Source organism: Trachypithecus francoisi, unplaced genomic scaffold (genome assembly GCF_009764315.1).
Source record: "Trachypithecus francoisi isolate TF-2019V2 unplaced genomic scaffold, Tfra_2.0 Lachesis_group12, whole genome shotgun sequence".
In the NCBI taxonomy this organism is placed as follows: domain Eukaryota; kingdom Metazoa; phylum Chordata; class Mammalia; order Primates; family Cercopithecidae; genus Trachypithecus; species Trachypithecus francoisi.
In genome coordinates, this window is record NW_022681457.1 from 85,570,619 (window position 1) to 85,710,656 (window position 140,038).

The window sequence follows — 140,038 nt, forward strand, 5'->3', positions numbered from 1 at the left end:
TCCTGCCTCAGCCTCCCGAGTAGCTGGGACTACAGGCGCCCGCCACCTCGCCCGGCTAGTTTTTTGTATTTTTTTAGTAGAGACGGGGTTTCACCATGTTAGCCAGGATGGTCTCGATCTCCTGATCTCGTGATTTGCCGGCCTCGGCCTCCCAAAGTGCTGGGATTACAGGCTTGAGCCACCGCGCCTGGCTCACCTGTTTCTTTTTCCTCCCAAAGCAGGACTCAATCTTCCCTGCAATTTTTTTTTTTTTTTTAGACAGGGTCTCACTGTGTCGCTCAGGCTGGATGATGGTCACGGGTCACTGCAGCCTCAATCTCCCTGGCTCAAATGATCCTCCCACCTCAGCCTCCTGAGTGGCTGGGACCACAGGTATGTGCCACTACCCCTGGCTTATTTTTTGATTCTCTGTAGAGACAAGGTCTCACTATGTTGCTTATGCTGGAGTGTAGTGGTACAATCATAGCTCACTGCAGCAGTGACCTCCAGGGCTCAAGGGATCCTCCCATCTCAGTCTCCCGATTAGCTAGGACTACAGGCATACACCACCACACCTGACTAATTTTTGTGTGTGTGTGGAGATGGTGGTCTCACTATGTTGCCCAGGCTGGTCTTGAACTTTTGGCGTCAAGTGATCCTCCTTCCTCGGCCTCCCAAAGAGCTGGGATTATATGTGTGAGCCACCACTCTCAGGCTTCCCCGACAATTTTTTTTTTTTTCTGAGACAGAGTCTCACTCTGTTGCCAGACTGGAGTGCAGTGGTGTGATCTCAGCTCACTGCAACCTCCTGCTCCTGGGTTCAAGTGATTCTCCTGCCTCAGCCTCCTGAGTAGCTGGGACTACAGGTGCACACCACCAAGCCCAGCTAATTTTTTTGTATTTTTGGTAGAGACAAGGTTTCACCATGTTGGCCAGGTTGGTCTCGATCTCTTGACCTCGTGATCCGCCCACCTCAGCCTCCCAAAGTGCTGGGATTACAGTCATGATCCGTGGCGCCCGGCCGCCTTCCCCCACATTTCTGACTGTAATCATGAGGCCCCTATTTCAGGAGTCTTGCCCCATATCCTGGGGGAAGGAATGCTGCACAGAAAATCCAAGAAAAATCTGAACAGCCAGGCTTTGCTGGGTTTCCACACTGTTAGTGTTAGACCATACCCTTTTTGCCCAATCACATTTCTACATGGTTGTCAATCATGCCTACCCAAGGAAGTCTCCATGAAAGGCCTAAGATTTAGGGAGCTTCCAGGATAACTGAACTCGTGAAGATTCGTGAAGGGTGGCATACAAGGGAAGGCATGGAAGCTCCACATTCCTTCTTCCATACCTTGCCCTCGCCCTCTGCATATCTTCACCTGTATCCTCTGTGTGTTTTCTGGTTTCTGTTTTGTTTGTTTTGAGATCCAGTCTCACTCTGTAGCCCAGGCTAGAGTACAGTGCACAATCTCAGCTCACTGCAGCCTCGACCTCCCAGCCTCAAGCAATCCTCCCACCTCAGCATCCTGAGTAGTTGGTACTACAGGTGCACACCACCATGCCTGGCTAATTTCTTTCTTTCCTTCTCTCTCTTTTTTTTTTTTTTTTTTTGAGACAAAATTTCACTCTTCTTACCCAGGCTGAAGTGCAATGGCGCAATCTCAGTTCACCACAACCTCCACTTCCCGGGTTCAAGCGATTCTCCTGCCTGGCTAACTTCGTTTTATTTTTTGTATAGACAGGGTCTCACTGTATTACCCAGGCTGGTCTCGAACTCCTGGCTTCAAGCGATCCTCCCACCTTGGCCTCTCAAAATGCTGAGATTACAGGTATGAGTCACTGCACCCAGCCAGCACCCCATTTATAGCCAGTCAGTCAGAAGCACAGGTAAAAACAATTTGGGTCTTGTGATTGGCATTAGAAGTGGAGTGGGGTGGGCTAGGCACAGTGGCTCATGCCTGTAATCCCAGCACTTTGGGAGGCCGAGGCAGGTGGATCGCCTGAGGTCAGGAGTTTGAGACCAGCCTGGCCAACATGGTGAAACCCTGCCTCCACCACAAATACAAAAATTAGCTGGGCGTGGTGGCACACACCTGTAATCCCAGCTACTCAGGAGGCTGAGACAGGAGAACCCAGGAGGCAGAGGTTGCAGTGAGCCAAGATCACACTACTGCACTCCAGCCTGGGCAAAAGAGCAAGACTCTGTCTCAAAAAAAAAGAAAAGAAAAGAAAGAATCCCTCAGCCGGGCGCAGTGGCTCACACCTGTAATCCCAGCACTTTGGGCGGCCAAGGTGGGTGGATCACAAGGTCAAGAGATTAAGACCATCCTGGCCAACAAGGTGAAACCCCATCTCTACTAAAAATACAAAAATTAGCCAGGTGTGGTGGTGCGTGCCTGTAGTCCCAGCTACTCAGGAGGCTGAGGCAGGAGAATCACTTGAACCCGGGAGGCAGAGGTTGCAATGAGCTGAGATCACGCCACTGCACTCCAGCTTGGTGACAGAGCGAGACTCTGTCTCAAAAAAAAAAAAAAAAAATAGCCAGGCATGGTGGCACGCACATGTAATTCCAGCTACGTGGAAGGCTGAGGTAGGAGAATCGCTTGAACCCAGGAGGCGGAGGTTGCAGTGAGCAGAGATTGCGCCATTGCACTCCAGCCTGGGCAACAAGAGCAAGACACCGTCTCCCCCCCCCAAAAAAGTAGTGGAGTGGGGGAATGTCTTGGAGACTGAACCCTCAAACTGTGAACTCTGATGCTATTTCCAGATAGACAGTGTCATAATTAAACTGGGGACACCCCGCTGGTGTCCACTGCAGAACTATTGTTTAACCTGCTGGCGGGGAGAAATCCCCACATATATTGGGGTCACAGAAGTCTTCTGTGTTGATTGTTGAGTAAGAGAATAGAAAAACAGGAACTGGGCCGGGCGTGGTGGCTCAAGCCTGTAATCCCAGCACTTTGGGAGGCCGAGACGGGTGGATCACGAGGTCAGGAGATCGAGACCATCCTGGCTAACATGATGAAACCCCATCTCTACTAAAAAATACAAAAAACTAGCCGGGCTAGGCAGCGGGCGCCTGTAGTCCCAGCTACTCGGGAGGCTGAGGCAGGAGAATGGCGTGAACCTGGGAGGCGGAACTTGCAGTGAGCTGAGATCCGGCCACTGCACTCCAGCCTGGGCGACAGAGCGAGACTCCGTCTCCAAAAAAAAAAAACAGGAACTGGCCGGGCGCGGTGGCTCACCCTGTAATCCCAGCACTTTGGGAGGCCCAGGTGGGCAGATCACGAGGTCAGGAGTATAAGACCAGCCTGGCCAAGATGGTGAAACCCCGTCTCTACTAAAAAATACAAAATAATTAGCCGGTCGTGGTGTCGGGTGCCTGTAATCCCAGTTACTTGGGGAGCTGAGGCAGAGAATCACTTGAACCCGGGAGGCGGAGGTTGCAGTGAGCTGAGATGGTGCCACAGCACTCCAGCCTGGACAACAGAGTGAGACTCCGTCTTAAAAAAAAGAAAAGAAAGAAAAAGAAACAACAGGAGCTGTGTTTTTTCCACTGACAGGAGCGTATGAATGAAATAAAATTGGCCATGAATTGATCATTCTCGTTTCTGGGTGATGGGAGTTCATTGTACTAGTCTCACTACTTTAGCATGTTTGAAGTATCCTGAAAAGTGCCAGGGCTTTGGAGTTAGGCAGACCCCAAACTCAGCACTTGAATAACTCCAAAGGGCATATTGTACATGCTGAGGGCCAGGGGGCGCCATGCACATTAAGTAATGCTAAATCCCAGCTCCATTATTTGGTCAATGTATAACCTCAGAAAAGTTCCTTAACATTTCTGTTGAGAATAGTAACTACTTCCCAGGGTTCTATGAGGATTAAATGATGTATGTAAAATGCCGGGCACACATCTAGGACTCTACACAGTGACTTTACCAGCTATTATTCACCGGAGGATTCCAGCTGGCACCAGCTCTCAGGCGCTCCTAAACTGAGTCCGGAGACTCCCCAAACCACCCTCTAGATTCTTTAATTCCTAATTCTCACCAGCTCTTCTCTCTTCATTTCCCTTCTTTCCTTCCTACTAAAGCCAAAGAAAGGAGAGCAAGAAAATAGATGCAAACCACCGGGAAGTGCCCTGTCTCTTCAGGTTGTCCTGGCTAATTCGTATTTATTTTCCCAGCTCCAGAAGAAATGCTATCATTGCTCTAAGCCAGGGAGGGGCAGGAGTAGAAGTCCCTTCCCTTCCAGAACTTCCTCAGAACTCTTTGGACTTGCACCGTAGCTCAGCTCATGCCGCATTCTAACTGTCTTCATAGGCAGGAGCTGGGCTCTGAAGTGCAGTCTGAGCCTAGAACAAAGTAGCCCTAGGGATATTTGTTAAATAAGCAAGTGTGTAATCAGTGAATAAGCAAGGGGATAAATCAGCACATTCATGAATCTATGAACAAATGTATGAGTGAATTAATGATACTAATGAAAAGAGCCAATATGTATCAAGGGCAGCCAGGTACAGTGGCTGTAATCCGAGCACTTTGGGAGGCCAAGCCGGGCGGATCACGAGGTCAAGACATCAAGACCATCCTGGCCAACATGGTGAAACCCATCTCTACTAAAAATACAAAAATTATCTGGGCGTGGTGGTGCGCACCTGTAGTCCCAGCTACTCCAGAGGCTAAGGCAGGAGAATCGCTTGAACTTGGGAGGTGGAGGCTTCAGTGAGCCAAGATCGCGCCACTGCACTCCAGTCTGGCGACAAAGCGAGACTCTGTCTCAAAAAAAAAGTATTAAGGGCTGATTATATAGCAGGTACTGGGCCAAGCGTCCTACTCCCAGCTACCTCATTTAATCTACTGTGCGAGTCTCTGAGGTAGTGCTCTTGCTCCCCCATTTTAACAGTAAGAAACTAAGGCTCAATGTGGTTACTAACATCCCAGGGTCACCCAGTTAGTAAGTGAGCAATGGCAAGTGGGACTCCAGCTGACTCCCAAAGCCAGTCCTTTGTGTGAACGAATGGAAGAGTGAGCACATGAGGAAATGTGTGAATAAGCCGGGGAGGGCATCCCTGGAGACACGCACTGAGGCCCCAGGCAGAATCCTCCCCTGACCACAAGGCAAAGCCTGGTATCTTCTGGGGTAGGGGTGAGGTACAGCTTAGGACAGAAGCTTCAGCCCATAATCATCACCCTTCAAGTTATAGGGACTTCAGACCTTCCCTGCAGCAGCATCCCAGATCCAGGCAGAGATTCCAGCAAGGAGCACCCATTCTGCTCCTACAGGAAAGCCAAGACAGAAGAAGAGGCTGGCAGGCTTCTAACTGACAGGTGGCAACAGGCAGTGGCAGGGCCAAATCATGGCAGGCCCTAGCCACAGCAACCAGAAAGAGGAGGCCAGCCAGCATCCATATAACATTTTAGTGATGATGGATCTGTTCACAGACCTTTCCTCAAGGGCAGTACTGCTGAAATAAAGAACAAGTGCAGTCCTAGATCTTGCTGCAGTGTCAGCTACTCTGGTGGCATCTAACCCATGAGCCCATGAGACTGAGAAATGATGGCCTTCCACAGTCCCCAAAGTAACCAGTCCTTCCTCTGCATTCCTACCTTCAGCATAGGCTTCTCCCATAACAAACAGAAAGGCATGAGCCAAACTGCCATTCCATACCTTTCTCTATGTCACCTAGGAAGCCACTAGAAAAGCACGATGGCGTTAAGACGACATTACACCTTGCAATCCAGAAACCACCTTCCCTCACCATCTGGGGTCCCACAGGGGCCCTGCATCTCAGAGAAAGGACAGATTGGCTGTCTTTTCTGCTGCCTGCACAGAATTCTGCCCACGTGGTCATGTTCCAGCCCACAGCTAATGTGACCCAGATTTACTTTCAAAGAGCTGGAGCTGAGCTGGTGGTGTGTAGCTACAATTCATTCTGCCCCACTTTCAGGGCACTCTCCTCTGCTCATCTCTCCTGCTACTGAAACCAAGCTCCAGGACAGGGCCAGAGACTCTGAGGACACCGCCAGGAGGAAGAAGAGAAGCTAGGAAGGAGGAGGAGCCTTCCTGGATACAAAACTCGAAGAACCTCAGGGCAAGGAAGGTTGCCAGCTCAGGAGTAAGGATTCCCAATTAGATTGTCTTTAGGGTTCCATTTCCCATCCCTGCATTCCCTTCTTCCCACTCACAGCTTGGCCAGAATAAGCCACTTCCATCTGCTCCCTGACAAAGACCTAAAGAACAAAAGAAGGGGACAGAAATAAGAGGCTTGGGCCCCTTCTTTGCTGGCCTGGGCAACTGCTGGCCTCCTGAGTCTCCACTGCCTCATCTGGCTGCCAGGGAGGTTACAAGGAATGACACTGCTAAGTGCAGTAACAGGCCATGTGAACCTGTGTTTTTCCAGCACATTCTGATTCTCATTCATCTCCCTTTTACACCCTTTATCACCATCTCCCTTTTACAGATACGGAAACTGAGGATTCAAGAAGCAAAGTCATTTGCTTAAGTCTTGTGACTCCAGATTCAGTTGTCTCCACAGTGCCTGGCACGTGGCAGGAGCTTACTCCATTTTTTTATTGAATGAATGAATGAGCAGAGAGGTGCCTGTGAGATGTCTTCTCAGAGCTCCCAACCTGGAGGAGAGACACATGGGCCCAGAGGAGTAAGCTCCAGCTTTTGACCAGGTAGTGCTCTCATGACTCTCTGTCCCGGGGCAAAAAGGGTAAGATGGGACTTCTGACTACAGAGAGCTCCAGAGCTGGTGAGAGAAATGAACTTGGGAACAATGAACGTGAATATAAAGCCAACTGAAACAAGGGCTGTGAGAGAAACAATTGCCATCTGACTAGAAGGCCACAATGGAGCAGATGTTGGGAATGATCATTTCAGCAGCATTTGCTGATACTCCCAGGAATGAATCCCATAGATGCTTTCTACTGGCACATAGCTTAATCCCTTTTTTTTTAAATTTATTTTATTTTTTTATTTTTATTTTTATTTATTTTTTTTTTTTTTTGAGGCAGAGTCTCGCTCTGTCGCCCAGACTGGAGTGCAGTGGCGCAATCTCGGCTCACTGCAAGCTCTGCCTCCCGGGTTCACGCCATTCTCCTGCCTCAGCCTCCCGAGTAGCTGGGACTATAGGCGCCCGCCACCTCACCCGGCTAGTTTTTTGTATTTTTTAGTAGAGACGGGGTTTCACCATGTTAGCCAGGATGGTCTCGATCTCCTGACCTCGTGATCCACCCGTCTCGGCCTCCCAAAGTGCTGGGATTACAGGAGCTTAATCCCTTTTTTAGTTGAATGAATGAATAAATGAACAACCAGAGAGGGGTCCAATCCTTAGCTCTGAGTCACTGCACTCCCCTTTTTCACCACACATATGGGGATATAATTATTTTTTCCCTTCTAACTACTCAAAAAAAAAAAAAAAAAAAATAGAGACAGGGTCCCCTAGGCTGGTCTTGAACTCCTTAGCTCTAGCGATTCTCCTGCCTTGGCCTCCCAAAATGCTGGGATTACAGTTGTGAGACACTACACCCGGCCTTTTTCCCTTCTATCCTCTCCACTAGACTGAGTTCCATGCAGAAGGGACCACATCTTCAGTCATCTTTGAATATCAATGCCAAGGACAGGGAGGGTCCTGATTATGTGATGTTAGACAAATGAATACCTCACTGATGGGTAGATGGTGGAACCTTCCTGCACCCTACTGTGCCCTAGCCCAAACATGAGCCCTTCTTCAAGATGTGTTACTGCCATCTGCAGGAAACTTGTAATAATAAATGTACACATCTGCAATGACAACAAATGTGATGTGAATCACACCCCCAAGGTTGTGCAGTGTACAGCCACGTGACACCCTGTCTTGTACCCTGTTCTCAACATACTCCTCACAGGTCCCAAGGGATACATCATTTCTTCCTCTCTTTGTTTCTACCCTTTGGGGTTGTACTCCTTGCTAGACTAAGCTCCCTAGCGCCCCACTTTCTTGTTGCTCCCCACCATTAAGTAAGAATATTTCTACTGCTCTTCACTAAAGACAGAAAGCCAGAGGGGAAGAGGCAAATTTTCCAAGATCTTTGTCTCTCCCCTTTCCTGTTTCTATAGACCAGGATCCTGAGACCTTTCCCGGAAGTGACCAAGTCTCTCAGATGAGTGTGGAGATTTAGACTGTCAACTACAGAAGATTCAGACTGGCCTGGTTGCCAGGTATTGCCTAAGGAAATAGAATAACAGTGTACAGGGACGTGTGCAGTGGCTCACTCCTGTAATCCCAGCACTTTGGGAGGCTGAGGCAAGCAGATCACCTGAGGTCAGGAGTTCAAGACTAGCCTGACCAACATGGTGAACCCCCATCTCTACTAAAAATACGAAAATTAGCTGGGCATGGTGGCACACGCCTGAAATCCCTGCTACTTGGGAGGCTGAGGCAGGAGAATTGCTTGAACCCGGGAGATAAAGGTTGCGGTGAGTTGAGATCGCGCCACTGCACTCCAGCCTGGGTGGCAGAGTGAGACTCTGTCTCAATAAAAAGAAAGAGCAATGTACTTGGAGTTAGAAGATCTGTGTTTACCAGTCCTGTGTAACTATAGGCAAGTCCCTTAAACCCTCTGAGCCTCGGATGCTAACATATGTCCTGCCTAACAGAGTTATTTTGAAATCTCTGTGTAAACCATAAAGCTGATAAACAGAAACAAGACACTTTCATTAGTGACTCTTGTTACATTTGAATGTGGCTGGGCTTAGGGAGTGGAGAATATGGCTGGCAAAGAAGAAGGAGAAACAAATGGAGGGAAAGAATGAGAATAGGAAGATGGGAGGAAGAACAAGGTTCAGCACCCTAAAACCTGTTTGAAATCAGCAGGTTTCTCAGCCCCAACATCCCTCTCTATTCTGACACGTGTGACCACCAGGCTTGCCCCAACGGGCCTCTCAAGCAAGGGCGAGGCCCTAAGACCAGCTCAGGACACGGAGTGGGCCAGGGAAAGGGAAGCTGTCTATTTGGTAAGAGTGATTCAGACACCCCCACTTGGCTTCATAAGCAAGATCCAGGGGGAGGAGAAAATTGCACAGGCCACAGCTGGCTTCCAGTGTAAGACTGATTTCATTTCCTCCCACAATTAAAGTTCTGCTTCAGAGAGCTTCAGAGCATCCGGGGTCTCCCAGACATGCCCCTCCTGCACCTCCTGTGAAGGAGTTCCTGCAGAGCTAAGGCTGCCTTTTCCATTACTCTGGTGGAGCCCCCACAGCATTCTAAAATCACATGAAGATTTCAGCAAGACCCTAAAGTCGCAGTCCCGCCTCGTCTCTGCTGCTTCTCTCCTCTCCTGCTAAAGAAACATGCCCAACTGCAGTGCACAAGTTATTTTTAACCATGGCAGTCTCCCCATTTTCAGCCTCACTGGCCCAGCCCCCTCCTCAAAAGAGGCATTCAGCAGTGTCAGGATGCAAAGGAGATCAGCATCTACGCCAGAAACACAGCACAGCACAGCACCTGCCATCCCTTTGCTCAGTTGACCCAGCAGGGTCCTTAGGAGCCTTGCCTGTGTAAAATTAAGCCTCCTTGAGTCCACTCCACTTCTATTCTGGACTCCAAATCTGAAGCAGCAGGCAAATCATCCCGTGGGCCTCCTCAGAGAAGACTGGAAGTGGAAATCATCACAAAGCGATCTAAGTATGCATGAGTGATGAGTGATGGAGGCAGAGCGTATAAAGAAGGAAGAATGAGACAGCCCACTCTGTCTTCAGGAGAAAGAGGTTTACGAGTCTTCAGGGCCCTGAGTTATGGCCCTTCAAGACTGGGGACAAGTAAAGCCCTTCCTGCACCCTAGGGACAGCTCTAAAATTCTGTTACTGGCTGATGCTGCAGGCCCAAAGGTTTTGAGAAGGACTTCCTCCAAGGACTCCTCGTTGCCCACTAGAAAGAGCTCAAACTGGCCGGGCGCGGTGGCTCAAGCCTGTAATCCTAGCACTTTGGGAGGCCGAGACGGGCGGATTGCGAGGTCAGGAGATCGAGACCATCCTGGCTAACACGGTGAAACCCCGTCTCTACTAAAAACTACAAAAAACTAGCCGGGCAAGGTGGCGGCGCCTGTAGTCCCAGCTACCTGGGAGGCTGAGGCAGGAGAATGGCGTGAACCCGGGAGGCGGAGCTTGCAGTGAGCTGAGATCCGGCCACTGCACTCCAGCCTGGGTGACAGAGCGAGACTCCGTCTCAAAAAAAAAAAAAAAAAAAAAAAAGAAAGAGCTCAAACTCTCCCTCCTGCGTTCCAGGCCCCACTGCTGTCTCCTCACTTGGAGCTCACTCCCTCTAAAGTCCTTTCCTGATTACCTGAGCCCACATAAGCCTTTCTCTAACTTTCTGTTACAGCTCAGTGCCTATTTCTGGATCATAATCTGTCACATCACATAATATCCTCAAAACACTCATTCAGCATTCATTCAGTCATTCAATACCAGTCGATCTCTAGCATGCACAAGGCCCTGTGCAGCCCTCAGGGACTCAAAACATAAGACACGTCCCAAATTGCTCACTGTTCTAAGGGAGTGATGGGCACCCTGTGGGTTAACTGCTACATTGAACAAGGGAACATGGAGGAGAGAAAAGTATGACTGTTAGAGCGGAGGAGGAGGCTTTGGATACCACTAGGGGCATTAAGGACAGAGGAGGCGGCACTTAAAAGAGGAGGAGGGTTTACCAGCATCTTGCAGAGAAGAAAATTAAAGCTTGGTGGTTTCATCCTGCAAGATGCATCCCTTTGGGGGGCAAGTTACAGTGTACTGTGGCAGGGAAATTGGGGGTAGAGGTGGTGGCAGGTGAAGCTGAAGAGGTAAGTAATTTTGATTGGTCTTTATGCTGAAGCCTTTATTCCGCAGGAAATTAGGAGCCAAAGGTGGTTTTTAAGCAGCTGAGTAATAGAATTAGGTTTGTATTTTATTTTATTTTTTATTGTATTTTTAATGAAGTGTTGTACAGGCAAAACTTCATTTCATAAAATAGAATATGTGTTATTGAGGTTTGTATTTTAGAAAAATAATACTCTTATTAGTCATGTGGAGGATAGTGGCAAGACTAAGAGAGGAAGAGCTATTAAATGCTCATTGGAAGGTCCAGGTGAGAGATGACACAGTGGAGGGGTGGCTGTATGATTTGAGGGACACAAAGAAGGTAGCAGTACAGGCCTTGGTGATGGCTTGAAAGCGGGTGATGTCACTGAATTAACTGCAGGCACTGCTCTATCTTCCTATCTGTACTGTAGCACCAACACCCTGCTGAGATGCTGAGCACACTTCAGGGAGGCAGCTGTGGATGCCTTCAGTGGAAGCATCTCCTTTATTGAGCCAAAAACTGTGCTAAGGGCTTTCCACACATTGTCTCATCTCACCTTCAAGGCATCCCTGCACAGTGGGCATTCTTAAGACAAGGAAAGTGACACTGAGATAGAATAAGGGACTTGCCCAGAGTCACACAGTTGGTCAGTGGCAGGGCCACAATCCAGCACCCTACCCTCTCTGATTCCAAAGCTTACTCTCATAACTACTGCACTGCACTGCTGCTTGGCAAACAGCTGGGCACATCCCACCACAGGAGGTAGCCCCAGCCTTCACACTGTGTTAAAGGTCAGCATGTACACCACTTTTGAAAGGCAATACAAGTAAAACTGTGGTCTCCAAGGATTTCATTATAAGGAAATAACAAAAGTCAAATCATTCTTAACCATGTTCTCAGCAGCATCGTCTAATATAGTCAAAAAGTGAAAAAAGAGTAGGATTTAGAAAATCATGAAATAGTAGACAGTTTTTAGAAATGGTGACTATAAAGTCTAAAGTGCAATATGGAAAATCTTTTTAATATAAGAGTAACTGAAAAGAGTCAGATGCAGAATGGTACCTAAGCCATGAAGGCAACTGCATAGAAAATATAATTGAATGGAGACAAAGACAGGGAAGAAGGTGCAGAAATGAAAACAGGTCTCATGTGAGCACAGAGGTGGCAGATTTTCCTCTTTGGAGTTTCTCGTTAATGTTATTTCAACATCTTTCCAAGAATAATAATAACAAATCAGATTATGGCTGCTTTGTCAGAAACCCTGGTGAGGACCCCTCGGCTCCCCACACGGCTGCTGCACCCTGGCCCATTCCTCCCTCACACCCACAGCATCCAGCCTGCTGGGGGACCTCTCTTACCAGCGACTCTAACCACAGCACGCTCTGCAGGGTCCAGCACCGAATCCTGGCTTTTCCGCTTTTTCTGCTCATGCAGTGGCAGGTTCCAGGGCAAGGTGTCCCCTGGGGGACAGGGAGACAGGCTCCCTGACCGCTCGCTCCTGTAAGATCGCTCACTCCGACAAGACCGCTCACTCCGACATGACCGCTCACTGAGCGTCTCTTCATCTGAGGAAGACATGGCCCAGGTGGGGGCTGCCGCAGGAGGGCCTGGGAGCCCAGGGAGAAGTGATCTGAAGGAGAAAGGGTTGAATGTGAGCAGACAAAAGGGATCCCATAAGGAACACTGGGACTTGGGAAGCAGAGGTTCTAGTCCTGCCTATCTGTACCTCAGTTTCTTCACCTGGAAAATGGGATGAAGATAATACATCCCAAAACTAATTCACGAGGTTTGGGGGATATTATATGTGATGATGTCTATAAATCTTAAAACATCATGTAAAAGTTAGCTCCTATTCCTAGGAACTATTATTATTGCTATTTGGCACATTTGGAGGATTACGCTCACAGATCCCATGACAGAACGCTGTGGGTTTAAATTCTACTCCATTTACTAGCTGTGTGACCCTGGAGAAGCCATTTAATCTCTCTGAGCCTCAGCACCCTCATCTACAAAATGGGGATGATGATAGTTAGAACCTAGCCCTACAGGGTTGGGTTCTGCATGTAAAGTGCTTAATCCTGCATGTAAAGTGCTTAATAGTGCCTACTGCCCAGTAAGCACTCAATACACAGTACCTATTATTATATTCCTGTTCTACTTACCTCCCAGGAATGCTATAAGGATAAAGTGGGGCAACAGATGGGAAGTATTTTCAAAAAGCTAAAGCATGATCTCAATAGCAGGCATGAAGCAAACCATGGGCTAGAATAGGCAGAAATTCCCTGGTTTCTCCCACTCTGTTTCCAGCAGATATATTAGAAAATGTACTAGACTGGAAGTAAGACAGACCTGGGTATAAATTCTGGTTTGGCCACTTACAATTGCCGTGATCTTGGGCAAGTCACTTCACCTCTCTGAGACTCAGTTTCTTCATCTGCAAAATGGGGGTAATATTCCACCTCAGAGGATGTTTAAAGAACATTGTCAAATGCAAATGTAGCACTGGTTGATGCCATGCATGGCACCCAGCAGGCATTAGATTAAATGTTCATTTGCTTATTCCAAGGGCTGTTGTGGGAATAAGTGGCACAATATGAGGATGGGGTGGGGGGATAGGACAGAAAGTCCATTTTTTCTGGTCAGTTTAGCTAGTGGAGAGAGTTGAGTGAAAATACAATTGCTCTAAGGCCAGCTGGGCTCCACCAGCCAGACTGGGCAGCCTTCCCTCAGCCAGGTCAAGCTCGCTTCCCAGAACCATCTGCTACACACAGCCCACCATCCCAAGGGCTCCATCACAGCGCGAATGGTATGTGCCTTCAGCTACCAGCCTTCCTACAGGTCCCAAAGCCAACCCGGGTACCCAGCTCTGACTTTGGCTGTAGGGTCCAGGGAGGGCAGGAGCTGTTGATTTTCCCTTATAGGGAATACCTGCACACAGGACTATGTAGAGACAGCAAGGTAGCCTACATGGCTAGACACAATGGGTCTGTGGCCACAGCTCCTCCGGGATTCTCGATTCTCAGCCTAGAGGTAGCAAGGGGCAGAGACAGCCTCCTGGGTCATTGGCAGATCCCCACCATAAGCACAGAATTCAAAGAGATAACAAAAGAAACATAAAAACGGTGTAGGAGGCCTGTAGGCAGCCTCGGGCAGCAGAGCCTCCCTGCCAGGGCACCCCTTGTGCCAGCAGCATGTGGGCCCTCTTCCCAAGGAACATCTAGAAGGGATCTAGCCACAGGAAGCAGAAAGGAAAGGACCCAGGGTCCTGGCACAGCTTTGCCCTTTATCCTAGCACTTACCCCTCCTCCCATTACCTTCTGGTGCCAGGGCAGGTGCTGAAGTGACAGCCTCAACCTCTGGGAAACTCAGGCCAAGCTTCCATCCCTACCCTCAGCCCGGGGGCAGAAAAAATGCCCCTCCTCTCGGACCACCTGCTTCATCCCAGAACCGCCCATTCCTCTCCAAGACACCCATTTCACTACAAAGGCCAGCTCTCCCAAGGCCTCCTCCCGGAGAAAGCGTCCCTTTTAGGCTCTACTCCGTCAATCTCCGACGGCTCACAAACACTTGTTTGACCTCCGGGCTCCCGCCCGACCCTCGGTCACCTGGGTCATTCCATCAATCCCCAAGATTCACAGGAGCGCCCGCCCATGCCCCAGCCCACCCGCTAGGCCGCAGGCCGGTCGGCGACACGCACCTCACCAGGTGCTCTCACCCGCTGCGACCCTCCCCACCTAGCCCCCACTCGCCTCCCCACGGTGGAGGAGGGGCGCGCCCGCGAGCCTGGAGCGGCGCGGGTGGGTCCGCGTGCCCGCCAAGCGTGGCTGACAAAGAGCGGGGACGCGCGACCGAGAACCAACAGGGCGCTGGGGCCAGCGGCCGAGCACTGGGGCCGGGAAGCCACCTTCCCCGCCCAGCCCTGCCCGCTTCCGAAGGTCCGGCGCCCGGCCCCGGCAGGGCTCCGTGTCCCATTTTACCGGAGAACACGCCTCCCTTCCACCCTGGCAGCGCCTGCACAAGGGAAACCCCAGCTCCGCGTCTTCACTGCTCCCCGGATCCGGCCGCGGGGGCTGCAGGTGCGAGGCCCGCACGGCCGCTGTGCCCGCGCCTGTCAAGCCGCCTGTCCGCGGCCGCCGGCTGCCGGGGGCTGGGGCGCGGTCGCCTGGGGCGATCAATCACTGCACCCCGCGCACCGGGTAGGGCGCCTGCATCCAACCCTGCGCCCCGTGCCTTACCCTGGGAGCCGAAGGAGGAAGAAAACGGGCCCGCGGCGGCAGCGAGCTGGAGCTCAGTCGAGGGGAGCGTGGCGGAGCCGAGGGGAGCGGCTCCCACAATGGCCGAGCTCGCGGCGCCGAGCCCCCCGCCCCCCGCGCCCTAGCGGCAGCGGCTGAAGCAGAGCCGGCGCAGCCGCCCAACCCGCTCCCCCACTCCCAGCGCCGACGCCGCCCCCCGCCCCCCGATGCGCGCTCCCCCCGCCCTGCACCCCACCCCTGCGCTTCCGCTCGCCCCGTGCGCCCCGGCCAGTCAGTCGCCCCGCGCCCCCTCCGCACTGACCCCGCGTCCTCTTGCCGCCTCCAGGCGGTCCCTCCCCTCTGCAGCTCCTCCCCGGTGGCCTCCGGTGTCCCCCCCAGGCCAACCACACCCCCAAATTCCCCGCCTTCTGCTCTGCGACCTCTCCACCCCGGCGCCGCGGCCGCTCGCTGACCCTGGGCCAGCTCAGCGGCCCGCCCCCTTGGAGTTCCTCACCGTCCCCCAGTCGCTCTCCCAGGCTGCCAGGCTGTCCTTCTGCCCAGACCCCGATTCTCAAACAACCCTTTTCCATGCCCACCCCGCTTTCGCCGGTTTCCCTTAAACCCACATTCCGTCCCCACCCTTGGCGCTCCTGCTCCAGCTGCCGGAGAGCGTCCTGCAGATCCTGCGGGAACTGCGGGATAGGCCCACCTATCCTCTGGGCTTCTGGAACGGAACGAAGGAGGGACCCAAAGAAGGCCTCATCTTCCCCGCAGGGTAAAGAGCAGAAAAGAACCAGGCCCCAACGAGGGAACTCGGTCTCTTTAGACAGCGCTAGCCCCAAGTGGAGCCTTGGAAGAAGCTTTATCCACTGAGGAAGTATTTATTGAGCTCCTTCTGCACGCACGACCTAATGATGCACAAAACAAGAGGCAGGAGTCCCTTCTATCCTCTCCTAGGACGGATACGTGAATGTTTCCAGAGAGAGGGAATGTGTCTAAAGTCATTCCACTTAGTAACCTGCATAGCAACAGCTACCATATGGGCGTGTCTCCTGGTGACTGTGTCAGGCGCTTTACCTGGACCATGCCAAATCCAGTCCTCACAACCCTGTTCATTCATTCATTCATTCAACAAATATGTGCTGAACATCTATCCGGTGTCAGACCCCATGCAGGATACTGAAGATAGAGTGTGAGTAAGATGCATTTCATCCCTGCCTGTTGACCACGGGCTCACAGTCCAGCAGGAAAGAGGGATGCATCCCATGAGGCAGTATTATCTCTAATGTATAGATGTAGAACTGAGATGATTTCCTCAAAGTCAGGGAGAAAGTGGATGGTCCCAGGACTGGAGCCCTGTCTTCAGATTTCACATTCTGTTCTTTTTCACCATAATGATTGGGAGAAAAAAAAATGTGTTGGAGCAATTTACAAAGGCCCTTGAGCTAAGAAATTTGGCCTAAACTGGCTGGGTGTGGTGGCTCACGCCTGTAATCCCAGCACTTTGGGAGGCCGAGGCTGGCGGATTACCTGAGGTCGGGAGTTCGAGATCAGCCTGAGAAACATGGAGAAACCCTGTCTCTACTACAAATACAAAAAAATTAGCCGGGCATTGTGGCGCGTGCCTGTAATCCCAGCTACTCGGGAGGCTGAGGCAGGAGACTCACTTGAACCCGGGAGGTGGATGTTGTGGTGAGCCGAGATCGTGCCATTGCACTCCAGCCTGGGCAACAAGAGTGAAAATTCTGTCAAGAAAGAAAGCAAGAAAGCAAGAAAGAAATTTGGCCTAAATTTAATGATTATAAGCAGCCAAGAAAGGTGTCAAAGTAACAGTGAAAGTAACCCAGAGGCAGGTGCCAGATGGGTGTGGATGGTTATGCTGGGAGACTACTATAGTAGTCCCAGCCAAAGGTAATGAGGCTTGCACTGGAGCAGGGACAATGGAGATGGGAAAGGATGTTTTCCACCCACTGAAACTTGCTAAATTTCTGTGTTTGCAGGCACTCTTTCGTATTAAGGGAAAGCAACCACCATTTACTAAACTCAGCATTTTGCATATATTATCTCATTAAGTCTTCCCAAAAACCCTGTGCAGTAGTTACCTTTATTATTCTCATTTTACAAATAAGGAAACAGAAACTTCAAGAGGTTAAATGACTTGCTGAAGACCACAAAGCAGACTAGTGTTGGAGCTGGGGTTCTCATCCAAGCCTGTCTCCAAATCTCATGCTTTAACCACTGCTCTCTACTATCTGAAACCAAGACAAAGAATCTAGGTCCTATGACTCAGCCAAGGGTTCTTTTCCTTAGACCACAGGTACCTCTGGGGCTTCCGGAGAAAGATTAGGAGGCCACAATTGTAATCTGCCTAAGTGCAGGCCCTCTGTGGGATATTTTCTCCACAGAAGCTTGCAGAGGCCTCAGCACTGGAGAATTCTGCAGCCTGATTCTAAAGTTCCTGTGGGACAATGGAATACTATTCAGCGTTTAAAAGAAGAAAATCCTGGCTGCGTGTGATGGCTCACACCTGTAACCCCAACACTTTGGGAGGCCAAGGTGAGATAATTGCTTGAGGCCAGGCGTTTGAGACCAGCTTGGGCAACATGGGGAGACCTCAACTCTACAAAAAAATTAAAAAATAAAAATAAATTAGCTGGGCATAGTGGCTCCCACCTATAGTCCTAAGTACTCTGGAGGCTAAGACAAGAGGATCACTTGAGCCCAGGAGCTTTTGAAGCTACAGTGAATTGTGACTAAGCCACTGTACTCCAGCCTGGGCAAGAGCAAGGAAAAAGAAAGAAAAAGAAAGAAAGAAAGAAAGTGGAGGGAAGGGAGGGAGGGAGGGAAGGAGGGAAAGATAAGAAAGAAAGAAAGAAAGGAGAAAGAGAAAGAAAGGAAAGAAAGGAAAGAAAGAAAGAAAGAAAGAAAGAAAGAAGAAAGAAAGAAAGAAAGAAAAGAAAGAAAGAAAAAAGAAAGAAAGGAAGAAAGAAAGAAAGAAAGATAGATAGATAGATAGATCTTGTCATTTGTGACAACACGGATTAACCTGGAGGATACTATGTTAAGTGAAATGAGCCAGGCACAGAAAAATAAATACTGTGTAATCTCACTTACATGTGGAACCTAAAAACACTGTGCTCATAGAGGCAGAGAGTACGGGTGTAATGTCTCACACCTGTAATCCCAGCACTTTGGGAGGCAGAGATGGGCAGATCACCTGAGGTCAGGGGTTCGAGACCAGCCTGACCAACATGGTGAAACCCCATCTCTACTAAAAATACAAAAATTAGCTGGGTGTGGTGGTGCACATCTGTAATCCCAGCTACTTGGTAGGCTGAGGCAGGAGAATTGTTTGAACCCAGGAGGCAGAGGTTGCAGTGAGCCGAGATCATGCCACTACACTCCAGCCTGGGTGACAGAGCAAGACTCCATCTCAAAAAAAAAAAAAAAAAACACAAAACAATTAGCCAGGTGTGGTGGCATGTGCCTTTAATACCAGCTACTCAGGAGCCTGAGGCAGGAGAATCGCTGGAACCTGGGAGGTGGAGGTTGCAGTGAGCTGAGATAGTGCCACTGCACTCCAGCCTGGGCGACAGAGCGAGACTCCATCTCAAAATAAATAAACAAATAAATTTTCAAAATATGCCAAGCATGGTGGCTCATGCCTATGATCCCAGCACTTGGGGAGGCCAAGCTGGGCTGATCACCTGAGGTCAGGAGTTCAAGACCAGCCTGACCAACATGGAGAAACCCATCTCTACTAAAAATACAAAATTAGCCAGGCATGGTGGCGCATGCCTGTAATCCCAGCTACTCAGGAGGCTGAGGCAGGAGAATCGCTTGAACTAGGGAGGTAGAGGTTGTGGTGAGCCAAGATCACACCATTGCACTCCAGCCTGGGCAACAAGAGCAAAACTCTATGTCAAAAAAATAAAAAATAAATTTAAAAAATAGAAATAAAAAAGATCCTGTGGGGTGGGCTAAGATGCACTAAGTCTTGAAGCTGAAGAATCATTTTCAGCTTAGAAATGAGTGTCGCCGAGCGCGGTGACTTACGCCTGTAATCCCAGCAGTTTGGAAGGCTGAGGCGGGCAGATCACCTGAGGTCAGGAGTTCAAGACCAGCCTGGTTAACATGGTGAAACCCCATCTCTACTGAAAATATAAAAATTAGCTGGGCGTGGTGGCGGGTGCCTGTAATCCCAGCTACTCGGAAGGCTGAGGCAGGAGAATCGCTTGAACCCAGGAGGCAGAGGTTGCAGTGAGCCGAGATCACACCATTACACTCCAGCATGGGCAACAAGAATGAAACTCTGTCTCAATAAATAAATAAATAAATGAGTGTCAAGTCACAGTGGCTGATGCCTGTAATTCCACTACTTTGTGAGACTGAGGTGAGAGGATCTCTTGAGGCCTCCAGGAGCTTGAGACTACCTTGGGCAACACAGCGAGACCCTGTCTACAAATAAGAATAAGAAGAGGAAGAGGAAGAAAGAAGAAGGAGAAGGAGAAGAGAAGTAAGTGCCACAGTCCTTCCGTGGTGAGAGGAGAAGATGAACACCAAGGGAAGCCAAGCTGCAAGCACGGGAAGAGTGTGGGGGACCTGGGTGGGAAATTGAACCTCCATAGGACCAGGGCCTGTGGGCAGGGTCTCAGCAGGCAGGGCCAGCTGGGAGGGCTCACGGAGGCTGTGCAGTCACCTGGAAGCCAGAAAGCACGGCCGCCCTGCTGAGAGAACACCTAAGAGGCTCTCCTCTCCAACCTCAGTGCCCTTCCCAAATCTGACCACCAGTCCTGTCCTAAATTATTCATGCTGTGAGCCGTGAGTGGAGCTTCCGGAAGCTTCTGGATGTAGGACTTAGGACATTCAGCTGTGTCTTCCCAGGGCTGTTTCTCCAGCTCCAACAGTGCTACCCTGGGGCTGAGCTGCTGGGGAGATTTGCCAAGCTTTTCGCCGCTGGCAGCCGGCCAGTAACCTTGAGCTCCTGGGCTTCGGTTCATTTCAGCAATCTTTTATGGAGGAATGCTATGTCCTAGGGAGAGTTCTGGATTCTGTCGGGAACACAGAAGTGAATCCAATCAGGTCCTTGTCCTTGAGGATTCACAGGATGGTAGAGGTGCAGGCACTTAAAAATTATTTCCGTCCACAACATCCCCCAGGTCTGGTGAGTGCTCCCCACCATTCTATCTCATTTCACCAACTGCAGGCCACTACCCATTCCCTCCAGAAGCACGTGGCCTTGGAACTTCACACCCCAAATGCCTGATAAGGTCCTCTTTGGGGTCTGATGGGGCAACTTTTCACAAAAAGAACAACATCTAGCTTTGTACTGGTGATTCAAAAATGAATCAGACAGGCCGGGCTGGGAGGCTCACGCCTGTAATCCCAGAACTTTGGGACGCCAAGGCAGGAGGATCAGGAGGTCAGGAGTTTGAGAACAGCCTGAGCAACATGGTGAAACCCCGTCTCTACAAAAAATACAAAAATTAGCCGGGTGTGGTGGCTCACACCTGTAATCCCAGCACTTGGGAGGACGAAGCAGGCAGATCACAAGGTCTGATCTGCATGAGCTAACTTTATGGCTCAAACCAATAGAACAATTTGCTGAGGTCTTAGAGCACCCCCTCCACAGAATCCCTGATCTCTCAAAATTTGATCAAGATCTAAAGTTTATTTTGTTGTATAACTCCTCTTTTTTTTTTGGAGTCTTATTTGCTTCCAACACAAGGAAGGCAATTTTTCTTGCTTCCATGATGATAGAAAACAGGTAACTCCTTTATGGAGTCTGAGTTTCCTTCTAACAGGGAAGATGAGTTTTGTTTTTGTTTGTTTGTTTGTTTGTTTGTTTGTTTTTTCCTGCTTCTGGGATGGTAGAGAGCAGTCTACAGCCTGAGACCCATCACTAGGTAAGAAACTGGTTTGGGAATCTGTCTTGCAAATTCCTTTTAAACAAGTAAAGTTAGCATTTAACAACCAGCTGGTGTTAATTTCTGCTTATGCTTAGAGCACTCAGAAATTGTATAAATTGTGTGATCATTGTTAGTTTGGTAGCATTTTGTCCTAGCTGAAATACGTACTAAGAAAAAAGAGGCTAGGCATGGTGGCTCACGCCTGTAATCACAGCACTGTGAGAGGCCAAGGCAGGCAGATCACTTGAGATCAGGAGTTCGAGACCAGCCTGACCAACATGGTGAAACCCCCATCTCTACTAAAAATACAAAAATTAGCCAGGAGTGGTAGCACATGCCTGTAATCCCAACTACTTGGGAGGCTGAGACAGGAGAACTGCTTGAATTTGGGAGGCAGAGGTTGCAGTGAGCCAAGATCACGCCATTGCACTCCAGCCTGGACAACAGAGTGAGACTCTGTCTCAAGAAAAAGAAAAAAAAGAATTGTTTTTAAAGGAGCTCAGTGCTTAAAAGTCACCTTAATTAAATGGCTAACATCAAGATGCGTGTGTGTATGTGTGCAGGTGTGCATGTTTGTATTTGAAAGGCCTTCGTGTTTTTTGTTTTTTGTTTTACTCTCCTAAGACTTTGTCTTTTTTTGAGCAAAGTTTTTATTTTATTTTATTTTTTTGGAGACAGAGTTTCGCTCTTGTTGCCCAGGCTGAAGTGCAATGGCATGATCTCGGCTCACCATAACCTCTGCCTCCTGGGTTCAAGCAATTCTCTTGCCTCAGCCTCCCAAGTAGCTGGGATTACAGGCATGCACCACCATGCCTGGGTAATTTTGTATTTTTAGTAGAGACAGGATTTCTCAGGTGGCTCACTCCTGTAATCCCAGCACTTTCGGAGGCTGAAGTGGGTGGATCACCTGAGGTCAGGAGTTTGAGACCAGCCGGGCCAACATTGTGAAACTCCGTCTCTATTAAAAATACAAAACTCGGCCGGGCGCGGTGGCTCAAGCCTGTAATCCCAGCACTTTGGGAGGCCGAGACGGGCGGATCACGAGGTCAGGAGATCGAGACCATCCTGGCTAACACCGTGAAACCCCGTCTCTACTAAAAAAATGCAAAAAAAAAAAATAGCCGGGCATGGTGGTGGGCGCCTGTAATCCCAGCTGCTCGGGAGGCTGAGGCAGGAGAATGGCGTGAACCTGGGAGGCGGAGCTTGCAGTGAGCTGAGATCCGGCCATTGCACTCCAGCCTGGGCAACAGAGCAAGACTCCGTCTCAAAAAAATAAAATAAAAATAAAAATAAAAATACAAAACTTAGCTGGGCGTGGTGGCAGGAGCCTATAATCCCAGCTACTCAGGAGGCTGAAGCAGGAGAATCGCTTGAACCCGGGAGATAGAAGTTTCAGTGAGCTGAGATTATACCACTGTACTCCAGCCTGGGTGACAGAGTGAGACTCTGTCTCAAAAAAAAAAAAAAGAATCTGAAAATCCAAGATAGGGAAAAGAAAAGGGGAGGATCTTTAATGTACCTCCATCAGCATACCTAATACGTCTTTATATGTATTTATTTATGTGTTGCGTACAAAATGTTTCACGATTAAAATATTTTTAAAAGCTCTAATTAATTGGGTAAAAGAAAAATAAAAGACTTTAAATCAGATACTAAAAAACGAAAGACTATTCAGTTGCTTTTTCAAGATTATATAGCTTAAGTATAGCCTTTAATAAATAAGTTAATTTTTAAATTATTGGCAAAGTAACCTTAGAAATGTCTTAACAATTGCCAGCATACATTTTTTATTTTGTATTTATTAATCAAGCAATGTCATACTTATCCCTACCAAATACTATAAGGTGTCAAAATTTGGCATAGGGGTTACATAACTATAAACCCCGCCCAAGATAATGATTTTTGATTGTGTAATTTTTATTTTTTTAAATGTTTTACATTAAAATTTTTATTTTTATGTATTTGTTTATTTTTGAGACAGTGTCTCGCTCTGTCGTCCATACTGGAGTGCAGTGGCACAATCTTAGCTCACTGCAACCTCTGCCTCCTGGGTTTAAGTGATTCTCCTGCCTCAGCCTCCTGAGTAACTGGGACTACAGATGCACACCGCCATGCCCAGCTAATTTTTTTTTTTTTTTTTGAGATGGAGTCTCACTCTGTCGCCTATCCTGGAGTGCAGTGGTGCGATCTGGGATCACTGCAAGCTCCGCCTTCCAGGTTCAGGCCATTCTCCTGCCTCAGCCTCCCAAGTAGCGGGGACTACAGGCGTCTGCCACAATGCCCGGCTAATTTTTTGAATTTTTTTTAGTGGAGACGGGGATTCACCGTGTTAGCCAGGATGGTCTCAATCTCCTGACCTCGTGCGTGATCCGCCCGCCTTGGCCTCCCTAAGTGCTGGGATTACAGGCGTGAGCCACCATGCCCGGACTAATTTTTGTATTTTTAGTAGAGATGGGGTTTCAACATATTGGCCAGGCTGGTCTCAAACTCCTGACCTTGTGATCCACCCGCATTGGCCTCTGAAATTTCTGGGATTACAGGCGTGACCCACCGTACATGGCCCCAACCAGTAATTTTTAATAAATAAGACATTGGTATGAGTTTAATAAAAATAATTGCATCTTGAATTAGTAAGATTACCAAGATTTCTAATCCTGTCGCTTTAGGCAGTCTAGTCCACAGGCGACAAGGAGGTGTGTTTTGAGACAGGACTGTCATCATCTTTGTTTCAAAGCTAAACTATAAACTAAGTTCCTCCCAAAGTTAGTTTGGCCTATGCCCAGGAACGAACAAGGACAGTTTGGAGGTTAAGAGCAAGATGGAGGCCTGCAGAGGTGTCTTACACCTGTAATCCCAGCACGCGCCGAGGCGGGTGAATCACCTGAGGTCAAGAGTTCAAGACCAGTATGGCCAACATGGTGAAACCCCATCTCTACTAAACTACAAAAATTAGCCAGGCATGGTGGCGTGCACCTGTAATCCCCGCTACTCAGGAGGCTGAGGCAGGAGAACCGCTTGAACCCAGGAGGCAGAGGTTGCAGTGAGCCGAAAACACATCACTGCACTTCAGCCTGGGTGACAAGAGCAAAACTCCATCTCAAAAAAAAAAAAAAAAAAGAGCAAGATGGAGTCAGTTAGGTTAAATCTTATTTCACTGTCTGTTATAATTTTGCAATGGTGGTTTCATAACTTTACGTTCATGAGTATCACAGTTTTCATAAATAACGTGGGTAAACAATTAACATAATTAGGTAAATGTAAAGGGATAAATACTTGTACACAAACCAGTCATAATTTAGAATATAAAGTTATATTAAAATAAATAATATATATTTCATTACTTGAGTGTCTTGCAAAAAATTAAAAAATAAAAATGTGTCCTTTAAAAAAAAAAAGAAAAGAGGCCGGGCACGGTGGCTCACGCCTGTAATCCCAGCACTTTGGGAGGCCGAGACGGGTGGATGACGAGATCAGGAGATGGAGACCATCCTGGCTAACCCGGTGAAACCCTGCGTCTACTAAAAATACAAAAAAATTAGTGGGGCTTGGTGCCGGGCACCTGTAGACCCAGCTACTCCGGAGGCTGAGGCAGGAGAACGGCATGAACCCAGGGGGCGGGGCTTGTAGTGAGCAGAGATCGCGCCACCGCACTCCAGCCTGGGTGACATAACGAGACTCTGTCTCAAAAAAAAAAAAAAAAAAAAAAAATGGGCCAGGCGCCTTGGCTCACTCCTGTAAACCCAGCACTTTGAGAGGCTGAGGCAGGCAGATCACCTGAGGTCAGAAGTTCAAGACCAGCCTGACCAACATGGAGAAACTCCCTCTCTACTAAAACTGCAAAATTAACCGGGAGTCGGGGCGCATGCCTGTAATCCCAGCTACTTGGGAGACTGAGGTAGGAGAATCGCTTGAACCCCGGAGGCAGAGGTTGTAGTGAGCCAAGATGGAGCCATTGCACTCACTCCAGCCTGTATGACAGAACAAGACTCCATCACCAAAAAAAAAAAAAAAAAAAAAAAAAAGGCCCAGTGCGCAGTGGCTCACGCTTGTAATCCCAGCACTTTGGGAGGCTGAGACAGGTGGAGCACGAGGTCAAGAGTTCGAGACCAGCCTGGCCGATATAGTGAAACTCCATCTCTACTAAAAATACAAAAATTAGCTGGGTGTGGTGGCATGCCTGTAGTCCCAGCTACTCGGGAGGTTAAGGCAGGAGAATGGCTTAAACCCGGGAGGTGGAACTTGCAGTGAGCTGAGATGGCGCCACTGCACTCCAGCCTGGGCAACAGAGCAAGACTCCGTCTCAAAAAAAGAAGACAAAATAAGTTCAGTTTCTCTATCAATCAATCAATCATTAATGTCAAAAGGCACACTAATGCAGGACCAGCATATGGGCTCCTGCATCAGATTAACAAGGTTTTCTTGAAGCATTAACTCACTCCTTAATAGAGATTATAAAAGGATTATGGAAGCTATATCTTATGGTCAAGATTAAAATTTAATAGAAGGTTTATAAAATTTTGGAAAACAAATTTAATTGGCTTCATGCTGTCTTTATGAGGACTTATTGTTTGGAAAATTAAGTCTCCTCTCTCAAAGAATAAAGATTATTGGCTTTCTTTGAAATCCATGAGTTATCACTTTGGTTAAATGAATTACTTATTTTACAATGACCTGTGATTCTATTTTGTGATATCAAGTATTTAAAACCTTTAATATTTGACAAACTTCTCACAATCAAATGATGAATTACGTCTTTTTCTGACCTAATTAAATCCTTTAAGATATTAGGTTCCCTAAAGTCCAAAAAATAACATAATTTGGCTTATTTGGTACAAAATTTATACAGGAAGCATTGTCAGATATGAAATGGTATTGGTTTTTCTTTGGGCTGTATTTGTACAAATATGTTATTGGTATGTGTTCCAAAATTATAGGAAACTGCTATAATTCTGACATAACTTAGTGTACATTATCAGTAATAATCATAATTGTTATGTTAAAATTATTGTGTGCCACAGAGGTAACAAATTTCTTTTTTTTTTTTTTTTTTCTTTTTGAGACGGAGTCTTGCTCTGTCGCCAGGCTGGAGCTCAATGGCGCGATCTCAGCTCACTGCAACCTCCACCTCTCAGGTTCAAGCGATTCTCCTGCCTCAGCCTCCCGAGGAGCTGAGACTACAGGCCCACGCCACCAGGACAAGCTAATTGGTTTTTTTTTTCTTTTTTTGAGATGGAGTCTTGCTCTGTTGCCCAGGGTGGAGTGCAGTGGCACGCTCTAGACTCACTGCAACCTCTGCCTCCCAGGGTCACTCCATTCTCCTGCCTCAGCCCCCTGAGTAGCTGGGACTATAGGCACCCCACCACCACACGGGCTAATTTTTTTTGTATTTTTAGTAGAGGCGGGGTTTCATCGTGTTAGCCAGGATGGTCTCGATCTCCTGACCTCGTGATCTGCCCGCCCCAGTCTCCCAAAGTGCTGAGATTACAGACGTGAGCCACTGCGCCCACGCAGGCCCAGCTAATTTTTGTATTTTTAGTAGAGAAGGGGTTTCACCATGTTGGCCAGGATGGTCTCAGTCTCTTGACCTCGTAATCTGCCAGCCTTGGCCTCCCAAAGTGCTGGGATTATAGGTGTGAGACACCGCGACCAGCCTTTTTGTTTGTTTGCTTTCTTTTTTTGAGACGGAGTCTTGCTCTGTCACCTAGGCTGGAGTGTAGTGGCACGATCTCGCTACAACCTCCACCACCCGGGTTTAAGCAATTTTCCTGCCTCAGCCTCCCAAGTAGCTGGGATTATAGGCACACACGACGATGCCCAGCTAATTTTTGTATTATTATTATGATTATTATTATTTTGAGATACAGTTTTGCTCTTGTTGCCCAGGTTGGAGTGCAATGGTGTGATCTCGGCTCACCACAACCTCCACCTCCCTGGTTCAAGCAATTCTCCTGCCTCAGCCTCCTGAGTAGCTGGGATTACAGGCATGTACCACCATGCCCGATTAATTTTGTATTTTTAGTAGAGATGGGATTTCTCCATGTTTGTCGGGCTGGTCTCAAACTCCTGACCTCAGGTGATCCACCAGCCTCAGCCTTCCAAAGTACTGCGATTAGAGATGTTAGCCACTGTGCCCAGTCTACTTTTTGTTTTTTGTTTTTTTTTTGAGATGGAGTCTGACTCTGTTGCCCAGGCTGGAGTGCAGTGGCGCCATCTTGGCTCACTGCAAGCTCGGCCTTCTGGGTTCATGCCATTCTCCTGCCTCAGCCTCCTGAGTAGCTGGGACTACAGGCGCCCACCACCATGCCCAGCTAATTTTTTGTATTTTTAGTAGAGACAGGGTTTCACCGTGTTAGCCAGGATGGTCTCGATCTCCTGACCTTGTGATCTGCCTGCCTCGGCCTCCCAAAGTGCTGGGATTACAGGCGTGAGCCACCGCGCCCGGGATTTTTTGTATTTTTTTTAGTAGAGATGGGGTTTAACCATGCTGAACAGGCTGATCTCGAACTCCTGACTTTGTCATCCTCCTGCCTTGGCCTCCCAAAGCACTGAGATTACAGGTGTGAGCCACCGCACCCAGCCAATTTTTGTATTTTTAGGGTTTCACCATGTTGGCCAGGCTGGTCTTGAACCCCTGACCTCAGGTGACCCACCTGCCTCGGCCTCCCAAAGTGCTGGGATTACAGGTTTGAGTCACTCCCCCATCCCCCAAATAATTTCCTTTTCAATTGTGTTTTTGACTATGGCTGTCCTAGAACTTTTTGTTATCCACAGACAATTGTTGTCTTGTTTTGGTCCTCTTTAGAAGGTGGTTTTATAATCAAAAACTCTTAACAGGTGCTCCTGGATGCAGGCTTCTGATAACTTTGGAGATTGTGACATCAGAATAGAGAAAAAACTTTCAGGACTCATGGAAAACTAAAATGTTCATGAGTATCAAGCAGAACAGAAATTAACTGTATGGACTGAATTAATCTTTTGACTTTTGTCTTAAAATGTTGCTGATCCTTCTTTTTGTTTTTCAGAGTCTTAAAACTTTTTTTTTTTTGAGCTATTGATAGGTTTTAACAATTTAGTATACTCCCATGAACAAAATATGGAGAATATTTGTTTCTCTCTACCTGATTTCTCCAGAATTTGGAAAGTATTTGTGAGTATTCTTAACTTAAGGCAATACAGTTATTTGCATAAGTGCAATAAGAATCTGTTTTCACTTGTAACAGGACACAATTGGAGAAACGGGTCATTTTAACCAAGGCTTTTTTTTTTTTGAGGCGGAGTCTCACTCTGCCGCCCGGACTGGAGTGCAGTGGCCGGATCTCAGCTCACTGCAAGCTCCGCCTCCCGGGTTTACGCCATTCTCTTGCCTCAGCCTCCCGAGTAGCTGGGACTACAGGCGCCCGCCACCTCGCCCGGCTAGTTTTTGTATTTTTAGTAGAGACGGGGTTTCACCATGTTAGCCAGGATGGTCTCGATCTCCTGACCTCGTGATCCGCCCATCTCGGCCTCCCAAAGTGCTGGGATTACAGGCTTGAGCCACCGCGCCCGGCCTTAACCAAGGCTTTGACTGGAATGGGGTGCTTTCCTTTAAGGAATAAAACTTGACAGGCCAAGGCGGTGGCTCACGCCTGTAATCCCAGCACTTTGGGAGGCCAATGCGGGTGGATCACAAGGTCAGGAGATCAAGACCATCCTGGCTAACACATTGAAACTCCGTCTCTACTAAAAATACAAAAATTTAGCCCGGCATGGTGGCAGGTGCCTGTAGTCCCAGCTACGCGGGAGGCTGAGGCAGGAGAATGGCATGAACCCGGGAGGCGGAGCTCACAGTGAGCTGAGATGGCGCCACTGCACTCCAGCCTGGGTGACAGAGTGAGACTCCGTAAAAAAAACAAAAAAAAACAAACAAAAAAACAAAAATAAAATCTTGACTTATGGAGCCAATAAAGCCGTTGGAAAAACTGGCCTCATATTTTGTGTATACAGTTCATGTACAGGGTTTCTGACCTGTGGTAAATAAAGAATGTCACTTTCTAACAGGCATAGAAGCCCCAGGTTCATCTGGGAACCTCAAGGGGAGATAAAATTCTCCCAACTCATAGATATTTCATGGCACAAATCCATGGCCGGGATCAGCTTTAAAAAAGTCTTATCTGGGATTCCTTCTATGGAACAAAGTTCCATTAAAGCCAATTTAAAGCCTATGTAAAAAAAAATAATTATTCTTGGCCAGGCATGGTGGCTTACACCTGTAATCCCAGCACTTTGGGAGGCCGAGGAGGGCAGATTACAAGGTGAAGAGAACAAGACTATCCTGGCCAATATGGTGAAACCCCATCTCTACTATAAATACAAATCAGGGAGTCAGAGGTTGCAGTCAGCGGAGATCCGCCACTGCACTCCAGCCTGGTGACAAAGCCATACTCAGTTAAAAAAAAAAAAAAAAGCTGAGACCTGTCTCAAATTTTCAGGGGTCTCACTTCAATACTGGCTTTTCCTTCCACGATTGCCCTCCATCTCAACCTGTTCCATTGGACCCTCTGCACTCAAGACAGGTGACGGGTTGAAGTTGAAATATGAGCCTGAGACTGAAACTCTGTGCAGGTAGCACTGTCAAGCAGAAGAAATAGCACAGAATCCTCAAATTGGGAGGGACTTCGAAGATCTCCAGGCTCTGCCTAGAACATTCTTCTTCCCACCTTTTCCTAGTTGATCCCTTCCATCCATACACTGATAACATCCAGACTTGTTTTTATTTATTTATTTATTTTTTATTTTTTTAGATGGAGACTCACTCTGTCACCCAGGCTGGAGTGCAACCTCTGCCTTCCGGGTTCAAGCGATTCCCATGTCTCAGCCTCCCAAGTAGCTGGGACTACAGGTGCCCGATACCATGCCTGGCTAATTTTTTGTATTTTTAGTAGAAACAGTGTTTTACCATGTTGACCAGCCTGGTCTTAAACTCCTGACCTCAGGCGATCACCCTGCCTTGGCCTCCCAAAGTGCTGGGACTACAGGTGTGAGCCACTGCACTTGGTGACATCCAGATTTGAGTTCTATCTGTACCTACAGCTCTCATCTCTCTCCTCCCAGCTCCAGACTCATATTCATCTCCCTCCTTCCCCACCTGCTTGTCTAATAGGCATCTCAAAGTCTAAGTGTCCCACACACTTTTGATATCTGGCTTCTAACACCCAGAACATCCACAAAACTGTTCTTCTCCCAGTTTTTGCCATCTCAGAAAACGGCTTGACCACCTACCCAGTTACTCAAGTCCAAGATTTAGAAGTCATTTTTTTTCTTTTTCTTCTTTCTTTCTTTTTTTTTAAGGCAGAGTTTTGCTCTTGTTGCCCAAGCTGGAGTGTAGTGGGGAAATCTCGGCTCACTACCACCTCCACCCCCCAGGTTCAAGCGATTATCCTATCTCAGCCTCCCAAATAGCTGGGATTACAGGAGCATGCCACCACATACAGATAATTTTTGTATTTTTACTAGAGATGAGGTTTCATCATATTGGTCAGGCTGGTCTCGAACTCCTGACCTCAGGTGATCCACCTGCCTCAACCTCCCAAAGTGCTGGGATTACAGGCGTGAGCCACCACACCGAGCCAGAAGTCATTCTTGATTTTTCTTTCTCGCATTCCCCTTATCCCTATCAGCCAGTTCTGACAAAGTACCTCCATCATATGTCCTGAATTCACTCATTTCTTCTATCTTGCTGTCGCCATCTTTGTCCAAGCACTGCCATCACTCACCTGGACAACTGCAGCAGCCTTCTGAATGGCCTCCTATTTCCACTCATTCTCCTTCCCCTATTTCAATCCATACTGCAACCAGGAGTGAATTATTTAAAACATAGATTAATGGCTGGGTGCGGTGACTTATACCTGTAATCCCAGCACTTTGGGAGGCCAAGGCGGGCAGATCACCTATGGTCGGGCTGGGTGCCGTGGCTCATGCCTGTAATCCCAGCACTCTGGGAGGCTGAGGCAGGTGGATCACCTAAGGTCAGGAGTTCAAGAACAGCCTGACCAACATGGAGAAACCCCGTCTCTACTAAAAATACAAAACTAGCCGGGAGTGGCATGCCTGTAATCCCAGCTACTCGGAAGGCTGAGACAGGAGAATCACTTGAACCCAGGAGGCAGAGGTTGCGGTGAGCCAAGATCAAACCATTGCACTCCAGCCTGGGCAACAAGAGGAAACTCCGTCTCAAACAAACAAACAAATAAACAAACAAACCATAAACCATGTCACCTACACAGTTGCAATAAAGTTGCACTTAGATTAAAATATGCACTCTTTTCAATGGACCATAATGTTCAAATGATCTGACTTGTGCTCCAGGACCCCCTTGCTCACTGGATTCTAACAAATCAAACCTTTCTGCTCCTCTGATAAGTGAATTTCTGTCCCACTTTGGGATTCTGCAAAGCTGTTCTGCCTGCTTGGAATTCCCTAAAATCATTGCATGATTGGTGCCATTTCATCACCTAAAATTCATCTTAGAAGTCACCTTCCCAAAGAGGCCCTTTTTGACCACCCATCCAAAGTAGCCCCCTCCTTTAAACCTTGCTTTATTTTCTTCGTAACTTTGATCACTTTGTCATCATGTGGCTCATTTGTTTACCTGTTTATTTTCTGTCTAATGCAGTTATTAAAAAGTGTTAGGAAGAAGAATAAAATAGAAAAACATCACACTGGGAGTTACTATTTTATTTTATTTTATTTTATTTTTTGAGACAGGGTCTCACTCTGTTGCCCAGGCTGGAATACAGTGATGCAATCATGACACACCACAGCCTCAACCTCCCAGGCCCAAGCGATCCTCCCACCTCCCAGGGAGTTGGGACCACGAACATGTACCACTACACTTGGCTAATTTTTTTATTTTTGTAGAGATGGGGTCTCCCTATGTCGCCTAAACTGGTCTTGAACTCCTGGGCTCAAGCGATGCTCCTGTCTTGGCCTCTCAAAGTGCTGAGATTACAGGCATTAGCCACTGCCCCCAACCACAGCTACTATTTAATTAATTAATTTATTTATTTATTTTGACATGGAGTCTCTCTCTGCCATCCAGACTGGAGTGCAGTGGAGCAATCTTGGCTCACCACAACCTCTGCCTCCCGGATTCAAGCGATTCTCCTGCCTCAGGCTCCTGAGTAGCTGGGATTACAGACACCCGCCACCACACCGGCTAATCTTTGTATTTTCAGTAGAGACGGGGTTTTGCCATGTTGGCCACGCTGGTTTCAAATACCTGACTTCAAGTGATCTACCCGCCTCGACCTCTCAAAGTGCTAGGATTACAGGCGTGTACTGTACTATACAGGTACCACTGTACTGTGGGATGCTGACAGTAGGAAGCTTGGGCGTTTATGAGGGCAGGAAATGTATAAGAACTCTCAGCATATTCAGTCCTCACAATGACCCTATGTGTCCAACATATCCAAGATATTATCATCTGAAAATGTAACCAATATTTTAAAAATGTAAGTACTTTTGGCCAGGCACGGTGGCTCACACCTGTAATCCCAGCACTTTGGGAGGCTCAGGCAGGTGGATCACGAGGTCAGGAGATTGAGACCATCCTGGCTAACGGTGAAACCCCGTCTCTACGAAAAATACAAAAAATTAACCGGGCGTGGTGGTGAGTGCCTGTAGTCCCAGCTACTCGGGAGGCTGAGGCAGGAGTGGCATGAACCCAGGGGGCAGAGCTCACAGTGAGCTGAGATCCGGCCACTGCACTCCAGCCTGGGAGACACAGCGAGACTCCTTCTCAAAAAATAAGAAATAAAAAAATAAGTACTTTTTCATGAACAAAATTCTCAAAATCTGGTGAGCATTTTGGACAGGTGTAGTGGCTCACACCTGTAATCCCAGCACTTTGGGAGGCCGAGGAGGGCAGATTACAAGATTAGGAGTTTGAGACCAGCCTGCCCAATATGGTGAAACCCCACCTCTACCAAAAATACAAAAATTAGCCTGGCGTGGTAGCGGGCGCCTGTAATCACAGCTACTCAAGAGGATGAGGCAGGAGAAAAGCTTGAATCTGGGAGGCAGAGGTTGCAGTGAGCCAAGATCGTGCCACTGCACTCCAGCCTGGGCGACAGAGCACAAGTCTGTCTCAAAAAAAAAAATAAAAAAATTAATAAATACAAAATTAGCTGGGCTTGGTGGCACATGCCTGTAATCCCAGCCACTTGGGAGACTGAGGCACGAGAATCTCTGGAACCGGGGAGGCAGAGGTTGCAGTGAGCTGAGACCTCACCACTGCACTCCAACCTGGACGCCAGAGTGAGATCTTGTCTCAAAACAAACAAACAAACAATGCTGCAACAAATCTTCTAAATGCGGTTTTATTTTGTTTGTTTTTATGAAGACTTCTTTTTTTTCTCTCTCTCCATGCATTTGCTATTATTTCTTTAGGTTCTATTTCTAGAAATGGTCTTTGGCTACTTTAAATAGTAAATTTATTTAATGCTAAGTAGGTTGTTCTGGGGTGGGAAAGGCTCCCATTTAAGTATTTTATAATACCTACTGTCTTCAGCATGCAAAACAATCCCTTCTTAAATTTGAAAGTTCTCCTTCATGTCATAAATAGCAATGTATTCCCCTGAACATACGGCATTACAATTCGACAGTGGCAAAGATTTTTGACTGGCTGCTGGGTTCAGTGAACTGTAAGGACTGAGAGGGTTAGAACGACACACAAAAGTGCAGGCCCTCCAGCTCACAGTCTAATAGGGAAACAAGATAGGAACATAAACAATAATCCACATTATACAAAGAGAATTGCCCCTGGTCTAGACTTCTTACTCTGATGTCCTGGAGCGTTTACTCTCTAGGATGGCCAGAATATAACCTAAGATTGGCTGGTTTTACGTATTTACTCTTTGGATCACAAAATGAGGAAACGGCTCCAGGTATGTTAGCAAGAGACAGTATAAATTATTCCATTAGGCTGGAGGCCAGAGTGTATTTCCTCTCCAAAAGCCCGCTGTGTACCTTCATTTAGTAAACATTTACCTGCTTCTATTCTATGTCAGATGTTGGGAAGGTGATGAAATCCTTGCATCGAAGTGCTCAGTAGTATATCTTGATTGATAAGGTATCAGGTAGCAAAAGGTAGAATATTCTAGTGTTTGCCCTAGAAAAATTCAGCTGAAAACTAATACATTTTGTTTGCTCCTCTTGCTTTTTTTTTTTTTAACTAAATTTTTTTTTTTTTTGAGATGGAGTCTTGCGCTGTCACCCAGGCTAGAATGCAATGGCATGATCTCAGCTCACTGCAACCTCCGCCTTCCGGATTCAAGCGATTCTCCTGCCTCAGCCTACCAAGTAGCTGTGATTACAGGAGCCCGCCACCGCGCCCAGCTAATTTTTGTATAAAAATTTCTTTTACTAGGTATAATTTACATGCAAGAACATGTAACCACATTAAGGGTCTAGTTGGATGAGTTTTGAGAGTTCTATTCACCCATGAAACATAGAACATATTCATCACCCCAAAAAGTTCCTTCTTCTTTTTTTTTTTTTTTTTCTTTCAAGACAGAGTCTTGCTGTGTTCTCTAGGCTGGAGTGCAGTGGCATGATCTCGGCTCACTGTAACCTCCGCCTCCCGGGTTCAAGCAATTCTCCTGCCTCAGCCTCCCAAGTAGCTGGGATTACAGGCATGCACCACCAGCACGCACGGCTAATTTTTGTATTCTTTTTTTTTTTGATACAGAGTCTCACTCTGTCACCAGGCTGGAGTGTAGTGGCACGATCTCGGCGTACTGCAACTTCCGACCTCCTGGTTCAAGTAATTCTCCTGCCTCAGCCTCCTGACTAGCTGGGATTACAGGCACACGCCACCACGCCCAGCTAAATTTTTTTGTATTTTTGGTAGAGACGGGGTTTCACCATGTTGGCCAGGATGGTCTCGATCTCCTGACCTCATGATCCACCTACCTTGGCCTCCCAAAATGCTGGGATTACAGATGTGAGCCACCGCTCTTGGCTAATTTTTTGTATTCTTAGTAGAGACGGGGTTTCACCACGTTGGCCAGCTTAGTCTCGAACTCTTGACCTCATGATCTACGATCTGCCTGCCTCAGCCTCCCAAAGTGCTGGGATTACAGTTGTGAGCCACTGTGCCTGGCCCTTTTTTTTGCAGGGGAGGGGATGGAGTCTCACTCTGTTGCCCAAGCTGGGGTGTAGTGGTGTGATCTTGGCTCACCGCAACCTCCACCTCCCGGGTTCAAGCAATTCTCCTGCCTCAGCCTCCCAAGTAGCTGGGATTACAGGCATGCACCACCAGCACGCACGGCTAATTTTTTGTATTCTTTTTTTTTTTGATACAGAGTCTCACTCTGTCACCAGGCTGGAGTGTAGTGGCACGATCTCGGCGTACTGCAACTTCCGACCTCCTGGTTCAAGTAATTCTCCTGCCTCAGCCTCCTGACTAGCTGGGATTACAGGCACACGCCACCACGCCCAGCTAAATTTTTTTGTATTTTTGGTAGAGACGGGGTTTCACCATGTTGGCCAGGATGGTCTCGATCTCCTGACCTCATGATCCACCTACCTTGGCCTCCCAAAATGCTGGGATTACAGATGTGAGCCACCGCTCTTGGCTAATTTTTTGTATTCTTAGTAGAGACGGGGTTTCACCACGTTGGCCAGCTTAGTCTCGAACTCTTGACCTCATGATCTACGATCTGCCTGCCTCAGCCTCCCAAAGTGCTGGGATTACAGTTGTGAGCCACTGTGCCTGGCCCTTTTTTTTGCAGGGGAGGGGATGGAGTCTCACTCTGTTGCCCAAGCTGGGGTGTAGTGGTGTGATCTTGGCTCACCGCAACCTCCACCTCCCGGGTTCAAGCGATTCTCCTGCTTCAGTCTACTGAGTAGCTGGGACTACAAGCATGCCCCACCACACCCAGCTAATTTTTTGTGCTTTTTACTAGAGATGGGGTTTTGCCATATTGGCCAGGCTAGTCTCAAACTCCTGACCTCATGATCTACCCGCCTTGGCCTCCCAAAGTGCTGGAATTATGGGCGTGAGTCACCGCACCCGGTCTTTTTTTTTTTTTTTTAAATAGAAATGGGTTCTCACTTTGTTGCCCAGGCTGGTCTTGAACTCCTGGGCTCAAACAATCCTCCCACCTCAGCCTCCCAAAGTGCTGGGATTACTGGCATGAGCCACTGCACCCAGCTCCCTCATTCGAATTAACTTTTTTTTGGCTTCTTACTTTGAAATAATTATAAATGCACAGGAAGTGCAAAGATAGTACAGAAAAGTTCCATGTAGCCTTCACCCAGTTTCCTCCGATGGCTGCCTCTTCCATCATTACAATACAATATCAAAAGCAGGAAATGTACACTGGTCTGACATGAATACATAGTTCTACATCATTTTATCACATTTATATTCCTGTAACCCCCACTGCAACCAAGATAAATATATCACCACAAAGATCTCCCTTCTTTGTGCAGGGAGATATTCCTTTATAGTTACACTGTCCCCCACCATCCCTAACACCTGGCAAGCACTATTTTCCATCTTTATAATTTTTGTCTTTTTAAGAATGTTTTCTAAGTGGAACTATATACAGTATGTGACCTTTTCAGATGGCTTTTGTAACTCAGCCCTTGAGATCCAGCTAAGTTGCTGCTGCATCAAGTTTCTTCCTTTTTATTACTAAGTAGGATCCCATGGTATATTTGGTATATTTGTTTCCTAGAACTCCCATAATCAATTACAACAAACTTGGTGGCTTAAAGCAACAGACATTTATTCTTTGATAGTTCTGGAAGCTAAAAGTCTGAAACCCAGGTGTCAGCCGGGCCATGCTCCCCTTGAAGGTTCAAGGGGAGAGTGCTTCCTTGCTAGTTTCTGTTGGTTCTAGCCATTCCTTGGCTTGTAAGGGCATCGCTCCAATCACATAGGCTTCACTATGTCTGTGCCTTTTCCTATCCTGTCTCTTAAAAGGACACTTATTGGCTGGGTGACGTGGCTCACCTTTGTAATCTCAGCACTTTGGGAGGAAATGGCGAGAGGATCATTTGAGCCCAGGAGTTTGAGACCAGTCTGGGCAACAGAGTGAGACCTGTCTCTACATAAAAATTTTTAAAAATTAGCCAGGTGTTGGCTGGACATGGTGGCCCACGCCTGTAATCCCAGCACTTTGGGAGGCCGAGGGTGGCGAATCACTTGTGGCCAGGAGTTCAAGACCAGCATGGCCAACAGCAAAACCCGTCTCTACTAAAAATACAAAAAAATTAGCCGGGCATGGTGGAGAACACCTGTAATCCCAGCTACTCAGGAGGCTGAGGCATAAGAATTGCTTGAACCCAGGAGGCAGAGGTTGCGATGAGCCCAGATAGTACCACTGCACTCCAGCCTGGATACCAGAGAGACTTTGTCACTAAAAAAAAAAAAAAAAAAATCTGCCAGGTGTGGTGGCAGATGCCTGTGGTCCCAGCAACTAGGGAGGCTGACAAGAGAATTGATTGCTTGGGGAAAAAAAGACATTTGTCATCGGATTTAGGACCCACCCAAATAATCTAGGCTGATCTCATCTCAAGATCCTTAACTTAATCACAGCTGCAAAGACCCTTTTTTTTTTTTTTTTGAGATGCAGTTTTTGCTCTTGTTGCCCAGGCTGGCGTGCAATGGCGCGATCTCAGTTCACCGCAACCTCTGCCTCCCAGGTTCAAGTGATTCTCCTGCTTCAGCCTCCCGAGTAGCTAGGATTACAGGGGCATGCCACCACTCCCAGCTAATTTTGTATTTTTAGTAGAGATGGGGTTTCTCTGTGTTGGTCAGGCTGGTCTCGAACTCCTGACCTCAGGTGATGCACCCACCTTGGCCTCCCAAAGTGCTGGGATTACAGGTGTGAGCCACCACACCCGGCTTCAAAGACCCTATTTTCGAATGTCACATTCACAGATTCAGGAGTTAAGATATGTACATGTCTTTTGGGGGGCTCCCATTTAACTCACTACATGTGATATGGATATATCACCGTTTATTTAGCCATTCATCTATTTGATGGACTTTTTTATTGTTTCCAAGTTTTGGCTATTACAAATAAAGCTGTTATGAAAAATCATGTACGGGCTTTCATGTGGACATAAGTTTTCATTTATCTGGGATAAACGCCAAGTAGGAAAATTTCTGGGTCATATGGTAAGGGAATGTTTAGTGTTTAAAGCAAATAGTGGGGCCGGGCATGGTGATTCATGCCTGTAATCACAGCGTACTGGGAGGCCAAGGTAGGAGGATCATTTGAGCTCAGGAGTTCAAGACCAGCCTGGGCAACGTAATCAAGCCCTATGTTTACAAAAATTAAAAATTAAAAAATTAGCCAGACTTTGGGGTGCACACCTGTAGTCCCAGCTACTTGGGGGGCTGAGGTGGAAGGATTGCTGGAGCCCAGGAGTTGAAGGCTGCAGTAAGCTATGATGGCACCAGTGCACTCCAAGTTTTTGTCTCTTAAAAATAAATAAATAATAAAGAATACAAAATTAGCTTACAGAGTAGCTATTCCATTTTACATTCCCAACAGTGACGTATGAAAGATTCAACTGTTGGCCGGGCATGGTGCCTCATGCCTGTAATCCCAGCACTTTGGTAGGCTGAGGTGGGCAGATCACAAGGTCAGGAGTTCGAGGCCAGCCTGGTCAACATGGCGAAACCTCGTCTCTACTAAAAATACAAAAATTAGCCAAATGTGGCACCTGCCTGTAATCCCAGCTACTTGGGTGGCTGAGGCAGGATAATTGCTTCCATCCAGGAGGCAGAGGTTGCAGTGAGCCAAGATCACTCCACTGCACTCCAGCCTGGGCAACAGAGCAAGACTCTCTCTCAAAAAAGAAAAAAAAAGATTCAATTGTCCACATCCTCTAGCATGTGATATTCTCACTGGTTTTTTTTGTTGCTGTTGTTTTGGGTTTTTTTGTTTTTTTTATTAGTTTTTGAGATGGAGTCTCACTCTGTCACCTAGGCTACAGTACAGTGTCATGATCTCAGCTCACTGCAGCCTCCACCTCCTGGATTCAATTAATTCTCCTATCTCAGCCTCCCAAGTAGCTGGGATTACAGGTGTGCACCACAGCCATGCCAGGCTAATTTTTGCATTTTTAATAGAGACAAGGTTTCACCATGTTGGCCAGGCTGGTCTCCAACTCCTGGCCTCAAGCGATCCGCCTGTCTCAGCCTCCCAAAGTGCTGGGATTACAGGCATGAGCCACAACGCCTGGCCCTATTTTTTTATTTTAGCTGTTCTCACAAGTACGTAATGGTATCTCATCATGGTCTTAATTTTCCTAATGGATAGTTATGTTAACATTCTTTCATGTGTTTATTTGCCTTCTGCATATCCTCTTTGGGGAGTTTTGTTTTTTGTTGTTGTTGTTGTTTTTGTTTTTGTTTTTTTGTGAGACAGAATCTCGCCCTGTCGCCCATGCTGCAGTGCAGTGGCACAATCTCGGCTCACTACAAGCTCCGCCTCCTGGGTTCAGGCCATTCTCCTGCATCAGCCTCCCGAGTAGCTGGGACTACAGGCGCCTGCCACCAAGCGCAGCTAATTTTTTGTATTTTTAGTAGAAACGGGGTTTCACTGAGTTAGCTAGGATGGTCTCGATTTCCTGACCTCGTGATCCTCCTGCCTTGGCCTCCCAAAGTGCTGGGATTACAGGTGTGAGCCACCATGCCCGGCTTTTTTTGCCCCATTTTCTAATCAGATTATCTGGCATTTTTCTTACTGTTGAGATTTGAGTGTTCTCTTTTTTTTTTTTGAGACAGAGTCTAGTTCTGTAGCCCAGGCTGGAGTCCAGTGGTGCGATCTCGGCTCACTGCAACCTCTACCTCCTGGGTTCAGGTGATTCTCGTGCCTCAGCCTCTTGAATAGCTGGGATTACAGGCATGCACCATCATGCCCAGCTAAGTTTTGTATTTTTAGCAGAGATGGGGTTTTACCATGTTGGCCAGTCTTAAACTCCCGGCTTCAAGCGATCTGCCTGCCTCAGTCTCCCAATGTGCTGGTATTACAAGAATGAGCCCCAGTGCCTGGCCTCGAGTGTTCCCTATACGTATTCTAAATATAAGTCCTTTGTCAGATACATGGTTTGCAAATATTTTCTCTCACTTTGTAGTTTGTCTTTTCTTCCTCTCAATGGGGTCTTTCACAGAGCAAAAGTTTGTAATTTTGATGAAGTTCAATTATGTATTCTTTTTTCTCTTACGGCTCTTGCTTTCGGCGTCATGTCTGAGAACTTTTCCCTGAGCCCTAGGGAAGGACCTCTAGGTCCCGATGATTTTCTTCTATCTCGTCTTCTAAACATTTTATAATTTTACATTTAAACCTATGTTCCATTTTGAGTTAGCCGAAATCATGCCACTGCACTCCAGCCTGGGCAACAGAGTAAGACTCTGTCTCAAAAAAAAAAAACAATAAAAATAAATAAATACAAACATTAGCTGGGCGTGGTGTGGGCTCCTGTCATCCTAGCTACTTGGCAGGCTGAGGCAGGAGAATCACTTGAACTGGGGAGTCAGAGGTTGCAGTGAGCCGAGTTCATGCCACTGCACTCCAGCCTGGCAACAGAGCGAGACTCCATCTCAATAAATAAATAAACAAACAATAAAATAAAATTCCCTTATTATCCTATTGATATCTGCAGGGTCTGCAGTGATAGCTTCTGTTTTATTCCTAATATGAAGAATATATGGGGTGGACACAGTGGTTCATGCCTGTAATCCCAGCACTTTGGGAGAGCTGAGGCTGGAGGATCACTTGGGCCCAGGAGTTCAAGGCTAGCATGGGCAACATAGTAAGACTCTGTCTTTATAAATTTTTTCTTTTTATTGTTTTGAGATGAAGTCTCACTCTGCTACCCAGGCTGGAGTGCAGTGGCATGATCTCAACTCACTGTAACCTCCGCCTCCCTGGTTTGTGGGATCCTCCTGCCTTAGCCTCCCAAGTAACCAGGACTACATGTGCACTACCATGCCCCATTAATTTTTGTATTTTTTTGTAGAGGCACAGTTGGGTTTTTGATGTGTTGCCCAGGCTGGTCTTGAACTCCTGAGCTCAAGCAATCCATCTGCCTTGGCCTCCCAAAGTGCTAGGACTACAGGCGTGAGCCATCACACACAGGCTCTCTCTCTCTCTTTTTAGGTCAGCCTTGCTAAAGATTTGTCAATTTGGCCTGATGCAATGGCTCACATCTGTAGTCCGAGCACCTTGGGAGATTGAGGTGGGTAGACAGCTTGAGCCCAGGAGTTCGAGGCCAGTCTGAGCAACATGGTGAAACCCCGTCTCTAAAAAAAAATACAAAAATTAGACAGGCATATTGGCATGCAACTGTAGTCACAACTACTCAGGAAGCTGAGGCAGGAGAATTGCTTGAGCCCAGCAGGTTGAGGTTGCAATGAGCTGTGATCGCACTCTAGCCTGGGTAAGAGAGCAAGAGCCTGTCTCAATTAAAAGAAAATAAAAGATTTGTCAATTTTACTGATTTTTTTCAAAGAACAAGTTTTCTGTTTTGTTGGTATTCTCTACTGTTTTTCTGTTTTCAATTACATGGATTTCTCTTCTTTTCCTTCCTTCTGTTTGTTTAGGGTTTATTTTATTCTTTTCTTTTCTTTTTTTTTGAGATGGAGTTTTGCTCTTGTTGCCCAGGCTGGAGTGCAGTGGCACGATCTTGGCTCACCACAACCTCCACCTCCCAGGTTCAAGTGAATCTCCTGCCTCAGCCTCCCTAGTAGCTGGGATTACAGGCATGTGCCACCACACCTGGCTAATTTTGTATTTTTAGTAGAGATGGGGTTTCTCCATGTTGGTCAGGCTGGTCTCGAACTCCCGACCTCAGGTGATCCACCTGCCTCGGCCTCCCAAAGTGCTGGGATTACAGGCATGAGCCACCATGCCCGGCGTTATTTTATTCTTTTCTAATTTCCTGAGATGGAAGCTTATATTATTGATTTGAGATTTTTTTCCTCTTTTCTAATGTGAGCATTTAGTGCTATTAATTTCCTTGTTAGTTGTGATTTAACTTTATCTTACAAATTTTGATACATTGTGTTTTCATTTTCATTCAGATTAATGTATTTTTTATTTCTCTTGAGGATTGCCCTTTGCTTCATAGATTATTTAGTTTTCAAGTGTTTGAAGATCTTCCTGGAGATTGTCTTTGTGTTATCAATTCTCAGTTTGAGTCCATTTTGGTCATACACTCTGTATGATTTCAATTATTTTAAATTTGTTGAGGTTTGTCTTATAACCCAAGATATGGTTGATCTTGATATGTTTCATGGGTGCTTAAAAAGAATGTATGTTTTGTGTTGCTAATTTTGTATTTTTAGTAGAGACAGGGTTTCTCCATGTTGGTCAGGCTGGTCTCGAACTCCTGACCTCAGGTGATCCACCTGCCTCAGCCTCCCAAAGTTCTGTGATTACAAGCATGAGCCACCGTGTCCGGCCAGGTTCACTTATTTTTCAAGTCTGTTGTTTGGTACATACACATTTAAGTTTGGTGTGTATTCCTTTCTCTCTCTTTTTTTTTTTTTCCTTTTTGAGGCAAGGTCTCACTCTGTCGCCCAGGCTGGAGTGCAGTAACTTTTCACAGTGTACTGGTGTTGACATTTTACCAGTTTGAGTGAAATGTAGAAACCTTACCTCTATACCTCTGGAAAGTTCTACCAGATTAAAAACAAAGAAAGAAACCTTTTTCTGTGTACCTTTACTCTCCCCATTTATAATGTAATTGTCTTAAGTATTTCCTCTACATATATGGACAGCCATATAATTGTTTTTCTCTTTTTTGAGACAGAGTCTCGCTCTGTTGCCCAGACTGGAGTGCAGTGGCGTGATCTCTGCTCACTGAAAGCTCCGCCCCCCGGGTTCATGCCGTTCTCCTGCCTCAGCCTCCCAAGTAGCTGGGACTACAGGCACCCGCCACCACACCGGGCTAATTTTTTTGTATTTTTAGTAGAGACGGGGTTTCAGTGTTCGCCAGGATGGTCTCAATCTCCTGACCTCGTGATCCTCCCACCTTGGCCTCCCAAAGTGCTAGGATTACAGGCGTGAGCCACCACGCCCGGCCAGACAAATGTAATTTTTGCTTCAACTGTTGAACATAATTTAGAATACTCAAGAGGAAAAAGACAATCTATTGTATTGTTCTACGTGTTTGCTCTTTTTGTTCTTTTTCCCTGCCTGACCTTGATTATGGATGAAAGGCCTCAGTGGATAACTAGGCCTCTTCTAAATCACTCTGGTGGGGAGGGGAAGGAGTACTTCATTACAGCCTAGCAAGGGTGGAGATCTAGGCTTTCCACTTGGCCTTTGCTGATGGGGATGAGGGTGGGGCTGGAGTAGAGGGGCTATGGTCTAAAGGCTGTCTGTCAGCTGGGTGCGGTGTCTCATGCCTGTAATCCCAGCACTTTGGGAGGCTGAGGCAGGCGGATCATCTGAGGCGGAATGAGAGGCTGAGGCAGGCAGGAGAATTGCTTGAACCCGGGAGGCAGAGGTTGCAATGAGCCGAGATCATGCTACTGCACTCTAGCCTGGGCGACAGAGTGAGACTCTGTCTCAAAAAAAATCAAATCAAATGAAAGATAAAAATAAAAAAACAAGGCTGTTCGTCTTTCTAGGCTGTTTATTTTCTTGTCCTTTGACTACAGAAAGCAGACTTGCAGGACACCGTGGTTCATGCTTATAATTCCAGCACTTTGGGAGGCTGAGACCAGAGGATTGTTTGAGCCCAGGAATTTGAGATCAGCCTAGGAAACAGCGAGACACCCATCTCTACAAAAAAAAAAAAAAAAAAAAAAAGGCCAGGCGCGTTGGCTCACACCTGTAATCCCAGCAGTTTGGGAGGCCGAGGCAGGCAGCTCACCTGAGGTCAGGAGTTTGAGACCAGCCTGACCAACATGGTGAAACCCTGTCTCTACTACTAAAAATACAAAAAATAGCTGGGTGTGATGGTGCATGCCTGTAATCCTAGCAACTCAGGAGGTGAGGCAGGAGAACTGCTTGAGCCCGGGAGGCGGAGGTTGCAGTGAGCCGAGATGGCACCACTGCACTCCAGCCTGGGCAACAAGAGCGAAACTCTGTCTCAAAAAAAAAAAAAAAAATCAAAGCCGGGCTAGCCGCCACCTCGCCCGGCTAGTTTTTTGTAGTTTTTTTTAGTAAAGACAGGGTTTCACCGTGTTAGCCAGGATGGTCTCGATCTCCTGACCTCGTGATCCGCCCATCTCGGCCTCCCAAAGTGCTGGGATTACAGGCTTGAGCCACCGTGCCCGGCGAAAGCCTGGCTTTGATTAGTCAGGCATGGTGGCGCAGATCTGTAGTCTCAGCAGTTTGAGCCTGGCAGGTCAAGGCTTCAGTGAGCCATGATTGTACCACTGCACTCCAGCCTGGGCAATAGAGTGAGACACTCTCTCAAAAAAAAAAAAAAAAAGGAAAAGCAAAAAGAAAGGAAAAAAAACAAGCTTTTCTTGGGGCTTTTGTCTGCAGTCATTGGCAGTTTTGGGTTGCTGGCTTCTCCAGTACCCATTCTGACATATATGAGGCAAAAAGAAAACTTAGGCAGGTCACTGCTGAGTCATTCCTTGGGTCTGCAGGTCCCTAACCAATCTGCTTTCTTCTTGTTCAGTGTCTTTTTATGTTCATTTTGTATAATATAGAGTGTTTTGGGGGTTTTTAGCTGTACTTAGCAGGAGGACTGGGGAAAAGAATATCTGCTCTATCTCTCAGAAGCAGAAGTTGCTCCACATACTTTGAAAAATTAACGCCAGTGTTTAAAAATTCCTCAAAATGGCCATGCACTGTGGCTCACACCTGTAATCTCCACATTTTGGGAGGGCAAGGCAGGGATCCTAGGGGTTGGAGACCAGCCTGGACAACATGGCGAAGCCCTGTCTTTACAAAAATATCAACTGGCGTGGGGCGGGCGCGGTGGCTCACGCCTGTAATCCCAGCACTTTGGGAGGCTGAGGCGGGCGGATCACCAGGTCAGGAGATGGAGACCATCCTGGCTAACATAGGGAAACCCCGTCTCTACTAAAAAATACAAAAAATTAGCCAGGCGTGGTGGCGGGTGCCTGTAGTGCCAGATACTTGGCTGAGGAGTGAACCTGGGAGGCGGAGCTTGCAGTGAACCAAGATCACGCCACTGCACTCCAGCCTTGGCGACAGAGCGAGACTCCGTCTCAAAAGAAAAAACACACACACACACACACACACACACAAAATTATCCAGCATGGTGGCACATGCCTGCAGTCTCAGCTACTTGGGAGACTTGAGGTGGGAGAATCACGCAAGCCCTGGGAGGTTGAAGCTACACACTCCAGACGGGTCAACAGAGTGAGACCCTGTCTCAAAACAATTTTTTTTTCCTCAAAAAAATGTAGACTTCCGGTTGCTCATGAAATGCTGGAAGATGAGTCATGCTAGGCCTGCACTCCGTTTTGGTAACAGTTGGCTGTTGCTGGGTGCCCACTATTCCACAGATGGATTATATTGCACTGAATTTACCGTGGGCCCCACCTCTTCATACTCACTTACAAAAGGCCGGCATCACTCATCCTTGCATGACTGCAGGAGTCTGAACTTGCTATCTCTGTATCGAAGTTGTGTTTCATCTCCAGGAGGTGTTGGCCGCAGCAAAGATTGGATGTGACACCAGAAAAAAAGAGTCGTTGGCAGGATCCTTTAAGGATTCTGCTACATCACTGCAGAAGTGTTCGGTCTCCCAGCACAGAAACTCTGCCTTAGCACTTACTGTTCTGAGCAGTCACAGTTTAAAAAAAAATTCCCCTCCCTTATCTTAGGAAACAGCTAGCTCATTTCTCCTCTCAATTAGCCCCTAATCATGACTCAGTTACTCAGTGACGCTCCCAGCCAATTCTTGTGGGAGCCCTGCGGAGCGAGCCAGTGGGCCCATGGAAACATGTAATGTAGCAGAAGCCTTGGATTCTCAGTGGCTGCAAAGTGAAGCCCCGAGGGGTGGTGGCTTTGTATTTTGAAACAGCGGAGAATGCTGTGTTGGTAGCTCCAGCCAGATTGGTGATCCGAGTAATGTGGACGTTTCAATAGGCCCCAGCGGAGTCCTAAAAATATAGTCTGCCTGGTCAGCTCTGCCATGTCAGTTTCTAAAACTGTCAGCATCAGTAGCACAGCAGAACCATTCTCAAAGCACAGGCTTTTCAACTTTGGATTCACTGACCGCTTTCAGGGACAGAAGGCCTCATCAGCCTCCTAGCCTCTTTGATCCTGGGCACTCTGGCTTCTTTCTGAGAGGGAAGCATCAAGGGAAAGCTGCCCATCTGCTCTTGCCTGAGTCCTCACCACTCCTTGTCCACAGCTCTGTGTCCAGGAACAGCCACCAATGCTTCTGACCAGAGCTGAGAAATGATGAGCTCTTTGCTGTATTTTGATAAAATGAAGCCCAGCGTGGACAGCAGGCACGAGCTTCCTGCAGGAACCTTGGCTTCCCTGAGGTACTCAGGCCTCTAGGGGACCAAACACAAAACAATCTGATTTGTCATCAAGGACACCAGCTCAACACATTTGCAGATGCGTTTGGCCTGGAACATCATCCTTCTCCTTGGCCACAGTGCCATGTGCCTAGCCCTCCAATGTCACAGGGAAAGAGCACCGGTGTCAAACTAGGAGGTAACCCAATTCAAAGAGATCCTTCAGGAGGGCTTGGCCATAGAGAAAAGGATGAGGGGGAAGAGTAGGCAGGCAGAGGAGAAAAAAGAAGCAGCATGGTTATCTTTTGTCTAGTATCTATTGTGTATAAAGTATTTTGCGTTAAATGCTGTGTGTGTGTGTATTCACTTAATTATCAGGGAAATCCTGTGAAGTAAGAATGATCTCAGGCCAGGCACGGTGGCTCCACGTCTGTAATCCCAGCACTTTGGTAGGCTGAGGCGGGCAGATCACGAGGTCAGGAGATCGAGACCATCCTGGCTAACATAGTGAAACCCCGTCTCTACTAAAAATACAAAACATTAGCCAGGCATGGTGGCATACACCTGTAGTCCCAGCTACTCGGGAGGCTGAGGCAGGAGAATTGCTTGAACCCGGGAGGCAGAGATTGCAGTGAGCTGAGATCACACCACTGCACTCCAGCCTGGGCGACAGAGCGAGACTCTGTCTGAAAAAAACAAGCAAACAAAAAACGAAAAAGAAAGATCTCTACTTTGCAATTAAAGAAACTTCGACTCAGAGGCTGGGCGTGGTGGCTTACACTTGTAATTTCAGCATTTTGGGAGACTGAGGTGGAGTCTCACTCTGTCGCCCGGGCTGGAGTGCAGTGGCACGATCTCGGCTCACTGCAAGCTCCCCTTCCCGTGTTCACGCCATTCTCCTGCCTCAGCCTCCCAAGTACCTGGGACTACAGGTGCCCGCCACCATGCCTGGCTGTTTTGTATTTTTAGTAGAGACAGGGTTTCACTGTGTTAGCCAGGATGGTCTCGATCTCCTGACCTCGTGATTTGCCCGCCTCGGCCTCCCTAAAAAATAGTCAATTTATTAAACTCTTCAATTCATACCAAATCCAATATGCCATCTGCTTCCTGCTGGGATCCCCCCAAGGACAGCTCATGATGCTATAGATTTGATTTTCCTGCTCAATCCCACCATTTATTCAGAATCCTGACCGGGACTTTGAAAACCACTGGGCAGCATAATGACTGCTGTCCTTGTCACCAACCACTTCTAGCAGGAGCAGGGGAACGGGGCTTGGTGCTATGGAGCGGCTCCTTCTGCCTGTTGTTGTCAGATTCTCTGCTGTCTGGCTGGCAGGACAATTTGCTATGGCCTGGCTTTTGGAACTGATTCTGGGCTAGGTATAGGATCCCAGGAGAACCCATGTTCTACAAACCCCACTCTGGGGAAAACTGACCCAGACTGGGTTTTGGGATGTTTGATGTTAATAAGGCAAGTGATCTGTCTACTGAACTTACTGCTCCAAGTAGGACATTGTAACTTTGAGTTCCCCTCGTCCCTTTCATATTGGAGGAGTTGTCTGGGCAGCAGGAGCTACAGCAGGTCAGATTGCTCTAGTTTTTCTGCTCAAGTTGCTATAGTTTGCAAGTGACAGCCACCAATTCCAGGGACTTGAATGGCTACTGGAGTTGAGCAAGTCATCCAACTGACTGGGCTGGGTAGTGCAGGGAGGGAGAGGACACTATTTGGACTGACTCCAGGCAGGGACATCAGAACTAGTCTCCCTAGGTGGGCAGGGACTTTACCTCCTCTGCATTTTCACCACCACTGTCCTAGGCCAGCTGTGTGCCTCCTCACTACAAGCCAGCGATTGCTGGGCCAACATGTGCTTCCTGAAAACACAGATCCAGCCTCTCTTGTTCTTTCCACTTATCAGGTGGCTCAAAGGCCACCTGATCAATCTTCCAAAAGCTCAGATCCTAAACCTACACGGGCTTCCCAGTACTGTCAGTAATTCCTGTGCTTGCTTTCATGGCTTATCTTATCTTTTTCAATCTTTGCTCCTCCTTCTCCATTCTCCCTCCTCCCCCTTATCCTTCTCTTCCTTCCTTCCTTCCTTTCTTTTTCTTTTTCTTTCTTTTCCTTCCTTCCTTCTCCGTCTCCTTCTCCTTCTTCTTTCTCCTTCTCCTCCTCCTCTTCCTTTCTTCTCTGCCTCCCTCTCGTCATCCTCCTGCTTCTTCTTCTCCTCCTCCTTTTCTTCTCCTTTTTTTTTAAGACAAAGTCTCACTCTGTCACCCAGGCTGGAGTGCAGTAGCGCCATCTCGACTCACTGCAACCTCCTCCTCCCGGGTTAAAGCGATTCTCCTGCCTCAGACCATGCCTGGCTAATTTTTGTACTTTAGTAGAGGCAGGGTTTCACCATGTTGGCCCGGCTGGTCTCAAACTCCTTACCTTGTGATCCACCTGCCTCAGCCTCCCAAAGTGCTGGGATTACAGGCATGAGCTATTGCACCCGGCCTTTCTCCTTTTTTCTTTTTCTTCCTCCTTCTCCTTTGAACCCAGGAGGCAGAGGTGGCAGGGTACTCCACTGTGGAGTGTGCCACTGTACTCCAGCCTGGGTGACAGAGCAAGACTCCATCTCAAAAATATTGTCAAAAAATAACAATAAAAACTTCTTCTTTCTCCTCCTCCTTTCTTTCCTTTTTCTTTTTTCAAGACAGAGTCTTGCTCTTGTTGCCCAGTGGCGAGATCTCGGCTCACTGCAACCTTCACCTCGCGGGTTCAAGCAATTCTCCTGCCTCAACCTCCCAAGTAGCTGGGATTATAGGCATGTGCCAACACGCCCAGCTAATTTTTGTATTTTTGGAAGTGATGGGGTTTTACCATGTTGGCCAGGCTGGTCTCGAACTCCTGACCTTGTGATCTGCCCGCCTCAGCCTCCCAATTCTTCTTCTTTCTTCTTCCTTCCTCCTTCTTCCTTTCTTCTTTTTCTTCCTCCTCCTTCTTTTTTCTTCCTCCTCCTTCTTCCTCCCTCCTACTCCTCCTGCCTTCTCCTCCTTCTTGTCTTTCTCTTCATCCTTCCTCTTCTTCTTTCTTTTTCTTCTTGTTGGGGGCTGGGGGGTGTTGCACCAAAATCCATAATGCTGACATGTAAACCAGTTCACAATGGAGGAACTCTGATTGAAGAGGATGTCAGGGATCTGCTAATAATTCCTTCTCCACTTTTGTTTGAAAACCGCTGCTTGAACCAAATGGTTCTGATCACCATTGCTCTCAAATACCTCCATGTTGGTCAGGCACGGTGCCTCATGCCTGTAATCTCAGCACTTTGGGAGGCCGAGGCAGGATGATCACCTGAGGTCAGGAGTTTGAGACCAGACTGACCAACATGGTGAAACCCCATCTCTACTAAAAATACAAAAATTAGCCAGGCATGGTGGTGTGCACCTGTAATCCCAGCTACTTGAGAGGCTGATGCAGGAGAATTGCTTGAACCCAGGAGGTGGAGGTTACAGTGAGCCGAGATTGTGCCATTGCAATCCAGCCTGGGCAAAATGAGCAAAAAACTCCGTCTCAAAAAAAAACAAAAAACAAAAAACAAAAACCCATGCTTTTGTTCATGCTGTCTTCTCTGTATGTAATGCCTGGCATCTCTTCATGTCCAAATCTTCTTTCTTTTTCTTTTTTTTTGAGACAGGGTCTCAACCTGTTGCCCAGGCTGGAGTGCAGTGGTGCAGTCATGGCTCACTACAGCTTCTCATGTCCAAATGTTATCTGTCCTTTAGGGGACAACATGAATGCTACAAAGCCTCCAGACCATTTCTGTCTCCAGCCCTCAACATTCACTCTCATGCCCAAAAAGCCTTTTTCCCTTCTCTGGGCCTACCCAGGACTTGTGCTTCCTTCATGGAAATGAGTGAGTACTATCTACCACAGACTAATTATCTGTATCCAGATTTCATTTCTCAGCTCCGTAAGAGGCGGGCCCTTGACTCTATCCATCATCTGTCACTCTTCCACAAAGCTCAACTCAGTGTCTTGTCCTTGGTTTCATGCCAGATGCCACACCAAGAATAAAAGTAATGTTAGGTAAATGAAAATAGGTTGACCAACATTGTCTCCAGCTTTGTGGATAAGGAATTTCTATCTCCTGGGGAGGGTAGATGGAGAGATGTTGGTCCAAAGATACAGAATTTCAATTAATTAGACTGGAGGAATATGTTCAAGAGCACTGTTGTACAACATGGTGACTACAGTTAATAACAATGTATTACGTTCTTTTTTTTTTTTTTTTGAGATGGAGTCTCGCTCTGTCACCCAGGCTGGAGTGCAGTGGTGCAATCTCAGCTTACTGCAACCTCCGCCTCCCAGGTTCAAGTAATTCTCCTGCCTCAGCCTCCCGAGTAGCTGGGATTACAGGTGCGGCCACCAAGCCTGGCTAATTTTTATATTTTTAGTAGAGACAGGGTTTCACCATGTTGGCCAGGCTGGTCTCAAACTCCTGACCTCAAGCGATCCACCCCCCTCGGCCTCCCAAAGTGCTGGGATTACAGGCATGAGCCACCGCACCCGGCCAGCATATTGTATTCTTAAAAATTACTAAGATTTTGTGTTCTCACCACAAAAATGAAAGTATATGGAGTAATGCATATATTAATTTGCTTGACTTAGCCATTCTATAATATATACATATTTCAAAACAGTGTGTTGTACATGATAAATATATACGATTTTGTCAATTAAATAAGAAACTTTGGGGCCGGGTGCAGTGGCTCATGCCTGTAATATCACCACTTTGGAAGGCCGAGGCGGGCGGATCATTTGAGGTCAGGAGTTCAAGACCAGCCTGGCCAACAGGGCGAAATCTCGACTCTACTAAAAATATAAAAATTAGCTGGGCATGGTGGCGTGTGCCTGTAATCCCAGGTACTTGGGAGGCTGACGCAGGAGAATCACTTGAACCAGGAGGTGGAGGTTGCAGTGAGCCAAGATTGTGCCACCATACTCCAGCCTGGGTGACAGAGCAAGATTCCATCTCAAAAAGTAACAACAATAATTATTATTGCTATTATAACCTGCTATGAACATTCATGAACAAGTCTCTATTTAAACATACATTTTCATTTATCTTGAGAAAATATCTAGGTATGAAGATTCTTAGTCATGTGGTAAGTGTATGCTAAACTTTATAAGAAACAGGCCAACAGTTTTCCAAAGTGATTGTATCATGTTATATTCCTACTGGCAATGTAAGAGAGTTCCAGACACTCTACATCTTCAGCAACATTTGGCGATGTCAGTTTTTCAAAAATTTTGGACATTCCAATGGATGTGAGGTGGTATCGCAGCATGGTTGTAATTTGCATTTTCCAGATTACTAATGATATTATCTTTTTATGTGCTTATTGACAATTTGTATATCTTCTTTTAGGAAAATATCTGTTCAAGTATTTTGTCATTTTTAAAAAGTTGTATTGACTGGGCACAGTGGTTCACACCTGTAATTCCAGCACTTTGGGAAGCCGAGGCAGGTGGATCACCTAAGGTCGGGAGTTCAAGACCAGCCTGACCAACATGGAGAAACTCCATCTCTATTTAAAAAAATACAAAACTAGCTGGGCATGGTGGCACATGCCTGTAATCCTAGCTACTCGACGGCTGAGGCAGGAGACTCGCTTCAACCTGGGAAGCGGAAGTTGCGGTGATCTACTCCAGCACTCTAGCCTGGGCAATAAGAGCAAAACTCCTTCATATTTAAAAAAAACAAAACAAAACAAAAAAACTGTATTGTGAGCCTTTTAGTTACAGATTTGCAGATATGAGTAATATATACTGGTGTAAACACACAGACGTACTTTAGACACAAGACTTTCGTCAGATATATGTATATTGAACATTTCTGTTAATTTTGGCTTGCCTATTCATTTTCTTCATAGTGTCCTTTGATGAACAAAAGGTATGTTTTGTTTTTTTGAGACAGTTTTACTCTGTCCCCCAGGCTGGAGTGCAGTGGCACGATCTCAGCACAATGCAACCTCTGCCTTCTGAGTTCAAGTGATTCTTGCGCCTGACTCTGAGTAGCTGGGATTACAGATGTGCATCACTCTGCCTAAGTTTTTTGTATTTTTGGTAGAGATGGGGTTTCGCCGTGTTGGCCAGGCTGTTTCCAACTCCTGGCCTCAAGTGATCCACCCTGCCTTGGCTTCCCAAAGTATTGGGATTACAGGGGTGAGCCACTGTGCCCGGCCAGATGAAGAAACATTTTAATTTTGACGAAATTCAAATTATCAGTTTTTCTTAATGGTTAGTGATTTCTGTGTCCTAATATATCTTTGCATATTCTTTTGCATTTCTTTTAGAACTGTGCTATCTTCAACAAGTTCACTGATTCTTTTTTTGAGACAGAGTCTTGCTCTGTCACCAGGCTGGAGTGCAGTGGCACGATCCTAGCTCACAGCAATCTCCACCTCCTTAGTTCAAGTGATTTTCCTGCCTCAGCCTCCCAAGTAGCTGGAACTACAGGCATGCATCACCCCAGCTAATTTTTGTATTTTTAGTAGAGAAGGGGTTTCACCATGTTGACCAGGATGATCTTGAACTCTTGAGCTCATGATCTGCCCATGTCAGCCTCCCAAAGTGCTGGGATTACAGGTGTGAGCCACCGTGCCTGGCCTCGCTGATTCTTTTCTCTGTCATTTTCACTCTGCTACTGAGCCCACCCATTTTTTTTTCTTTTTTCTTTTTTTTTTTGAGACAGAGTCTCGCTCTGTCACACAGGCTGGAGTGCAGTGGCGCAATCTCAGCTCACTGCAACCTCCAGCTCCCTAGTTCAAGCAATTCCCCTGCCTCAGCCTCTCGAGTAGCTGGGATTACAGGCGTGTGCCACCACACCTGGCTAATTTTTAAAATATTTTTAGTAGAGATGGGGGTTTCACCATGTTGGCCAGATTGGTCTCGAACTCCTAACCTCAGGCAATCTGCCCACCTCAGCCTCCCAAAGTGCTGGGATTACAGGCGTGAGCCACTGCACCTGGCTGAGCCCATCCATTTTTCAAAAATAATTCTGAGGCTGGGTGTAGTGGCTCACGCCTGTAGTCCTAGCATTTTGGGAGGCCAGAGGGGTGGATCACCTTAGGTCAGGAGTTCAAGACCAGCCTGACCAATATGGTGAAACCCTGTCTCTACTAAAAATACAAAAATTAGCCAGGTGTGGTGGTGGGCACCTGTAGTCCCAGCTACTTGGGAAGCTGAGACAGGAGAATTGCTTGAACTCGGGAGGTGGAGGTTGTAGTGAGCCAAGATCATACCACTGCACTCCAGCCTGAGTGACAGAGGAGGACTTTGCCTAAAAAAAAAAAAAAAAAAAATTCTGAGTTGGGCACCGTGGCTCACACCTGTAATTCCAACACTTTGAGAGGCCAAGGCAGGTCAATCACCTGAGCTCAGGAGTTCAAGACCAGCCTGGCCAACCTGGTGAAAGCCTGTCCCTACTAAAAATATTTAAAAATTAGCTGGATGTGGTGGCAGGGGCCTGTAATCCCAGCTACTCAGGAGGCTGAGGCAGGGGAATCGCTTGAATCTGGGAGGCGAAGGTTAGAGTGAGCCAAGTTCATGCCATTGCACTCCAGCCTCAGCAACAAGAGCGAAACTCTGTCTCAAAAAAAAAAAAAAATTCTGGTTGCTATATTTTTCTTTTAAATAATTTCAGATAGACTTTCATAATAGTTTATGCATGTGTGTGTGTATATATATATATATATTTTTTATATTTATTTTAAAAAATTAGAGACATGGTCTCACTACATTGTCTAGGCTGGTCTTGAACTCCTGAGCTCAAGCCTTGGCCTCCCTAAGTGCTAGGATTACAGGTGTGAGCCATTGCACCCAACCCACTTTAAAATTTTCTACTTCTAGTTTTATATATTCTAGTCGCTGAGTTTGTTGTTGTTGTTAATTCTATTCAGTTTGATGTGTGGGTCAATCCAGGGTCTACCTAGGACTTCATAAACAGGCTTAAATAATCCCTTTCACCGGTTTCTTCTCTTCTAAAATCCTCTTTGGAGAGCCAGATGCAGTGGCTCGCGCCTGTATCCCCAACACTTTGGGAGGCCGAATCACCTGAGGTTGGGAGTTCAAGACCACCCTGACCAACATGGAGAAAACCCGTCTCTACTAAAATTACAAAATTAGCCAGGCGTGGTGGTGCATGCCTATAATCCCAGCTACACGGGAGGGTGAGGCAGGAGAATTGCTTGAACCCAGGAGGTGGAGGTTGTGGTGAGCCCAGATGGCACCATTGCCCTCCAGCCTGGGTAACAAGAGTGAAACTCTGTCTCAAAAAAAAAAAAAATAAAGAGTATTTTTCATGAGATTCCATGATTGGATATATCCATTTAATCACCACTATATTCAAGATATAGAACACTTCCATCACCCTAGAAAGTTCCTCATGTCTCTCCCATTCAATCCCTATCCCCTCCTTAGGCAATTATTGTTTTACTTTCTATCCTCAGAGATTAGTTTGCCTGTTCTTGAATTTCAATTTCATATGAATGGAATCATATGGTGTGTATGTGTAAACCTTATTGTGCATACACACTACACTGGTTCACTGGTTGTATATATATATATATTTGTTTTGGCTTCTTTCAAGCAGCCTGATTTTGAGATTTCCTGTATTGGCTTTTTTTTTTTTTTTTTTTTTGCCACCCCTCTTTGTATGCTTTGATCTACCTTCAACTTCACTGAACCTTTTGCCTCTTTTTTTGTGTGTGTGATGGAGTCTTGCTCTGTCCCAGGCTGGAGTGCCGTGGTGTGAGCTCGGCTCACTGAAACCTCCGCCTCCCAGGTTCAAGCGGTTCTCCTGCCTCAGTCTCCCAAGTAGCTGGGACTACAGGCATGTGCCACCACACCCACCTAATTTTTGTATTTTTAGTAGAGACGAGGTTTCACCATGTTAGCCAGGCTGGTCTCAAACTCCTGACCTCAGGCAGTCCACCCACCTCAGGCTCCCAAAGTGCTGCTGGAATTACAGGCGTGAGCCACTGCACCTGGCCTCCCCTCTAATTTGTTAAGCCTAGCTAGTAAATTATTTATTTTAGATATTGCAGGTGTTCTTCATAAGATTTTCATTAAGGTCTTTTGCTGTTTCTGTTTCTCTTCTAAGATTGCCTGTCTGTTCACTCATTATGACTATTAAGTCTTTGAACTTTTTTTTTTTTTTTTTGAGACAGAGTCTCGGTCTGTCACCCAGGCTGGAATGCAGTGGCTCAATCTCGGCTCACTGCAAGCTCCGCCTCCTGGGTTCACACCATTCTCCTGCCTCAGCCTCCCAAGCAGCTGGGACTACAGGTGACCGCCACCACACCCGGCTAATTTCTTTTTGTATTTTTAGTAGAGATGGGGTTTCACTATGTTAGCCAGGATGGTCTTGATCTCCTGACCTCATGATCCACCCGCCTCGGCCTCCCAAAGTGCTGGGATTACAGGCTTGAGCCACTGTGCCTGGCCAAACTTTTTTTTTTTTTTTTGAGACAGAGTTTCAGTCTGTTACCCAGGCCGGAGTGCAATGGTGGGATCTCAGCCCACTGCAACCTCCACCTCCTGGGTTCAAGTGATTCTCCTGCCTCAGCCTCCCAAGTAGCTGGGATTACAGGCGCATGCCACCACACCTAATTTTTGTGTTATTAGTGGAGACAGGGTTTCACCATGTTGGCCAGGCTGGTCTTGAACTCCTGACCTCAGGTGATCCACCCACCTTGGCCTCCCAAGTGCTGGGATTACAGGGGTGAGCCGCCACGCATGGCCCAAACATATTTTTGATAGATATTTTTAAGTCCTTCTCTGCTGATTCAACTTCTGAGTCATCTTGGGGTCTGTTTCTGTGGACTGCTTTTCTCCTTTACTATATGTCCCATTTCCCATTTACAATATACATGTCTGTTGTATACTAAACATTGTGAATGATAAAAGTTGTAGACTCTAGCTTCTGTTGTTATTTACTGAAAAGTGTTGGTTTTTGTTCTGGCAGGCAATTCTCTTTGAGTTGATGGAAAATTGATTTTATCCAATGTTAGGCTGGGTCTAGGAAAAGACCTTTCAGCTTGTATACAGTATAACTAGGAGGTCCAACTTCATTCTTTTGCATGTGGCTATTTGATTATCCCAGCACCACTTGTTGACCATTCAGTAGTCTTGGTACTCTTGTCAAAAAACAATTGACTGGTCAGGGTGCAGTGGCTCAGGCCTGTAAATCCCAACACTTTGGGAGGCTGAGGTCAGGAGATTGAGACCAACCTGACCAACATGGTGAAACCCCATCTCTACTAAAAATACAAAAATTAGCCAGGCATGGTGGCGTGTACCTGTAGTCCCAGCTACGGGGAGGCTGAGGCAGGAGAATCATCACTTGAACCTGGGAGGCAAAGGTTACAGTGAACCAAGATTGCTTGGGCAACAGAGCCTGGGCACTGTTGTGAGACTCCAGCCTGGGCAACAGAGTGAGACTCCATCTCAAAAACAAACAAACAAACAAACAAAAAACAATTGACCAAATGCTTGCCTATTGTGATTTTTTTTTAAGTAATTAAAAAAAAAATCAATTGACCATAGATGTGTTTATTTCTGAACTTTGCAATTCTATCTATATGTCTATCCTTATGCTAACACCACACTCTCTCAATTATTACTGCTTTGTAGTAAGTTCTGAAATAATTGGAAAGTGTTGAGTCCTCTAAATATGCTCATCATTTTCAATATTGTTTTTTCATATTCTAGGTTCCTTATAACCTCCTATAATTTTTTTTTCTTAGACAAGGTCTGGCTTTGTTGCCCAGGCTGGAGTGCAGTGGTGCAATCTCAGCTCACTGCAACCTCTGCCTCCTGGGCTCAAGCAATCCTACCACCTCAGCCTCCCAAGTAGCTAGGACTACAGGTTCACACCACCACACCAGACAATTTTGTAGAGACGGGGTTTGGCCACATTGCCCAGGCTGGTCTTAAACTCCTGAGCTTAAGCGATCCACCTGCTTCAGCCTCCCAAAGTGCTGAGATTACAGGCATGAACTGCCATGTACAGGCAGCTTCATACTTTCTATATCTGAGTCTTTTTTTCTTCTTGAGATGGAGTTTTGCTCTTGTTGTCCAGGCTGGAGCACAGTGGTATGATCTCGGGTTGCTGCAACCTCTGCCTTCCAGGTTCAAGCAATTCTCCTGTCTCAGCCTCCTTAGTAGCTGGGATTACAGGCACCCACTACCACACATAGCTAATTTTTGTATTTTTAGTAGAGACGGGGTTTCATCATGTTGCCTAAGCTGGTCTACAACTCCTAACCTCAAGTGATCCACCCTCCTTGGCCTCCCAAAGTGCTGGGATTATAAGCATTAGCCAGCATACCTGGTCTGTTTCTTTTAAAAACATATTTCTAGCCAGGCACGGTGGCTCACACCTGGTATCCCAGCACTTTGGGAGGCTGAGGCAGGAAGATCATTTCAGGTCACGAGTTCGAGACCAGCCTGGCCAACATCCAATATGGTGAAACCCTATCTCTATTAAAAATACAAAAACGGCCGGGCGCGGTGGCTCAAGCCTGTAATCCCAGCACTTTGGGAGGCCGAGGCGGGTGGATCACGAGGTCAGGAGATCGAGACCCTCCTGGCTAACACGGTGAAACCCCGTCTCTACTAAAAATACAAAAAAAACTAGCCGGGCGCGGTGGCGGGCGCCTGTAGTCCCAGCTACTCGGAGGCTGAGGCGGGAGAATGGCGGAAACCCGGGAGGCGGAGCTTGCAGTGAGCCGAGATCGCGCCACTGCACTCCAGCCTGGGCGACAGAGCGAGACTCCGTCTCAAAAAAAAAAAAAAAAAAAAAAAAAAATACAAAAACTAGTTGAGCGTGGTGGCGCATGCCTGTCATCCCAGCTACTCAGGAAGTGAGGCAAGAGAATCTTTTACCTGGGAGGCGGAGGTTGCAGTGAGCCGAGATGGTGCTACTGCACTCCAGCCTGGGCGACAGAGACTCTGTCTCAAAAACAAAAAACAAAAACCACAAGCTTCTAAACATGTTAACTATGGCTCATGCCTGAAATCCTAGCACTTTAGGAGGCCAAGGTGGGTGGATTGCTTGAGCACAGCAGTTTGAGACCAGCCTGGACAACATGGCAATACCCTGTCTCTACAAAAACTACAAAAGTTAGCCAGGCATAGCAGTGTACACCTGTGGTCCCAGAAACTGGGGAGGCTGAGTTGGTAGGATCGTTGGAGCCCAGGAATTCGAGGCTGCAGTGAGCCATCATCATGCCACTGCACTTAGGTCTTGGTGACACCCTGTCTCAAAAAAATAACTATTAAAGAATAAAATAGGTTGGGCATGGTGGCTCACGCCTGTTATCCCAGCACTTGGGAGGCCAAGGCAGGGCGGATCACAAGGTCAGGAGTTCGAGACCAGCCTGGTCAACATGGTGAAACCCATCTCTACTAAAAATATGAAAATTAGCTGGGCATGGTGATGCGTGACTATAGTCACAGCTACTAGGGAGGCAGAGGTGAGAGAATCACTTGAACCTGGGAGATGGAGGGTGCAGTTAGCTGAGATCGTGCCAGTGCACTCCAGCCTGGGCTACAGAGCAAAACAAGGAAAGGAGGGGGAGGGGGAGGGGAAGGGGGAGAGGATGGGAGAGGGGAGGGGAGAGGGAGAGGGGAGGGAAGAGAGGAGAGGGGAGGGGGAGGGGGAGGGGGAGGGGGGTGGGGGAGGGGGAGGGGGGTGGGGGAGGGGAAGGGGGAGGGGGAAGGGGGAGGGGAAGGGGAGGGAGGGAAGGAGAGGGGAGGGAGAGGAGGAGAAGGGGGGGTGAGGGGAGGGAACAGGAGGCGGGAGGAAAAGAAAGGCATGATCCAGGAGAAAATATTTTGAACAAATAGGATGGAGCAATCCTTTATTTTTACACACTTTGACAAGGAGGTTTTCTGTAAACAACCTTTCCAGTGGAGAACAGAGAACGGGAAAATCAGCCTCCAGACATCAGCAGCTGCTCCGCTCAGGGCCGAGGCTCCTCCTTGCCAATGTGGTGAGGTGGAGGGGTGTACTTCCCTTCCTTTATCAGCTTATCCCGCTGCTTCCTGATGGTACCCACACGTTTCATCTGTCAAAGGAAACGGCAATTAAACTGAGGGAGGAGATATGTGCCATAAAGTGAGAACTGGCAAAACCGACATCAATTTTGGTTTCATTTTTAAACTACAGAAGGCCTTTCATCTTACAGGGCCTCTGAAATGAAGTCTGCCTTCAAAGAATGAACATGAAATCACCTCCCAAGCTTTCAAACAAATTTTTAGTATACATAAACTCTCTGAAAACTAACAACTAAAATGTTCTTAATATATATAGCAATACGGATATTTGCAAAAACCTTTAAGAGGCACATTTGTGTACACTAAAATCTTTTAGAATATTAAAAGTTTAATCCCAGCACTTTGGGAGACTGAGGCGGGTGGATCACTGAGGTCAGGAGTTTGAGACCAGACTGGCCAACATTGTGAAACCCTGTGTCTACTAAAAATACAAAAATTAGCTGGGGATCACGGTGCACATCTGTAATCCCAGCTACTGGGGAGGCTGAGGCAGGAGAATCGCTTGAACTTGGGAGGCTGAGGTTGCAGTGAGCCAAGACTGCACTGCTGCACTCCAACCTGGGTGACAGAGCGAGATTTTGTCTCAATAAGTAAATAAATAAATAAACGCCGGGCTGGGCATGGTGGCTCACGCCTGTAATCCCAGCACTTTGGGAGGCCAAGGCGGGCGGATCACGAGGTCAGGAGTTCGAGACCAGCCTGGCCAATATGGTGAACTCCTGTCTCTACTAAAAATACAAAAATTAGCCAGTCGTGGGGGCACACGCCTGTGGTCCCAGCTACTTGGGAGGCTGAGGCAGGAAAATCGCTTGAACCTGGGAGGTGGAGGTTGTGGTGAGTCAAGATCACGGTACTGCACTCCAGCCTGGGCGACAGAGTGAAACTCTATCACACACAAAAAAATAAATAAATAAAATAAAATAAATAAATAAATAAAAGTTAAGACAACCTCAGCACTTACATATTCTATGTGGAAGTGGCACTGCTGCTGGTGACTATGCAGTGGGTATGAATGAAGCAGAAATAGCCACTATGAGGTCTCTTTTCTCCATATGGAAGTAAAGGCCTGATTCTTACTCAGCCACTAGTCACCGCTGAGTCCTGAATTCTGTCTCTTCTACTCAGATAGGGCATCGGTTGCTTCTCAACAAATCAAAGCTATGTTACAGCAAAGCCACAACAATGAACTGGTCCCTGGGTTCTGTGACACAGAAAATTTACTAATTCTGATCACACTATTCCTCTGCTCAAAACCCTCCAATGGCGTTCTATGTTAGTGAGACAAAAAGATGAATCCTTATCATGGCTTACAAGGCCTACCCTAGTGACTTCATCTCTTAATATTCCCCTAGCTCCCTCCAGTCGGCTCAGGGACCTTTGCACTTGCTGTTTTCTCTGCATGGAACATTCTTCCCTCATATCCATGTGGCTCGCTTTCTTTAATTCTCTGGTCTGTCTTCTTTTGCTGAGCTCTTCTCTGACTACCCTATTTAAAGTAGCATCCACCTAGCTCCTGCCCCTAGCACTTTCTACCCTTCTGCTGTTTATTCTCCTCACAGTACTTATTATTACCTGTATTTTTACTTGTTATTTTTCTGCCCTTCCTCCCACTATAGCATAAGTTCCACCGAGTCAGAGATTTGTTTGCTGTTTTGCTTACTGTATTCCTAGTGCCTAGACTAGTTCCTGACATAAGTTTTTTAACAAATGACTAACTTTGGCCGGGCGCGGTGGCTCAAGCCTGTAATCCCAGTACTTTGGGAGGCCGAGACGGGCGGATCATGAGGTCAGGAGATCGAGACCATCCTGGCTAAAACGGTGAAACCCCGTCTCTACTAAAAAATACAAAAAACTAGCTACAAAAAACTAGCTGGGCGTGGTGGCGGGCGCCTGTAGTCCCAGCTACTCGGGAGGCTGAGGCAGGAGAATGGCGTAAACCCGGGAGGCGGAGCTTGCAGTGAGCTCAGATCCGGCCACTGCACTCCAGCCTGGGCGACAGAGAGAGACTCCGTCTCAAAAAAAAAAAAAAAAAAAAACAAAAAAACATGACTAACTTTTCACAAAGATACGAAAAATTCGTATGTTCAGTTAAACATCTCACTAATCTTAAAGAAAGTGTTGATATAACTTCAGTAGAAAAAAACCCTGATATAAACATTAAACATTTTAAAAGATTACTTTCTTACCATTTATCTTAAAGTCTCCCAACACAAGACTAGTCATGATTTTGAACTATGACAATACTATATTTCAAATCTTCCTCTGAGCTAAAAGCAATAACTCTGGATAAAAGGATAGGTTTTGAAGCCAGCCTTGCCAGGATAAAATCCCAGCTCCACCATTTACTAGCTATGTAAGTTCAGGCAATGTCCTTAACTTTTCCTTGCCTTAAATTTTGTTTGTTCATCTGTTTGTTTTTTTTGAGACGGAGTTTCGCTCTTGTTGCCCAGGCGGGATGGAGTGCAGTGGCGTGATCTCAGCTCACTGCAACCTCCGCCTCTTGGGTTCAAGTGATTCTTCTGCCTCAGCCTCCTGAGTAGCTGGGATTACAGGCACCCCCTCACCATATCCAGCTAATTTTTTGCATTTTTAGTAGACAGGGGGTTTCGCCATGTTAGTCAGGCTGGTCTCGAACTCCTGACCTCAGGTAATCCATCTGCCTCAGACTCCCAAAATTAAATTTTTAACTGTATAATGGGGAAACTAATAGTAACTTATTTCATAGAATTATTGTGAGAAATAAATGCATTATAATATGCTAAGAACTTACAATAGGACTTGATTCTAATTCTCTGACTCATTAGCTTCTTCACTTACGGGGAGGTATCTATTCACTTAAGGTGACCCTGAAAATGGTAACTTACCTATTCATAAATTCACAGGATTGGGAAGTGACCTTACAGCAATTCTTTAATTGTTTCAGACAAGGAAATAAGACTAAGAAGGGAAAATGACTTGCTCAAAGTCACAAAACTAGTGGTGGTTTGCTGGACATGGCGGCTCATTTCTACAATCCCAGCAGTTTGGGAGGCCCAGGCAAGAGGATCGTTTGAGGGTAGGAGTTCAAGATCAGCATGGGAAACATAGCCAAACCTTGTCTCTACAAAAAATTTAAAAAGCTGCACATGGTGGCATGCACTTGTCCTAGCTACTTGGGAGGCTGAGGCAGGAGGATGACTTGAGCCTAGGAGCTCGAGAGTGCAGTAAGCTATGATCACGCCACTGCACTCCAGCCTGGGTGACAGAACAAGATCCTGTCTCAAAAACACCACTAACAGGATGGGTGTGGTGGCTCACACCTGTAATCTCAGCACTTTGGGAGGCCAATGTGGGATCGCTTGAGCCCAGGAGTTTAAGACCAGCCTAGGCAACACAGGGAGATCCCATTTCTATTTTATATACATAAAATCAAAATTAGGGCCAGGTGCAGTGTCTCACACCTGTAATCCCAGCACGTTGGGAGGCCAAGGCAGGGAGATCACTTGAGCTCAGAAGTTCAAGATCAGTCTGGGCAACACAGTGAAACCTTGTCTCTACTAAAACACAAAAAATTAGCTGGGCGTGGTAGTGCACTCCTGCAGTCCCAGCTACGTGGGAGGCTGAAGTGGAAGAATCACCTGAGCCCAAGTTGAGGCTGCAGTGAGCCGTGAACATGCAACCGCATTCCAGCCTGGGCGACGGGAGTGAGACGCTGTCTCAAGATACAGATTAAAATTAACCAACCAACAACAAATGAGTGGTGGCAGAACCAGCATCAGAACCTGACTCTCCTAACTCCCAATACAATGTTTTTTCTACCTTACTACAATGCCTCCTGTTGGTATCAATTCATAAAAATCTTTTTTTTTTCTTTTTTTTTTCTTGAGATGGAGTCTCGCTCTGTCGCCCAGGCTGGAGTGCAGTGGCGCGATCTCACTGCAAGCTCCACCTCTTGGGTTCACGCTATTCTCGTGCCTCAGCCTCTTGAGTAGCTGGGACTACAGGCACCAGCCACCATGCCTGGCTAATTTTTTTGTACTTTTAGTAGAGACGGTGTTTCACCATGTTGGTCAGGCTGGTCTCAAACTCCTGACCTCATGATCCGCCTGCCTCAACTTCTCAAAGTGCTGGGATTACAGGCCTGAGCTACCGTGCCCGGCCATCTTTTTTTTTTTTTTTTTTTTTGAGATGGAGTCCTGCTCTGCCGCCCAGACTGGAGTGCAGTGGAGTGATCTCAGCTCACCGCAACCTCTGCCTCTCGATTTCAGGCAATTCTCTTGCCTCACCCTCCTGAGTAGCTGAGATTACATGCGTCTGTCACCATGCCTGCGTAATTTTTGTATTTTTAGTAGAGACAAGGTTTCACCTTGTTGGCCAGGCTGGTCTTGAACTCCTGACCTCAGGTGATCTGCCCACCTCGGCCTCCCAAAGTGTTGGGATTACAGGCATGAGCCACCTTTTTTTTTTTTTTTTTTTTTTTGAGATAGTCTTGCTCTGTCTTCCAGGTTGGAGTGCAGCAGCATGACCTCGGCTCACTGCAACCTCCACCTCCCAGGTTCAAGCAATCTTCTGCCTTAGCCTCCTGAGTAGCTGGGACTACAAGGCGCCCACCACCATGCCTGAAAATACAAAAATACAAAATTTTTGTATTTTCAGTAGAGACAGGGTTTCACCATATTGACCAGGTTGGTCTCAAACTCCTGACCTCATGATTCACCAGCCTCGGCCTCCCAAAGGGATTACAGGCTTGAGCCACAGTGCCTGGCCAACTCATTCAATTTTTGAGGAGGTGAACACTAAGCTGTTAACATCCTTTTTCCACTGCATCATTGTTCAGACTCATGTACAGCAATCTCATTAACACCTCCATCTTCTTCAGAGTGGAATGAATCCAGATATTTTGAATGTAATGGATTTGCAAGGTTAAACCTCTTTTGGATTCAATGAATTTGAAATATTTTCACCCAAAGATTTTCAAGGGTCAACATTCAAAGCTAGTTGATATTCTCTGCTTCACAGCCAACTGAAAAAATGGGTATACACACACATGCAATTTCTAACCTAGTGGCTAGAGCAGGGTAAAATACTAAGGAAAATTTGGGAGAAGAGAAAGAATGCTGAGAAACAATGGGCCATCCTCATATCTGAAGGCATTTAATTTCCTCATCATGGTACCAAAGTAGGAAAGGTATTTCACCAGAAAAGCTTTGCCAATTCACATTTTGGCAAGCCACTGCCCACTAAAAACACTTGAGTAATCCCAAAGGAGGCCGGGCATGGTGGCTCACGCCTGTGATCCCAGTACTTTGGGAGGCCGAGGCGGGATGATCACCTGAGGTCAGGAATTCAAGACAAGCCTGGTCAGTATGGTGAAACCCCATCTCTACTGAAAATACAAAAATTAGCTGGGCGTGGTGGCAGGCGCCTATAATCCCAGCTACACGGGAGGCTGAGGCAAGAGAATCGCCTGAACCGGGGAGGCAGAGGCTGCAGTGAGCCGAGGTCGCACCATCGCACACCAGCCTAGGGGACAAAAGCAAGACTTCGTCTTTAAAAAAAAAAAAAAAATCCCAAAGGAACAAGAAAGTAATTCAGCTTCCATCTCCATCACTTCCTTACCGTTTTCTGCCGAAGCAAACACTCTACAAAATCATCATATTCTATCTTGCACTCTTTCTCTGCCCGGATAGCACCAATTCCATGTGCACATTCTATCCATTCTTTTTCAAAAGCATGGCATCGAGTAGCAACCTTGTAGGGCTGTTCAGCACTCTGGATTGTCCACCATCGATCTATGTTAAGGCCGAACCTTTTCTGGATGTCCAAGAAAGGCATGGCTGTAATGGAAGACTTAAAAAAATAAGTAAATAAAATCCCACAAGAAGGCAGTCAACTAAGAAATTTCTAAGAAAAAATTAGATAATCATGATAAGTAGCCCTCTAGAACACTGTTTGATATTATTCTCCTGATTTCTTCTCACCAAACCTTTTCATTAAATAGGTTCTTCCAGTTTACGGCAGATAAGCAGTTTTTGTGCTTCTTGAAAACTCAAGGAAAAGATAATTACAACTAAAGAACAATGCATAGAAATACTTTCTAGGTCGGAAGCAGTGGCTCACCCATCATGTGAGATGGAGTCTTGGTCTGTCACCCAGGCTGCAGTGCATGGCGTGATCTCGGCTCACTGCAACCTCCACCTTCTGGGTTCAAGGGATTCTCCTGCCTCAGCCTCCCAAGTAGCTGGGACTACAGGTGCACGCCACCACACTCGGCTAATTTTTGTATTTTCAGTAGAGACGAGGTTTCAGCATGTTGGCGAGACTGGTCTCAAACTCCCGACCTCAGGTGATCCGCCCGCCTTGGCCTCCCAAAGTGATGGGATCACAGGTGTGAGCCACTGCGCCAGGCCTAAAAAAATTTTTTTTAATTAGCCACTTGTGGGCCAGGCGAGGTGGCTCATGCCTATAATCCCAGCACTTTGGGAGGCCAAGGTGGGTGAATCACCTAAGGTCAGGAGTTCAAGACCAGCCTGGCCAACATGGTGAAACCCCATCTCTACTAAAAATATAAAAAAATTATCTGGGCGTGTTGTCACATGCCTGTAATCCCAACTATTCGGGAGGCTGAGACAGGAGAACTGCTTGAACCCGGGAGACGGAGCAAGCCAAGATCGTGCCATTGTACTCCAGCCCGGATGACAGAGCAAGACTCCGTCTCAAAAAAAAAAAAAAAAGGACCAGGCGTGGTGGTTCACGCCTGTGATCCCAGCACTTTGGGAAGCCAAGGCGGGTGGATCACGAGGTCAGGAGATTGAGAGCATCCTGGCTAACATGGTGAAACCCCGTCTCTACTAAAAATACAAAAAATTAGCCAGGCGTGGTGGCGGGCGCCTGTAGTCCCAGCTACTCGGGAGGCTGAGGCAGGAGAATGGCGTGAACCCAGGAGCCGGAGGTTGCAGTGAGCCGAGATCGCGCCACTGCACTCCAGCCTAGGTGACAGAGCAAGACTCCATCTCAAAAAAAAAAAAAAGAAGAAGAAGAAGAAGAAAAGAATTTGGATCCTTTGGTCAGGTTCTCTGTCTCAAAAAACAAAGAAGAAAAAAAAAGAATTTGGATCCTTTGGTCAGATTCTCTGTCTCAAAAAAAATAAATAAATAAAAAAGGCACTTGTGGTGGTATGCACCTGTAGTCCCAGCTACTCCTAAGGCTGAGGCAGGAGATTGAGGCCAGGAGTTCAAGGCTTCAGTGAGCTATGACCTGGCCACTGCACTCCATCCTGGGGGACAAAGCGAGATCCTGTCTCAAAAAAAATTAAAAAAACCCAGAGTGAAAGAAATGGGTTAAGACTTACTTTGTAGAATATAACAGATATTAGGGGAAAAAAAAGTTTATATGCAAATACACAATAATGTTAAATGTAAAAAAAACAGTATTCCCAAAAAAAAAAAAAAAGCCTCACTGCCTAAGATGACTGAAAGGAAGCACATGGGCAGACTCACAAATATCAATATAAATGTGTACTCATGGTAAATGTAAAGAATATAGCCGGGCGGCCGGGCGCGGTGGCTCAAGCCTGTAATCCCAGCACTTTGGGAGGCCGAGTCGGGTGGATCACGAGGTCAGGAGATCGAGACCATCCTGGCTAACACGGTGAAACCCCGTCTCTACTAAAAATACAAAAAACTAGCCGGGCGAGGTGGTGGGCGCCTGTAGTCCCAGCTGCTCGGGAGGCTGAGGCAGGAGAATGGCGTGAACCCGGGAGGCGGAGCTTGCAGTGAGCCGAGATCGGCCACAGCACTCCAGCCTGGGCGACAGAGCGAGACTCCGTCTCAAAAAAAAAAAAAAAAAAAAAAAAAAGAATATAGCCGGGCGCAGTGGCTCACACCTGTAATCCCAGCACTCTGGGAGGCCAAGGCAGGCGGATCACCTGAGGCTGAGAGTTCAAGACCAGCCTGACCAACATGGCGAAACCCCGTCTCTATTTAAAAAAAATACAAAATTAGCCAGGCGTGGGGGCGCATGCCTGTAATCCCAGCTACTAGGAAGGCTGAGGCAGGAGAATCGCTTGAATCCGGGAGGCGGAAGTTGCGATGAAACGAGATCGCGCCATTGCACTGCAGCCTGCATCTCAACAAAAAGGTGAATTTAACTTCTAAAGTTCCTTCCCATCCCTCAGTCATCATTTACTGAGTAGTTACGTTCCAGGCACTCAGATGCGGGGGAAAGCAGCTCCAACGTAAGCACCAGAGACACACACACTCGGAATTGGGAATACACTGCAAGGAACACGAGTGGGTAAGAGCTAGAAGGAGGAAGCACCAACTCTGCCCGGAGACTTGAAAATGCCTTTAAGATGGCTTGCGAGTTCGCCAAGTGAAGATCAATGGGCAGAGTGTTCCAGTTGGGCAATAGCCCGAGTTACAGACAGCCGGAGGCGCTGGGTATGTTTGGGGGACAATGGAGCGCAGTGTGCATGACAGAAAAAAGAATGAAATGAGCTCAGGAGGTTGACGGGGCCGAAATCACGCAGAGCCTGGAAAGCTGGGATAAGGATCGTAGACTTTAGGTTAAGAAACAGAAAACCAAAACATTAGTCCGGCAAAAACCTAAACAAATCTAGAAAGTGGAGACAGCGGCAATCTCCAGGCTTCGGTGCCATTAGCTGTGGAGGTGAAGCGGCCTGGGAGGGCAGGGAACACGCCCTGAGTTTGGGTCTGGGAGAAGGGAACACACAGCAAGCCAAGAGGAAATCTGTTAAAGAGACCTCGGAAGGAAGGTCCTTAACCTAAACTGACGCGCGGATATAAGCAGCCCCTACCGATCTGATGCTCATACCCTTGTCTCTTCTCTGGCCGCCGCTTCAGGACGACTAGCTTGCGACGCGGACGCCTGCCGTAAAGGATGACCTCAGCGCGACGTTTGCAGCGCGACGCCGGAAGCTGACCTTCCCTCAGCCGTCTCCCCCGAAAACCACAGAAACCAAGCCGGTTGGCCTGGTGTGGTGCTGACGTCTGCAATCCCAGCACCTTGGAAGGCTGAGGCAGGAAGATCGCTTCAGCCCAGGAGTTCGAGACCAGCCTGGGCAACATGGCGAAACTCCCGTCTCTACAAAAAATAAAAAATTAGCCGGGCATGGTGGTGCATGCCTGTGGTTCCAGCTACTCAGGAGGCTGAGGTGGGAGGATCGCTTGAGCCCAGGAGATCGCGGCTGTAGTGAGCCATGATCACACCATTCCATTGCATTCCAGCCCTGGCAGCACAACAAGACCTTATCTCAGGGGGAGACAGCGAGAGCGAGAGAGAGAGAGAGAGGAAGAAAAAGAGAGAGAGGAGGTAGAGAGAGAAAGAAAAGAAACCAAACCCATCAATTATAGAGACACAGGAGAGGCCTAGCCATTAGTGAGTCCTTGCCCCTTTCTTGCACTGTGCCTAGCACGCTCATGCCAACACTGACTGGTGAGAGACTTCACCAAAGTCACAGGAGAGAAAGAACACTGGCTCCCTGCCTGCCTACTAGTGGTTAAGCACATGGACTATAAACCCAAACCACCACGTGGGGTCAAATGTAGGCCCCCAGCCGGCCGCAATGGCTCAGGCCTGTAATCGCAGCACTTTGAGAGGCCGAGGTGGACCTCGAGCTCCGGAGATCGAGACCATCCTGGCCAATATGGTGAAACTCTGTCTCCACTAAAAATACAAAACTTAGCTGGGCGTGGCAGCAAGTACCTGTAATCCCAGCTGCTGGGAGGCTGAAGCAGGAGAGTCGCTTGAACCCGGGAGGCAGAGACTGCAGTGAGCCGAGATCGCGCCACTGCACTCCAGCCTGGGGACAGAGCTAGACTCCGTCTCAAAAAAAAAAGTAGACCCCCACCACCAATTTCGTGTGACCCTAGGAAAGTTTCTTAACTTCACTGTGCCTCAGTCTCCTCATCTGTTAAGATAATTATGGTACTCACAATGGAGGGCTGCTATAGAGATGAACTGATTTATGTATAAAGCACTGAGGCGGTGGCTAGCACACGGGAAACATTCCAAGGCAGTCGCAGTTCTTTGATGTCTCAGCTTTCAGTTTGTGAATCAACTGCTCCCATGCTTGTCATCTGTTCCAGAACCTCCAATGACTCCCTTTGACTACATCAGAGACTCTAAAGTGCTGTGTTATGTCTTTGGGGGGTGAACCACAGGGTGCATGGGATATTATACATTGGAGGTATGGGAGGAAAATACTAGAACATATATATATATATAATTATTATTGTTGAGACAGGGTCTCACTCCCATTGCCCTGCTGGAGTGCAGTGGTACAATCACAGTTCACTGCAGCCTCAACCTCCCCGAGCTCTGGTGATCCTCCCACTTCAGCCTCCCAAATAGCTGGGACCATATGTGCATGCCACCACGCGCCTGGCCGTCTTTATTATTATTATTATTATTTTATTTGAGATAGGGTTTCACTCCATCACCCAGGCTGGAGTGCAGTAGTGCTATCATAGCTCACTGCAGCCTCAAACTCCAGGGCTCAAGCAGTCTTCCTGCCTCAGCCTCCCAAGTAGCTGGGACTACAGATATGCCACTGTGCCCAGCTAATTCTTTTTTTTTTTTTTCGAGACAGAGTTTTGCTCTGTCACCAGGCTGGAGTGCAGTGGCGCGATCTTAGCTCACTGCAACCTCCACCTACCAGGTTCAAGTGATTCTCCTGCCTCAGCTTCCCAAATAGCTGGGACTATAGGTGTGTGCCACCATGCCCAGCTAATTTTTGTATTTTTTTTAGTGGAGACGAGGTTTCACCATATTGGCCAGGATGGTCTCAATCTCTTGACCTCATGATCTGCCCGCCTTGGCCTCCCAAAGTGCTGGGATTACAGGCGTGAGCCACTGCGCCCAGCCAAGATAATTCTTTAAAAATTTTTTTTTGTGGAGATGAGGGTCTCTCTATATTTCCCAGGCTGGTCTCCACCTCCTGGGCTCAAGTGATCATCCTGCCTGGGCCTCCCAATGTGCTGAGATTACAGGCATGAGCCACCATGCCTGGCTCTTTTATACATTTTTTTTTAACACCCTGAGAGAGAGTTGAGGGCAGGCTGCTTGTAAGGATGAGACAGCCTCTTTTATACATTGTTAACCTAAGAAAAAATGGGGTGCCCTTGAAAGAGTTTTTTAAGATTAGAAAACAAGGGCCAGGTACAGTGGCTAATGCCTGTAATCCCAGCATTTTGGGAGGTTGAGGCAGGCAGATCACCTGAGTTCAGGAGTTCAAGACAAGCCTGGCCAATATGGTGATACCCTGTCTCTACTAAAAATACAAAAAAATTAGCCAGGCATGGTGGCGGGCACCTGTAATCCAAGCTACTTAGGAGGCTGAGGCAGGAGCATCGCTTGAACCCAAAAGGCAGAGGTTGCCATGAACCGAAAGCACACCATTGCACTCCAGCCTGGGCAAGAAGAGTGAAACTCTGTCTCAAAAAAAAAAAAAAAAAAAGAAGAAGAAGAAAGAAAACACAAGGAAGTCAGAAGGAGCCAAATCAGGACTGTAAGGTGGATGCCTAATGATTTCCCATCAAAACTCTTGCAAAATTGCCCTTGTTTGCTGAGAGGAATGAGCAGGAACATTGTCATAGTGGAGAATGACTCTCTGGTGAAGCTGTCCCAGGCATTTTTCTGCTAAAACTTTTGCTAGCTTTCTCAAAACACTCTCATCATAAGCAGATGTTATTGTTCTTTGGCCCTCCAGAAAGCCAATAAACAAAATGCCTTGAACATTCAAAAAAACGAATGTTTTTTTCAAAAAACTGGTCCACTTTTGCTTTGACCAGACACTTCCACCTCTTGGTAGCCATTGCTTTGGTTGTGCATTGTCTTTAGGATTGTACTGGTAAAGCCGTGTTTCATCTCCTATTACAATTCTTCAAAGAAATGCTTCAGGATCTTCATCCCGCTTATTTAAAATTCCCATGGAAAGCTCTGCAGCTGATCTGGGCATGATGGTTTGGCACCTGCCAAGTGGAATGTTTGCTCAACTTTAGTTTTTCAGTCAGAATCATGTAAGCCAAACCAAGTGAGATGCCTATCGTGTTGGTTATTATTCTGCTGTTGTCAATCCACTTCAGTTAGGACACAAAATGTTTTTCTCATAAATTGATGTGGATGGTCTGCCACTGTGGGTTTCATCTCCAACATCATTTCATCCCTTTTTTATTTTGTTTCTTTTTTGAGATGGAATCTTGCTCTGTTGCCCAGGCTGGAGTGCAATGGCGTGGTCTTGGCTCACTGCAACCTCTGCCTCTCGGGTTCAAACAATTCTCCTGCCTCAGCCTTCCTGGGTAGCTGGGATTATAAGCGCCCACCACCATGCCCAGCTAATTTTTGTATTTTTAGTAGAGATGGGGTTTTGCCATGTTGGCCAGGCTGGTCTTGAACTCCTGACCTCAGGTGATTCACCTGCCTTAGTATCTCAAAGTGCTGAGATTACAGGCATGAGCCACCACGCCTGGCCAAGTATTCTTAAAGAAGATAATACTATGAGTCTGTAGTAGAGGGACAGTCCAGCCTCATCTCATCCCTTCTTAAAACAAATTATCTGGCCGGGTGTGGTGGCTCATACTTATAATGCCAGCACTTTGGGAGGCCGAGCAGGTGTATCACCTGAGGTCAGGAGTTCAAAATCAGCCTGTCCAACATGGCAAAACCCCGTCTCTACTAAAAATACAAAAATTAGCCAGGCATAGCTGGGTGCAGTGGCTCATGCCTGTAATCCTAGCACTTTGGGAGGCCAAGGCAGGTGGATCACCTGAGACCTCAAGTTATCTATTTGTAAACTGCTGATTTCTTTGAGGCATTGTCCCCATAAGCTTTTCATAAAGCCTCAGTGATCTCACCATTCTTCCACCCAAGCTTAACCATAAACTTGATATTCATTCTTGCTTCAATTTTAGCAGAATTCATGTTGCTCTTACAGGGGCTCTTTTCAAACGAATGTCTTATCCTTCATAGTGCCTCAGAGTAGATCCTGCTCAGACATGTTATAACAAGTTAGTACAAATTTATTTTGGTGCAAAAATTTTTTGAGATCTATGCATAGCTTTTTCATAATACACATTTTTCATAAACTTTGTGAAGACCTCTTGTATGTCCAGCTGAATACTGCAGGATTATATAACTGGTAGCTCACGGCCCTTGCTCACGAAGTGCTAGTGGCAAGTTATCACTAATTTTTCCAGTCCCCTGCCCCCTTTCTTGTTTGTTGATGGTGACATCTTCCCAGCCACTTAGGCAGCAAACCCTGGAGTTGTATTCTACCTTTTCCTTTTCTTTCATCCAGTATTTAATTACAGCACAAGTTCTGTCAAATATTCCTTCAACAAATTGCTAATTTATCTCTTCCTTCTTGTCTCCTAACTCCTCACTTCAATCTGTTCTGCATGACTGGTCATCCTAAAATACAGATTTCATCATGTCATTCCTCAGAAATACCATGCAGCGTTGGACATGATGGCTCATGCCTGTAATCTCAGCACTTTAGGAGGCCAAAGTGGATTGCTTGAGCCCAGGAGTTCAAGACCAGCCTGAGCAACATAGTGAGACCTTGTCTATACAAAAACAACAAAAAAAATTAGCTGGGCATGGTGATGTTTTGCTTGTAGTGCCAGCTACTCAGAAGGCTGAGGCAGGAAGATCACTTGAGCCCAAAAGGTTGAGGCTGCAGTGAGCTATGATTGAGTTACTGAACTCCAGTCTTGTGACAGAGCAAGACCCTGTCAAAAAGAGAGAGAGAGATGGGCGCAGTGGCTCACGCCTGTAATCCCAGCACTTTGGGAGGTCAAGGTGGGCAGATCACCTGAGGTTGGGAGTTCGAGACCAGCCTGACTAACATGGAGAAACCCTGTCTCTACTAAAAATACAAAATTAGCTGGGTGTGGTGGCTCATGCCTGTAATCCTAGCTACTTGGGAGGCTGAGGCAGGAGAATCGCTTGAACCCAGGAGGCAGAGGTTGCAGACTATGCCATCACATTCCAGCCTGGGCAACAAGCGTGAAATTCCATCTCAAAAATAAATAAATAAAAAGAAATGAAATAGGAGATATTACAACTGACATCACTGAAATATGAAAGATCATTCAAGGCTACTATGAACACCTTTACGCACATAAACTAGAAAACCTAAAAGAGACGGATAAATTCCTGGAAAAATACAACCCTCCTAACTTAAATTGGATACCCTGAACAGAACAATAACAAGCAGTGAGATTGAAATGGCAATTTAAAAATTACCAACAAAAAAAGTCCAGAACCAGATGGATTCACAGCAGAATTCTACCAGACATTCAAAGAAGAATTGGTACCAAACATTTTGACACTATTCCACAAGATAAAGAAGGAACCCTCCCTAATTCATTCTATGAAGCCAGCATCACCCTAATGCCAAAACCAGGGAAGGACATAACCAAAAAAGAAAACTACAGACCAATATCCTTGATGAACATAGATTCTAAAATCCTTAACAAAATACTAACTGACTGAATCCAATAACATATCAAAAAGATAATCCACCATGATGAAGTGGGTTTCATGCCAAAGACCCAAAGATGCAGGGATGGTTTAACATATGCAAGTCAATAAATGTGACATACCACATAAACAAGAATTAAAAACAAAAATCACATGATCATCTCAATAGATGCAGAAAAAGCATTCAATAAAATCCAGCATCACTTTATGATTAAAACTCTCAGCAAAATTGGGTCAGGCATGGTGGCTCATGCCTGTAATCCCAGCACTTTGGGAGGCTGAGGTGGGCGGATCCCGAGATCAGGAGTTCGAGACCGGCCTGACCAACATGATGAAACATCGTCTCTACTAAAAATACAAAAATTAGCCAGGCGTGGTGACACGCGCCTGTAATCCCAGCTACTCAGGAGGCTGGGGCAGGAGAATTGCTTGAACCAGGGAGGCAGAGGTTGCAGTGAGCCAAGATTGTACGACTGCACTCCAGCCCAGGTGACAGAGTGAGACTCTGTCTCAGAAAAAAAAAACAAACAAAAACCTCTCAGCAAAATTGGCATACAAGGGACATATCTCAATGTAATAAAAGCCATCTATGGGGCCGGGCGCGGTGGCTCAAGCCTGTAATCCCAGCAATTTGGGAGGCCGAGACGGGCGGATCACGAGGTCAGGAGATCGAGACCATCCTGGCTAACACGGTGAAACCTCGTCTCTACTAAAAAATACAAAAACTAGCCAGGCGAGGTGGCGGGCGCCTGTAGTCCCAGCTACTCGGGAGGCTGAGGCAGGAGAATGGAGTAAACCTGGGAGGCGGAGCTTGCAGTGAGCTGAGATGCGGCCACTGCACTCCAGCCCCGGCGACAGAGCAAGACTCCGCCTCAAAAAAAAAAAAAAAAAAAAAAAGCCATCTGTGGCAAACCCACAGCCAACGTAATACTGAATGGGGAAAAGTTGAAAGCATTCCCTCTGAGAATGGAAACAAGACAGATTGCCCACTCTCACCACTCCTTCTCAACGCGGTACTGGAAGTCCTAGCCAGAGCAATCAGGCAAGATAAAGAAATAAAGGGCACCCAGGCCGGGCGCGGTGGCTCAAGCCTGTAATCCCAGCACTTTAGGAGGCCGAGACGGGTGGATCACGAGGTCAGGAGATTGAGACCATCCTGGCTAACACGGTGAAACCCCGTCTCTACTAAAAAATACAAAAAACTAGCCGGGCGAGGTTGCGGGCACCTGTAGTCCCAGCTACTCGGAGGCTGAGGCATGAGAATGGCATAAACCCCGGAGGCGGAGCTTGCAGTGAGCTGAGAACCGGCCACTGCACTACAGCCCGGGCGACAGAGCGAGACTCCGTCTAAAAAAAAAAAAGAAATAAAGGGCACCCAAACTGGTAAAGAGGAAGTCAAACTGTCACTGTTTGCTGACGATATGATTGTTTACCTTGAAAACCCTAAAGACTCCTCCAGAAAGCTCCTCAAACTGATAAAAGAATTCAACAAAGTTTCTGGATACAAGATTAATGTACACAGATCAGTAGCTCTTCTATACACCAACAGCAACCAAGTGGAGAATCAAATCAAGAACTCAGCTCTGCTGGGCACGGTGCCTCACACCTGTAATCCCAGCACTTTAGGAAGCCAAGGCCAGTGGATCACCTAAGGTTGGGAGTTCGAGACCACCCTGGCCAACTTGGTGAAGCCCCGTCTCTGCTAAAGATATAAAAATTTGGCTGGGCGCAGCGGCTCATACCTGTAATCCCTGCACTTTGGGAGGCTGAGAAGGGCAGATCACAAGGTCAGGAGTTTGAGACCAGCCTGACCAACATGGTGAAACCCTGTCTCTACTAAAAAAAAATACACAAATCAGCTGGGCATGGTAGCAGGTGCCTGTAATCCCATCTACTCGTGAGGTTGAGGCAGGAGAATCACTTGAACCTGGGAGGCAGAAGTTGCAGTGAGCCAAGATCGCACCACTGCACTCCAGTCTGGGTAATGGAGTGGGACTCTCTCTCAAAACAAACAAACAAACAAACAAACAAACAAACAAACACAAAAAACTCAGCCCCCTTTACAATAGCTGCAAAAAATAATAATAAAATATTGAGGAATATACCTAACCAAGGAGGCAAAAGACCTCTACAAGGAAAACTACAAAACACCGCTGAAAGAAATGATAGATGACACAAACAAATGGAAACACATCCCATGTTCATGGATGGGTAGAATCAATATTGTGAAAATGACCATACTGGCCAAAAGCAATCTATAAATTCAATGCAATTCCCATCAAAATACCACTGCCATTTTTCACAGAATTAGAAAAAACAATTCTAAAAAAAAAAAATTATAAAATTTATATGGAACCAAAAAAGAGCTTGCATAGCCAAAGCAAGACTAAGCAGAAAGAACAAATCTGGAGGCATCACATTACCTGATTTTAAACTATACTGTAAGGCCATAGTCACAAAACAGCATGGTACTGGTATAAAAATAGGCACGTAGGCAGTGTGGTGGCTCACACCTGTAATCCTAGCATTTTGGGAGGCCAAGACAGGTGGATCACCTGAGGTCAGGAGTTTGACACCAGCCTGGCCAATATGGCCAAACCCCATGTCTACTAAAAATACAAAAATTAGCCCAGCGTGGTGGCACACACCTGTAATCCCAGCTACTCGGGAGGCTGAGGAAGGAGAATTGCTTGAGCCTGGAAGGTGGAGGTTGCAGCGAGCCAAGATCACACCACTGCACTCCAGCCTGCTCGACGGGAGCGAGACTCCATCTCAAAAAGAAAAATAATAATAAAAAAAAAATAAATAGGCACAGAGACCAATGGAACAGAATAGAGAACCCAGAAATAAACCCAAATATTTTTACGCAACTAATCTTTGACAAAGCAAACAAAAACATAAAGTGAGGAAAGAACACCTTTTCAACATATGGTGCCTGGACAATTGGCTAGCCACATGTAGGAGAATGAAACTGGATCCGCCTCTCTCACCTTATATAAAAATCAACTCAAGATGGATTAAGGACTTAAATCTAAGACCTGAAACTATAAAAAGTCTAGAAAATAACTTAGACATTGGCTGAGGCAAGAATTTCATGGCCAAAACCCAAAAGCAAATGCAATAAAAACAAAGACAAATAGTTGGGACTTAATTAAACTGAAGAGATTTTGCATGGCAAAAGGAACAGCCAGCAGAGTAAACAGACAACCCACAGAGTGGGAGAAAATCTTCACAATCTATATCTGACAAAGGATTAATATCCAGAATCTACAACAAACTCAAACAAATCAGTAAGAAAAAAAAAAATCCCGTCAAAAAGTGGGCTAAGGACATGAATAGACAGTTATCAAAAGAAGATACACAAATGACCAACAAACATATGAAAAAAAGCTCAACGTCACTAATGATCAGGGAAATGTAAATCAAAACCGTAATGCGATACCAACATACTCCTACAAGAATGAACGTAATAAAAAAATTCAAAAACAGGCATGGTGGCTCATGCCTGTAATCTCAGCACTTTGGGAGGCCAAGGCAGGTAGATCACCTGAGGCCAGGAGTTTGAGACCAGCCTGGCCAACATGGTGAAAGCCTGTCTCTACTAAAAGTACAAAAATTAGCTGTGCGTGGTGGCAGGCACCTGTAATCCCAGCTACTCGGGAAGCTAAAGCATGAGAATCACTTAAACCTGGGAGTCAGAGGTTGTAGTGAGCTGAGATCACACCATTGCACTCCAGCCTGGGGGAAGTACAAGACTCTTGTCTCTAAAAAATAAAATAAAATAAAATAAAATAAAATAAAATAAAACAAAACAAAAAAGCAGTAGTATTGGCATAGATGTGGTGATCACGGAACACTTCTACACTGCTGGTGGGAATGTAAACTAGTACAACCACTATGGAAAACTGTGTGGAGATTCTTTAAAGAATTAAAAGTAGAACTACCATTTGATCCAGCAATCTCACTACTGGGTATCTATCCAGAGGAAAAGAAGTCATTATATGAAAAAGATACTTGCACACACGTTTATAGCAGCACAATTCACAGTTGCAAAAATGTGGAACCAACCCAAATGCCCATCAATCAACGAGTGGATAAATAAACTGTGGGCTGGGCGCAGTGGTTCATACCTGTAATCCCAGCACTTTGGGAAGCCAAGGTGGGCAGATCCTGAGGTCAGGAGATGGAGACCATCCTGGCGAACATGGTGAAACCCCGTCTCTACTAAAAATACAAAAAATTAGCCGGGCGTGGTGGCACGTACCTGTAGTCCCAGCTACTCAGGAGGCTGAGGTAGGAGAATCACTTGAACCCAGGAGGCGGAGGTTGCAGTGAGCTCAGTTTGCACCACTGCACTCCAGCCTGGGCAACAGAGCAAGACTCCGTCTCAAAAAAAAAAAAAAAATAGAAACTGTGGTGTATATATATATACAATAGAATACTACTCAGCCATAAAAAGGAATGAATTAATGGCATTTGCAGCGACCTGGATGAGATTGGAGACTAATATTCTAAGTGAAGTAACTCAGGAATGGAAAATCCAACATTGTATGTTCTCACTGATATGTGGGAGTTAAGCTATGAGGACGCAAAGACTTAAGGATGATACAGTGGACTTTGGGGACTTGGGAAAAAGGGCGGGAGTGGGGTGAGGGATAAAAGACTACAAATAGGGTACGGTGTATACTGCTTGAGTGATGGGTGCATCAAAATCTCACAAATCACTAAAGAACTTACTCATGTAACCAAATACCACCCGTACCCTAATAACTTATGAAAACTACACTTCCATGGCCCTTGGGTTCTTGGGATGAAGAAACAGTCAAAATGTTGTAGCCAGTGATCTTCTGTTACAGAAAGATGAATGAAACACCATGGAGGGAGCCATTCATTCTGCCTCGGCTGTGTGAGGTGTCAATGCTTCAAGAAAAGGTAAAAATTCTTGGGTTTGGCATTCAAGATTATTCACCCATTTCTAAATCCTCAGATCCCATTGTTTACCGCCCCCACTCAAACTCGTGTTCTCAGCCATCCACAATTGCTTTCACGTTCCAAGCTCGTGGGAGCAGTTTCTTCGCCTGGAATGATCCCGCCCACTTGCCACCACCTTCCCACTGTCTCCCTGGTGAATACCTAATCCATCCAGATACGGTTTATCACGTCATTTTCTGGTGAAAACTTCCTGAATTCCTCAGGCATTTACTAGGCCTTTTTGAGATCCCACCAGCCCTGTAAACATCTATTATAGATATTGTTAAATGATGATGCCCCAGCCTCCTCCACTGGGCCATGCATACAGTCTTGCTGTATGCATGACAGGGGCGCAAGGATGTAGGTGTCAGTCTTCCTTGGCCGCAAAGGCTAAGAAACTACAACTCCCAGAGTACCCTCTACCAGAACTGAGCCTGTGTGTTGCCACTGGTGGCTGCCTGCATTTTGTTGCTCCCTACATCACAGGCGAGGTAATGTTGCTGTTCCCTCCCCGTTTCCCCACCTTTACCTTTTCTTTGCCTGATCTGCATATCCATTGCTTCACGGGTGTTTTTATACTGAAAAAAAAAAGAGGCCTTCATGCGTAGAGACGCAAGCCCGGGCTATTACTGTTTTCCGTTTCATGGATCCCCGCCGCCCCGACACCCAGTGGAATAGGACTAGGTATTCTTCCCAACATAGCTTTGCTCCCAGCATAGCAAAGCGGGGCTGAAGTCCTAATGCAAGGCCCTCAGTCCCATCCCTCTGAACAAGCCTCAGCTGCACAGGGTGTCTGTAAGGTTGTAGGCAGAGCTGTCTAAAGGATCCCTGGGTCTGCATTCACGGGATTCCTGTCCTTGACTTGTAAGGTTCCCTCATGTTTACACACCTCCTAGTCATAACCTGAGAAAAGCTCTCACAGTACCCTTCTACAGATAGGCCATCTATAATGTAGCACATTGGGAACTTTATTTAGGTCTGTATCCTGGTACCACTGCCACACAGATTTGAGTAAGTTGGGTAGCACATTTGGGGAAGACGGTGTTTGGAAAGTCTCCCTACTCCTAACCTGGTAATTCGGCTGTAGGACAGACACAACAGAGCAGAGAAGCAAAGTAATGTGAAAAACAAACGGGTCCTAAGGGCTGGAAAATAATGGAAACTAGAGCGATCATCTAAGTGACATCTAAGACTGTGCCATTTGGGGGTGTAGGAAATATCGTTCAACAGGTGAAATAATCAGGAATCACTGAGGCAAAATAATTGGGGAGAGACTGTGCCAGGCTCATGGTGGGAGAGGCAACTTGATTTTGGTAAATATCCCATCCCTAGAACAACTAACTCCTCTCATTTTGATTTATAGAGCTGCCTCTTAACTTTAACTAGGCTTCCCAAGTAGTATGATTACATGAAGAAAATAAACTAGTATGGCCAAAGGACCAGTCTACTTGACATATATTCTCACCATAAATTAACACACTGGAGTCTGGTTTTATAGACTAATATAGCTTTATTAGTGAGTCAGCATTCCTGAACACAGATGAGGGTAATTACACTACCTGGAGGGAACCTGCCAGAGCAGCTGAATAACCTTCCCCGGGAAACACCCTTCCCTTTCTCTGTCCAGACCCAAAGAACACTTACCAAAGTAAGGAGTCCTCTGCCCACTAGATTGTGAGCTTCTCTACCATGAGGACTGCTGAATCACTGATTTTGGCTGCAGAGAGACAGCCTACAGAAGGTTTAAATTTATTTGATCTGGGAGTTAACAGTAGAGTTTCAGGTAGAGTACTGAAAATTGTGGAAGAGGAAGAGTAGCCACATAATTCATTAAGTCACTTTTTTTTTATTCTTCAATTTAGAACTTTTAATTAAAAAGTAAACTTTAATGTCGAAAATGCAAACTTGGGGAGGGCAGAAAGATCACACACAAGGCTGTCACTTCACACTTGGAGGGTTGCACAGCAGCCAGGCAGAGGCGCTCCTCATTTCCCAGACGGGGCGGAAGCTGGGCAGAGGCGCTCCTCACTTCCCAGACTTTGCGGCAGTGGGACTCCATTGCTGGACATGTGACTTGGGTTTAAACCTCTCCCTGCCGGGCGCGGTGGCTCAAGCCTGTAATCCCAGCACTTTGGGAGGCCGAGACGGGTGGATCACGAGGTCAAGAGATCGAGACCATCCTGGCTAACACAGTGAAACCCCGTCTTTACTAAAAAAATACAAAAAACTAGCCGGGTGAGGTGGCGGGCGCCTGTATTCCCAGCTACTCGGGAGGCTGAGGCCGGAGAATGGCGTGAACCCGGGAGGCAGAGCTTGCAGTGAACTGAGATCCGGCCACTGCACTCCAGCCTGGGCGACAGATCAAGACTCCGTCTCAAAAAAAAAAAAACACCTCTCCCTTCTGGCCTCATCTGCCTGGGAGCTCCCACCTTTGGCACTGGATGGAGATCGAAGACTGGCAAGGCCCTGCCCTCAGCAGGAACTCTCCCTGGGCCCCGCTCTGTGACCCCGAGCGCAGGCCAGGATTTTTCCCTTACCTTCTCAAGCCACTTTGGGCCTGCCTGGCTCTCTCAGAGCCCTGTTAGGTAGGTGACAACCCTGTTCCCAGTGTTTCGTTTTTTGAGACGGAGTCTCGCTCTGTCGCCAGGCTGAAGTACAGTGGCGTTATCTCTGCTCACCGCAATCTCCGCCTGCTGGGTTCAAGTGGTTCTCCTGCCTCAGCCTCCTGAGTAGCTGGGACTACAGGTGCCCACCACCAAGTCTGGCTAGTTTTTGTATTTTTAGTAGAGACAGGGTTTCACCGTGTTGGCCAGGATGGTCTCAATCTCTTGACCTCGTGATCCACCCACCTCGACCTCCCAAAGTGCTGGGATTACAGGCGTGAGCCACCACGCCCAGCCCCCACTGTTTTTTTTTAAATTGAATTTTAAGTAGACACGGGGTGTCATGACATTGACCAGGCTGGTCTTGAACTCCTGACCTCAGGTGATCCACCCGCCTCGGCCTCCCAGTGCTAGGATTACAAGCATGAGTCATCATGCCCAGTCCCCGGTTCCCACCTTCTCAGTGTATATGATGTCATCACATTCCACCCCAACCAAACCTTGGGTGGGCAGCCAGCCTCTGCAGGGCACTACTCACACTGGCCCATAGTCACCGTTCCCTGCAGAGTCCTTGCAGGTGCTCCAGATGTGCCCACTGGCCCTGCCCCAGTGTCTTCTCTGCCCCTGTCCTGCTCTGCCTGATGTGCGCTGTATGCTTGGCTCTGCTGACTCTGGGGGGCCTCTGTCACACACCAATCCAGCCTCATCAGCTGTCTCGGTAGTTGGTGTTCACGGACAGGATAAGGGGATCCAGCCCTTCCTGAGGTGTACCGGGGCTGCGACTCAGAATGGATGTGCAGAACAAAGAGACTGAGCTGTGAAGTCACTATTTAAAAGACATAATAGATATTAATATTAATAACATATTAATAGATACATATACTATATATTATATATATAATATTAACATATTAATAGATATAATAGGTCAAGGCCGGGCACGGTGGCTCATGCCTGTAATCCCTGTACTTTGGGAGGCCAAGGCGGGTAGATCACTTGAGGTCAAGAGTTCCAGACCAGCTTGGCTAATACGGAGAAGCCCCGTCTCTGCTAAAAATACAAATTAGCTGGGTGTGGTGGCATAATCCCAGCTATCTGGGAGGCTGAGGCAGGAGAATCGCTTGAACCTGGGAGGCAGAAGTTGCAGTGAGCTGAGACCGTGCCACTGCCTCCAGCCTGGAGTTTTTTCTTGAAACTCCATCTCAAGGAAAAAAAAAAAAAAATTATAGGTTGAGTCAATGCTAGGGACAGAGTTTGAGACAAAAACGTTTTGTTTTGGTTTTTTAATTTTAAGAGACAGGGTCTTGCTCTGTCACCTTGGCTGGACTGCATGGTGAAATCATAGTTCACCGTAACCTTGAACTCCTGGACTCAAACAATTGAGAGGAAAATTTTAAAGTAGTGCATGTAAAAGCTAATTAATACCTTTAAATAGGTAGGTTTAAGAGAATCTATGTCACCCCACTCCCCTCCTCTGTTAAAGGAACCAGCAGCAGCTATGGAATTGGGCTGGATTAAGTAAAGTTAGGGGGAAAGACAAGCCAAAGCAAAAGAAAAATCTTTTTTCTTTGAAGGGATCTTTGAAGGCATGTCTAAGGAGACAGGAAAGATGAGACTAGAAAGATTATTCAAGAGCCACATTCCTCTCTTTTTTTTTTTTTTTGAGACAGAGTTTTACTCTTGTTGCCTAAGCTGGAGTGCAATGGCATGATCTTGGCTCACTGCAACCTCTGCCTCCCAGGTTCAAGCGATTCTCCTGCCTCAGTCTCCCAAGTAACTGGGATTACAGGCATGCACCATCATGCCCGGCTAATTTTGTATTTTTAGTAGAGATGGGGTTTCTCCATGTTGGTCAGGCTGGTCTCAAACTCCTGACCTCAGGTGATCCGCCCACCTTGACTTCCCAAAGTGCTGAGATTACAGGTATGAGCCACTGCGCCCAGCCCAAGAGCCACATTCCTCTTAGGTGAAGCTACAGCCATGGTTAATCATCCTTTGTAATAAATATATAAGCCTCATAACCTCTGACTGGACAAAAAAAAAAAAAAAAAAAAAGGCTCTTAGTGGCTGTCTTAGTCTGGTATTTGCCCTTCTGTCTTGCACCTAGCCCTGAATTCATTTTCCCAAAACCCTTCAGATTTCCACAGGATAAGGGCCAAACTCCTATTAGTCAAAGTCCTCTATTATCTAGCCCCTACTACCTAGCTCCAGACTTTTCCTGGGATCCACAACAGTTTTGTACTCTGGCTAAGAAGAATGTCCTCTCTGCATACCACCATGGTTTCCCATTACTCAGTCTTTGCTTACTTCAAGCCCCAATCCCTACTTTCACCTACCTGAGCCCATTCATTCTTTGAACCTTGTTTCAACCCTACCTCCTCCAATGAAGCTTTCCCTGATCAGAACCGCCCTCTCCTCAGTCTACTACCTGTACCAGTCACACACTTGCCAACTTTTACCTTGCCTGCTTATTATCTCTTGCTAGACTGAGTCCTTTCTCACTAGATTCAGGTGACTATTTATTTATGTTAAACTCTAAATCGGGTACCAGGGTTGTAAGACAGAAAGGCTAGGGCCATTTATAGAACTTGACAGGCTTTAGAAACTCAAATATCATTCCTCCATAAATAAAGAACACAGAAGACACCAGTAATATTTGCTGAATGATTAACACTCAAAGCCAACATAAACATGTCTTTTCCTACTTACGTTTAACTAACAAGAAGGCATGTTGGGTAGCAAAGCAAGTTAACAGCCTTCATCAACTAATCAAAGCTCTGATGAGACAAGAAATACATAGGTACTTTCACTCCTAGAAATGGAGCATTAGAAAATCTGGATCCACCTGGGGCACATGACCTCTTGAGGGCTGTGCCACGGGCGATGGTCACCCTAAATTTAAAAAAAGAAAATCTGGGAGATCACACCTGTAATCTCATCTCTTTGGGAGGCCGAGGGTGGGGGGACTGCCTGAGCTGCAGTGAGCTATGACTGCACCACTGCACTCCAACAAGGGCAACAGAACGAGACCATCTCTACAAAATAAATTGGAAAACCTACTGACAAAGCCAACTAAAAAGCAATGAAAATGGCTGGGCGCAGTGGCTCACACCTGTAATCCCAGCACTTTGGGGGGCCAAGGCAGGTGGACCACCTGAGGTCATGAGTTCGAGACCAGCCTGGCCAACATGGTGAAACCCTGTCTCTACTAAAAATACAAAAATTAGCCAGGTGTGGTGGCAGATGCCTGTAATCCCAGCTATTTGGGGAGGCTGAGGCAGGAGAATCACTTGAACTGGGGAGGCAGAGTTTGCAGTGAGCAGAGATCATGCCACTGCACTCCAGCCTGGGCGACAGCAGCAAAACTCCACCTCAAAAAATAAGCAGTTAAAAAAAAAATTTATATATATATATAGTTTTTTGAGACAGAGTCTTGCTCCGTCACCCAAGCTGGACTGCTATGGCACAATCATGGCTCACAGCAGCTTAAACCTCCTAGGCTCGTGATTCTTCCACCTCAGCCTCCAAAGAAGTTGAGACCACAGGTGTGTGCCACCATGCCTGGCTAAATTTTTTAGTTTATTTTTTGCAGAGACAGGTTCTCCTTACGTTGCCCTTGCTGGTCTCAAATGATCCTCCCATCTCAGCCTCCCGAAGTGCTGGGATTACAGGCATGAGCCACCATGCCCGACCCGTCATTCTCTTAAAAGCATCAAAAAGTTAACCAGGTAATAAGGAATAACTGAACCAAAGTCTAAGCGAGGAGAAGACAGAACTAAGCCTAGCAGTCAGACCTGCTTTTTCCTTTAAGGCATTTGCCAATCTGTAAGTTCTTGGACGCCTGAGCTGCACTTTTAGAAGTCTTTCAGCAGCCTCAAGAACTGCACAAAAGTCAAAACCTAAGGCTAGATAATGGTGGGAATTCTCACCACAGACACCTTAAATTGGGATCCCAAAGAATTACACCTTTATGATAAAGATGAATAGAAAGTAAACCATTTCTTGGCCAGGCATGGTGGCTCACACCTGTAATCTCAGTATTTTGGGAGGCCAAGGCGGGCATGTGATCTGATGTCAAGAGTTCAAGACCAGCCTGGCCAACATGGTGAAACCCTGTCTCTACTAAAAACACAAAATTAGCTGTGCTTGGTGGCATGTGCCTGTACTCCTAGCTATTCGGGAGGCTGAGGCAGGGGAATCCCTTGAACCCAGGAGGCAGAGATTGTAGTGAACCGAGATCGTGCCACTGCACTCCAGCCTGGGTGACAGAGCGAGACTCTGTCTCAAAAAACAACAACAACAAAAACAAACAAAAAAAGTAAACCAGTTCTCAAGTGGACTTGCCACCAGGTTATATTTAATCTGGATGACTTGAGGTACTTTCAGTGTTCTGAAACCTGCATACATGATTTGGTAGTATTCCCAGCCACAAGAAACATAAATCCTTTTTAGAGGTAGATACCCCTACTCTTGTCCTGTTTACTCCTGCAAATAATTTTTTTTTTTTTTTTGAGACGGAGTTTTGCTCGTTGCCTAGGCTGGAGTGCAATGGTACGCGATCTTAGATCACTGCAACCTCAGCCTCCTGGGTTCAAGTGATTCTCCCAGCTCAGCCTCCCTAGTAGCTAGGATTACAGGCACCCACCACCATGCCCGGCTAATTTTTTGTATTTTTAGTAGAGACGAGGTTTCATTATATAGGCCAGGCTGGTCTCAAACTTCTGACCTCGTGATCTGCCCGCCTCGGCCTCTGAAAGTGCTGGGATTACAGGCGTGAGCTAGCGCATACAGCCCGAGCCACCATGCCCAGCCATAATTTTTCCTTTTTTTTTTTGAGACAGAGTCTTGCTCAGTCGCCCAGGCTGGAGTGTGGTGGCACGATCTCGGCTCACTGCAAGCTCCGCCACCCGGGTTCACGCCATTCTCCTGCCTCAGTCTCCCGAGTAGCTGGGACTACAGGCGCCCGCCACCTCGCCCGGCTAGGTAATTTTTCAAATATACTGTGCAGCTCACAGATAACCAGGCACAAAATGAGGTACTATGAAGGGCGCAGTGGCTCATGCTTGTAATCCCAGCACTTTCAGAGGCCAAGGTGGGCGAATCACAAGGTCAGAAGTTCAAGACCAGTCTAGCCAATATGATGAAACCCCGTTTCTATTGAAAAACACAAAAATTAGCCAGGTGTGGTGGCAAGCACCTGTAATCCAAGCTATTCAGGAGACTGAGGCAGAATAATCGCCTGAACCTGGGAGGCGGAGGATGCAGTGAGCCGAGATGGCGCTACTGCACTCCAGCCTGGGTGACAGACTGAAACTATCTCAAAAAAGGAAAAAAATAAAAAGGAGATATTAGATATAGCAGTAAACAAAGACCCATGAAGACCATAACTTTAAATTCTCAAAATACCACACCTTCAGTACAAGAAAGTGCTAATTATTTACTTGAAAGTATGGTTTGGTGGCCAGGTGCGGTGGCTCACACCTGTAATCCCAGCACTTTCGGAGGCTAAGGTGGGTGGATCACAAAGTCAGGAGTTTGAGACCCACTCGACCAACATGGTGAAACCCTGTCTCTACTAAAAATACAAAATTAGCTGGGTGTGGTGGTGCATGCCTGTAATCCCAGTTACTCATGAGGCTAAGGCAGGAGAATTGCTTGAACCCGGGACACAGAAGTTGCAGTGAGCCAAGATCGCACCAATGCACTCTAGCCTGGGAAACAAGAACGAAACTCCATCTCAAAAAAAAGAAGGAAAAAAAGAACGTATGGTTTACGGTGGGTAAAGGTACGCTTTTTTCCAAGTGTCCGACCTTATCCAGTTTAACTGTAGCTCTGGAAGACTACAACACTCCCTCAATCTGTTTTTAACAAAGGACTCCAGAGTAGCAGAGAAGTTTGTGTTCCTTTTTAATAGCCCATGGGCACTATTAAACCTTGTTCCTTAAGAATAGTATTTTACAAACTATCTTTAAAGCCATGCTATCTTCTATTGAACAAAATTCACACCCATTTTTATACCTAAAATTCCAAAATTAAAAATGCTTGAAATAAAATTGGTCCATTTCAAATCTTTCTCCCTCCCCAAATAGTATGCTCCCTGTCCCCATCCTTGAGAATCAGTGCTCCAAACAGTCGTTCAGTAGCTTTTTCTGTAACATACTTACTTTGGCAATCAGTTTTTATTTGCAAGCAAAAAGGATATTTTCACCACACCTCAACTTAAGGTATAACGTAATTAAGAATGACATATTAGGGGAAGTGTTCACCAACTCATGATGCAACAAGGATTATAAATGAAGTAACTTTGCCTTGTTTGTTGCTTTTTCTTTTTTTAAAATTGAGACAAAATTTTGCTCGTTGCCCAGGTGGGTGTGCAATGGTACGATCTTGGCTTACCTCAACTTCCACCTCCCAGGTTCAAGCGATTCTCCTGCCTCAGCCTTCCTAGTAGCTGAGATTACTAATAGGTATGCACCACCACACCTGGCTAATTTTCCATTTTTAGTAGAGATGGGATTTCTCCATGTTGGCCAGGTTGGTCTTGAACTCCTATCCTCAAGTAATCTGCCCGCTTTGGCCTCCCAAAGTGCTGGGATTACAGGTGTGAGCCACTGTGCCCGAACTGTGTGCTTTTTTTCAAATGTTTCTTCATGCTTTAGTGCAAAGGCCAGCACACTTTTCTGTAAAAGGACATAGAGTAAGTATTTTCAGCTCTGTGGCCCACACTTCGGTCTTTGTAGCACCTACTCAAGTCTAGAGTTGCAGTGTAAAAGCTGCCACAGACAAATGAATAGGTGCAGCAGTGTTTCAACAAAACTTTACAAAAATAAGCCAGTTTTTGTATGACCCTGCTATATTAACATACAAAACATACATAGTGAATACAGAGTCACAGGAAGGCATTACCAAATTCATTTGTCATTCATCTTTTATTTCCTTAACCAAACACTTAAAGGTACAAATTCTAATAAGAAAAAGTGAGATCTTTATGTTAACAAGGAGCTATTCATATTGGAAAGCTAAGAATCACTACCTGGGACACTGAAGTTTGGGTCTCCATGTCTGATAAAGACTACTATAAAGAAACCTGCTCTAACATTTTAAAGTGCACAGTCTATGCTCTTTGCCCTAAGCTGTGCTAAACACTTTCTTTATGTGGATTATTTCTTGCATTTGAAAACAAAACGCAGTATGTACCTACTATTAACCTCAGTTTTACAGGTAAGGAAGCTATGGTTCAGCAAGTTTATTAACTGGCAAGGCTGACATAAGCAAATTAGTGGCAGAGAAGAAACTAAACTACAGAGCTACAAACACCCAGTCAGTCCTTTAACTACTATGCTAGCCAACCAATCCTCCATGGTAAGCAGAAGATTCACCAGGTCTGAAAGGTTGGCTTAAATTCTTTTTTTTTTTTTTGTGAGAGAGTCTTGCTCTGTTGCCAGGCTGGAGTGCAATGGCATGATCTTGGCTCACTGCAACCTCTGCCTCCTGGTTTCAGGCAATTCTCCCTGCCTCAGCCTCCCAAGTAGCTGAGATTACAGGTGCTGCCACCTGCCCGGCTAATTTTTGTATTTTAATAGAGATGGGGTTTCACCATGTTGGTCAGGCTGATCTCGAACTCCTGACCTCAGGTGATCCGCCCACCTCAGCCTTCCAAAGTGCCAGGATTACAGGTGTGTGCAACTGCGCCCCACTGGCTTAAATTATTGTACTCCCTGATGGTCCTCCCCTTTGGAAGATCTTAACAAATATCACTGCCTTAGGAGTTCTGATCTTCCTTTTAACTTCTGACCCAAGGATGGACACTTACTCCTTTTTAACCCTTACGCCTAAGACTTTACCAAGAGGATAATAACTGGAATTAAAATAGAGAAAAAAATTAACTAGCTCACCAGATATTCTGAAAACACTGGTCCTGAGAGACCCTTACAGGTTTTTGTAGGTTGATGTCTTCCTTGGTCTATAATTTTCACGTGACAAAGACATTTCTCTACCTGGGAATGCCCTTAAATTCAAGCTCTGGAAATCAAGGTCTAGAGAAAAATTATTTCATTCACCAGTCTAAGATCCACCTTCTAGGCCCCCATTTTCTGTCCCAGGAATTGTCTTTTCTCTAGATTATAAACACTAAACAAACATGTGTGGTCTATTTAGAGGGGATCCCAAAACCCAGCCCTGGTGGTTTGGTCTTACCTTGTGGCCTCAGAGGGCAACCTTATCATTATACGACAGCCTAACAACAATGGGTATAGTGAGAGGGTGGGGTGAGCAGGTGTTATTTTCCTTACAGAAACCTACTCTACTTCCCAGCCAGGAGTCACTTAGTTGGAATGGGGGCTGACACTTTATAGTTAAGTGAGCACATCACACTGATCTCCAGTAAGACTTCAGTGGGGCAGCATTCCCCATTACCGGTCCAGCCTCCACAGCTTTTGATGGCCCCTACAGCTGCTCTTTCCTTATTTTGGTGTGACTTAACTACTGCAGAGTCATTCCCATTACAGCCACTGCTATGTTCCTCTTTTAGGAACAAGTGACTACCCTGAAAAAAGAAGAGATGAAACAAATCCCCTTCAAATACAAAGTAAAATCATTCTTTAATTACTAAAAAAAAAAAAAAAAAATCACTGTTGGGCTTTTTTAAAGGTCCATAAATTTTCAATGCAATGTTTAACTGGGGAAATGGTTATAGCAGCTCTCACATAAGTTATCTGAATTAATAAACATTATCACAGTATTAAGAAGGCAAGGTAAACAAATAGCTTAAGTATTTTATTTGTTTGCAACTAAGCTTGTTAACACTATATAATGAAAATGTACAAAGAATAATGTTGCAGTTTTTGGTTAGATTTAAGTCAAAGACATTCATTAATAAGGAATCTTCGAATGTGAATATTCCAGAAATTTCTCTAAGCCATCTGATCAGAACAACTGTCTCTGAATATTACCTTACTTTGGAAGGTATTGGCATACATTTGAATTAAACTCAGAATTTTTCAAAATAAGCCCTAATTAAAAAAACTATTCTATATTCAAAGTAAAACAATATTAATAGAACTTTCCTTTCCAGAAACAATAAAGGAAACAAGGCATTTTGTAAAATGTGGTCCTGAACAAGTCACAGTAAAAAATAAATGTATACTTAACTTCCACCTCCTCAAAACAGAGGCTACTTTCTGTTCCTCAGCCTTGGAAACAAGGTGAAGAACAGCCTATATGCGACTTTGGGCAGGGGGTTGCCAAAACAAAGCTGAAGCAGTTGACCATGGACACCTCAAAAGAATTTGGGAGAATCTGACCAAAGGATCCAAATTCTATGGTTTTTTTTGAGACGAAGTCTCGTTTTGTCACCCAGGCTGGAGTGCAGTGGCGTGATCTGTGCTCACTGCAACCTCCACCTCCAGGGTTCAAGCGATTCTCCTGCCTCAGCCTCCCAAGCAGCTGGGATTACAGGCGCCTGCCACCAAGCCCGGCTTATTTTGTTGTATTTTTAGAAGAGACGGGGTTTCACCGTATTGGCCAGGGTGGTCTCGCACTCCTGACCTCAAGTGATCCGCATGCCTCCGACTCCCGAAGTGCTGGGATTATAGGCGTGAGCCACTGCGTCCAGCCCAAATTATATTTTTAATAACTAATACAAAGGTGAAGTGGCTCCTCCCAAGTAGCAGTGCTGCCAGGGCCTGGCCCAGGCCTAGCCCTGAGCTCACCTCTCATGCTCCCAAGCAAACCCTGATGCTCCTGCTCCAGGGTAGACCTTTTCCCTTTAGAGGTTCCGTGTCCAGGGAGCTCTATGATTGTGTGAATGAGGTGAGCGCCGACTCCATGTGAGTATTTTAAGGCTTGGAGTCAAAGTATTTTCCTAACATGCCCAGGCAGAGTCCATGTGTCAATGGCCCATCTCCAGTTTGTTCTAATTTCTCACCACGCATCTGTAGATGTAGGACCGCAGACCTTCGCTTTATCATCATAATCACATCTAATGTCCATCCTAACTTACGATTCATGTTCTGTGCCTGGAAACAGTCCCTGTATTTAACAATACCTACATATAAAAACAATCCACTGTTACAACTTATATGGTCACAAAACATTAATGATCTCCTGTAGACCAAGCAAATGTTTTTTTACCATAATTGTCGTGCACCAAATTCACAGCCAGAATCCCCAAGATAAAAAAAATTTTTTTTGCACAATACAAATAATAACTTAAAATACACATACACACATATACACACACTCTCACACGCACTTCTTACAGAACTGTGCTTGGGGAAACTCCATTTGTTGAGTGCCACTGAAGGCATATTTTGCTAAACTGCTGCTCCAGGTATTTTTGTTTGGAAAATCTATCACAGTAGGGCACAGCTGTTTATTGGATGAGCAGAAAAGAAAGATATGCTTGTGGCAACCAGAAAGTTTTACGGTCTTTCAAGTTGTATAAAATGGACCTGCAGAAACGTTTAAGTGTTCTCAGGATGCAAAGTTGGAGCTGAAATGTGATATCAAACCAGTTGCAAAAAGTGTACAGCAGCCATCTCTTGAGGTCAAACCTGGTACCCAGATATGTGACAAAGCTTCAGGACACATCTGTAAATTAGGAATAAAAAACAGAAAGGTTAAGAATACTAAAAATTGGAGTGTCATGCTTTAAAAATTTTCACTAATAGTAAACGTGAGAAATAGCATGAACGATGAGTCACCACTTAAAAGATACTAAAAATCAAGAATTTAAGGAACCTGATTCAAATTCACTTAGATATACAGCTGTTTATATTTTATGCTTTGACTATCTGGTAGTTGCAAATTATTTAGAATAAGAAATCCTGATCACACTTGATAAACTAACTTAAGGAATCAACTTTCATAAATTAACAACTGAAACTATCTTTCTGGAGAAAAGACAGGTAACAAATTGGTGCTTGAGTCAGACTACCTAGATTTTAATCCTAGCCGAACCACTAGCTATATAAGCTTGGGCAAATTATTTAACCTCTGTAAGTGCTATCTTTACCAGTAAAATGGAGCTAATAATAGTACTCCTCATAGGGTCACTGTGAGGATTATACAAGCTTTGGTGTGGATTTAATGCGCTTAGCAGAGTGGTGGGCACATTTTATTTCACAGGGACTTTTTACTCTCAGGAGTTAAGATTCAGTGTAGAAATTTTGCTCTTGAAACAGAAAATTGAAAGAAAACGTAGCAATACTTACAGCTTGTTGGCCTTGTCCCATACCGTCGCATAATCTGATCATGTGTGAATTTCACAAAAGATTCATATTGTTCTGTGAGAAGACGGTACATACTTATCCTCAGCAACTCTCCCTCAATTTTTAAGAATCAAGTGTCAGGATGATAAATAGCTTCCCAGTATGAATTCTCTACCCTTCCTCTTAGAACCCAGAGCCTGCCCTAGCCTTGCTTTTACTCTACTGTTCCTCCCAAATCACACCCAACTCTCCACATCTTTAACTATGACTTCTACTAGGAAGTTTGAATATGTTGACAATACTACACTCTTCCATAACACCTGTTGAGAGTTTAGTACAGTATCACAACCATCTGTTTACCAGCCAGCTAGCCCAAATGGCCTACTCAATGCCTTTAGTGACAGACAAAATTATTGCAAGAGCTTGGTTTGTTTCTTTTCAGAAATGCAAATGAAAAATCCCTTCCACTGGGCAAAGTGTAGCACTCCTGTAATGCCAGCACTCTGGGAAGCTGAGGTGGAGTATTTCTTGAGGCCTGGAGCTGGAGACTCCTGGAGCTGGGCTCATAGCAAAACCTTGTCTCTATTTAAAAAATAAAGTCCTGGTCGGGCGCAGTGGCTCACGCTTGTAATCCCAGCAGTTTGGGAGGCCGAGGTGGGTGGATCACCTGAGGTTAGGAGTTCCAGACCAGCCTGACCAACATGCAGAAACCCCGTCTCCACTAAAAATACAAAAAAATTAGCTAGGCATGGTGGCACATGTAATCCTAGCTACTCAGGAGGCTGAGGCAGGAGAACTGCTTGAACCTGGGAGGCGGAGGTTGTGATGAGCCGAGATCGCACCACTGCACTCCAGCCTGGACAACAAGAGCGAAACTCCATCTCAAAAACAAACAAACAAAACAACAAAGTCCTTTCATACAATGTATAAATGATGTGTTTGCAACTACCAAAGAGTAACTTCAATACCCGCAACTCAATAAACTCCCTTGCATGAAGTCCTACTCTCTTTTTCTAAGTTATTTAACTGGCGTTAATTCTTAACTGAACCCTGTTAAGGACAATGGCATAGTCTCTGCCTCGGCCTACCTGCTAGTTTGGTATTGAGGATTTGCTCATACTCCTCCCGAATTTTATCTTCATAGTCTTTTAAGAGACGCTCACATATTATTCCAACTTGTCGGAGGGTAAAGGTGGGCTGGTCCTTCTTCATCCATGAGGAACCTGGCCAAAAGAAAAAGCAAGTATGGGCCAGGTGTGGTGGTTCACACCTATAATCCCAGTACTTTGGGAGGCCAAGGCAGGCGGATCATCTGAGGTGGAGAGTTCGAGACCAGACTGACCAACGTGGAGACACCCTGTTCTCTACTAAAAATACAAAATTAGCCAGGCGTGGTGGGGCATGCCCATAATCCCAGCTACTCAGGAGGCTAAGCCAGGAGAATTGCTTGAGGTGGAGGTTGCAGTGAGCTGAGATTGTGTCAATGCACTCCGGCCTGGGCAACAGTAAAATGCCATCTCAAAAAAAAAAAAAAAAGGCCGGGCGCAGTGGCCATGCCTATAATCCCAGCACTTTGGGAGGTGGGCAGACCACCTGAGGTCAGGAGTTCGAGACCAGCCTGACCAACATGGAGAAACCCCCATCTCTACTAAAAATACCAAAAAATTAGCTGGGCAAGGTGGCGGGCACCTGTAATTCCAGCTACTCGGGAGGCTGAGATAGGAGAATCGCTTGAACCTGAGAGGCAGAGGTTGCAGTGAGCCGAGATCACACCACTGCACTCCAAACTGGGAACAAGAGCGAAACTCTGTCTCAAAAAAAAAAAAAAAAAGAAAAAAAGGTTCTCCTAATCAGGTTCACTCACAGAAGATTTTAATTCAGTACAGAGATAAGTCACAGGGATAAGCTTCTACCAGCCTGGTTCTGGAGCTGGCAAGTGAACAGATCCCACAAGTGGTTTTCTGATCATAATAAAAGCAGCAGCCCTGGCCAGGCCTGGTGGCTCTCACCTGTAATTCCAGCACTTTGGAGGCCAAGGCAGGTGGATCACTTGAGGTCAGGAGTTTGAGACCAGCCTGGCCAACATGGTGAAACCCCATGTCTACTAAAAATACAAAAAATAGCTGGGCGTGCTTGTGGGCGCCTGTAGTCCCAGCTACTCGGGAGGCTGAGACAGCAGAATTGCTTGAACTTAGGAGGCGAAGGTTCCAGTGAGCCGAGATCATGCCACTGCACTCCGGCCTGGGCAACAGAGAAAGATTCCATCTCAAAAAAAAAAGGGGGGGGGGGGGGAGCCAGCAGCCCTGGTGGCAGCCCAGTTCTGAGTTGTTCTTCAAAGCTCAGGCTAAAATCTGTTTCTTTTGCCATTTGTTAGCCTGTAAGCCATTTAACAACCTGGAACAAATAATTTTTTGCTTAAACTAACTAAAGGATATTTTATTTTCTCTACAAATAAAATCTAACCAAAACATCTCACTAGTCATTATTTGTAATTGTTTTGTTAACCACAACATATCCTATTACTTTAAAATTATATTACTGAAATCTCAAGAGAATAGTGCTAGTTGTAACCACTGACAGGTTTATCATGTATGTGCAAGAGCAATTAGAAAGGGTGCAGTTCCAGAGCCAGGAACTCTGGATTAAAAAAATAATAATTTGTTAAGGTAAAAGTCACATAACATAGAAGCAATCACTTTAAAGCAAACAAGACAGTGGCATTTAGCATAATCAAAATGTTGCGCTACTACCACCACTTCTAGTTCCAGAACACTTCCATCACTACAAAAACTAAAACCCCTTACCCATCAAGCTGTATCTCATTCTCCCCTAATGCTAATTCTGGCCAAACCCCAGTTTATATTTTGTAAGGAGACAATTTTTAATCAAGGTAACTTTTAACCTTTAGAACTGTTAAGTAGAATACTTTGAGAGGAAATAGACTCTTCTGCTATTAAAGGAGACAGATTTCACCACCACTGGAGATGGTCAAACACTGGGCTGTTGAACCCCAACAGGAGGCAATATGGCAGGCAAAACTGAGTCACTACATGACCATAAAGATTGTCTCCAACCTTGAGATTCTATTTTTTAGCACATCCTCTTTGACCACTTGTCAATAATGAGCAGTCCCTGTTGAACAGAGCTTTTTGCAATTACGGAAATATATTGTAATTGTATGTACAATACAACAGCCATATGTGGCTACCGAGTACCTGAAATGTGACTATTGAACTTGAGGAACAACATTTAAAAAAAAACTTTTTTTTCTTTTTTTGAGACAGAGGCTCACTCTGTCACCCAGACTGGAGTACAGTGGTGTGACCTCAGCTCACTGTAACCTCAGCCTCCTGAGTAGCCAGGATTACAGGCGCGAGCCACCATGCCTGGCTAATTTTTTTGTATTTTTAGTAGAGATGAGGTTTTGCCATGTTGGCCAGGCTGGTCTTGAACTCTTGCCCTCAGGAGATCCGCCTGCCTCAGCCTCCCAAAGTGCTAGGATTACAGGCATGAGCCAGCTCGCCCAGCCAAAATTCTATCTAATTTTAATTAGTTTAAAATTAAATAGCCTACATGTGGCTATTTATTACATACTGGCTACAATATTACACATTGCAGTTATACAGGAAGATAGTCTTGTATTGATTGGGTAGATGGAAGCACATCAAATCAATGTGAGGTTTCTTCCAATTTCATGACTGTATAGTTTTAAAAACATCTGTAAGTATTAATATACCCACTTTAGCAAGTGTATTACATTAGAGGAGGCCAATTCTGGATTCATCATTATAAGCACCATTTACAAACTCTTACGTGGATTTTGCAGATCAAAGCGGGCTTACCTGGAGAGCTAGGTGCTGTGAGTGCTGAGGAGTGAGGTTGACTTTCCGAAGCACAAGCTTCACTCTGATTAAGAACAACTTCTAAATGTCTCCACCTCTGATAACGACTATATTCTTGTTTTATGTTCTGAAAAATTTGCTCTAACAAAAAAGAAACAAACTTGAGCTTTCACTTTATTGTCTCATTTCTTCAAACTTTCTTCAGAAGTGGGAAGAGACAAAGATCTTCTGACTAGACTTCAGATACTCCCTTTGGCATGTAGGTCTCAATCTTCCCCTCTCCCCACATAAACAAGCAAAATGTTTATACTGTACAAAGCACTCCCCAGTGGCTTCAAAGACCGTATGTTCTTATTGCCACTATTTCAACAATGCATAAAAGAACAGCTACTTTGGCATAAACCAGCCAGAGTTCCCTTTACTCGTTCTCCTGTGGCAATGAACACAAGATCTGCAGTTAGCTAGATGGTTAACTAGTACAATCTACAGTAAAAGAAACCTCTGTTTACCTAACAGGGACTATTTTTTAATCTCCTTTAAATTTTACAATTTCACAAACTAGGGTATTAAGGGGTGAGTCTCATACTGCCCAAGGCCTTCTAACAAGGAAGCTCTTGTCCCGTATGGGACTTTAAAAAAGCATCTTTGGAGCCGGAAGTGGTGGCTCCAAAGCTGGGTGTAATCCCAGCTACTCTGCAGGCTGAGGCGGGAGGATCCCTTGAGCCCAGGAGACTAGCCTGAACAACACAGCAAAATCTCATCTCAACAAAAAACCACAAGGGAGCCTGGATGATTTATCTAAAAAACAAATCAAAACAAACTTTGGGAAAGAGGGCAGCAGAAACCATTATGTTTGCAGTGAGGACACTGACCAAGGAAATAACTGAGATTTAATGCCTAGAAGTGATGGCCAGGGTTTAGAAAACAATTTTCTGATCCTAAGAGGCAAGGCAGTGTGTGGGGAGATTCTAAGTCAAGGTAATCACAAAGCAAATTTGCTAACACTATTGAAGGGAGCCCAGGAAACACAAATTACTAACCACCTTGAAATACACTCCTAGAAACAACAAAGAATCTGAAAGGATGTGGTTTTCAAGTTCTTTGTTTGTACCTACTAATTAAAAAAAAATAGATAACTGTACCCATCTCAAACAACTCAAATTATTCTAGTGTATACTTTGCTATATAACCACCTTTTTTTAAAAGGAGGTATTAACAATGCCACTTTGCTTCTTACTAGCTGTGTGACTATAACCTTGAGAAGTTATTCAAGATCTTTACTTCTTCAATATAAACGTCAAATACCTACCTGATAAGGTGGTAAAAATAAAAACCAAAGATAACAATAATGTCATAACAAGTGACAGTACAGTCCAGGAACTGATATGAATTCAAGTGGTTCCACACATAGTCAAACTCCCTAACTTTCAGCCTAAATACTGGAACAATGTAGGAGATGCTTTAAGAGTGCTATGGGCCGGCTGGGTATGGTGGCTCACGCCTGTAATCCCAGCACTTTGGGAGGCTGAGGCAGGCAGATTATGAGGTCATGAGATCGACACTATCTTGGCTAACATGGTGAAACACTGTCTCTACTAAAAATACAAAAAATTAGCTGGGTGTGGTGGCGGGCGCCTGTAGTCCCAGCTACTCCGGAAGCTGAGGCAGAAAAATTACTTGGGAGGCGGAGGTTGCATTGAGCCAAGTTTGCGCCACTGCACTCCAGCCTGGGAAACACAAGGAGACTCCGTCTCAAAAAACAAACAAACAAACAAACAAAAGAGTGCCATGGGCCAGGCACAGTGGCCCAAGCCTGCAGTCCAGCACTTTAGAAGGCCTAGATGGGAGGATCACTTGAGGCCAGCCTGGGCAACATAACGAGACCCAGTATCAAAAAAAAAAAAAGAAAAAAGAAAAAAGGGCTGCGCATGGTGGCTCACGCCTGTAATCCCAGCACTTTGGGAGGCCGAGGCAGGCGGATCACCTAAGATCAGGAGTTAGAGACCAGCCTGGCCAACATGGCAAAACCGTCTCTACTAAAAACACAAAAATTAGCTGGGCATGGTGGCGTGCACCTGTAATCCCAGCTACTTGGGAGGCTGAGGCAGGAGAATTGCTTCAACCCGGGAGGCGGAGGTTGCAGCGAGCTGAGATCATGCCACTGGACTCCAGTCTGGATGACAGAGTAAGACTCTGCCTCAAAAAAAAAAAGGAAGAGGAAGACAGTGCTATGAAGTTCATATTTTAGATCCCTGAATTTATTAAGTTTTCACTTCATTTTATTTTTTGAGAGTCTTACTCTGTTGTCCAGGCTGTAGTGCAAATAGCACAATCTCAGCTCACTGCAACCTCTACCTCCCAGGTTCAAGTGATTCTCCTGCCTCAGCCTCCAGAGTAGTTGAGATTACAGGCACCCGCCACCACACCCAGCTAAATTTTTGTATTTTTAGTAGAGACAGGGTTTCGCCATGTTGGCTAGACTGGTCTCAAACTCCTGATCTCAGCTGATCTACCCGCCTCAGCCTCCCAAAGTGCTGGGAATACAGGCGAGAGCCACCGCTGCCCCACTTTATTTTAAAATGTCTTATTCCTCAAGCCAGAGCCAATACAAGGATAAACAAGGATAAGAACTGGAAATACTTGAAACAAGAAAGGACAAGTAAGAGGACAATGCTCAAAAGAACAGAAGGTCTTTGATAAACCTCTGCCTCCTGTATGGCAATGTTAACAAAGGGAAGGATACTATTTTGAGGGTGGTAGGACTAAGATGTCCAGAAATCTAAACACAGTATCTATGGGAGAAAAATAAGAAAGTAGACATGATTTTCTTCTGAGGAAGGCCATATAAAACACAAAATTTTTTTAAAAACAAATTTCATTTTAACAGTGGATAATTTTAATCCTTGCCTCCATTACTTGAGATTGTGCTGCCAGATTCTTTCAGGTCTAAGCCCATCCTCCACACTCTACAGTGTTCCTACCTGCTACAAACCAAAAATCAAACTCTTGAACATGGCAGTCAATCCTTTCCAAGATCTGGCCTCAATTTATTTTCCTGGTTCCATCTGGATTCCACTACAATTCATTTACATTATTCTTTCCTTAAATTGTGGGTTTTTTGGACTTTGCTCTCACAGTTTCCCTGTGCTCGAAATGGGCCTATTGCTCAAACTTTATCAAGACTCAGCTAGCCGGGTGCAGTGGCTCATGCCTGTAATCCCAGCACTTTGGGAGCCCGAGGTGGGCAGATCACTTGAGGTCAGGAGTTCGAGATCAGCTTGGCCAACATAGTGAAACCCTGTCTCGACTAAAAATACAAAAATTAGCAGGCCAGGTGCGGTGGCTCATGCCTGTAACCCCAGGACTTTGGGAGGCTGAGGCGGGCAGATCACCTGAGGTCAGGTGTTTGAGACCAGCCTGACCAATATGATGAAACCCCATTTCTATTAAAAATACAAAAATTAGCTGGGCGTGGGGGTATGCGCCTCTAATCCCAGCGATTTGGGAGGCTGAGGCAGGAGAATCGCTTGAACCTGGGAGGTGGAGGTTGCAGTGAGCTGAGATCACACTACTGCACTCCAGGCTGGGAAACAAGAATGAAATGCCATCTCAAAAAAAAATTAGCCGAGTGTGGTGACGCATGCCTGTAATCCTAGCTACTGGGGAGGCTGAGGTAGGTGAATCGCTTGAACACGGGCGACGGGGGTGGCAGTGAGCCGAGATTGTGCCACTACACTCCAGCCTGGGTAACAGAGCCTCAGCAACAGTGACATTGTCTCAAAAAAAAAAAAAAAAAAAAGACTCAGCTAAAATGCTACTGTGGTCAGCAACCCCTTCTTCCATGCCTGGAATCCACCTACCACTCAATAAAGATTTAAGTAATAAAAGCCTTAGTTTTACAGAACCTTTCCACAAAAAGTACCATACAGATTGAGCATCCCTCATCCAAAATGCCTGAGACAGAAGTTTTGGATTGAGGAATAGTTCCATTATACTTAGCAATTGAACATCCCTTACCCCAAATCAGAAAAACTCCAATGAATAAGTATTTCCTTTGAGTGTTATATTGACACTCAGTTTTTGGAACAGTTCAGACTTCGCAGCATTTTGGATTCCAGAAAAATTACCCAGCTAATTTTTTAGTTGTTGTTTTTTTTTTTTGAGATGGAGTTTTGCTCTTGTTGCCCAGGCTGGAGTGCAATGGCACGATCTCGGCTCACCGTAATCTCCGCCTCCCAGGTTCAAACAAGTCTCCTGCCTCAACCTCCCAAGTAGCTGGGATTACAGGCATGCACCACCACTCCCAGTTAATTCTGTATTTTTAGAGAGACGGGATTTCTCCATGTTGGTCAGAGTGGGCTCAGACTTCCGATCTCAGGTAATCCGCCTGCCTCTGCCTCCCAAAGTGCTGGGATTACAGAAGTGAGCCACTGCGCCCGGCCTTAGAATTCTTTTGTGGAAACAAGGTCTCATTATGTTGCATAGACTTGTCTCGAACTCCTGGGCTCAAGCAATCCGCCTGCCTCAGCCTCGCAAAGTGCAGGGATTGCAAGTATGAGCCACCACACCTTGCCCACATTTTTTTTTTTTTTTTTTTTTTTGAGATGGAGTTTTGCTCTTGTTGCCCAAGACTGGAGTGCACTGGTGTCATCTCTGGCTCACAGCAACCTCTGCCTCCCGGGTTCAAACGATTCTCCTGCCCCAGCTTCCCTAGTAGCTGGATTACAGGCCCACGCCACCACTCCCCCCCCAACAAAAAACACTTTTTTTAAGATGGAGTCTCACTCTGTCACCAGGCTGGAGTGCAGTGGCACGACCTTGGGTCAATGCAACCTCCGCCTCCTGAGTTTGAGTGATCTCTTGCCTCAGCCTCCTGAGTAGCTGGGACTACCGGCGCCCGCCACCACGACCAACTATTTTTAGTAGAAACGGGGTTTCACCATGTTGGCCAGGATGGTCTCGGTCTCTTGATCTTGTGGTCCACCCGCCATGGCCTCCCAAAGTGCTGGATTACAGGCGTAAGCCACCTCCCCTGGCCCAAAAATCACTTATGAAGCAGCTACTGTAATGTGAACTACAACCGAATTAGTCTAGAGGGTAGTATTGAAAAAATAAAACATTTACATTAAACCCATCACTTTATACTTTTCAAAATATTTTTTGCAACTATCTTGAGGGTTCTTCAACAAAAGATAGGGCAAATATTAACTCCAATTTGCAGAATTGAGACCCAAAAAGATTATGGACTATCTTTAGGTATCTGCAGGAGCCAAGGAAGAACAAAACATCACTGCAAGTGGCCATCTGTGGCGCCTGTCTTTGAGGGTTCTTTAAAATGGACTTTAGCAAACATTATCTCATTCTGTACATAAGGTTATACAACAATGAATGGCCAGGGAATTTAAAGTAGAACAGCGTTTTTATGGGCAGGTTAGTCAGGTAATGGATAAGAGACGAAGTAATTACTCTTTTGGGATTAGCAAACAGAAGGGAAAAACATGATAAGGGCACAGAGCGGTGGGTCTAGAGGAAAGAGCAGAGGCACAGTTTGAAAAAAATGCGTAAGAGACTGACTAGGTAAGATATGGTCACAGTTCCTAAGTACTTTGAATTCTAGGATAAAAAAGTGAACTCTAGTTAAGGATATGAAGTCCGGGAGAGCTTTAGCGGGGTGTAGGAATCTTGGTGTGAGGCAGCAGGCCTGCAATTTGCATTGCGGATCGATATGCAGAGGAAGGAGGAAATGACACCTGAAGGCACTGCTCCTTAAAAGGGGTGAAGAAAGGATGATTTTACGGTGAGCCTAAGGTTTTGCTTAAGCTTGAGGAATAGAAAAAGACACAAAGAAACGACTTGCCCTAATCCATCATTGAGACGTCCTCCTCATTTCCGGAAGTCCTTTAAAATCGCAGACTATTAATGCTCAAGCACCCTCCCCTCTACTCCTGCGCTATGAGGTGTCTACTGTAATGCCAGTCCTTCCTTTTCCTTGGACAAAGTGGAATGCCTTAATGGAGAGTCCCTGTTAAGGACAGTTACATTCTTAGTTCTGTACAACCTCCGTACGTCGTAGGATTCTCAAATGCTAACTAATGATCTACCGATTTCAAGCCATATATGGTGCAAGGCAATAGCCACATAATAAAAGAACGTGGCCAGTCTCTTAGAAATGATCAGGTTGAAATCGGATTCCGTGACTCTTCCGGCGGCCTCTGGGTCCCTAAAGACTTCTGGAAGTCATGTCTCCCTACTAGCTACACAGTACAGCGCTAAACAGCACGCACTCGCGCCCCTTCCCGGTAACCCACCCCCAACCCACCCCCGCCCTCCAGGCCAGGTTCGTGAGCAGAATCCAATTCTCCATGGCCCACTGGATCTGCAGGATGGCTCGGTGTAGACCCGGCCAGCGGAGGCAGGAGGGGCTTCAGCGACAGGGAGGGCCCTGAGCGGCCAGAGGTATTCCCATCTTCCTCTTTGGTGTCCACCCCTCCAGGCTCTCCTGCTCCAGGAAAACCGAAAACCGACCCTGTGGCCCCACAACCCCTCCTGGATGCCTCCCATCCCCGGAAGGAACCAGGCCCAGCGGCATCCCAGTTCCCTTTTCTCAAGGCAAAGAAGGGGTCCCTGGGTAAACTGGCCTGGTATTCCCAACCCTCCCCCAACGTCCCCAAAAAAATGCCTGGGCCTGGCTTCCTGCCAAGCCCGCAGCAGCGCAGGTTACCCGGTGTTGGAAGGCGCCGCTCGCTGCCGGGCGGGGCGGGCTGCTGCAGACTCTGCGGTAGGGTCTGCGTCTGAAACGGTGGCGGCGGCGGCGGCTCGGCGTCCGGGGGCCTGAGGCCCGGAGTGGGGCCGGGCAGAGGGGCGCAGCGCCGCCGCTTCGGGGAGCCGGGGCTCAGCAGCGCCGCCTCGAACTCCATGGGCCGCTTCAGCGTCGCCCCGCATGCCATGCTGCTGAGGGGCCAGGAACCGGGAGCGGACGCGGCGGTAACTGCGACCCAACCTCCGGCTCCTCAGCGGGGCTCGCCAGCCAAGCCGGCTCCAATGGCGCCTCCAGCACCCGGCAGCGGCGCTGGCCCCGCCTTCTGTGACGTCACGGGCACACGCCATCGCTCGACAGAGGGGGGCAGGCCGGAAGAAGGTGGCTCTGCGAGGCCGGTCAGCGCCGGCCCGGCCCGGGGCACCCCCTGCTGAAGAAATGGAATGGTCTGGGCGGAGAGCGTGGTCACCAAGCAACACCGGGAAGGCCCCCACCCCCACCCCCGCCCCTCCCAGGGTCCCATCCCCCCGGCTTTGGGGCTGTAGCGCCCGGGTGGCCCCTAAGGTTTTCGCACCTGCGCTGCGCGGGCGTGGGGGAGGGGAGAGCTTGAAGGGGTCTGGTGAGGGGCCATGGGGTCTGGTGACTCCAAAAACAACGTTCTAGGCCGCTCTTGTCCCCATGATAAAAGGGTGATTGTTAAAGGTCATCAAGGGCATTCCGCTGAGTCCTGGGAAGTCTGCACTTAAACAGAAGCGAGTATTGGAGGATGGGCTTTAGCAAGTCCATGAACCCCATGAAATTATTTGCAGATTTGTGGGGTGGGAGCGAGGGTGGGGGTGTTTGTGGGAGTATTTTTGAGATAGGTGACCCATACCTTAAGCACCTCATCAAAGGGATATGTTACTTTAAAAAGTTGAGAATACACAAAAAGCACCCACTGGCTTAAACCGTGTAAGAATGGCTTCAGAGTGTTAAGAACTTCAGCTGGTAGCTGATTTGCCATTCTTCCCATCTGACTTGGCAGCTCAGGTTCTTCCTCGTCTTTCTGAATTCTTTACAGCAATACCAGCTGTAAAGTGCTTTTGATATTCTGGAAAAATAGATAACAGGAGGGTTCTGCTTTCTGAAACTCTACGCGTCTGTATTTTTCTGGGGAGCAGCTCAGATATTTTCAACAGATCATCAAAGGAATCTATGATCCAAAGAAAGGATGAAGCCTTTCTGTAACTTCTTGTATATACTGAATAATGACCATGACACCTGGGATTTGTCTTCAACATATCTCCAGGATTTTTCAGGACAGTCCGAATTTCAGATATTCACTTCTATGAGCCCATATGCTACATCAATGTGCCACAATATTTGAGTTGGAGAATATAAGCATACTACCCCCGTCCCCATTCATTGTTCTTTTTCCATTGCTTTCCTCTGGATCCTCTTCAGTTACTACAAATTCTTTTTTTTGTTTGTTTTTTTTCCCTGCTCCTTGTGAACAGGGCTACCCCATAGGCAGTGTGCCCGAAGTAACCTCTACACATTCTTTAAATATCATAACATAGGACATGTATTTTTGCATTTATCTTTGTAAAATTGCAGAAATAATTCTAAAATCAGCATACCACATGTTAATTTTATCTCCTCTCTTGTCCACAAGAGCATAAAGGGACTTTACAATAGGCTAGAAAACTAGAAATAGAATATTAGGGCCAGAGAAAAAGGAGATCACAATTATCATGGTTTTAAACAAGACTGTAACTGAATTTGAAATGTAGTCCTTGGCTGGGTGCGGTGGCTCACGCCTGTAATCTCAGCACTTTGGAGGCTGAGGCGGGTGGATCACTTGAAGATAGGAGTTCGAGACCAGTCTGGACAACATGGTAAAACCCTGTCTCCGTCTCTACTAAAAATACAAAAACTAGGCAGGCGTGGTGGTGCACACTTGTAATCTCAGCTACTGGGGAGTTTGAGATGGGAGAATTGCTTGGACTTGCCACCTTGAGATCGTGCCACTGTGCTCCAGCCTGGGAGACAGAGTGAGACCCTGTCTCAAAAAAGAAAAAGAAAGAAAGAGAGAGAGAGGGAGGGAGAGAAAGAGAGAAAGAGAGAGGGAGGGAGGGAGACAGAGTAAGGATGGGAGGGAGGGAGGAAGGAAGGAAGGAAGGAAGGAAGAATGTGGTTGTGAGCTTCCTGGATGCTAGGGTAAAAATGAAAACACAGTACATGTTGAATTTATTTTGTCATCTGAAAGGAATGAATTAATCATAGGAGACATCACAGATTTTTTTTTTCCTGTATAACCAAATTCTAAAGGTAGTTTCTCATGTGATTTTATTAGGAAACAGTGAATGATTTAATAAAGCAATCAGGAAGATTTTAACAACAAATGTTAAAGCAAAATTGACATGGATACTTTTTGTTATGTCTAATGAAAGCCAAGGACATAAAAAGCAACCTAGTGATGGTTTGTTTGTTTGTTTGTTTTGAGACAGAGTTTTGCTCTGTCATCCAGGCTGAAGTGTGGTGGTGTAATCTCAGCTGACTGCAACCTCTGCCTCCCGGGTTCAAGCAATTCTCCTGCCTCAGCCTCCCCAGTAGCTGGGAATACAGGCACGTGCCACCATGCCCGGTTAATTTTTGTATTTTTACTAGAGACAGGTTTCTCAAACTCCTAATCTCAAACTCCTGACCTCAAGTGATCCCCGCCTTTGCCTCCCAAAATGCTGGGATTACAGGCATGAGGCACTGCGTCCAGCATAGTGATGGTTATTTTTTAAGGGGCTTGTCTAATGTGGGCCAAGTAAATTGCCTTCTTATGGTGTAAACAGGTCCAAAGTGAGAGCTTAGAAGGTTTGAAAAGTATGTCCCCTTGGGTAGTCATTCTAAATAGCACTTTTTTTTTTCTCTCTTTTACAGACAGGGTCTTACTCTGTCATCCAGGCTGGAGTGTAGTGGTGCAATCATAGCTCACTGCAGCCCCGAAAACTCCTGGGCTTAGCCTCCCAAGTAGTTAGGACTACAGTGTGCAGCACCACACCTGGCTTTTTTTTTTTTTTTTTTTTTTGAGACGAAATTTTGCTCTTGTTGCCCAGGCTGGAGTGCAATGGTGCAATGTTGGCTCACTGCAACCTCTGCCTCCCAGGTTCAAGCAATTCTCCTGCCTCAGCTTCCTGAGTAGCTGGGATTACAGGCATGTGCCACCACGCCTGGCTAATTTTGTATTTTTAGTAGAGATGGGGTTTCTCCATGTTGGTCAGGCTGGTCTCGAACTCCTGACCTCAGGTGATCTGCCTGCCTCAGCCTCCCAAAGTGCTGGGATTACAGGTGTGAGCCACCACGCCCGGCCCTACCTGGCTAATTTTTAAACTTAAATTTAAATTTGCTAAATTTGTTTTAGAGACAGAGGTCTCACTATATTGCCCATGCTGGTCTCAACCTCCTGGCCTCCTGGGATTACAGGCATGAACCACCTCGATCAAGATTTCTATAAGCTAGGGATTTTTTTTGTGTGGTTTTGTTTTGTTTTTTTGAGACGGAGTCTCGCTCTGTCACCCAGGCTAGAGTGCAATGGCGTGATCTCGTCTGACTGCAATTTCCCATTCTCCTGCCTCGGTCTCCCGAGTAGCTGGGATTACAGGCACGTGCCACCACGCCTGGCTAATTTGTTGTTTTTGTATTTTTAGTAGAGGAGGGGTTTCACCGTGTTAGCCAGGATGGTCTCAATCTCCTGACCTCATAATCCACCTCCTTGGCCTCCCAAAGTGCTAGGATTACAGGTGTGAACCACCACATCCGGCTAAGCTAGGCTTTTACAAAATGCTTTGTCACTGTCTTCTCTGAGATTCTTTTAAACTTTTGAGTATGGACTGGGCATGGTGGCTCATGCCTGTAATCCCAGCATTTTGGGAGCCCAAGGCAGGCCGATCACGTGAGGTCAGGAGATTGAAACCATCCTGGCCAACAAGGTGAAACCCCGTCTCTACTAAAAATACAAAAGTCAGCTGGGTGTGGTGGCACACACCTGTAGTCCCAGCTACTCAGGAGGCTGAGGTAGGAGAATCGCTTGACCCTAGGAGGCAGAGGTTGCAGTGAGCTGAGATCGTGCCACTGCACTCCAGCCTGGGCAACAGAGCAAGACTCCATCTCCAAATAAATAAATAAGTAAATAAATAAATAAATAAATAAGGAAGTTATAATTTGTGTATCTGACTATGCTTCCAAACTATAAATTCCTTGAGAATAGTAGCCAGGTCTCATTCATCTGTGTTTTTCCACCCCCAATACAGTGTTTGAATACAGTAGGGATAGGTTCAGAATAAATATTGGTCAAATGAAGAAATGGGGCTGGGCATGGTGGCTCACACCTGTAATCCCAGCACTTTAGGAGATCGAGGCAGGTGACTCACGAGGCCAGGAGTTCAAGACCATCCTGGCTAACATGGTGAAAACCTGTCTCTACTACAAATACAAAAATTAGCAGGCCTGGTGGCGCACGCATGTAATTCCAGCTACTCGGGAGGCTGAGGCATGAGAATCGCTTGAATCCAGGATGTGGAGGTTGTAGTGAGCCAAGATTACACTGCTGCACTCCAGCTTGGGTGACAGAGCAAGGCTCTGTCTCAAAAAAAGAAAAAGGAAAGAAAGAAATGGCAATTATCTCAAGGTTGGTCTCTCTCTGAAAGCTGCGAGTCCACATTGCTCAGTGTGGGTGGATTCAGAAACCAAACAAGTAGATGGTATATCCTATTATATGCTGCCGATGACAAAGGCCTAACCATAGAGATGTTCTTCAGGGAGCCCTGAAATAGCCACTAAGTTTAGTGTCTCCTTATGAGATCACCACAGTCCATGTTTGCTTTGCTTTGCATATCCAGGCCCTTGGCCAGTATACACATACACACACATTATTGAGTATCTTCAGTGTGCTAGGCTTTATACTAACTTAGTATCATGGTTGAGGATACCATGTTATGAAAAGAGGCTCCTTACCCCTTCACAGGAGTCCCAACTGTTAGAAATGACAGATGTTAATGAAATAATCACAACAAATATGTAACTGCAAACTATGAAAAGTACCGTGAAGGAAAAAGACAGGATGTGATTAAAGTCAGGAGTCCTAGCCTGTCCTGGAGGGCGATGAAAACTTCTCTGAAGAAATGACATTTGAGCTAAAAGCTGATGAATCAGTCGGAGTTAATTAAACAACGAGAGGGTGGAGACAGCAGAGGGGACAGCACATATGAAGGCCTGTGATAGAAGAGAACATAGTGTGAGGAATCCAAATACGTCTCCAGTGACTGTGGTCCAGAGTATGAATCTGGAGTCAGGGAGAAAAAACTAGTGGGGAAAGCAAAGGAAGGAATTTAAATATGATCAGAAATTACATTTGAAGTTCATGGCTGCCCTGTGGAAAACAGTTTGAAGGAGAGCGGGGATGGATGAAGGAAATCAATAAAGAGGTTACTGTATCTGTCCAGATGCACGTCTTGCAGTATTCCTTTTGTAATATTACAGGTACCTCCCACCTCCAAGCACACACAAATTCTTTCATATCCTCACAGAGGAGAGGGGGTGTTTTTATGCTGGTTTACCTTGTAAAGCCTAGCAAGAGATCTGAGGCTCTGCCTATTTACTGGTGCCAGGGAACAGTGTTGTTTGGATTGAAGGAATGAAAGATACCATCTTCCAAAATCTTCTAGGATTCTTTGTCGAAAGTTTCTAAAGGAATTGTCTGTATTTATGTTCTCCTTTTTTGTGCCGCCTACTCACTACTCATTAACCCATGTCTATCTGACCTGTGCCCTTCCCATTCCACTAAAACAAGTAAGGTCACCAGTAACCTCCACCTCCACACTATGAGGAAAGTAGACGGAAATGAACAAAGTTTAGGAGATTAAATCAACAGACCTTGGTGAGGCTTAGATACGGAGGTGAGGGAGATGGACTAGGCTACTAGCTTTCCCAGCACCATATTCTGAGAAAGTTTTCGTTGGAAAATGATCAGACTGAGGAGGAAAATGAGTTTTGTTTTGGACATGTTGTGTTAGAGGTTCCTTTAAAACCTCACTTGGGCATCCAGTGGAGGTATTTGTATGTAAATATGTGGGTCTGGAATTCCAGAAAGATCTGAATTGGAGAAAAAAATTCAGATGAGTAATTGGTGGAAAAATGGTTACTGAAGTTGTAGGGGCAGGTGGGATTGTTAAAGGTAGGAGTTCTTAGCTTTTCCTTGTGTGTCATACACCCCTTATCTGAATGTTTTTAAGTGCATAAAATAAAATACATATGATTACAGAGGAACACAGGTATAATACAATATATGTGTCTATATATTCATTTATATATTTTATGCTTATATAATTATATATTTATGTATTAATATATGTTATATATAACAAATTTCAGATAGTCCATTAATATCCATTGGAGGCCGAGTTCAGTGGCTCATGCCTGTAATCCCAGCAGTTTGGGAGGCCGAGGTGGGCAGATCACCTGAGGTCAGGAGTTTGAGATCAACCTGGCCAACATGGTGAAACCCCGTCTCTACTAAAAATACAAAAATTAGCCGGATGTGGTGGCGCATGCCTGTAATCCCAGCTACTCCAGAGGCTGAGGCAGGAGAATCGCTTGAACCCAGGAGGCAGAGGTTGCAGTGAGCTGAGATTGCGCCACTGTACTGCAGCCTGGGTGACAGAGCGAGACTCTGTCTCAAACAAACAAACAAACAAAAATCCATCGGATATCTATTGTATACTGATAGACTATGGAAATACATATATTTCTCATTGGATATTGATAGACTATCTGGAGATACACAATGAAAAGGTTAAAAAACATGGAAATGGAAGAGACATCTGGGCACCCACCGTAACCTCAAACTCCTGGGCTCAAGTGATCCTCCAGCCTTGGCCTCCCGAAGCACTGGGATTACAGGTGTGAGCCACTTACGTGGTCAACACAGGTTTTAAAAAGCAAGTTTAGGGCCAGGCACGGTGGCTCACGCCTGTAATCCCAGCACTTTGGGAGGCTGAGGCAGGTGGATCACGAGGTCAGGAGTTCGAGACCATCCTGGCGAACATGGTGAAACCTCGTCTCTACTAAAAATACAAACAATTAGCTGGGTGTGTTGGCGCATGCCTGTAATCCCAGCTACTCAGGAGGCTGAGGCACGAGAATCGCTTGAACCCGTAGGCAGAGGTTGCGGTGAGTTGACATCGCACCTCTGCACTCCAGCCTGGCAACAGAGTGAGACTCTGTCTCAAAAAAAAAAAAAAAAAGGCAAGTTTAGGCCGGGCATTGTGGTTCACACCTGTAATCCTATTATTTTGGGAGGCCAAGGCAGGCGGATCACTTGAGGCCAGGAGTTGAGACCAGCCTGGCCAACATGGCAGAAACTCTGTCTTTACTAAAAATACAAAAATTAGCTGGGTGTAATTCCGACTACTCAGGAGACTGAGGCATGAGAATCACTCAGAATCAGTCAGAGGTTTCAGTGAGCCATGATTGCCCCATTGCACCCCATCATGGGTGACAGAGCAAGACTCCATCTCAAAAAAAAAAAAAAAAAGCAAGTTTACAAAACACATGCTCTGATCATAATTTAATAAAACTAGAAATATGTAGCGAAAAGGTGACAAAAAAACCTTTGAATGCCTGTAAATTAATAAACATACTCCTAGATAACATTGAGATCAAAGATGAAATAAAAACTGAAGTTGTAAACTATCTAGAAAGCAATGAAAAACAGAACACTTCAGATTGAAACCTATAGGACAAAACAAAAACTATATTCAATTAGAATGTTATCGCTTTAATGCCTTTATTATTAAAAATGAAACATTAAGCCAGGCACGGTGGCTCACGCCCGTATTCCTAGCACTTTGGGAGGCTGAGGCAGGAAGATCACTTGAGTTCAGAAATTCAAGACCAGCCTGGGCGACATGGTGAGACCCCATCTGTACAAAAGCTACAAAAATTAGCTGGGCATGGTGGCATACACCTGTAGTCTTAGCTACTTGGAAAGCTGAGGTGGGAAGATCACCTGCAGGAGGCAGAGGCTGCAGTGAGCTGAGATCACCTGACTGGACTACAGCCTGGGTGACAGAGTGAGGCCGTGTCTCAAAAAAAAAAAGAAAAGAAAAGAAAAAAATATATATACATAAATAAAAGACCTAAAACTCATCTTAAGAAATTAAAAAAATAATAAAATAAAAGATAGCTAAAAGAGATAAAGCTGAAATTAGTAAACTAGGACATAAAAATAGTAAAAAGGATGAATAAATCTGAAAGTTAGTTTTTTTTAAAAGGATAATAAACTCCTTAAAAATCTCGCTAAGGAGACAGGAAAAAAATGTTTAAGCTTGGGAATAAGAAAGGAGACAATCATAAATAAATTAGAAATGAAAAAGAATTATAAGAGAATACTGCGTACAACTTGATGGCAACACATTTTTTATTTTACTTCTTTTGAGACAGTCTCACTCTGTCACCCAATCTGGAGTACAGTGATGTGATCTTGGTTCACTTCAAGCACTGCTTCCTGGACTCAAGTTATTCTTATGCCTCAGCCTCCCAAGTAACTGGGATTATAGGCACACACCACTATGCCTGGCTAACTTTTTAATTTTGAGTAGAGATGGGGTTTCACCATGTTAGCCTGGCTGGTCTTGAACTCCTGGCCTCAAATGATCCACCTGCCTTGGCCTCCCAAAGTGTTCTGATTATAGGCATGAGCCACCGTGGCCAGCCAAAACTCTTTTCTTTTCTTTTCTTTTTTTTTGGTGGGGAGAGGCAGCGAACAGAGTCTCACTTTGTCACACAGGCTGGAGTGCAGTGGCGTGATCTGGGCTCACTGCAACCTCCACCTCCCGCGTTTAAGCGATTCTCCTGCCTCAGCCTCCCAAGTAGCTGGGACTAACGGGGCATGCCACCACACCTGGCTAATTTTTGTATTTTTAGTAGAGATGGGATTTCGCCATGTTGGCCAGGCTGGTCTTGGACTCCTGACCTCAGGTGATCCACCCACCTCGGCCTCCCAAAGTGCTGGGATTACAGGTGTGAGCCACTGCGCCTGGCCCAAACCTCTTTTCTGTTTAAATTACCCAATCTCAGGTATTTCTTTATAGCAATGTGAGAATGAACACATCACAAAAGAGATCTGAAAGGTGATTAAAGATCCACTTTTAGATAATAAAAAGAACAGAACCTAATAGCTTTCCAACTAAGTTCCATTTAACCTTTAAAGAACACACAGGTCCATAGTTATTTGACCTATTACAGTTATTTAATCCAATCAAAAATTGAGAAGCTCCCCAATTCATTTTATGCTGCTGACATCATTTTAAAACCAAACCTTGAAAAATATAGCACCAAGAATAAAACTATAGACCAACTTTACTAATGAACAGAGGCAAACATTCCAAATAAAATATTAGCAATTGGAATCCAGTATACAAGAGTTGTTCCCGAAACACCAGGGGTTCGGTCTAGGTGCTACTGTTCGCAGCACAGAAAGCCAATGACTGAGACTATGAGTATTGCTAGAAGAAGGTTTTAATCAGGTGCTGCAGCTAAGGAGATAGCAGCTTGGTCTCAAATCCATCTCCCTGACCAGCTAAAATTTGGGATTTATATAGCAGGGAAGAAATGTAACTGTGTATGAGAAAACAGAAGCTCAGAAGGATAAGGAAGCAATCATGATGAATGAGGGGCCTGGAGTCTCATTGTCTGGACCAGATGATCTGGTGAGTTTCAGTTCTTTGACACATTTTGAGAGGACTGGAGATCCTGTCTTTTTTTTTTTTTTTTTTTTTGAGACGGAGTCTCGCTCTGCCACCCAGGCTGGAGTACAGTGGCCGGATCTCAGCTCACTGCAAGCTCCACCTCCCGGGTTTATGCCATTCTCCTGCCTCAGCCTCTCGAGTAGCTGGGACTACAGGCGCCCGCCACCTCGCCCAGCTAGTTTTTTTTTTTTTTTTTTGTATTTTTAGTAGAGACAGGGTTTCACCGTGTTAGCCAGGATGGTCTCGATCTCCTGACCTCGTGATCCGCCTGTCTTGGCCTCCCAAAGTGCTGGGATTACAGGCTTGAGCCACTGCGCCCGGCCTGGAGATCCTTTCTTCAGGAAATAACTCAGATAAAACAAATATAAGTTTCAAGCTTTAGGATCAGAAGGGTTAATTTCTATGTTTATCCAAAAACAACTGTCTATGGGACTATTGGGTTGGTTTCAGAGTCACACCAGCTTACCATATCATTTAGGGGCCCAGGCAGATTCAAGTCCACAGGGTGACCAAACTGGCTTGTTCCAAATGTATGAGGGTGGCTAGACTATCAGGAAGCATATCAACATAATTCATAAATTCCATGAATTGGCTGGGCGCTGTAATCCCAGCACTTTGGGAGGCTAAGGAGGGTGGATCGCCTGAGGTCAAGAGTTCAAGACCAGCCTGTCCAACATGGTGAAACCCCATCTCTACTAAAAATACAAAAATTAGTCAGGCGTGGTGGTGGGTGCCTGTAATCCCAGCTACTTGGGAGGCTGAGGCAGGAGAATCGCTTGAACCTGGGAGGCGGAGGTTGCAATCAGCCGAGATTGCGCCATTGCACTCCAGTCTGGGCAACAAGAGCGAAACTCTGCCTCAAAAATAAATAAATGAATAAATGAATTCCATGAATTAAAGAAGAAAAACCTTAAGATTGTATCAATAGATGCTGAAAAGGCTTTAATAATATTCAGTAGCCTTTCCTCTTCTTCTTTGTCTTTTTCTGTTTTTTTTCAGGGATTGGGTCTTGCTCTATTGCCAGGTTGGACTGCAATGGTAGAATCATAGCTCATGGCAGCCTCTAACTCCTGGGCTCAAGTGATTCTCCCTCCTCGGTCTCATGAGTAGCTGGGACTACAGGAGCTAAGCCTGGCTAATTAAAAAAAAAAAAAGTATTTTTATAGAGACAGTCTCACTATATTTCCCAGGCTGGTCTCAAACTCCTGGTCTCAAGGGATTGTCCCACCTCAGCCTCCCAAAGCATTGAGATTCCAGGTGTGAGCCACTGCACCAAGCTGTACCAGTCTTAAGAATGTCCAGTTTAATCACATGTCAAAAGCACGTTTACCCTATTATTTAGGGGAACAGGCATATTCAAGTCCTCTAATGTACTTGAGAACCACAGTTATGAAAAAATATAATGAAAAGAAAAAAAAATTTTATGTTAAAAAATTAAGGGCAGGTGTGGTGGCTCATGCCTGTAATCCCAGCACTTTGGGAGACCAAAGTGGGCAGATCACCTGATGTCAGGAGTTTGAGACCAGCCTGTCCAATATGGCCAAACCCTGTCTCTACTAAAAACTCAAAAATTAGCCAGGTGTAGTGGTGCGCGTCTGTAGTCCCATCTATTCAGGAAGCTGAGACAGGACAATCACTTGAACCAGGAGGTGGAGGTTGCAGTGATTGAAGATGGCACCAGCTGTGCTCCAGCCTGGGCAACAGAGGGAGACTCTCTCCCATCAAAAAAAAGAAAAAAAAAAAAGAAGGTAAGAGAGGTAGGGTGCAGTGGTTCGCACCTGTAATCCCAGCACTTTTGGGAGGTCAAGGCAGGAGGATCACTTGAGCCCAGGAGTTTTTTGTTTTGTTTTGTTTTTGTTTTTTTAGATGGAGTCTCGCTCTGTGGCCCAGGCTGGAGTGCAGTGGCGCAATCTTGGCTCACTGCAAGCCCCCCCTCCCGTGTTCACGCCATTCTCCTGCCTCAGCCTCCCAAGTAGCTGGGATTACAGGCGCCCGCCACCAAGCCCGGCTAATTTTTTGTGCTTTTAGTAGAGACAGGGTTTCACCGTGTTAGCCAGGATGGTATCAATCTACTGATCTCGTGATCCGCCCACCTCGGCCTCCCAAAGTGCTGGGATTACAGGTTTGAGCTACCACTCCTGGCCTGAGCCCAGGAGTTTGACGCCAGCCTGGGCAACATAGGGAGACCCCAAGAGACAGAGACAAAGAGGGAGTCAAACAGAGAGAGGAAGAGACAGACAAAGAGGGAGTCAGAAAGAGAGGGACAAAGCAGTCAAAGAGAAAGAGAGATGGAAGTAGTAAAGAAAAAACAGTGTACTCTATTCCTTTAAAAGCCAGGGTAAATTTAAAACCTATAATTGATAATTGAAGGTCTTCTCTGAGACCCTATAATACTCCAATACCACCTTGTTGTCAGTGCAAACAAGGGCATAACCCGAAAGCACTGAGGCCACTGACAACCCATAGCCTTCCTATCAAAAATCCTTAACCCAGCAGGTTTCCTAACAGGGGATCTAAATCTTAATTAATTACCATACAAAGGTCCGACCAGATCTAGGAGGAACTCCCTTCAGGACAGGAGGATAGATGGCTCCTCCCAGGGGATTAAGGAAAAAAAAAAAAGACACAATGGGTATTCATTAAGCATGAGGGAACTCTTGTAGAAGCAGTTAGGAAAATTTCCTAATAATTGGTCTGCTCAAACGTGTGAGTTGTTTGCACTCAGCCAAATCTTAAAGTACTTACAGAATCAGGAAGGAGCTATCTATACCAACTCTAAGTTAATATGGACTGAACGAGGTTTTATTACTAGCAAAGAAAAATTAAAATCCCAAACTTACAAGGTTTTCAATTGAAGTAAAGTTTGCTAAAAGTTAACAGTGTAACATGCATTATCTTACCACCACATACTCTCAAAGAATTTCTCAGACAGTTTGCAAGAAATAACAAAATCTATCCAGTAAGGATAGTAACTACAATCCCAAATAGACTCTTTGGCAGCAGTGACTCTCCAAAACTGCCAAGGCCTAGACCTCCTCACTGCTGAGAAAGGATGACTTTGCACCTTCTTAGGGGAAGAGTGTTGCTTTTACACTAACCAGTCAGGGATAGTACTAGATGGCACCCAGATTTACAGGAAAAGATTTCTGAAATCAGACAACGCCTTTCAAACTCTTATACCAACCTCTGGAGTTGGGCAACCTCGCTACTCCCCTTTCTAGGTCTCATGACAGCCATTTTGCTATTACCCGTCTTCAGGCCCTGTATTTTTAACCTCCTTGTCAAATTTGTTTCCTCTAGGATTGAGGCCATCAAGCTACAGATGGTCTTATAAAGAGAACCCCAAATGAGCTCAACTAACAACTTCTATCGAGGACCCCTGGACTGACCCACTGGCCTTTTGGCCTAAAGCGTTCCCCTCTGGAGGACACTACAACTGCAGGGCCCCTTCTTCACCCCTATCCAGCAGGAAGTAGCTAGAACAGTCATCGCCCAATTCCCAACAGCAGTTGGGGTGTCCTCTTTAGAGGTGGAGGATTGAGAGGTGAAGCCAACTGGGCTTCTGGGTCGGGTGGGAACTTGGAGAACTTTTCTGTCTAGCTAGAAGATTGTAAACACACCAATCGGCGCTCTGTGTCCAGCTAAAGATTTGTAAATGCACCAATCAGTACTCTGTAAAAACGGGCCAATCAGCACTCTGTAAAATAGACCAATCAATGCTCTGTAAAATGGACCAATCAGCAGGATGCGGGTGGGGCCAAGTAAGGGACTAAAAGCTGGCCACCTGAGCTAGCAACGACAACCCACTGGGGTCTCCTTCCATGCAGTGGAAGCTTTGTTCTTCCACTCTTCACAGTAAATCTTGCACTGCTCACTCTTTGGGTCACAGTAAATCTTGCACTGCTCACTCTTTGGCTCCGCATCACCTTTAAGGGCTGTAACACTCACTGCGAAGATCTGTGGCTTCAATCCTGAAGTCAGCAAGACCACGAACCCACTGGAAGGAACCAATTCCGGACACACCTTTGTCTAAAAAACAAAAATCATTCTCAATAATATAAAATACCCAGGGCCCGGTGTGGTGGGACTTCCTGTAGTCCCAGCTACTTAGGAAGCAGATGCAGGATTGTTTGAGCATAGAAGTTCAAGGCCAGCCTGGGTAACACAGTGAGACTCTCTCTCTAAAAAAAGATCTTTAAATTTTTTATCCTAAAAAATTTTTTGTAGGCCAGGCACAGTGGCTCACGCCTGTAATCCCAGCACTTTGGGAGGCGGAGGTGGGTGGATCATGAGGTCAAGAAACGGAGACCATCCTGGCCAACATGGTGAAACCCTGTCTCTACTAAAAATACAAAAATTAGCTGGGCGTGGTGGCGTGCGCCGGTAGTCCCAGCTACTCGGGAGGCTGAGGCAGGAGAATCACTTGAACCCAGGAGGCGGAGGTTGCAGTGAGCTGAAATTGCGCCACTGCACTCCAGCCTAGAGTGAGACTCAGTCTCAAAAAAAAAGTATTTTTTTTTTTGTAGAGACAGGACCTCCCTCTCTCACACAGGCTGAAGTGCTGTGGTGCAATTTGACTCCCTGAAGCCTTGAACTGCAGAGCTCAAGTTTTCCTCCCACCTCAGCCTCCTGAGTAGCTGAGACTAAAGGCGAGTGTCACCATGACTGGCTAATTAAAACAATTTTTGTTCATTTGTTTGTTTGCTGTAATTCCAACACTTTGGGAGGCCAAGGTGGCCGAATCACTTGAGCCCAGGAGTTCATGACCAGCCTGGGCAACATGGCGAAACTTGGGCAACGTGGCGAAACTTCATCTCTATAAAAAATACAAAAATAAGCCAGGTGTGGTGGCATGCACCTAGAGTGCTAGCTACTTGGGAGGCTTAGGTGGGAGGATCACGTGAGCCCCAGAGGCAGATTGCAGCAAGCCGAGATCTCGCGACTGCATTCCAGCCTGGGCGACAGAGAAAAAATAAATAAATAAATAAATACAGACAGACAGACAGACAAAACTGTAGAGACAGGATCTGGCTATGTTGCCCAGGTTGGTCTCCAACTCCTGACCTCAAGCAATCCTCTTGCCTCAGCAGCCCCCAAAGTGCTGGGATTACAAGTGTTAGCCACCATGCCTGGTAAACAGTTTTTTTCAAATACCTATAAATGAGCTGAACAAAGTCACAGGATGTATATGAAGAATATAATAAAAATGTTACTGAACAACATAAAGTTCAAAGCTAGACAAGTAGAAAGTTATTTGTTTTTGGATAAGAAAACTTAACGTTGTAACAACAAAAATATTTAAAAGTATTTATATTTAATGCAATTCCAATTAGAATTCCGACAGGCAGGTTTTTTGTTTGTTTGTTTGTTTGAGACGGAGTCTTGCTTTGTCACCTAGGCTGGAGTGCAGTGGTGCAATCTCAGCTCACGGTAACCTCTGCCTCTGTTCAAGCAATTCTCCTGCCTCAGCCTCCCAAGTAGCTGGGATTGCAGGCATCCACCACCATGGCAGGCTAATTTTTGTATTTTTAGTAGAGATGGGATTTCTCCATGTTGGCCAGGCTAGTCTCGAGCTCCTGACCTTGAACTCCTGACCTCAAGTGATCCGCCTGCCTCAGCTTACCAAAGTGCTGGGATTACAGGAGTGAGCCACCACACCTGGCCAGGCAGGCAGTTTTTAAGAAATCGTTAAATAATCTTAAATCCATATGGAAGAATTTATATCCTAGAATAAACTAGGTAAGTATGAACATGGAGTACAGTGAAGGGGAGCTACTTGCTTAACCAGATACCAGAACATTCATAAACCTACTTTAATCAAATTAGTATAACATTGGCATAGGAATAGAATACTGGAAAATAATAGAAAATCTAGAGGCTGGGCACAGTGGCTCATGCCTGTAATCCCAGCACTTTGGGAGGCTAAGGCAGGCAGATCACTTGAGATCAGGAGTTTGAGACCAGCCTGGCCAATAGGGTGAAACGCTGTCTCTACCAAAAAATACAAAAATTAGCCGGGCGTGGTGGCATGTCTGTAGTCCCAGCTACTTGGGAGGCTGAGGCAGAAGAATCCCTTGAATCTGGGAGGCAGAGGTTGCAGTGAGCCCAGATCGTGCCACTGAACTCCAGCCCGGGCAACAGAATGAGACCCTGTCTCAAAAAAAAAAAGAAAAAAAGAAAAGAAAATCTAGAACTAGATCCTGGTATGGAAGAAAGTTCAGCATGTGAAAATAGTGTTATTTGTTATAAGCCAGGCAAAAAAGTGGTTCATTTAGTAAATGATATTGAACTGTTTCTCCATAGGAAAGAAAAATAATTATGAAAGATAATTTGACCCCTATGTCATATCATTTCAAAAGATGCTTTAGGCCAGGTGCGGTGGCTCATGCCTGTAATCCCAGCACTTTGGGAGGCCAAGGTGGGCAGATTACCTGAGGTCAGGAGTTCGAGACCAGCCTGACCAACATGGTGAAACCCCGTCTCTAATAAAAATACAAAAATTAGCTGGATGTGGTGGCGCACACCTATAGTTCCAGCTACTTGGGAGGTTGAGGACCGAGAATGGCTTGAACCGGGAGACGGAGGTTGCAGTGAGCGAGATCATGCCGTTGCACTCCGGCCTGGGCAACAGAGGGAGACTCAGTTTCAAAACAAAACAAAACAAAAAGATGGTTTAAACGTTTACATTTAAATGAAAACATAAAATTAAAGAACAAAAATCTTAGAATAAAACAGAAGAGACCACATGTACAATGTAGGTATGAAGTAGACCTTCCTAACCGCAGCAGCAAACCCAGCTGTTATAAAAGAAAGAACCTCAGGGCCGGGAGTGGTGGCTCAAGCCTGTAATCCCAGCACTTTGGGAGGCCGAGGCCAGTGGATTACCTTTGGTCAGGAGTTTGAGACCAGCCTGGCCAACATGAGGAAACCCCGTCTGTACTAAAATTACAAAAATTAGCCCAGAGTGGTGGTGCGTGCCTGTAGTCCCAGCTACTCGGGAGGCTGAGGACCGAGAATGGCTTGAACCCAGGAGGTGGAGGTTGTGGTGAGCTGAGATCATGACACTGCCCTCCAGCCTGGGCAACAGAGTGAGACTCCGCCTCAAGAAAAAAAAAAAAGAAAAAAAAGAACTTCAGTTAACTCTTGAGCAACACAGGTTTCAACTGCATGGATCAACTTAGTTGAGATTTTTAAAAAATAAACATATTGGAAAATTTTTTAGACATTTGTGGCAATTTGAAAAAGCTTACGGATGAACAAGTTTAGAAATATCAAAAAATAAGAAAACGTTGGGTATGTCATGAATGCATAAAATATGTCAAAACTAGCCTACTTTATCATTTACTATCATAAAATATACAAAAATCTATTATAAAAAGTTAAAATGTATCAAAACTTACAGATACAAATTAATCGGGAAAAGTTCCCTTGTCCCTCTTCACAGCGCCTGTGATGGGGGTGTGGCTCATTTCTTCAATGCCCCGCTGTTCAGACCTCTAGGGGAGCATACAGACAGGGAGGCTGCGGGGCTCTGATCCCACCGCGGTGTCTAGGAGTGAATGTTTACAGCTGAAGCCCCAGTGAGCTTGTGTTACAGGGTGCTCTTTTAGTTGTGTTACAGGGTGCTCTTTTAGTCTTTTAGTCTATAGGTGGCTTGTGTTAACCAGCTCAATTAGACCCTCTACTTGGTTGCAAGGACAGAGGGCTTTCTGTATCCCAGAGTTTGTTGCCTTGGTGTACCAAAGGAATCAGATCACACATGGGCTTGGAGAAGGAGTACAGTGTTTTACCGAGTGGAACTAGCTCTTAACAGATGTGGGATCCAGAAGGGAGATTGGTTTTCCCCTGGAGTGGGGTCACTCGTCCCGGGCTCTCCTCCCACTGCCCCAGCCAAACTCCACAATGTTCCACCAGTCAGTGGCCTGCCGGCATGTGAGTGCCAGTGCGTTCCTCTTGAAGTCTGGATGCCTGTGTATTCCTAACCGATGTGCTCCTCTCAGAGTCCAGCCCCTTCTGTGCTTTGCTGGGGTCTTGGTTTTTGTTGTTGTTGTTGTTGTTGTTTTGAGACGGGAGTCTCTCTCTGTCGCCCAGGCTGGAGTGCAGTGGCCGGATCTCAGCTCACTGCAAGCTCCGCCTCCCTGGTTTATGCCATTCTCCTGCCTCAGCCTCCCGAGTAGCTGGGACTACAGGCACCCACCACCTCGCCCTGCTAGTTTTTTGTATTTTTTTAAGTAGAGACGGGGTTTCACCGTGTTAGCCAGGATGGTCTCGATCTCCTGACCTCGTGATCCGCCCGTCTTGGCCTCCCAAAGTGCTGGGATTATAGGCTTGAGCCACCGCGCCTGGCCCTTTTTTTTTTTTTTTGAGACAGAGTCTCCCTTTGTTGCCCAGGCTGGACACTGGAGTGCGGTGGTGCGATCTAGTTCACTGAAACCTCAGCCCCCCAGCTTCAAGTGATTCTCCTGCCTCAGCTTCCCCAGTAGCTGGGACTACAGGTACGTGACACCACACCCAGCTAATTTTTATATTTTTAGTAGAGACTGCATTTCACTGTGCTGGCCAGGCTGGTCTCAAACTCCTGACTTCAGGTGATCTGCCCGCTTTGGCCTCCCAAACTGCTGAGATTATAGGCGTGAGCCACCACGCGCAGCCCCTTATACTTTTTGTGAAATATCTTTTAAAAAAAATTTTATGTTAAAAAATTTATAGAGGCAGCCGGGTGCAGTGGCTCACGCCTGTAATCCCAGCACTTTGGGAGGCCAAGGCGGGCGGATCATGAGGTCAGGAGATTGAGACCATCCTGGCTAACACAGTGAATCCCCATCCCTACTAAAAAATACAAAAAAATTAGCCTGGCATGGCAGCTACGCCTGTAGTCCCAGCTGCTGGGGAGGCTGAGGCAGGAGAATGGCGTGAACCTGGGAGGTGGAGCTTGCAGTGAGCCGAGATCACGCCACTGCACTCCAGCCTGGGTGACAGAGCAAGGCTCTGTCTCAAAAAAAAAAAAAAAAAAAAAAAAAAAAAAAAAAAAAAATTTATAGAGACAAAGTCCCCCTGTGTTGCCTAGGCTGGTCTTGAACTCCTGGGCTCAAGCGATCCTTCCACCTCGGCCTCCCAAAGTGTTGGGATTACAGGTGTAAGCCACTGTACCTGTCTGATTTAAGGCAGGAAGAGATAGGCTAACCCTACTGTTTTGTGCAAACACTTCTGGGTTTATGATCAGGACCGCCCTTATCTATAAAGCTGCTAATCCCCACGCCTTGAAGGGAAAAAGTAAACACCAGCTGCTGGTCTTTTGGTTATACAAGAACCCTTTTTCTAGATTGATTCCATTGATGCTTTGTCCTGAAGTCAGGAAGTAATTTGCCAGCAAGGGACTGCCTTTTAAAATTCTTTTCATGTTGGACAATGCTCATGGCCATCCAGAATCCCATGAGTTCAACACCAAAGGGGTCCAGGCGGTCTACTTGCCCTAAAGCATAATGTCTGCAATTCAGCTTTTAGATCAGGGGGTCATGAGGACCCTGAGGGCTCATTACAAGTAGTACTCTATGGAAAGTATTGCCAATGCTGTGGAAGAGAACATGGCTAGAGAGAACATCATGAAAGTCTGGAAGGATCCCACCATTGAAGATACCATCGTTATTACAGAATAAAACATGAAAGTCATCATGAAACAATAAATTCCTGCTGGAAAAGAACTGTCTCAAGATGTTCTGCATGACTTTATGGGATTTATAACAGAAACAATCAAGGAAATAATGAAAGAAATTGTGCATATGGCAAAAAAAAAAGATGAAAGGTAAAGGATTTCAAGATATAGATCTTGGAGAAATTCAAAAGCTAATAGACACCATACCAGAGGAATTAACAGGAGATTTGATGGAGATGAGTGCTTCTGAACCAGTGCTAGACAATGAGAAAGAAGACAAAGAAGGCCAGGCACACTGGCTCATGCCTGTAACCCCAGCACTTTGGGAGGCCGAGGCAGGTGGATCACAAGGTCAGGAGTTGGAGACCAGCCTGGCCAATATGGTGAAATCCCGGCTTTACCAAAAAAAAAAAAAAAAAAAAATACAAAAATTAGCTGGGTGTGGTGGCAGGTGCCTGTAGTCCCAGTTACTCGGGAGGCTGAGGCAGGAGAATCACTTGAACCTGGGAGGCGGAGGTTGCAGTGAGCTGAGATTGCACCACTGCACTCCAGCCTGGGCAACAGAGCAAGACTCCATTTCAAAAAAAAAAAAAAATAGGCCGGGCGCGGTGGCTCAAGCCTGTAATCCCAGCACTTTGGGAGGCCGAGACGGGCGGATCACGAGGTCAGGAGATCGAGATCATCCTGGCTAACACTGTGAAACCCCGTCTCTACTAAAAAATACAAAAAACTAGCCGGGGGAGGTGGTGGGCGCCTGTAGTCCCAGCTACTCGGGAGGCTGAGGCAGGAGAATGGCGTGAACCCAGGAGGCGGAGCTTGCAGTGAGCTGAGATCCGGCCACTGCACTCCAGCCCTGGCGACAGAGTGAGACTCCGTCTCAAAAAAAAAAAAAATAAAGAAAGAAAGAAGAAGAAGAGGATATAGAAGAAGTAATTCCAGGGCTGGGCATGGTGGCTCATGCCTGTAATCCCAGCACTTTGGGAGGCCGAGGAGGGCAGATCACCTGAGGTCAGGAGTTTGAGACCAGCCTGACCAACATGGTGAAAACCCATCTCTACTAAAAATACAAAAATTAGCCGGGCATGGTGGTGCATGCCTGTAATCCCAGCTACTTGGGAGGCTGAGGCAGGAGAATCACTTGAACTCAGGAGGCGGAGGTTGCAGTGAGCAGAGATCACGCCGTTGCACTCCAGCCTGGGCAATAAGAGTGAAACGCTATCTCAAAAAAAAAAAAAAGAAAGAAAGAAAGAAAACCAGAAAACAAGTTGACATTAGACAGTCTGGAAGAAGGGAGACTGCCTTTGGCTTCTGGGTTTGTTTGTTTCTGTGTGTATGTATTTTTTTTTACTTTTAGAAACAGGACCTTACTCTATCATGGAGTGCAGTGGCACAATCAGAGCTCACTGCAATCTCAAACTCCTGGCCTCCTGAAGGGATTCTCTGGCCCCAGCCTTCTGAATAGCTAGAAGTTTTGCGACATGGACTCTTCCATAATATGGTCATTGAAATGAAAGCAAATGGTGGGAAAAGGATTGGTATCATATAGAAACAATGTCAGAGAAATGAAAAGCAAAAAACGAAGACAGACATATATTAAAATGTATTTCCAGAAAGTTACAATGGGTGTGCTTGCATCTCCTGCCTCCCTTTCTACCTCCTCCATCTCTTCTCCCTCTGCCACCCTTGAATAGTAATACCAACTCCTCCTCTTTCTCTTCAGCTTTTCAACATGAAAATGATGATGCAAATCTTTATGATGATCCACTTCCACTTAATGTATAGTAAATGTATTTTTTCCTCATTATTTCCTTTTCTTTTTCTTTTCTTTTTTTTTTTTTTGAGATGGAGTTTTGCTCTTGTTGCCCAGGCTAGAGTGCAGTGACATGATCTTGGCTCACTAGAACCTCCACCTCCCAGGTTCAAGTGATTCTCCTGCCTCAGCCTCCTGAGCAGCTGGGATTACAGGCATGCACCACCACGCCCGGCTAATTTTGTATTTTTAGTAGAGATGGGGTTTCTGCATGTTGGTCAGGCTGGTCTCGAACTTCCAACCTCAGACGATCTGCCTGCCTCGGCCTCCCAAAGTGCTGGGCTTACAGGTGCGAGCCACTGCTCCTATCCATAATTTTCTCCTCCCTTCCTTCCTTCTTTCCTTCCTTCCTTCCTCCCTCCCTCCCTCCCTCTCTCTCTTTCTTTCTTTCATGGAGTTTCGCTCTTGTTGCCCAGGCTGGAGTGCAATGGTGTGATCTCAGCTCACCAAAACCCGTGCTTCCTGGATTCCAGTGATTCTCCTGCCTCAGCCTCCCGAGTGGCTGGGATTACAGGCACGTGCCACCATGCCCGGCTAATTTTTGTATTTTTAGTAGAGACGGGGTTTCTGCATGTTGGTCAGGCTGGTCTCAAACTCCCGACCTCAGGTGATCCACCTGCCTCGGCCTCCCAAAGTGCTGGGATTATAGGCCTGAGCCACTGAGCCTGGCCCATAATTTTCTTAATAACATTTTCTTTTCTCTAGCTTACTTTATTGTAAGAATACAGTAGATAGGCCGGGCGTGGTGGCTCACGCCTGTAATCCCAGCACTTTGGGAGGCCAAGGCGGGCAAATCACAAGGTCAGGAGTTTGAGACCAGCCTGACCAACATGGTGAAACCCCATCTCTATTAAAAATACAAAAATTAGCCGGACGTAGTGGCGCATGCCTGGAATCCCAGCTACTCAGGAGGCTGCGGCAGGTGAATCGCTTGAACCCTGGAGGCGGAGATTGCAGTGAGCCAGAGATTGCACCATTGCACTCTAGCCTGGGTAACAAGAGTGAAACTCCATCTCAGAAAAAAAAAAAAGAATACAGTATACGTATAACATACAAAATATGTATTAATGTGTATTAATCAGCATTTAAGATATTGGTAAGGCTTCCATCAACTGTAGGCTAATAGCAGTTAAGGCTTTGGACAGTCAGAAGTTAAATGTGAATTTTCAACTGTATGGGGGATTGGCACTCCTAATGTTCTCGTTTTTTAAGCACCAACTGTACTTGATGAAATAAAACCTTTTAAATAAGTTTGTAAACAAACAACATATCCGAGGTAAAAATGCAATAGAGGCCAGGTGTGGTGGCTCACGCTTGTAATCCCAGCACTTTGGGAGGCTGAGGCAGGCGGATCACGAGGTCAGGAGATCGAGACCATCCTGGCCAACATGGTGAAACCTCGTCTCCACTAAAAATACAAAAAATTAGCTGGGTGCAGTGGCAGGTGCCTGTAATCCCAGCTACTCAGGAGGCTGAGGCACAAGAATCCCTTGAACCCAGGAGGCAGAGGTTGCAGTGAGCTAAGACCACGCCAACTGCACTCCGGCCCGATGACAGAGCAAGACTCCATCTCAAAAAAAAAAAAAAAAAAAAAAAAGCAATAGAGAGAACAGACTGTTAACATTTATCACAGAAGGAATGCCTACAAACTGACAAGACGGGGACTAAATGCAAGTTAAAGTAACAATGAAACATCGCTTTTACTTATCAGCCTGTGAAAGTTTAAAAGTTCAGATAACATTTATTGCTGGTGAAATTGCACAAAAAGAGATCTTATTATATATTGCTGTAAACTGTTACAGTCTTTTGGGAGTACATTCTAGCATCAGTTAGTAAAAATAAAAATATATCCTTTCATCTACGAATCCCACTTCAGGACAGGTATCCTATAAAAGAAAAGCACTGGAATATATCTATAAGCATGTTTATTAGCTATCGTTCACAGAAGCTAAACACTGAGATTAAAGAGAATATTCATTATTCGAGTAGTGATTTCATGAATTATGGTATATTTTATCTAGCTATTAAAAAGAATGGATCAGAGTCATGCAGATTTGCATGGTAGAATTTAAAAGAGGAAACTAAGGAATAGGGAGTTTCTGTAACTCATCCAAGACTATACAGTAGTAAGGAACGGGGTGAGGATTCAAAAAGTCCAAGTTTGGGCAGGGCATGGTGGCTCACACCTGTAATCCCAGCACTTTGGGAGGTCAAGGCGGATGGATCACCTGAGGTCAGGAGTTCCAGACCAGCTTGGCCAATATGGTGAAACCCTATCTCTACTAAAAATAAAAGATTAACCGGGTGTCGTGGCGCGTGCCTGTAGTCCTAGGTACTAGGGAGGCTGAAGCAGGAGAATCGCTTGAAGCCGGGAGGTGGAAGGAGGTTGCAGTGAGCCGAGATTGCACTATTGCACTCCAGGTTAGGCGACAGAGTGAGACTCTCTTTCAAAAAAAAGAAAAAAAAAAAGTCCAAGTTTGGAGTCCATGAACTTAGCCAATATACTGTGTTACTTTTGAGGGAGAGTGAATAGAAAGTTGGCAGAGGATGACAAATTAAAGGTAGAAAAAGAGAGGTATAGCTGAATGCCACGAGTGTCAAAGGATCACAGAGCAAAGGCAGAACAATGAGGTAGTAGCAACTGCTCCCCCTGCCAGCCACCTTTTCCTGACAATCCACGATTGTACCCACTAAGACAGGACAAGACAGTAGAGACCTCCCTTCCTAGCTCTCCACATGGTAAGGGCATGGTGGCTTTTCTTAGGCCACCAGAGGTCACTCCATCTTCCTCTGATACAGGTTACAGAATCTGAGTGTTGACAACAGGTACCACAGTGCCTTGGGTCTTCTTGCCATCACTCCAGAGCTATTGCTCAGCCTGCTCTCTGCTGGTGTGGATCTGCCTGCCGCTGCTGCTGGCTGCCACTGGTGCAGCCACTGCCAGTCCCAGAGATGAGAGACAGGGAGGCCTCTCTTCTCTCTGCCAAATAGCACAATGATACAGTTAAAACACAGACATGGGATAAGGCAGATGCATGTTCAAATTTCAGCTCTGTTATGGCCAACATTGTGTAACCCTAGTCTAGTCACAACCTCTCTAAGCCTCAGTTTCCTCACCTGTAAAATGAACCTGCATCACAGGTTGCCAGAATTAACCAAGATACTGCATTTCAAATGTTTAGCATAACTCTTTGTCAGAATGTTTCCCCCAGTGCTGGTGCTTGTATTCAGTTAGTTTTCCTTTACCTCTTTTTTTTTTTTTTTTTAGAATGGAGTCTCACTCACTCTGTCATCCAGACAGGAGTGCAATGGTGCAATGTCGACTCACTGCAACCTTTGCCTCCCAGGTTCAAGCGATTCTCCTGCCTTAGCCTCCCAAGTAGCTGGGATTACAGGCACATACCACCACACCTGGCTAATTTTTGTACTTTTAGTAGAGTTGGGGTTTTGCCATGTTGGCCAAGCTGGTCTCGAACTCCTGACCTCAGGTGATCCACCCACCTCAGCCTCCGAAAGTGCTGGAATTACAGGCGTGAACCACCTCCCCCGGGCTAGTTTTATTTTGCTTTGCAGCTCAAAGTATTTCTGTCCCCATTATTTGCTGTAATATTTGCTCCCCATTTTTTTTTTCTTTTTTTGAGACGGAGTCTCGCTCTGTCACCCAGGCTGGAGTGCAGTGAGTGGTGCAATCTTGGCTCACTGGAACCTCTACCTACGGGGTTCAAGCAATTCTCCTGCCTCAGCCTCCAAGTAGCTGGGATTATAGGCATGCACCACCACACTTGGCTAATCTTTGCATTTTTATTTTTATTTATTTATTTTTTATTTTATTTTTATGTTTTTTGAGACAGAGTCTCGCTCTGTTGCCCAGGCTGGAGTACAGTGGCGCAATCTTGGCTCACTGCAAGCTCCGCCTCCCAGGTTCACGCCATTCTCCTGCCTCAGCCTCCTGAGTAGCTGGGACTACAGGCGCTCACCACCACGCCCGGCTAATTTTTTGTATTTTTTAGTAGAGACGAGGTTTCACCGAGTAGCCAGGATGGTCTCGATCTCCTGACCTCATGATCTGCCTGCCTCGGCCTCCCAAAGTGCTGGGATTACAGGCGGGAGCCACCGTGCCCGGCCAGTTTTTGCGTTTTTAGTAGAGACAGGGTTTCTCCATGTTGGCCAGGCTCTTCATGAACTCCTGATCTCAAGTGATCCACCCACTTTGGCCCCAAAAAGTGCTGGGATTACAGGTGCGCGCCACTGCACCTGGCCTGCTCCTCATTTTTCACTCTAGCAAAGAAAGAGGTTGGGCCAGGAGCCAACTGTTTTAGTTGCATATCCTCTAAAACAATTCTGAAAAATTGTGTACTCTCTTGCATATTTTTAAGTTGACATTTAAATTTTTTTTTGTTTTGTTTTTTGTTTTTTTGAGACTGAATCTCGCTCTGTCGCCCAGGCTGGAGTGCAGTGGGGCAATCTCGGCTCACTGCAAGTTCTGTCTCCTGGGTTCATGCCATTCTCCTGCTTCAGCCTCCCAAGTAGCTGGGACTACAGGTGCCTGCCACCACGCCTGGCTAATTTTTTAATTTTTTGTATTTTCAGTAGAGACAGCGTTTCACCATGTTAGCCAGTATGGTCTCGATCTCCTGACCTCGTGATCCGCCCGCCTCGGCTTCCCAAAGTGCTGCGATTATAGTCGTGAGCCACCGCGCCCGGCCGACATTTAAATTTTTCAACCTTAAGATTAAATATTACAAAGAATGGAATTTCCAGCATATTGTAAACATCAACATTTTAAAATAAGTAACTATTACATAACTCTTTTGAATTCATTAAAGGGAATCTAAACACCATAAGGTGGTCTAGAATGAGTGTTCTAGCCAACAAGGACACCATATCAGAAAGTGCTTGAGAGGCTGGGTGTGGTGGCTCACGACTGCAATCCCAGCACTTTGGGAGGCTGAGGTGGGCGGGTTGCTTGGGCCCAGGAGTTCAAGACCAGCCTGGGCAACATGGCTCCACCAAGAGCCCAGGAGGCAGAGGTTGCAGTGAATTGTGATTGCGACTCTGCACTCACAATTCATCACAATTGGGTGACGGAGTGAGACCTCATTTTAAAAAACAAAAGAAAGTGCTTGACCAAACTAAACATATCCTTTTTAAGGTATTGACTGTGAATGAAATAGCAGTAGAGACACAGAAAGAAAAGATAGTAAGCAGAAGCTATGCGATAGTTGCATCTAGAGGAGAGAAGAGATCAAGAGGAATTTAGAAGGAGAATAAAGAGAGAAGCTACCAGTAGATGCAAGAGGAAAAAGTAGGGGCAAGGACAGAGATGAACTGTGTCAGGACACCGAAGGAGTGGTTTTGGCAGGGAGTAATGGATAAGCAACTATGGGTGGGGGTGGGGAATGATGATGGCAACTGCTATTCAGACACTAGAGCTGTTACTCTATCCTGATTGGCAAGGATCCAGCATTGAGTTCCACACAACTTAGTTGTTCAGCCACAGATGGTAGTCACGTTGCCTCTTCCTCAGTGCCTCTGTGGTCATGTTGCCTCTTCCTCCTCTGTCTGTATCAAGTCTCCTTCTGCCTCCCTCTTAAGCAAATTTTGATTGTATTTAAGACTCACTCGGATAATTCAGGATGAAATCTCCATCTCAAGATCCTTAACTAAATTACATCTTTTGCCACAGAAGTTAATATTCTTATACCAACTGGTGTACTACAGTAGAATTCTGGCACTAATCACTTGAAGTTAGCACAGAACCCACAAATTGTAGGTCAGGGTCCCCAGTAAGACTGCCCTCATTTTGGATGCCAGCCACACATCAGGCATCCCCAGGCCACCCACATTTCTGACCAATTGGCTACAAATCTGGGGGTTCCCAGACCCACTCATGTTTGATAATTCACTAGAATGACTCACATAACTCAGGAAAGTGATATATTTACAATCACAGCTTTATTATAAAGAATACAAGTCAGAACCAGCCAAATGAGGAGACAAAGTAAGATCTGGGAGAGTTTCAAGAGCAGAACTTCGAGGAATGCCTTCTCCCTGTGGAATCAGGGAATATCAGCCTCGTGACACATTGATCTGTTTACCAACCAGGAAATTCCACCAAGCCTTATTGTCCAGAGTTTTTGTTTGTGTGTTTTTTGTTTGTTTGTTTTTTTGTTTTTTTGGTTTTTTTTGAGACAGTCTTGCTGTCACCAGGCTGCAGTGCAGTGGAGCAATCTTGGCTCACTGCAACCTCCACCTCCTGGGTTCAAGTGATTCCCCTGCCTCAGCTTTCCGAGTAGCTGGGACTACAGGCGCTTGCCACCATGCCTGGCTAATTTTTTTGTTTTAGTAGAGACGGGGTTTCACCATGTTGGCCAGGATGGTCTCAATCTCCTGACCTCGTGATCTTCCCCCCTCGGCCTCCCAAAGTGCTGGAGTTACAGGCGTGAGCCACCATGCCCAGCCTGTCCAGAGTTTTTACTGGGGCTTCATTATGTAAGCATGATTGATTGAATCATTGGCTGTTGGCTAGGTATCAATCATTGGTTGAACTCAATGTCCTATACCCTCTTCCTTCCCCAGAAGTCAGTGGTGTGAAGTGGCATCTCATTGTGGTTTTGATTTGCATTTCTCTAATAACCAATGATGAATGATGTTGAATATCTTTTCATGTGCTTATCGGCCATTGATATATTTTCTTTGTACAAATGTCTGTTCAAATTCTTTGCCTTTTTTTTTTTTTTTGAGACGGAGTCTTGCTCTGTTTCCCAGGATGGAGTGCAATGGCCCGAACTTGGCTCACTGCAACCTCTGCCTCCTGGGTTCAAGCGATTCTCCCACCTCAGCCTCCCAAGTAGCTGGGATTACAGGCATGCACCACCACACCTGGCTAATTTTTTTGTATTTTTAGTAGAGATGGGGTTTTGCCTTTTTGGCCAGGTTGGTCTTGAACTCCTGACATCAGATGATCCACCTGCCTCAACTTCCCAAAGTGCTGGGATTATAGATGTGAGCCACCTGCCCGGCCATTTTTTTTTTTTTTTTTTTAGAGATACAGTCTCACTGTGTTACCCAGGCTGCAGTGTAGCAGCGTGATCATAGCCCACTGTAACTTTGAACTCCTGGGCTCAAGGTATCCTCCTGTCTCAGCTTCCCAACTAGCTAAGGCTAGGGGCACATGTCACCATGTCTAGCTAATTTTTAAATTTTTTTGTAGAGATGAGGTCTTGCTATGTTGCCCAGGCTGGTCTCAAACTCCTGGACTCAAGCAATCCTCCCACTTTGGCCTCCCAAAGCCTTTCCCCGATTTTTAATTGAGCTATATGTCTTTTTATCATTGCATGGTAAAAGTACTTTCCGTATTCTGAACAAGTCCATTCTTGGATACATGATTTTGCAACTATTATCTCCCATTTGGTGAGTTTTCTTCTTTTTGCTTTCTTGTGGTATCATGTATGGCAAAAAATTTTTAATTTTGAGACACCCCAACTTACTTACTTTTTCTTTTCTGCCCTGCCACCCTGCCACCGCCCTTTTTTTTAGACAAAGTCTTGCTCTGTTACACAGGCTGAAGTGCAGTGTTGTGATCATGGCTCACTGCAGCTTCAACCTCCTGGCCTCAAGCCATTCTCCCACCTCAGCCTCCCAAGTAGTTGGAACTACAGATGTGGGCCACCACACTCAGGAAATTTAAAAATTTAAAAATTTCCTTTTAAATTTTTGCAGAGAAGGGATCTCATTATGTTGCCTAGGCTGCCTATGTTTTCTTCTAGGAGTTTTATAGTTTTAGTTTTATGTCCAGGTCTGTTATCCATTTTGAGTTAATTTTCGTGTATGATGTAAGGTAGAATAGACAAAGTCTCACTCTATCGCCCAGGCTGGAGTGCAGTGGCATGATCTTGGTTCATTGCAACCTCGGCCTCCCAGGTTCAAGAGATTCTCATGCCTCAGCCTCCTGAATAGCTGGGACTACAGGCACGTGCCACCATGCCTAATTTTTTTTTTTTTTTTTGTATTTTTGTAGAGACAGGGTTTTGCTATGTTGGCCAGGTTCGTCTCTAACTTCTGACCTTAGGTGATCCACCCACCTTGGCCTCCCAGGATGCTGGGATTATAGGCATGAGACACTGCGTCTGGCCTGGAGGTCCAACTTCCTTCTTCTTCTTCCTTTTTTTTTTTTTTTTTGAGACGGAGTCTCACTCTGTCTCCCAGGCTGGAGTGCAGTGGCACTATCTCGGCTCACTGCAAGCCAGGTTCACGCCATTCTCCTGCCTCAGCCTCCCAAGTAGCTGGGTCTACAGGTGCCTGCCACCATACCTGGCTAATTTTATTTTGTATTTTTTTAGTAGAGATGGAGTTTCACCATGTTAGCCAGGATGGTCTTGATCTCTTGACCTTGTTATCCACCTGCCTCGGCCTCCCAAAGTGCTGGGATTACAGGCGTGAGCCATCGCGCCCGGCCCAAACTTCATTCTTTTATGTGTGGATATCCAGTTGTCCCTGCACCATTTGTTGAAATTAATACATGTCTGAATCTGGTGTTCTGCAGTGCCAGGTTGCTGGATACAGGCAGAATGGCTTTCTGCCACATTTCACAATAGTTCTCAATTTTAATATTTGCTTTGAACTGGAAAATCTAAACCGGAATTTTTGGTTTCTTACTGTAAGTGACATAATCAGTTAACTCTTTCTTGCATTTTTCAATGGCATGAAATTGTTCTAATCAAGTCCACAAAGTCTTACTTTCAGGACACATCATCCAAAAGTCAAACAGTAATAGTTAATTAACGGCTACAAATAGCAGACCAATAGAATCCCAATAGAATGCCGACCAGGATTGTTGGCTGCAGCATTAGAAGCCAAAAGTGGATAACTAAGGTAGAAAAGGAATTTATCAGAAGAAGATCATGTAACTCACAGAAAGGAAGGGAAAAACAGGAAAGGCAGCCTTGGGAAATGAATTGAAAGCAATTTTTCTGGCCAAAAGAAGCTAGACAGCCTTCCTTGATCACACCTCACCACAAGAAAAGTATGATCACGACACCTCCAGTAGACATTTGTTGCTGTTAAACTCTTGACATCATTGTTACAGTCCTTAATAATCTCACATTGAGTCCAGTAAGACTCCAGTGTGCCAGGCATGAGCAATTTATTGACCAACCCCTGTTCATTGGCTCATGGCCTACATGAGAGGGGACAGAAGGAAGTACGTTCTCTCTTCATCTTTAGTAATTACACTTTAGTAATTCAAACGGGGCTTCTATATCCTGTTGAGATCCATATAATAGGGCCTTCCCCAAAGAAAGAAGGATGCTCCGACATGAGATAGCTAAAAACAAGGTGCGTTATAGAAATGAATAATAAAAAAATAGCCAACATTTATCGAGGGCTATCTATATAGAAGGTTTTTTTTTTTTTTTGAGACGGAGTCTTGCTCTGTCGCCCAGGCTGGAGTGGAGTGGCATGATCTTGACTCGCTGCAGCCTACACCTCCTGGGTTCAAGCAATTCTCCTGCCTCAGCCTCCCGAGTAGTTGGGATTACAGACGCATGCTGCCATGCCCGGCTAATTTTTGTATTTTCAGTAGAGACGGGGTTTCACCATATTGGTCAGTCTGGTCTTGAACATCTGACCTTGTGATCAGCCTGCCTTGGCCTCCCAAAGTGCTGGGATTACTGGCGTGAGCCACTGTACCCGGCCTATATATAAGTTTTATATGTGTTAATTCACCTAATGCTCACAATAGCCCGATGGGGTATGTTCCATTATCATCCTAAGTGGCAGGCTAAATAATGGGCTCCAAAGAGATCTACTTCCTATCCTTGAAACCTGTGAATATCACCTCATATGGCAAAAGGATGAATCCTATGTGTTATATAATAAAGAATTTGATTGGCCTTTCTTCCTAGTATGTGAATTATATGTCAACAAGCTGTTAGAAAAGCTTATTTATACCTAGTGAAATTGCTTTGGAGGATAAATCTGACTTCATCATGAAGGTGGATCTGTGACCATCAGCAGTTTCAGATGCACGTAATCACTTTTTTTTTTTTTTTGAGGCGGAGTCTGGCTCTGTCGCCCGGACTGGAGTGCAGTGGCCAGATCTCAGCTCACTGCAAGCTCCGCCTCCCGGGTTTACGCCATTCTCCTGCCTCAGCCTCCTGAGTAGCTGGGACTACAGGCGCCCACCACCTCGCCCGGCTACTTTTTGTATTTTTAGTAGAGACGGGGTTTCACCGTGTTAGCCAGGATGGTCTCGATCTCCCGACCTCATGATCCGCCCGTCTCGGCCTCCCAAAGTGCTGGGATTACAGGCTTGAGCCACCGCGCCTGGCCATAATCACTTTTTTTTTGAGATGGAGTCTTGCTCTGTTGCCCAGGCTGGAGTGCAGTGGTGTGATCTTGGCTCCCTGCAAACACCTCCTGGATTCAAGTAATTCTCCTGCCTCAGCCTCCCGAGTACCTGGGATTACAGGCGTGTGCTGCCACACCCGGCTAATTTTTGTATTTTTAGTGGAGACGGGGTTTCACCATGTTAACCAGGTTGGTCTTGAACTCCTGACCTCAAATGATCCACCTGCCTCAGCCTCCCAAAGTGCTGGGATTACAAATGTGAGCCACTGTGCCTGGCCCTCATTTTTTTTTAAACCAGAAATAAAGGAGTGGCATTCTCCAAACTCTGCTTTGAAAAATCTCAGGGAGGCTGGGCGCTGTGGCACACACCTGTAATACCAGCACTTTGGGAGGCAAGGCAGGCGGATCATGAGGTCAAGAGATCAGATTCCATCTTGGTCAACATGGTGAAACCCCGTCTCTACTAAAAATACAAAAATTAGTTAGGTGTGGTGGGCACCTGTAGTCCCAGCTACTTGGGAGGCCGAGGCAGGAGAATCACTTGAACCCGGGAGGCGGACGTTGCAGTGAGCCGAGATTGTGCCACTGCACTCCAGCCTGGCAACAGAGTCAGACTCCGTCTCAAAAAAAAAAAGTCTCAGGAAAAGTGCTGATTAACCTGTCTTGGGTTATGCTCCTATCCCTGTGGCCCAGGGAGAGCAGAGGTTTGTGATCAGAAGAGAGGGAGGAGTTTGAGAGAACAAAAACAAAGGATGTCACTGCATTAGGGAATACTTTTGGAGTAAATTACAGAAATTGCCTAGAGAATTTTGGCAGAATCCAAGAGGAAATAAAGGAGCCTGAATTTCAAGAGTCTACCACCAAGGAGCAGGAATACACAGTTAGCTCAGGCAGGTCTGTTTGCTTGGAGGAGTTTCATTAGAGATACAAGATTTAAGGGATTAATTAAGGTTGTGGCTTAAGGCCTTAATAGTTTACAGGGCTGCGAGACAAATTCAGACCCAAAATTCAACAAAAAACTCGTAAGGATGTGAAGGAAGGAATTCAGAGCCATGAATACTATACACATATATACACTCATGGGGATAAATAGATGGAAAATGGTGGGTAGAGGCCAGGTGAGGTGGCTCACGCCTGTAACACTTTGGGAGGCCAAGGCAGGCAGATCACCTGAGGTAGGGAGTTTGAGACCAGCCTGACCCAACATAGAGAAACACTGTCTCTACTAAAAATACAAAATTAGCCGGACGGGGTGGCACATGCCTGCAATCCCAGCTACTTGGAAGGCTGAGACAGGAGAATTGCTTGAATCCAGGAGGCAGGGGTTTTGGTGAGCCGAGATTGTGCCATTGCACTCCAGCCTGGGCAACAAGAGCAAAACTCTGTCTCAAAAAAAAAAAATAAATAAAATAAAAATAAATAAAAAAGCTGGGTGCGGTGGCTCACCCCTGTAATCCCAGCACTTTGGGAGGCCGAGGCGGGCAGATCATGAGGTCAGGAGATCGAGACCATCCTGGCTGACACGGAGAAACCATGTCTCTACTAAAAATACAAAAAAATTAGCTGGGCATGGTGGCAGGCACCTATAGTCCCAGTTACTCGGGAGGCTGAGGCAGGAGAATGACGTGAACCTGGGAGACAGAGCTTGCAGTGAGCCGAGATCGCACTACTGCACTCTAGCCTGGGCGATAGAGTGAGAATCTGTCTCAAAAAAAAAAAAAAAAAAAGAAGTTGGATAGATAGATCATGTTTGATAGACAAATATGCAAACTATTTACAGTAGTTACTTTTGAGAAATGAATTTAAAGGATGCTTTCATTTTTTACTTTCTGTATGTTTGTATTGTTTAATATTTTGCAATATTTTGTAAATTAAAAAATAAAGGTTTTCTGAAAACAAAGATTGTGTGAAGAAGAAATGGATTTCTTACTGTTGTCTGACTGTTCTGGAGTTAGGTTCCCTAGGACTCATCTTTCTCACTGGCTATCAAAAGTAGGTTGGTGTAAGCCGGGTGTGGTGGCTCACACCTGTTATCCCAGCACTTTGGGAGGCTGAGGCCGGTGGATCAGCTGAGGTCAGGAGTTCAAGACTAGCCTGGCCAATATGGCAAAACCCTGTCTCTACTAAAAAAAGAAACACAAAAATTAGCCGGGTATGGTGGTGGGCACCTGTAATCCCAGCTACCTGAGAGGCTGAGGCAGGAGAATTGCTTAAACCCGGGAGGCGGAGGTTGCAGGGAGCCAAGATTGTGCCACTGTACTTCAGCCTGGGAGATAGAGTGAGACTCTGTCTCAAAAAAAAAAGAAAAAGAAAAAAGTAGATTGGTGTAAACAGTGAATATTTTATACACTATACACGTAAAACAAAAGGGAGGGATTTATAGACACATAGGTAAAGTTTTTTTTATTTTTTATTTTTTGGAAGGATAAAAAAGAAATTGGTAAAAGTTGGGCCTGGAGCGGTGGCTTACGCCTGTAATCCCAGCACTTTGGGAGGCCTAGGCAGGCAGATCACAAGGTCAGGAGATTGAGACCATCCTGGCTAACACGGTGAAACCCCGTCTCTGCTAAAAATACAAAAAATCAGCCAGGCGTGGTGGTGGGCGCCTGTAGTCCCAGCCACTTGGGAGGCTGAGGAGAGTGAATGGCGTGAACCCAGGAAGCAGAGTTTGCAGTGAGCTGAGATCGGGCCACTGCTCTCCAGCCTGGGTGACAGAGCAAGACTCCGTCTCAAAAAAAAAAAAAAAAAAAGAAACTGGTAAAAGTCAATGATTCTTGGGATGAAAACTGGTGGATTAGAGAATAGAGGTGGGTAAAGAATTTTAATTCTCACTGTATACTGTTGATAGTGTTTGATTTTTTTTTTACCATATTAATGTATTAACTATTAAAAATAGCTGGGTGCAGTGGCTCATGCCTGTAATTCCGGCACTTAGGGAGGCTGAGGTGGCAGATCACTTGAGGCCGGGAATTTGAGACCAGCGTGGTCAACATAGCAAAATCCTGACTCTACTAAAAATACAAAAATTAGATAGGCGTGGTGACGCACGCCTGTAATCCCAGCTACTACAACCTCTGCCTCCCAGATTCAAGTGACTCTCCTGCCTCAGCCTCCCGAATAGCTGGAATTACAGGTGCTGGGCACTAAGCCTGGCTAATTTTTGTATTTTTAGTAGAGATGAGGTCTTGCCATGTTGGTCAGGTTCGTCTCAAACTCCTAATCTCAGGTAATCCGCCCAACTTGGGCTCCCAAAGTACTGGGTTTACAGGTATAAGCCACTGCCCCTGACCTTAGACTTTCTTGAAGCGTAGTCTCTGGATGTGTTTTGGGTTTCCCAATTAGATACATGCCTGAGGGGCTTGATCTGCAACTCAGCTAAAGTGCGGAATAAAATGAAGTCGCATGTGAGGATTCAGTAAGTCACATCTCTGGTACCAACAGCTCTGGCAGTGGCTTCCTGTTCCCCAGGTCCTGGCTAAGATAATGTGTTCCTGGAGCCAACGATTGGAACAATGGCTTCCTAATTCCCCAGTTTTCTGATGTGGCACAGGCAACAGTTTTCTTGGTGATAACTTAGGTCTATCTGAAACCAACCTTCATTCAATAATCCTGACTAAGTATAGATTGTTAAAATGTGTAAGCCTTGTTTGCAGTAGGCTTTATGAGATACACTGGCACTAATCCAAAATTAATGTCCCTTACAAGGATGGTCTTGATGGTTATGGGTGTAGGGACACGACATGTATGCTGGGACCATAGCACTCTAACCCTCTTTCTTTCCTTTAGGAAATTTCATCAGGTGATGAGTCAGAGATGCAGGGCCTACCATCCCCTTCAGAAGCTGAAAGTACTAGGTACTCTTTTTCCACCTGCCTTGCAGTTAGAGCACTGGCATGTGGACTGGGCTCTGCCAGTCAGCCACATCTGCCTCGAAGTTTGCTAGAAAAGTTGGTTTCAGGAGGATCGCTTCCTGGAAAAGCAGTGATTGCGAAGTAGTGATCAGTCCAGTATCTGATGGTCATGGTATCGTTGGCACAAGCAACATATCTGGAGCTCTTCAATCACGGCAGTGGTGTCTTGTCATCAGACCAGTTCTGCAATTTGGTTTTGGCTCTTTCTCATTATGTAGCTAAAAATGTGGTTCTTTAGCCACCCATTTATTTTATAGGCTACATAATATCCTTTCTTGTTGTTGTTTTTTTGAGATAGGGTCTTGCTCTGTTGTTAGGATTATACTACATACAACTTCAAGCACATTCACTTGGAAAATTACCTCTAGTTACCGCATCCAGCTCTGAGTACAGAATCTCTAGGGGATGTCCAATATTTCCAATCGCTCCAGATCTTAAAACCCATGGCTAAAATTATATATTTACTAGCAACATATTCTTGGTCCATTTTGTGTTGCTGTAACAGAGCACCACTGACTGGGTAGTTTCAAAGAAAAGAAATATATTTTTCACAGTTCTGGAGGCAGATGAGTCCAATATCAAGGTGCTGGTGCCTGTTGAAGGCCTTCTTGCGAAGTCATTCAAGTTGGAATATGGAAGGGCAAGAGAGTGTGGGACAACAAGAAATTGAACTCAAAACCTCAAGTCTTTTCATGAACCCAGACACTGAGCCACCGATGAGGACTCAGCAACTTTTCCTTTGAGCCCCTTGCTTCCTGATGCTCCATACTCTACCTTTGCCCACTCCCCTCCACTTCTTCCACTGCTACCTCTGTAGGCAGTTTCTGCTGAGGAAGAGGAATTGTATAGTATGTTTACTATTCAGAACCTCTACTCTTTTGACCTCTTTGCTGGATGCAACTAAAGGCAATAACCTGCTTCCTGCTGGCACCGAGGATTATATCCATACAAGAATTTGATAAAGAAATGGCAGGAAGACCCTTACTACTGTCCAAGGAATTGCTGATGACTACCATAAAAAAAAAACTAGGCCAGGCACAGTGGCTCATGTCTGTAATCCCAGCACTTTGGGAGGCCTAGGTGGGTGGATCACATGAGGTCAGGAGTTCAAGACCAGCCTGAGCAACATGCTGAAATCCCATCTTTACTAAAAATACCA

At 45.9% G+C, this 140,038-nt stretch overlaps 3 protein-coding genes across 6 annotated transcripts in view; all 3 read right to left on the bottom strand.

The window, feature by feature from the left end:
* LOC117092828 (microtubule-actin cross-linking factor 1-like) overlaps positions 1–12,523 on the bottom strand; it is a 19,973-nt gene extending 7,450 nt beyond the window's left edge. The window contains exon 1 of the mRNA XM_033227023.1: positions 12,157–12,523. Coding sequence (XP_033082914.1) covers positions 12,157–12,376 — 220 coding nt within the window. The 5' untranslated portion in view covers positions 12,377–12,523. The remainder of the gene's footprint in view (positions 1–12,156) is intronic.
* A 46,761-nt stretch (positions 12,524–59,284) lies between these two features.
* Positions 59,285–68,615, bottom strand: NDUFS5 (NADH:ubiquinone oxidoreductase subunit S5). 2 transcript variants are annotated; one of them, XM_033227024.1, is made up of 3 exons: positions 68,308–68,615; positions 65,109–65,326; positions 59,285–59,521 (listed from the first exon to the last, which is right to left on the bottom strand). In XM_033227024.1, exons 1-3 carry the CDS (start codon positions 68,576–68,578, stop codon positions 59,417–59,419), a joined length of 594 nt encoding a protein of 197 aa, XP_033082915.1. In that variant the 5' UTR covers positions 68,579–68,615; the 3' UTR covers positions 59,285–59,416. The 2 variants fall into 2 exon arrangements, with proteins under 2 accessions (XP_033082915.1, XP_033082916.1); XM_033227025.1 differs by having other exon boundaries at positions 68,325–68,438.
* Positions 68,616–90,322: 21,707 nt separating this feature from the next.
* On the bottom strand, positions 90,323–103,723 carry AKIRIN1 (akirin 1). Of its 3 annotated transcripts, none has more exons than XR_004440931.1 (5): positions 103,342–103,705; positions 96,621–96,761; positions 93,867–94,001; positions 92,782–92,893; positions 90,323–92,158 (listed from the first exon to the last, which is right to left on the bottom strand). XR_004440931.1 is itself a non-coding variant. In XM_033227027.1 (5 exons), exons 1-5 carry the CDS (start codon positions 103,565–103,567, stop codon positions 92,148–92,150), a joined length of 585 nt encoding a protein of 194 aa, XP_033082918.1. In that variant the 5' UTR covers positions 103,568–103,723; the 3' UTR covers positions 90,323–92,147. The 3 variants fall into 3 exon arrangements, 2 of the variants coding, with proteins under 2 accessions (XP_033082918.1, XP_033082919.1); XM_033227027.1 differs by having other exon boundaries at positions 92,782–92,853; positions 103,342–103,723; XM_033227028.1 differs by lacking the exon at positions 96,621–96,761 and having other exon boundaries at positions 92,782–92,853; positions 103,342–103,708.
* Positions 103,724–140,038: the final 36,315 nt, after the last annotated feature.

Coding starts and splice junctions, on each gene's coding strand:
- NDUFS5 (XM_033227024.1), bottom strand. CDS start 68,578: ATGTTGCCCAGGCTGGTCTCGAACTCCTGGGCTGAAGCGATCTTCCTG. Junction 65,327..68,307: donor AGGGTATGAGCATCAGATCG/GTAGGGGCTGCT, acceptor CTTCCATTACAG/CCATGCCTTTCTTGGACATC. Junction 59,522..65,108: donor GTTTGCTTCGGCAGAAAACG/GTAAGGAAGTGA, acceptor TTCCTTTGACAG/ATGAAACGTGTGGGTACCAT.
- AKIRIN1 (XM_033227027.1), bottom strand. CDS start 103,567: ATGGCATGCGGGGCGACGCTGAAGCGGCCCATGGAGTTCGAGGCGGCG. Junction 94,002..96,620: donor CACAGCACCTAGCTCTCCAG/GTAAGCCCGCTT, acceptor TCTTTTGGCCAG/GTTCCTCATGGATGAAGAAG. Junction 92,854..93,866: donor CCTCAATACCAAACTAGCAG/GTAGGCCGAGGC, acceptor GTCTTCTCACAG/AACAATATGAATCTTTTGTG.